General features: G+C 42.3%; 2 protein-coding genes and 2 pseudogenes across 5 annotated transcripts; 1 reads left to right on the top strand and 3 right to left on the bottom strand.

Annotated features, from left to right (window-relative positions):
• Positions 1-6,432: 6,432 nt before the first annotated feature.
• LOC139414307 (type-1 angiotensin II receptor-associated protein-like) lies at positions 6,433-25,230 on the bottom strand (annotated as a pseudogene).
• Positions 25,231-32,226: 6,996 nt separating this feature from the next.
• On the bottom strand, positions 32,227-67,752 carry LOC139414308 (draxin-B). Of its 2 annotated transcripts, none has more exons than XM_071162226.1 (7): positions 67,593-67,752; positions 57,968-58,493; positions 56,803-56,945; positions 49,075-49,195; positions 48,687-48,779; positions 32,907-32,996; positions 32,227-32,758 (listed from the first exon to the last, which is right to left on the bottom strand). In XM_071162226.1, exons 2-7 carry the CDS (start codon positions 58,467-58,469, stop codon positions 32,646-32,648), a joined length of 1,062 nt encoding a protein of 353 aa, XP_071018327.1. In that variant the 5' UTR covers positions 58,470-58,493; positions 67,593-67,752; the 3' UTR covers positions 32,227-32,645. The 2 variants fall into 2 exon arrangements, with proteins under 2 accessions (XP_071018327.1, XP_071018328.1); XM_071162227.1 differs by having other exon boundaries at positions 32,228-32,758; positions 57,968-58,490; positions 67,593-67,726.
• A 141-nt stretch (positions 67,753-67,893) lies between these two features.
• LOC139413454 (4'-phosphopantetheine phosphatase-like) lies at positions 67,894-93,765 on the bottom strand. 3 transcript variants are annotated; one of them, XM_071160873.1, is made up of 19 exons: positions 93,537-93,765; positions 93,064-93,146; positions 84,324-84,532; positions 84,061-84,244; positions 83,883-83,975; positions 81,506-81,659; positions 80,873-81,054; positions 79,607-79,688; positions 79,354-79,454; positions 75,008-75,163; positions 74,770-74,882; positions 74,460-74,547; positions 74,029-74,180; positions 71,094-71,149; positions 70,938-70,987; positions 70,630-70,734; positions 70,383-70,483; positions 70,196-70,264; positions 67,894-69,971 (listed from the first exon to the last, which is right to left on the bottom strand). In XM_071160873.1, the coding sequence occupies exons 1-19, from the start codon at positions 93,667-93,669 to the stop codon at positions 69,716-69,718; spliced, it is 2,367 nt and encodes a 788-aa protein (XP_071016974.1). In that variant the 5' UTR covers positions 93,670-93,765; the 3' UTR covers positions 67,894-69,715. The 3 variants fall into 3 exon arrangements, with proteins under 3 accessions (XP_071016974.1, XP_071016976.1, XP_071016975.1); XM_071160875.1 differs by lacking the exons at positions 93,064-93,146; positions 93,537-93,765 and adding an exon at positions 92,749-92,767; XM_071160874.1 differs by lacking the exons at positions 93,064-93,146; positions 93,537-93,765 and adding an exon at positions 92,290-92,424.
• Positions 93,766-99,971: 6,206 nt separating this feature from the next.
• On the top strand, positions 99,972-100,579 carry LOC139414311 (transcription factor HES-5-like; annotated as a pseudogene).
• The last annotated feature ends 688 nt before the right edge of the window (positions 100,580-101,267 follow it).

Below are 101,267 nucleotides of genomic sequence, written 5' to 3' on the forward strand. Positions count from 1 at the left end.
GTCGTATATCATCTCATTGAACATCTAAACCTTGTTTCATCCCCTGTCCACTATAGAGGATATTGATGACCTGTGACTGATCCCAGCCAGGTGTTGAACAGTAATTGGAATCAATGTTGATCCCCTTATCACCACGGTGACAGGTGCTGGGGCAGCCATAGAAAAATGTCAGAGGGCAAGAGAGTAGTCCCATGGGATTGTGGATCCTCAAGGAAAAAACACATCTCACTAGCACCAACCGAACCTCTTCACATACGCACACGTGCGCACGCACAAACTAACACACAGGCTCACTGACAATGTCAATGCAAGTCAATTTCCTTCACTATTCCCTGTCTCTCAGCTGTATAATTGAAGGCTGTCTCTCAGCCTAGGGTTTCTAATCTGATCCCTGTCTCTCTGAAGGTCACACTGTCCTCGGTCTTCACGGCTACAACAGGGAGCTCAGATGCTGATGGAACAGAGTGACAAGAACACACTGACCAGTCCACACAGGAGAACCACACACCCACTGGATCCACTGAAACTAGGGCAGTTACACACACAGTATGGGTCACACACACACACACACACACACCAGCTGGAGTGATAGGTCTTTTTCCAGCTCCCGCCGTTAACATGCGTCATTCGCCCTGATCTTGACCTGATATTTTAAGTGTAAACAGACAAGATCACAATGCGTCCTTTAATCGACTACACTTGTATAAAAATGTGGGCACAATTAGAATGTGTTCAAGATCAGGTCAAAGACTGCCTGTTAGAACCAGGTATAAACAGTCTAGGTCATTTGTAAAGTGACTACACATAGATAATAAACAGGAAGTAGCAGCAGTATAAAAACAGAGGGGAGGGGGGTTGTCTCACCTTGCTACTTTAAGATGAATGCACTAACTGTAAATCGCTCTAGATAAGTGTCTGCTAAATTACTAAAATGCAAATGTAAAATGTAATCACACTCCTGTGGAGACAAGATAAAGACAATGTACAGTAGCAGTGTGGTAGCCTCTCAAAGCCGCCTGATCCCGAGAGCTTACATTAATGTTGCTCAGTCTGGTACAGCTCTAGATAATACACTGGAACCGTGGCCTTTTCTTGATTTCCTTCTGTAACAGTACAACTTTAGTCCGTCCCCTCGCCCATACCCGGGCTCGAACCAGGGGCCCTCTGCACACATCAACAACTGACACCCACGAAGCATCGTTACCCATCGCTCCACAAAAGCCGTGGCCCTTGCAGAGCAAGGGGAACAACTACTTCAAGGTGTCCGAGCAAGTGACGTCACCGATTGAAACGCTATTAGCGCGCACCACCGCTAACTAGCTAGCCATTTCACATCCCTTACACTTCTATCTGCCTTTGAGTGTCGCAGTATGGAAGGAAGAAGGAGAAAACAGGGAACTGTTGACCCTTCCTATCAATGACCTCGCATAGTGGTAAATACTGTATGTCTTGTATGGGAGGCTGACAAGGTGTGCAAAGTGAGAAATGTTCTAAAGGGAACAGCCTTACTGTCATTCCTTCTTCTTTTACACAGAATCCTTGCAAAATTCCAAAGTAATGCTAAAACAAACAAAGGAGAAATTGCCTGTTCCACTTATGTATGCGCACGGTCTTGTTCCATGTAATATAACAATAAAACCCAAATCCCTGAAAAATCCTTCACCATTGGATGCCATTTTGAATTTGGTGATCAGTCCAATACTGATGAGGCATTTCTTACAATGCTAAAAATCCATACTCTTATGGCTTCGGAATTCACTCACAGAAAACCTCTGGAGGATCGTTGCTAACGCAATGACAGACCTGACAAACACAGCTTTTTTTATTGCTCAGAACAAATGCAGTCACTGTGTCCTTGACTGGGAGGGATCACAGGTGTGTGTGTCAGAGGATGTGTCAACCCAGTAGCACACCATGCAGGACTCAGGAGACAAAGCCCAGCAGTCCCTGTATTAATCATCAGCTGGTTGGGGCTGACAGCCCCTGCTCTACTCCACCTCCTCTTCCCCTTCCTTCTCCTCCAGCCTCCGTTCTCGTTAGGAGCTCAGCAGGAATGAATCATTAACAGATCAGTTACTCGTTAATTAAGACCTCTCCCAGATGCTCTCACAGGGGGAGAGAGAAAATAAAGAAAGGGAGAGAGAGAGGAAGGAGAAAGGCACTCAACACTGAAGCCAGCATGTGGTGTGATATGGGTATTTCAGAGACGAGGAGCAATCATATAATTCCTATAGAGGCACTTCTTCCTCAGAGATGCAGTGGAAGCTACATGAACAAAAATAAGGCTTGTGCAGCCTTAGCCAACCTGATGACAATGAACCATACAAGGGTTAGCACACAGCGGGTACCAGGTACTTTCAATTCCAGGAGGCATAGATTATCACTCCAACTACATCGGGTTCATACAGGAGAGGTGGTAGACTATCAAGCAACACTACTGATGTGTGATGATCACAGGCCAATTTTAAGTCACATGCTGTTTCTCTTCTCCCATGTGAAAAGTGCACTGGTGCGGCACTCCACACAAGTGTCAGGAGAAGAACTGCATACCAGAGTGATTTCTCCCCTAATAGCCAAATCCTGAATTCTTCTTAGATTCCTTAGATTTTCTGTTCAAATCTACTTTCACAATGTATAACATATAATACCTTCAAGATAAATACAGTTGAGTGTGAAAAGGGCAGGGCTGTAAACCAATGTAGACCTGTGTCCTGTCCAGTCTATTCTAATAAATCAAAGCAGTGGTGAGGCTGTGGAGCAAGCAACCCTGACAGGGAATATCAGGGCCAAGGTTAACAGAGACATGTCTGAGAGGAGAGAGACAGAAACAAAGAGAAGTGAAGAAGAAATAGAGGGGGAGAGGGAGAAATTAAAAGGAAGGAGCATGGTAGGAACATCATTAGGGAGATGGTACTGCCTGTTTTTGGGGGGGGGGGGGGGGGTACCTTAATGAAAATGACTTCATACTGCACTATAAAATGTTCAAGAAGAGTTCAACTGGGTTCTAATATACATGCATGTTGTGTTGTGCACTGTGAAAGAAACCGTGATCTGTGCTGTTCTGGCTATGTCTTATATAGAGGCAAGTGTAAAACATCCATTGTTTGAGCTACAAAATTGTTTAATTGTCTAGTGTTTTCCTAGACAAGTGCAAGGGGTCTAGCATTTGCAAGGAGCTAAGCAATACTTTTTTAAAGTACATTTTGCATGCAATTCTGTCTACCCTGGATAATTCAATTAAACACTCCATGAACAATGTAAATGATATGTTAGGTGTCATGTTTTTATTAACTTGTAGAATTTCAAGGTGGTGAATGTTTGGTATTCACCCATGTTACTCAAATCAATGTGGCTGATAACTCAGATCAATAAAGAGTTTGTTTGATCAAGAGAACAACTCAACACTGCTGGGACATACAATGACTGTGAGGGAATTTATGTGTAAGACTAAGAGTTGTGTTCTTTGACAAAGGCTTAAGTGCATTTACATATGAAAGACAATTATTTATTTCAGCTTTTATTTCTTTCATCACATTCCCAGTGGGTCAGAAGTTTACATACACTCAATTAGTATTTGGTAGCATTGCCTTTAAATTGTTTAACTTGGGTCAAATGTTTTGGGTAGCCTTCCACAAGCTTCCCACAATAAGTTGGGGGAATTTTGGCCCATTCCTCCTGACAGAGCTGGTGTAACTGAGTCAGGTTTGTAGGCCTCCTTGCTCGCGCACGCTTTTTCAGTTCTGCCCACAAATTCTCTATGGGATTGAGGTCAGGACTTTGTGATGGCTACTCCAATACCTTGACTTTGTTGTCCTTAAGCCATTTTGCCACAACTTTGGAAGTATGCTTGGGGTCATTGTCCATTTGGAGAAATGTCCTCTGGTCTGATGAAACAAAAATAGAACTGTTTGGCCATAAATGACCAGGAAAAAGGGTGAAGCTTGCAAGCCGAAGAACACCATCCCAACCGTGAAGCACCAGGGGTGGCAGCATCATGTTCTGGGGTGCTTTGATGCAGGAGGGACTGGTGCACTTCACAAAATAGATGGCATCATGAGGAAGAAAAATTGTGGATATTTTGAAGCAACATCTGAAGACATCAGTCAGGAAATTAAAGCTTGGTCCCTCAGCTTTTTACCAAATCAGAGGCAGGGTGGCGCTTTGCTATTGTTTCAACTGCAGATTATAGCTTTAACCCAGACGGTATGGAAGGCACCAATCCACTGGGCACAAACACTGGTTGAGTCAACGTTGTTTCCACGTCATTTCAATGAAAGTTCGTTGAACCAACATGGAAAAGACATTGAATTGACATCTTTGCCCAGTGGGAAGCATCTCATACTGTGTGTTCAGACAGAGATACAAGTCTGATTTCAAAAATTACACTCACAGTGAAAGGATGTCACAGTACCATTGCAAAACAAATGACTCGCATGTTGACCTTCTCGTGACACTCCTAATCCTGAAACAGGAACTACCCTGAGAGGGTTATGTTCAGTTTCACAACAAATAGATCAAATTATTTAAGTCCTTCCTGAAAGCTGCTGTGTGCGTCATGTACAGTCAGATGGGGAAGTAAAACTAGAAACATCGAGGAGATGGTGGTGCTGAGAATAGCTTATGGATAGCTTACAGTAACATAAGGTTTAGTAAAATAACACAAAACCAGGGCACTGGTTAATCCAAACACTGACAATAATACTGTTGGAAACATGTCATGTCCATCTTTCAGGGTTACGACCAATGTTACCTCTAAGGTTTTTCATCACTGAGCAAATTTCAGGTCTGCTGAGTGCAAACTTGAACATTGTGAGAATTCTGTGGAACCTCTGGCACTCGTTTACTGTGAACACTGAGGCTGTACCCAGCTTTAAGTTACAGTTAAAACAGTGTTCAAGTAGGCTACTGTGGCTATTTGATGAAAATGTAGGCCTTCCAGAGTGGCCAACCATAAAAAACAAGGGAGTAAATGCATCCCATGACATGCTAACATGGAAATAGCTGTTCTATCATTCAGCCTACAGTAGCAATCAAAGTATGGTGTTCAATGTAGGCCTACAGTTTAAATAATTTGAGAGAAAAAACATGAAGGGCTTGACATTAACCTGTCTATCTACTTGTCTTTCAGAAAAGTGACTTACATTTAGTTGTGTTGCTTGATGTAAGAAATTACTTAACAAAATAAAATGCACCATTATTCCCATATAAGAGAATCAGACAAATTATGCTACCTTCTGCCTATTGGCAACTTAGCTTATTCAAGCCTGTCTCAAAATACAACACTGCCCTTTTAAGACTAAAAAAAGCTATTTACCGGACTCTCTTTTTCAAAGATGTCTAGAAGTGCACACATTTTGTGCTCTTGTAGGAAGCAATCACTCCCCCATTGCTGACTACAAATGATATTTGACTGGGCTAATAACTCACTAGCAAAGGATATGAACGAACGCGTACACTGTGCTACATGTAGCTCTCAGTTTGATCTCAAGACAAGCTCATTCTGTAAAAACAGTCCAGTTCATAGTGAATGGCACTGATCCATATATGGCAATGGTCTATTTGCATATAGGCTTACTGCAGCTGATTGGTTATGGTGCACCGGTCTGTGTAGAGTACCGGCCTGAGCCTTGCCTGTCAATGCAACATAATCCTACTCTGACACATACTGACTACAACAGTTTTGCATACCAAATCATCACCTGACTCCAAGTTTACTTCAATATGATGGTTATTAGGCCTATATAAATATTTGACCATAAAGTCGTTTCAGCAGCCATTTCTCGCAGAATTAATTTTACACACAAAAAGATCCCACCATAACTTTTCCATCCAGTTATGCACATAGTCATACCATATAAAACAAATCACGACAGCTGTGAAGGAAGCAGGAAGTTTCAGTACAATTTGATAAATGTCGACAGATCATTTGTTCTTTCTACATGGTGGGATCTTTTTGTCAGTAAATTGATTTAAGTGAGAAATGGTTGTGGAAACACCTTAATGTTATGAACCGACACAATCGTAGGAGCTAACTACTAGCTATGTAGAAGTTGGACGGAAGAAGACCTAGTGCTGCTTACCTGAGATCATCACACAGTCCTTCATAAGTGTACGCAATGACTTCGTTTGTGTTGGAAAGAAAGGCTGAACAGTTGGTTGTAGCCAAACTGACACTCAAAAAAATGTCTGACCAATGGAGAAGCATCATCCACACCTCTCACTAAAGCCCACCCACAGCTGTGGGGTCAAAAGTGCAAGAAAAGTTTTTAAACATTTTTTAATTTTTTTTTAAGAAGCACTGCAAGCAAAGGGGGCAGTCTAGCCAAAATGGAGCGTGGTTGATAGCAAAATGAAATTGAAGTTTTGGACAAATGTACCTCCATACACTATGTCATCACTCACTGATTTTTATTTTCCACCAAAGTCCATTTGGTGGGAACACCACTGGTGGGAAAATGCACAGATTTTCTTTATGCGGATTTTGGAATACTCGCAAGAAAATCTGTCGCCAATTGGATGGAAACCTAGCTAGTGTAGAAAGAGCACATTATCTGTTGTTCTTTAGAAAAATGTCATGAAACTTTGTTTCCGTAGGACTTTCCTCACATAAAAACTGTGGATGGAAACGTGGTTAGTGATTTCGTACCATTACATCTCAAATGTAATCACAGCTCTCATTTTACTGTTATGCAGTGACTGAGGTATTTCAAGTTCTCTCCATATGCCAGTGTATGTGACATTACCCTGAGCATCAAGCATACTGTACATGTCATATTTTACCACGACAGTATGTATTTAGATCAGGACATTATTGGTAAGGAATTGAATGAAGCACAGAATAATATACAAAGGACTCTTACAGTTCACAGATACCCATATGAAAGGAAGACTGAATTGGCTTTGAAAAAACACAATTTAACAAAAACATGGATTCCTTCATGAAAACATGCATTTCCAAGAGAATAAAGTGAGTGCTGTGCTGGCTCTCAGTAGGAGTTTGTTGCTCCAGCCTTGGTGTCCCTGGCCTGGTTGAAGGGGTTGGCTGGTTGTCTGGTCCTGCTGGTCAATGGACTGGTAAGCATCTCTGTTTCGTGTTACACTGGGGAAGCCTGCTGTACAGAGATTAGACAAAAGGTCTTGAAAATAAAGTTACTGGTACAGTACATTATATCAAAGAAACCTGTTTCACTTCACTGACATTCATATCACGGTGACATACTATCACGCCAAATCCAGGATGGCAGCATGTCAAGTCGTTTGTCTGTGACTGGTAGATTTTAACATACTAATAACCTATTCATTTATGGTTGAGTAAATCCACAATTTCCTTGTTGTGTAGTGCAAACTATTTTGTTTTGCTGGTGTAAAGATTGCGGGTCTCCCTCAACTCAGATACACCCCCCCCCCCCCCCCCCCCCCTCGCTATTTGCACTTCTTTTCTTGAAGTTTACCAAAGTGACCCTATATCTGGCTGGCCTGAGTTCTTCCCTCAGCTTTCCCTCCACAGTGTCTCGTCCAAGCTGCTCCTCATCACTCCCCGCCTGGCTGTTAGAGGCAGCTCAACAATCCCCAACCCGTTTTCTCAAATCGACCCCCACACCCAATCTACTCACACACACACACTCACATACAGACTCATACATACACACTGTCCCTCTCTCCCCTTACCTTTCCTTGGCCTCCATTTCTTACATCTCTCAGAGAAAATGACAATTTTTGTGGTATTGCTTTGTGCATTGACTTTACTGAACTCCGGAGAAAACGAACATTGTCGCTGGGTGAGTACATCTGACAATGTGCTCTCCCGTCCATTAGACATTTTGTCTGTGGGAACTCGCTCTTTTTCACTCCATCCACTCGTCCAAGTGCCGATGCATTTGTGGCATGATGTGAACAGTACGAACTTGTGTCACTACCAAAGTCTAATGTTTATAAATGACTGTTTTGTATTGTCTGGAAACTCACTTGTAGAATTTGCTTGCAGTAGGTGTCTTAAAAAAGAGAAGCCGTGCAAGGTTATTAAACAGAGGTGCCTAGTTATTCTTCTTTTGTTAATGTAAGGTAACGTGCAACCTAACCCTGGCCCTGATATGCAATGTCTCCAACCCCCCTCTGATTTTAAAATCTAGATCTGGTTTTGGTATTTTTCATTTAAATGTACACAGCCTGTTAAAAATGGATGGGGTTGGGATTTGGGCTAAATCAACTGATGCTGATGTAATTGTATTTTCTGAAACCTGGCTCAGCAAGTCTTCTTTATAAGGATATGTGTATAAATGGTTACAATGTGTATAGCACTAATAGAGTTAAGAAAGGTGGGGGTGTGGCTATATATGTAAAATACTAAATTCCTTGTAAGTGTGGCAAAGTCAAACTATTTGCAAACAGTTGGAATTTCTTGCTTTGAATATTGAGGTTTCAAAGGGTCTCTCTAACTGTGATTGGCTGTTATAGACCCCCCTCTGCTCTCTGTGATGCATTTTCTTCTCTGATGCACCTTATGTCTAAACTTCTTTACAGTGAAATGATCTTGATTGGTGATCTCAACTGGTTGGTGTTGGTTAAAGTCGGTGTCTGATAATTTAAAAATGTTTTGTAATTATATGAATCTTAACCAGTTCATTAACTCGCCCAAATCTCAAATGTCCAGAGAAATTTACCCTGATTGACTTGAGATTGACAAATGTTCCACAAATATTCTGCGGTTGATGTTTTTTGATTTAAGTGACCATTGTGCTGTTGTTGCTGTTAGAAATACTAATGTTCCTAAGACAAACCCACGCTTTATTCGTAAGAGAAATTTGAAGAGTTTTAATGAGCAGGCTTTCTTTCATGATTTGTTTTATTTTGACTGGAACAAGATTGAGCTTATTCCTGATGTGGAAGCTGCCTGGAAATTCTTTCATGATGTTTTTCTCCAAATAGTAAACAAACATGTCCCATTCAGCAGGTTCAGAGTTAAAGGGTGGGATAATCCATGGTTTTCTTCTGAGCTGTCTTGTATTATTCACAAATGTAATCTTGCCTGGGCTAAAGCAAGGAAATCATGTTCTGATGCTGATTGGCTTCTTTTTAGGCAGTTACGAAACAAGTGTTATTTTCTTCTCAGGGAGGCCAAGTCTGAATATTTATGTCCGTTACCAATGATAACCTGAATGACACTAGAAAGTTTTGGAAGGCTATTAAGTCTATGTCTGGAAACAGTAATGTTAATGAATTACCGTCATGTGTATTGAAGGACTTTGTTGCTCTATATTACAAAATTGAAATACTGAATTGTTTCAGTGAGCTCTTTGTATCATCTGGTAGGCTTTTTGATTCAGTGTCCTTTGTACAACCCTGTGTGGATGAACCAGCGAGGGCTGGTCAAACTTTTAGCTTTTTGCCATTCTCAGTGCAGGGGGTACACAAAGCCCTGAAATCCATAGATCAGAGAAAGCCTGCAGGTCCTGATCTTCTTGATCCCTGCCTTTTAAATCTTTCAGCTGACTTCATAGCTGAACCACTTAAATATATGTTCAATCTAACCCTGGAATGTAATGGAATTCCAAAGATCTGGAAATCAGCATTTGTCCTATCACTTTTAAAAGGGGGAGATCTAACTATTTGAAATAATTATAGGCCAATCTCAAAGTTGTTATCACTGGTGAAAATACTTGAAACCCTTGAGTGAACAGCTAAGAGTTATTATATACTTATCAATGTACAAAATCGGGCTTCAGGAAGACGCATAGCACAATTACAGCAGCCATGAAGGTTTTACATGATATCACTGAAGCCCCTGCAAAAAAACAGCAGTCTCTCACTTTTTATTGATGTAAGGCTTTTGATACAGTTGATCATGCTATACTGAGAAAGAGATTGTTGAGTGTAGGTCTTTCAGAGCATGCAGTTGCATGGTTTGCTAACCATCTGTCTGATAGTGCACTCAATTTGATGGGCTCATATCTGTTAGTAATGATGTGCACTTCGTCCCCTCTTATTCACTATTTATATACATAATTTAGACAAAAGTACAACTTATAATACTGTTATTTATGGTTGTGCCTCGTCTCTCACAAAAGCTTTCCAGAACTTGCAAACTGCTTTTTATACTGTTCAACATACCTTGTGTCAATTGATGCTTATCCTCAATACTGACTAAACTAATGGTGTTTTCTAAAGCAAGAAAGGGACCTATACCTTTCACCTATTACTACTTAGGGCAATGATATTAGTCTAAACCTTTAAAAATATCTTAGAATTTTAATTGATGACAGTTTCACTTTTAAACTGCATATTCAACAACTTACAAAAAAATTGAAGCTGAGATTTTATTTTAGGAATAAGGCCTGCTTTTCTTTTGAAGCTAGGAGGCTAAATTTATGCCTCTGGGGATATTTTATATAAGAATGCTTCCACTTAGTGTTTGAGATCAATTGACACCCATTACCATGGCGCATTGAGATTTATTTTAAACCGCAAAACTCTTACGGACCACTGCATTTTAAATACCAGGGTTGGCTGGCCTCCTCTAGTCACTCGTAGGCTCAGTCACTGGTATACTTTTATTTACAAAAGTCATTTTGGGTTTACTACCATTGTATTCGGGCATTTTTATTGTTTCGAAATGTTGTGGGTACGCTCTTCATTCATAGGACTTAATCCTGCTAACTGTTTCAAATGTCCGAACTGAATTTGGTAAAAGGGCTTTTATGTACTCTGCGCCATCGGCTTGGAACGCCTTACAAAACAATTTTAAACTAGATGACTTGGTGCTCCCTATTTTGGCCAGGACGCTCTTGAAAAATATATTTCAAATCTCAATGAGCCCTTCCTGGTTAAATAAGGTTTAAATAAAAATCACTTAAAAATGTTGATAATTTGAACTCAGGGCTTCTCAAGTTCTGGCTACATATTGATCAGCCGGTAGGACACATTTCTGGATATGGTCAATCAAATTATGCTTAATTGAATGCACTCTTTGAGCCTCAAATAAAAACGGTCAAATGTTCTATTACAGATTTAACATAAAAAGCGAAAACATCAACTTCCATTTTGAGGAGGTTAAATGTTCCTTCAGAAAATGGCAAATTACATTTGATGAATTACATTGAATGAGATCAATCTGAAGGACTCACACAAAATGGTATCGTGTCTCTGTGCTCAGATGAGCCACAGTCAATGAAGGAAAACAAATGGAATAGGACATCACCCAGGAGATAATGGACTGAATGTTTTGGACTGCTCAGGAAGTGTTTACACTGAAAACCCTGTATATGAGCCCTACAAACACCACATCTCAAACAAACGTGTGGGGATAACCCTACCACAACAGGTTGCAGAATTCCCTCATGATGAAGCACTAGTGCATATTGAACAGTCCCCCATCCTGGATGGTCACTCAGACAGAATACCAACGGCTGCCTAGAACCTTGATCAGAGCTTCAACGTAAAGCAATCAATTCTAATATAAGAGCCAACCTTGGCTTTCACAATATGGATATGAAAACCAGAGAACAAAAACACTGAGGCAAAACAAAGTTGGTAATTTTTACTTAAATATAATTTCTTAAAAATACAACTTAAAAAATGTTCTGCATGAATTAATTAGCATGGTAGTAGATATCCATAGACTCCCAGTCATTGCGCTAACACTAGTCAGCATTGGCTCATGAAACTACCTAACATCCTTCAATCTGGACACAGAGACAATGTACTCAAAGTTGTGTTAAAATCTCCAATCATCTGTTTATGACCTAAAATGTTCAACTTATTCTTAGCTGTTTTGATAAATGCAGGCGCAGTCCACAACTGTCTTGCTACTATTTTGTCTTACAAACACATAAAACAAACATCAAGCAAGAATATGTAAAAATAATTGTCATAGAGTTTAGGGAGCAGTTATGACAGTTTCAGTATTTAGATAGGAAGGAGGGACATTTAGATATGATGTGTGATTGGCAGAGGAATATGGATGGAAAGACATGAGTACAGAACACTGAACTATAGATTCTGCAGTCATGTAAAGGAGTGGACTGTCAGAAAATAGAAAAGTGAGGTGGGCCTGCAGCTCTTCAGCCCAGCGGTTTCCTTTACTTTGTGTGAGGGGAGGAGAGGATGGAGTGGAAGATGGAAGGAAAGGCATGATGAAAAAGGATGTAGCGGTAGCCAAAAAAAAGCACTGTCAGGCGTTAAGGGTGCTGTACTGCAGCACCAGCTGTGCGCCATCTGTGCCATCAGAGATTCTGTGTTCGAGCCCAGGCTCTGTCGTAACCGGCCGCGACCGGGAGGTCCGTGGGGCAACGCACAATTGACCTAGCATCAGTAAGGGTTAGGGAGGGCTTGGCCGGAAGGGATGTCCTTGTCTCAGCGACTCCTGTGGCGGGCCGGGCGCAGTGCGCGCTAACCAAGGTTGCCAGGTGCACGGTGTTTCCTCCGACACATTGGTGCGGCTGGCTTCCGGGTTGGATGCGTGCTGTGTTAAGAAGCAGTGCGGCTTGGTTGGGTTGTGTATCGGAGGACGCATGACCTTTGTCTCTCCCGAGCCCGTACGGGAGTTGTAGCGATGAGACAAGATAGTAGCTACTAAAACAATATAGTCCATATGTCAGCACTATCCGTGGTGCAGCGACTGTCCACTGAGGTCTCTAAGTCTGAGGGGTCAGAGGGCAGCAGCACAGGGGAGACAAAACACAAACCGGGTCAGAACATAAAGACACCAAACAGACGAGGAGTTTCCACTCACAGACAGAAAGCTACAGACAACACTTAAATCACAAGCAGTGAGATAAGTGAAAAGGAAATGACCATGAGATGTTTGGGATGGGATGATGAAAATGGACAAACATCATATCAAATTCCATGTTATTTGTCACATGCTTCATAAACAGATGCAGACTAACAGTGAAATGCTTACTTACGGGCCCTTTTCAAAAATGCAGAGCGAAAAATGTAAGAAATAAAATAAATAGGATTTTACAGGGGTTTGTGCCGACTTAATATTCTTGATGAAAGTGGAATAACTACCTTAAAAAGGTGTAATTCTAAAGCTATATCCGTACCCATTGGATGCAGTGATCACAATATAGTGGCTATATCCAGGAAAACCAAAGTTCCAACAGCTGGGCCTAAAATAGTCTATAAGAGATCATACAAAAGATTTTGCTGTGACTTATGTTGATGTATGTATGTAAAAAAAAAATGTTGGTCTGATGTGATTAATGAGGAGCATCCAAATGCTGCACTTGATGAAATTGCTTCTTCCAATTATTAATAAACATGCACCTGTTAACTTCCAAAGGTATGGGGGGCAGCATTATCACTTTTGGATAAATAGCGTGCCCAATTTCAACTTCCTGCTACTCGTGCCAAGAATATAAGATATGCATATTATTATTAGATTTGGATAGAAAACACTGAAGTTTCTACAACTGTTTGAATCATGTCTGTGAGTATAACATAACTTATGTAGCAGGCAAAACCCAGAGGACTAACCGTTCAGATTTCTTTTTTAGGTCTCTGTCTGTTCAGTGAGTTCTCATTGGGAAACGATATTTCTTAGGCACTTGTTTTCAGTTCCTACCACTGGATGTCACCAGTCTTTGGAATTTGGTTGAGGTTATTCCTTTGTGCAATGAAGAAGTACGGCCATCTAGGAACTGGGTAACACTGTTAAGAGTGCGCTGGACTTGAAAAGTAGCGTTGGTTTGTTGTCTTCCTGTATTGAACACAGACCAGTCTTCAATTTGATCGATTATTAACGTTTAAAAATACCTAAAGTTGTATTACAAAAGTAAAGTTTGGCAAAGTTTGCAGGCAACTTTTGAGATATTTTGTAGTGACGTTGCGCAAATTGGAAGCTATTTTTTTCTGGCTCAAACGTGCCAAATAAATGGACATTTTGGATATATATGGACGGAATGAATCGAACAGAAGGACCAATTGTGATGTTTATGGGACATATTCGAGTGGCAACAAAAGAAGCTCAAAGGTAAGGCATGTTTTTGCCGCGCTGCATTTTCTTGGCTTTTGGCCAGGTGGGACGCAAGCGTATAGACATTAAGAAGTTAAGAAACTGACTGTTAGAACTGTTAAGGCTCCATGGATTGATGAGGAATTGAAAAACTGTATGGTTGAAAAAGATGGGGCAAAAAGAGTGGCTAATAAGTCTGGCTGCACATCTGACTGGCTTACTGCAAATTGAGAAATTGTGACTAAACTTTATTATGAAGCCAAGACCAATGACAAAGAATGATGTGAAAAAACTTAATGAAATTATGGGTGGAAAGACAAATTCAACTCCATCTTTCAACAAATCAGATGGCTTATTCAACAGAAAACAATTATGTTATTTTTTTATTTTTTCATTGGCAAAGCGGGCAAACTTAAGCAGGAAATGCCCACAACGAACAGTGAGCAATTATATTCATGCATTAAAAAAACTAATAATGAAAGAAAGGCCGTGCAAGTTTTAGGTGGAAAAAGTATTATCAATCAATAATGACAAACCTCCTGGCATTGACAACTTAGATGGAAAGCTACTGAGGATGGTAGCTGACTCTATAGTCACACCTATCTATCATATTTAATCTGAGCCTAGAGGAAAGTCAGTTATTCCGCTACCCAAGAATGGTAAAGCAGCCGTTACTAGTTCTAACAGATGTCATGAAGTTGGCCTGGGGGTAGGTTTATGACAGTCGTAAAGACCTCTTCCCCCCTTTTTCCTCTATCTACCCTACGGAGGTTACTTTTACAAACCCCTTGGTTAACATAGAGATTCTGGGAACATCAGAAGGTGGGGGGAAATGAACTATATTCTGGTAATCCGACCAATTGAACATATGCGGTGGTACTTAATGAATATGATGTCAGTTCGTTGTCATCTGAGACATTCTCATCAATGATAAGATGACAAACTCTACAGTGGAAGGTCTACACATCAGAGTTATCGGATTCACATGGAATTGTTGTTCAATTTAAATGTTTGAATATGAAATTATTTGTGATAGGATGAAATGTGATTTTAGCTTCTGAAATGTGATTTTAGCTTCTAAAATGAGAGATTTGGGTTATCAGGTTAGGGCACTGCTCAATCAGTGGCCCACCCCTGTGAGGGGACATGGGCTATAAAACTTTTCAAACACGCCCTCCTCTCCCTTCCTATATAAAGCCTTGACGACAATATAACCTCCTGTTCCAAGGATGTGGGGACGACGGTCCGATGTCAGAATGGTTCAGATAATAACTACAGAACCAAGCCAACATCAGCATAAGCTTTGGTTGCGAATGGTATGAACTTTGAACTCTTATTCACTACAGAAGTGATACCTCCTAGCCGTTGAGTTAGCAACAGCAGATGCAAACGATGGTTAGGAAGGAACAGACAGGGTATCCCGTCTATCACACAACGACGTTACTACAACGTATCCAATTGACAACCAGAGACATTCTTCAAAGGACAAAGGACTCGGTTGGACAACACAGCCTTCCATCTACCACCAACCTACCGAAGCGCAGCTCAGAGTAAATATTTATTGCATTTTCCTTTTCCAAATGGGCGGTAATTTAGAATGCATAAGATACTGTATTTACGATAGCACAGCTTCGCCCTTTGTTCCTCAGACTTCCCGCTCTTTCACTCAAACCCAGCCCCTTTTCTTTTGTGTAACAAGCTGTCATATCTGTTCCGCCCGCCAGGGACGTTTTCCTTTATGACGTCATTTGTAATCAAGCTATGATTTAATTATGTGTATGTGTAATTCTGTGTGATTAGTTAGGTATTTGGTAAATAAATAAAACAAAATTTTATATTGCTGATTCAACTTGTTAGCCAGGGTTCGTGCAGATAACCAAGAATGTACAACTTTCAGATGAGACTGAATTAAGATGACGATTAATATTGACTGCTATTGATGTAAAATGTTACTAGGTCTTTAAGAGTTTATTCAGAAGATAACAGCTCTATATTATTTTGTGGTGCCCCGACTCTCGTTAATTACATTTACATGATTAGCTCAATCAGGTAATATTAAATACGGGAAAATTATTTTATAGAATAGAATGTCATATCACTAAATCCGGCATAGCCAAAGACACGACACAGAAGACCTCTAAGCTTGCTGCCAGCTCTTAGCAAACTGTTTGAAAAAAAATGGTGTTTGACCAAATACAATGCTATTTTTCTGTAAACAAATTAACAAAAGACTTTCAGCATGCTTGTAGAGAAGGGCACTCAACATGTACTGTACTGACACAAATGACTGATGATTGGTTGAAAGAAATTGATAAGATTGTGGGAGCTGTACTGTTAGATTTCTGTGCAGCCTTTGATATCATTGATCATAACCAGTTATTGAAAAAACTTAAGTGCTACAGCTTTTCAACCTAAGCTCTGAATACATGATATGGCAATCTAATATAACTCAAAGGGTTCTCTTTAATGAAAGCTTCTCTAATGTCAAACATGTGAAGTGTGTTGTATCGCAGGGCAGCTTTCCAGGCCCTCTACTCTTTTCTATTTTTACCAATGACCTGCCACTGGCATTAAACAAAGCGTGTGTGTCCATGTATGCTGATGATTCAACCATATAGGCATCAGCAACCACAGCTAATGAAGTCACTGAAACCCTTAAAGAGTTGCAGTCTGTTTTGGAATGATGGCTAGCAATAAACTGGTCCTGAACATCTCTAAAACTAAGAGCACTGTATTTCGTTCAAATCATTCCCTAAGCTCCAGACCTCAGCTGAATTGGGTAATGAATTGTGTGGCTGTTGAACAAGTTGAGGAGACCAAATTACTTGACAGTTCACAATGTAAGGTAAAGCCATGGTCAAAACATATTGATTCAATGGTTGTAAAGATGGGGAGATTTCTAGCCGTAATCAAGATATGCTCTGCTTTTTTTACACCACACTCCAAAAAGCAAGTTCTGCAGGCTCTAGTTCAGTATAATCTTGATTATTGTCCAGTTGTGTGGTCCAGTGCTGCAAGGAAAGATCTAGTTAAGCTGCAGCTGGCCCAGAACAGAGCAGCACGTCTTGCTCTTCTTGTAATCAGAGGGCTGATATAAATTACTATTCATGCCAGTCTCTTGGCTAAGAGTTGAGGAGAGTGACTTCGTCACTTCTTTTTATGAGAAACATTAATGTGTTGAAAATGCCAAATTGTTTGCATAGTCAACTTACACAGCTCTGACACACACTTATCCCACCAGAAATGCCAACAGGGGTCTTCTTATAGTCCCCAAATCCAGAACAAATTCAAGTATACAGTATTATATAAATCCCTTATTGCATGGAACTTCCATCTCAAATAAACAGCAAACCTGGTTTAATAACAGATAAAGCAACACCTTGCGGCACAACACCTCTCCCCTATTCGACCTAGATAGTTTGTGTATGCACTGATATGTAGGCTAAGTGTGCCTTTAAAAAAATGTATGTAGTTCTGTCCTTGAGCTGTTCTTATCTAATGATGTTCTGTATTATGTTTCATGTGGACCCCAGGAAGAGTAGCTGCTGCTTTTGCAACAGCTAATGGGGATCCTAATACAATACTAAAAATACTAAGTACTTCCTCTGTTCTCATGTACATTAAGACTGATGCAATACTAAAAATACTAAGTACTTCCTCTGTTCTCATGTACATTAAGACTGATGCAATACTAAAAATACTAAGTACTTCCTCTGTTCTCATGTACATTAAGACATTTTGCACATGAATGCTTATAGAAACACTGGTAAAAAGAAATTATACAGTCTAGTTTCTTCTCAGTAATATCAAAGGGCAAAGTAATGTGAGAGCTAAAACTTACGATTGCCAATCAAAATACTACAGTGAAACAAAATATAAATGCAACATGTAAAGTGTTGGTCCCATGTTCCATGAGCTTCCAAATGCACAAAAAGCATATTTCGCTCAAATTTGTTTACATCCCTGTTAGTGAGCATTTCTCTTTTCCCAAGATAATCCACCCACCTGACAGATTAAGAAACCTTGTGCTGGGGACAATAAAAGGCCACATCAAAATGACACAATGACACAGATGCTCAAGTTGAGGGAGTGTGCAATTGGCATGCTGACTGCAGGAAGGTTCACCAGAGCTGTTTCTCTACCATAAAGCTGCACCGATGTCCGGCTTCTTCACCTGCTGGGGGGAGGGGGGTGCTGAGGAGTTTGTCTGTAATAAAGCCCTTTTGTATGGAAAAACTCATTCTGATTGGCTGGGCCTGGCTCCCCAGTGGGTGGGCCTATGCCCTCAAAGGCCCGTATATGGCTACACACCTGACCAGTCATGTGAAATCCATAGATTAGGGCCTAATTTATTTATTTTAATTGACTGACTTCCTTATATGAACTGTATCTCAGCAAAATCTGAGATTGTTGTATTTATAATTTGTTCGGTATAGTAACTTCTGGTACTGTACAGTGCATTCGGAAAGTATTCAGACCCCTTGACTTTCTCCACATTGTTACATCCTTATTCTAAAATTGATAAAAATATTTGTTTTCCCTAATCAATCTAAACCATACCCCATAATGAAATAGCGAAAGCAGGTTTAGAAATACCTTATTTACATAAGTATTCAGAACCTTTGATCATCTTTGAGATGTTTCTCAATTGATTGGACAAGATTTGAAAAAAAGGCACAAACACACACACACCTGTCCCACAGTCGACAGTGCATGTCAGAGCATAAACCAAGACATGACGTCGAAGGAATTGTCCATAGAGCCCCGAGAAAGGATTGTCTCAAGGCACAGATCTGGGGGAGGGTTATTTATTTATTTATTTATATATATATATATAAATAAATAAATAACCCTCCCCCAGATCTGTGCCTTATATATATATATTATATATATATATATATATATATATATATATATATATATATATATATATATATATATATACACACACACTTCAACATTGAAAGTCCCAAAGAACACAGTGGCCTCCATCATTCTTAAATGGAAATAGTTTGGAACCACCAAGACTCTTCCTAGAGCTGGCCGCCCAGCCAAACTGAGCAATCAGGGGAGAAGGGCCTTGGTCAGGGAGGTGGCCAAGAACCCAAATTGTCACTGACAGAGCTCCAGAGTTCCTCTGTGGAGATGGGAGATCCTTCCAGAAAGACAACCATCTCTGCAGCACTCCACCAATCAGGACTTTATGGTAGAGTGGCCAGACAGAAGCCACTCCTCAGTAAAAGGTACATGACAGCCCGATTAGGTGCTTTTTTAGCAAACTCCAAAGACTCTCAGACCACGAGAAACACAATTCTCTGGTCGGATGAAATCAAAATTGAACTCTTTGGCCTAAATACAAAGCGTCACGTCTGGAGGAAACCTGCCATCATTATTACGGTGAAGCATGTTGGTGGCAGCACCATACTGTGGGGATGTGTTTCCAGAGTCAGGGACTGGGAGATCGCAGGAAAGATTAACGGAGCAAAGTACAGAGATCTTTAATGAAGTCCTGAGTGCTCTGGAGCAGGTTTTCAGACTGGGGCGAAGGTTCACCTTCAAAATAGGACAAGGACCCTAAGCATGCAGCCAAGACAATGCAGGAGTGCTAATTTCTTTTTGAACTGTTTTTGCTTTGTCATTATGGTGTATTGTGTGTAGATTGAGGAAGAAAAAAAAACAATTTAACATAACGAAATGTGGAAAAGGTCAAGGGGTCGGAATACTTTCCGAATGCACTGTAACTCTACCTCTTGTACTGCAGTTGCAGTCGGTGCCATTTAAGATTAGGGATGACAATATTTTTTTCATGAGCATGGCCTTATTTCTATTACAGCATATCGGATGACCGTCATTCATATTCCATTCATCCAGCTCAATGCAACATCGATAGGCACATGATACTCAAATTGTTGCTTGAGGTTGCTACAACCTGGCCTATGAATAAAAGTTTACAATGTAGGTTGAGAGAAATGTAGTAATCAAGGTGACAGACACTGACACATTCAATACCCCCTTGCACACTCTTGTCTGCATCTAGCTGACACACCAGTTGCGGACAGGTGTACAAAATCAAGCACACAGCCATGCAATATCAATAGACAAACATTGGCAGTAGAATGGCCTTACTGAAGAGCTCAGTGACTTTCAATGTGGCACCATCATAGGATGCCACCTTTCCAACAAGTCAGTTCAACACATTTCTGCCCTGGTCAACTATAAGTGCTGTTATTGTGAAGTGGAAATGTCTAGTAGCAACAACGTCTCAGCTGCGAAGTGGTAGGCCACACAAGCTCACAGAACAGGACAGCAGAGTGCTGAAGCCCGTAGTGTGTAAAAATGGTCTGTCCTCGGTTGCAACACTCACGAGTTCCAAACTGCCTCTGGAAGCAACGTCAGCAGAATAACTATTAGTCGGGAGCTTCATGAAATGAGTTTCCATGGCCGAGCAGCCGCACAAAAACCTAAGATAGACACGTGTCGGGCTGGAGTGGTGTAAGGCTCGCATTCATTGGACTCTGGAGCAGTGAAAACACGTTCTCTGGAGTAATGAATCACGCTTCACCACCTGGCAGTCCGATGGACGAAGCGGAGTTTAGCGGATGCCCGGAGAACGCTACCTGCCCAAATGCACAGTGCCAACTGTAAAGTTTGGTGGAGGAGGAATAATGGTCTGGGGCTGTTTTTCATTGTTCAAGCTAGGCACCTTAGTTCCAGTGAAGGGAATTCTTAACGCTACAGCATACAATTGACATTGTCAATGATTCTGTGCTTCCAACTTTGTGGCAACAGTTTGGGGAAGGCCATTTCCTGTTTCAGCATGACAATGGCCAATGTACAAAGCGAGGTCCATGCAGAAATGGTTTGTCGAGATTGTGTGGAAGAACTTGACTGGCCTGCTGCACAGAGCCCTGATCTCAACCCCATCGAACATCTTTGGGATGAATTGGAACGCCGAGTGCGAGCCAGGCCTAATCGCCCAACATAAGTGCCCGAACGTACTAATGCTCGTGGCTGAATGGAAGCCCCTGCAGCAATGTTCCAACATCTAGTGGAAAGCCTTCCCAGAAGAGTGGAGGCTGTTATCACAGCAAAAGGGGACCAACTCCATATTAATGCCCATGATTTTGGAATGAGATGTTCGAAGAGCAGGTGTCCACATACTTTTGTTCATGTAGCGTAGCTACTAGAACTAACACATTTGTAAACACGCTACAATCATGCAATACAGTGTACAGTAAGAAGTTTATTAGTTACACAGGCAGGCCCGTGGCAATAATTGAATAAAACCAAAAGCTTACCTTGACTTGAAAGAGTTCCAGTGTTGGATAGCCTTAGCCAAACAGCTAGCATAGCATCCCTCGCCGTTTGAACCAAGTGTTTGAGTAGGCTAAACTAGCTAGCAGCATTCGCTAGCTAAGTGAAAAACTATATATATATATATATATATAAAAACTAGCTCGCCTTTTCTCTTGCTTCTTCATTTTTGAAAATTATTTTTTTTAAATGTATTTGTCCAAAAATGTTCAACGATTATGCTTCGCTCTCTCTGAGTCAACTACTCAACACATTTTATGCACTGCAGTGCTAGCTAGCTATGTTTTCAGTACTAGATTCGTTATCTGATCCTTTGATTGCGTGGACAACTCTTCAGTTCATGCTGCAAGAGCTCTGATTAGGTTGTAGGACGTCCTCTGGAAGTCATCATAATTACAGTGCAAGTCTATGGAAGGGGTTGAGAACCATAAGCCTCCTAGGTTTTGTATTGACGTCAATGTACCCAGAGGACAAAAACTAGCTGTCCTCTGGCTACACCATGGCGCTACCCCAGAGAATGCTGTTGAGGCTACTGTAGACCTTCATTCCAAAACAGTGCATTTTAATCCATTATCTGGTGAGATGTACATATACTTAGTATAGTTTTACCTAAAAAGGCTAACTTTAATGTTTCATTACTTTTGTGGACATTCACTGAGGATCGTCCTCTGAGGAGCCTCCACTGATATACTGCACTTACACGTATCAGCGTTAAATGTTTTAATAGACACACACCTTGTTGCTTTGGTGTGTAGCACAGCAGGAGGCCACCTTGAACCCAGAGACCCCCCAAAGTCAAGCAATCAGAGAGCATCAAAAACAAACAGAGCCAACAAATCGTGTCTTACTGGTCTACGGGACAACTTAAACTACATTTCTGTTCCAGTGAGGAGTGAGAATCATCTACAAAAACACCCAAGACTTATGTTGTGCTAAAATCTCAGAGCGACTCAGACCACCATAATGGGAGTTGATAAGGGAGCTGGTTGATTTCTGCCACTGCCATTATTGATACAACTGTCTAATTATATTTAATTTTATACTGTATTTGTTTGAATTGAGATCGGATTATTTTGCTGATCAATTATATTATGTAACCAAGCTACAAAGGCATAGCTCTTCTCTAACTGGTCCACTAGTTAGTAGGTGTATCATGTGCATTTGTCTTGTGACTGTCTCTGTAACTCAATTAGCTTGACTCTGGTTTAATCTGCCTGTGCTCTACAATTCTCTCATGGCCAACGACATGAAACAACCCAGGCAAGAGCACAGCCTTGAGAAAGTTATTTCCTCTCTACAACACCTTGGCACTAGGATGGTATCTGACTGAAGCACATGCATCACACCCTGCTTCGGACTTTGTCGAGATCAGTTCAGGGTTAATCCTTTGTGTGAGACTAGTTGTACAAACCTCCAAACCTTATTTTTAACACTTGAAGCTACAGTAACTAGCTTTACTGTAAGCTAATGGTTCACACTTGCTGCCTCTACTCACACCAAGTCATACTCACCAAAGTTGAAGTTGTAATCTCCTCCACGCTCTCTGTACATTTGGTAGATGATGAAGCAGGAGACAGGCTTGAGTAGCAGGCCCAGGATTGCCATGCCCGCACTGAAGCGGAATGTGTCCCGGTTCCTCTCAGATAGACCCTCAGGCAGCAGGTAGTAGATCCCAAAATGGATGATGTCTGTCAGTATCGTCACTGCAATACCAATCAGAAACTGGAAGAAAAACACAGATGGAAATACAAGACGAATATGTATTAGAGCCAGATGAGGTAGGATGATTCTTATTGATAGCATGTCTGGAACAGCAACACCAAGGAGTAGATATACTTCAAAACTAACACATAAGACTCCTCTGTCCAGGGCCCAATGAAATAGAATGGATAGAGTGACTCTACTGTTGGCTGTTGTCTCTGTACATGAGTAAGAGGCAGTGATTCACCATAAGTACAGCATCAATGGAGTCCCTCTGAGCGATGGCCCACACACCCAGAGCCAGGACACTGAAGTTACCCCAGGCATAAGAGGGGGACAGCCAGGCCATACAGCCCCTAGGAACCACACACACACACACGCACTTGCATATCCTTCCAAATGTTTTGAGTATACACTACCCAGCTAGCACAGTGGATCTGGGCCGATTCCGGCTGAGAGTCGGGCCACTCCGCCGACATCATGTGGCCCAAGTTTGGGCTGCCTTCGGCAGTATTACTTATGGTTAGGATGTGAGGATTGAGCTCAGGCCGATTCCGGTGTGAGTTATCTGGCCCAAACGTATTACGTGGGGCTCGGGCCGATTGTGCCTGCTCTCCGGCAGATGATTACACGGGCTGCTTTATATAATTAACATTTCATTATTTCATTGTATTTCTGTGATCCAAAAATGTTATTAACATTTAAATTAAATTCTTTAAGAGTTCTGTTTATGTAGTATTTTGATACTTTGTGCAAATTGATAAGCATTAAAAAGTGGCGCAGTGGTAGCGAGTGGCACCAGTGCCGAGTGGCACAGCGGTCTAAGACACTGCATCGCAGTGGAAACTGCGTTACTACAGATGCTGGTTTGATACCCGTGCCGGCTGTGACCGGGAGACCCATGAGCCGATGCACAATTGCCAGGCGCATGCACGCAGACACGGTCGGCTCTCGACCTTCGCCTCCCCCGATGGGACAAGACAATTGGATGAGACGAAAAGGGGGTCATTTTTTTTATTAAATTACTTTTATTTGTGGATGGGTCAAATTTGTATGTATAAAATATATAATAGTAATATCTAAAATGACTAAAATGGGGTAATGTTGTATGCATTTATTTCAAATTGCATTGGGCCGCTTCTGGGGGGATTTTGGTAAAATGCTGGCAAAGTCGGCTGAATTCCGGTAGACAAACAGCCCAATGTACTTGGGTTGATTCTGGGCAGTCATTCATTTTGATTCCCGGGCCGAGTCCAACACCCGATTCCAGGTCGATTCAATCAGTTCTTCCCCCCCAGAAGAGGGCCGCTTCCTCATTGCTAGCTCTGTCTCTAAAAGAGTAGGCCTAAATATAATTATCCAGATTGACAATTTTAATTGACTGGAGGCAATGCATGTAGGTGAGAAGTGGTCCATACAATGTAGGCCTGCAATTAAGGACAGCCTTGTGTGACTGACTAACTATATATTAGGTTTTCATGCAGGGCATTATGTTTGTGCAGCCACCCATTGAGAAAACACAACACAAGTGAAGCATGCAGAGTAGACCACTTTCCTCAGTTGGAGGGCAACAAGAGAAATTCCACAGATGTATGAAAAAGTTTTAAAAACTTGAGGAGCCAACCCATCCACTTACCAGACGGTCAGAAGCCAGTGCACCAGTACTATGGCCTGTGGGGACAATTATGTTTTTAATTACATAATATTAAAACAGTTGTATTCTCAGTGAAAGGGAGTCTGCCTGCAGTCAACTCCACTTTGATTATTGCCTGACATTTCATTCAACGATCAGTGACTCACAATAAATAAAGAATTTGAATTGATTGGAAACGTATAACCAGGGACTCAGCCATTTCAAATCCAAATCACGTTTTATTTTTCACATGCACACAACACAACGGGTGTAGACTTCACCATGAAATGCTTGCTTACCAGCTTTTCCCAACGATGTAGAGTAAAACAAATAAAAAAGAATAGTTACACTGAGGAATAAAATGTCACGCATTATACAAGGGAGAATATTGTTACACTTGTTGCTATTTTGTACTCTACAATAACGGCATGGCTTGTGTTCCTGTAACATTGTGGACGATACAACGTAACTCTCGTGCAGATCGTTTTAGAACAGCGTAAATACAGTGAGTATTGTAAATATGTAAACAACCGACTTTACCTTGAGGTTTATGGCAGGAATTTCCATAATTTCAGGCCAATACGGATGTAGTTAGGCCCCCTTCGGTTTTTGAGGATTTCATAAATAATTGTTAAACTTCACACTCAAAACTTCTCAATACCACTTTCCTCAGTTGGAGGGCAACAAGAGAAATTCCACAGATGTATGAAAAAGTTTTAAAAACTTGAGGAGCCAACCCATCCACTTACCAGACGGTCAGAAGCCAGTGCACCAGTACTATGGCCTGTGGGGACAATTATGTTTTTAATTACATAATATTAAAACAGTTGTATTCTCAGTGAAAGGGAGTCTGCCTGCAGTCAACTCCACTTTGATTATTGCCTGACATTTCATTCAACGATCAGTGACTCACAATAAATAAAGAATTTGAATTGATTGGAAACGTATAACCAGGGACTCAGCCATTTCAAATCCAAATCACGTTTTATTTTTCACATGCACACAACACAACGGGTGTAGACTTCACCATGAAATGCTTGCTTACCAGCTTTTCCCAACGATGTAGAGTAAAACAAATAAAAAAGAATAGTTACACTGAGGAATAAAATGTCACGCATTATACAAGGGAGAATATTGTTACACTTGTTGCTATTTTGTACTCTACAATAACGGCATGGCTTGTGTTCCTGTAACATTGTGGACGATACAACGTAACTCTCGTGCAGATCGTTTTAGAACAGCGTAAATACAGTGAGTATTGTAAATATGTAAACAACCGACTTTACCTTGAGGTTTATGGCAGGAATTTCCATAATTTCAGGCCAATACGGATGTAGTTAGGCCCCCTTCGGTTTTTGAGGATTTCATAAATAATTGTTAAACTTCACACTCAAAACTTCTCAATACCTCCTAACCGGGAAAGAAACACAACCCATGTGACAACAGCCTGACTCCTTTCACGTGACCCTTAATATCCGTCTCCACTCTTCACCTTATTTCATACTTGCAAAAAACACGTGAGCATCTGCTGTTGGTGGTCTTGGTCACCATTCTGTAAATCAATTATCATAAACATTAGACCATGTATTTATTGGAATGTGGGCAAACCTGTTCACATCCAAACACACAAACTATATTATAGGCATTCTGGTTGAACTGGTTAAGGTGGCCACTTTTCATACATGTCACATACACAAGTTGAATATCCTGTGGTCCAATAAGTCTATAGATGGCTGTTCCAGGAAGGATGACAAGTATTTCTGCTGATTTTCTTCTCCACTATCTCCCACCCATGTGTCTACTGTGGGTTTGCACTTCCCTCTGCAGCAGTGGTGGAAAAAGTATCCAACTGTGATACTTGAGTAAAAGTACAGATCCCTTAAAACCTCTCTGAATCTCCCCATCCCGGATCCGGTATCGTGAATACAGACTCAAGCTCATTACCATAACGCAACGTTAACTATTCATGAAAATCGCAAATGAAATGAAATAAATATGCCATCTCTCAAGCTTAGCCTTGTGTAAACAACACTGTCATCTCAGATTTTCAAAATATGCTTCTCAACCATAGGAAAACAATCATTTGTGTAACAGTAGCTAGCTAGCGTAGCATTTAGCGTTAGCATTAGCGTTAGCATCTAGCAGGCAACATTTCAACAACAACAAGAAGCCTCAAATAAAATAATTTACCTTTGAAGAACTTCAGATGTTTTCAATGAGGAGACTCTCAGTTAGATAGCAAATGCTCAGTTTTTCCAAAAATATTATTTGTGTATTAGAAATAGCTCCGTGATAATGATGATATGCCTACAAATACGTCACAATGCTGCAGACATCTTGATGAAACGATAGAAAGCACATGGTCGTTCCTGCTGCATTCACAGCCATATAAGGAGACATTTGAAAACAGAGCTTCAGAGATTCTGCTCATTTCCTGTTTGACGTTTCATCTTGGTTTCGCCTGTAGAATGAGTTCTGTGGCACGCACAGATAATATCTTTGCAGTTCTGGAAACGTTAGAATGTTTTCTTTCCAAAGCTGTCAATTCTATGCATAGTCGAGCATCTTTTCATGACAAAATATTGCGCTTAAAACGGGCATGTTTTTTTATCCAATAATGAAATAGCGCCCCTATAGACTTAACTGGTAATAGAAAGTTACTCAAGTTAAAGTCAGCCATCAAAATACTTATTAAGTAAAAGTCTAAAAGTATTTAGTTCTCAATGCTACCGGTCAAATGTTTTAGAACACCTACTCATTCAAGGATTTTTCTTTCTTTTTTACTATTTTCTACATTGTAGAATAATAGTGAAAACATCAAAACTATGAAATAACACATATGGAATCATGTAGTAACCAAAAAAGTGTTAAACAAATAAGTAAATGTTTTGTATTTGAGAGTCTTCAAAGTAGCCACCCTTTGCCTTGATTACAGCTTTGCACACTCTTGGCATTATCTCAACCAGCTTCATGAGGTGGAATGCATTTCAATTAACAGGTGTGCCTTCTTAAAAGTTAATTTGTGGAATTTCTTTCCTTCTTAATGCGTTTGAGCCAATCATTTGTGTTGTGACAAGGTAGGGGTGGTATACAGAAGATAGCCCTATTTGGTAAAAGACCAAGTCCATATTATGGCAAGAACAGTTCAAATAAGCAAAGAGAAACAACAGTCCATCATTACTTTAAGACATGAAGGTCAGTCAATATGGAACATTTCAAGAACTTCAACTTCATGTTTCTTCAAGTGCAGTCGCAAAAACCATCAAGTGCTATGATGAAACTGGCTCTCATGAAGACTGCCACAGGAATGGAAGACCCAGAGTTACCACTGCTGCAGAGGATAAGTTCATTAGAGTTACCAGCCTCAGAAATTGCAGCCCAAATAAATGCTTCACAGAGTTCAAGTAAGAGACACATCTCAACATCAACTGTTCAGAGAGGACTGTGTGAATCAGGATTCATGGTTGAATTGCTGCAAAGAAACTCCTACTAAAGGACACCAATAAGAAGAAGAGAATTGCTTCGTCCAAGAAACACGACATTAGACATTAGACCGGTGGAAATTTGTCCTTTGGTCTGCCGTGTCTTTGTGAGATGTGGTGTGGGTGAACGGATGATCTCCGCATCTGTATTTCCAACCGTAAAGCATGCAAGGAGGATGTGTTATGGTGTGGGTGGGGGGGCTTTTCTGGTGACACTGTTTGTGATTTATTTAGAATTCAAAGCATACTTAACCAGCATGGCTACCACATTACTCTGCAGCGATATGCCATCCCATCTGGTTTGCGCTGAATGGTACTATCATTTGTTTTTCAACTGGGCAATGACCCAACACACCTCCAGGCTGTGTAAGGGCTATTTTTACCAAGAAGGAGAGTGATGGAGTGCTGCATCAGATTATCTGGCCTCCACAATCCCTAACCTCAACCAAATTGAGATGGTTTTGGATGACTCGGGCAGCAGAGGGAAGGAAAAGCAGCCAACAAGTGCTCAGCATATGTGAGAACTCCTTCAAGACTATTGGAAAAGCATTCCAGGTGAAGCTGGTTGAGAGAATGCCAAGCGTGTGCAAATCTGTCATCAAGGCAAAGGGTGGCTATTTGAAGAATCTCAAATACAAAATATATTTTGATTCGCTTAACAATTTTTTGGTTACTTGCATGATTCCATATGTGTTATTTCATAGTTTTGAGGTCTTCACTATTATTCTATGTATTCTACTATGTAGAAAATAGTAAAAATAAAGAAAAACCCTTGAATGAGTAGGTGTTCTAAAACTTTTGACCAGTAGTGTACTTAATTATCAAAAGTAAATGAAATTGCTAAAATATACTTAAGTATCAAAAGTAAAAGTATAAATAATTTCAAATTTCTTATATTAAGCAAAGCAGATGGCATCATTTTCTTGTTTTAAAGACATAATTTACAAATAATGCTTTTGTGTTTAGTGAGTCCGCCAGATCAGAGGCAGTAGGGATGCCCACGTGTTCTCTTGATAAGTGCGCGAATTGGACCATTTTTCTGTCCTGCTAACTGTTAAAAATTGAACGAGTACTTTTGGTGTGAGGGAAAATAAATGGAGTAAAAATTACAATATTTGCAGTGTTGACCCTTCTTTTTCAAGACCTCTGCAATCACATCCTGACTGATAGCAGCCCATTCTTGCATAATCAATGCTTGGAGTTTGTCAGAATTTGTGGGTTTTTGTTTGTCCACCCGCCGCTTAGTTATCCCCGAGCCGCCTAGTTATCACTTTTGCCTTATGGCAAAGTGCTGGAAAAGGCATTGTTCGTCACCAAACTGTTCCTGGATGGTTGGGAGACGTTGCTCTTGGGGGATGTGTTGGTAACATTCTTTATTCATGGCTGTGTTCTTAGGCAAAATTGTGAGTGAGCCCACTCCCTTGGCTGAGAAGCAACCCCACACATGAATTGTCTCAGGATGCTTTACTGTTGGCATGACACAGGACTGATGGTAGCACTCACCTTGTCTTCTCCGGACAAGCTTTTTTCCGGATACCCCAAATAATCGGAAAGGGGATTCATCAGAGATAATGACTTTACCCCAGTCCTCAGCAGTCCAATCCCTGTAACTTTTGCAGAATATCTATTGTTTTTCCTGGAGAGAAGTGGCTTCTTTGCTGCCCTTCTTGACACCAGGCCATCCTCCAAAAGTCTTCGCCTCACTGTGCGTGCAGATGCACTCACACCTGCCTGCTGCCATTCCTGAGCAAGCTCTGTACTGATGGTGCCCGATCCCGCAGCTGAATCAACTTTAGGAGACGGTCCTGGCGCTTGCTGGACTTTCTTGGGTGCCCTGAAGCTTTCTTCACAACAATTGAACCGCTCTCCTTGAAGTTCTTGATGATCTGATAAATGGTTGATTTGGGTGCAATCTTACTGGCAGCAAAATCCTTGCCTGTGAAGCCCGTTTTGTGCAAAGTAATGATGATGGCACGTGTTTCCATGCAGGTAACCATGCCTGACAGAGGAAGAACAATGATTCCAAGCACCACCCTCCTTTTGAAGCTTCCAGTCTGTTATGCGAACTCAATCAGCATGACAGAGTGATCTCCAGCCTTGTCCTTGTCAACACTCACACCTGTGTTAACGAGAGAATCACTGACATGATGCCAGCTGGTCCTTTTGTGGCAGGGCTGAAATGCAGTGGAAATGTTTTGGGGGGGATTCAGTTCATTTGCATGGCAAAGAGGGACTTTGTAATTAATTGCAATTCATCTGATCACTCTTCATAACATTCTGGATTATATGCAAATTGCCATCATACAAACTGAGGCAGCAGACTTTGTGAAAATTAATATATGTGTCATTCTCAAAACTTTTGGCCACGACTGTACAGATACCCCAAAAACTACTTAAGTAGTACTTTGAAGTATTTTTATTTCAGTACTTTACACCACTGCTCTAACATTATGAGCTGACAATCATATTACATCTCTTATCATTTCCTCTTAAGACAGACATAAAACCTCTCTCACTGACTGAGGGGATCTGTCTAATAACATATATATCCCGTGTTAAGAAAATACTGTCTGTCAGAACAGCGTATGCTTCAGAGAATTGCTAATGTATCACATCTCTCTGTAACTCACCTTAAATGGTTGCTTAATGGACAGTTTGTCATGTTCCTTTGAAATCAAAACTCTGATGCAGATAAGAAACTTTACTGTGTAAAGTATATCATATATATGTCACCCTGTTATGTACTGTATCTCTACAGGTGCACCTTTACTATTAACTCAATTATAATCAAAGTCTCAGTCAGTGTGTGAGCTAGGACTGTGATTTGTAATAGTATAAATGAAACAGGATTTTTAACATACATTGACTGTACATTCTAGTAGACACATCTCATAGATCGAAGTGAAAGGCTTTCCAAATGTAGCCATGTATAGCCCACACTTTTATGATTGGCCGGATATCCTTGAGGGGACTTTGGAGGGGGGGGTGGAGAGAGAGAGAGAGAGAGGGTGGTGGTGTGTGTGACATGGATCTATTAATTTGTGTTGTAATTTGTCATTTTTACACTTGGGAGCGAAATCAATCACCAGAATTTAATAGAATTGGAAAACAAGTGACCATTTCTTTGTTGTCACCTCCCAATAGAGTGATAGACTGCACACACACAACAATACTCCTTTGAAGCATCTTCCCATACATTCCGTGTTAAAAAACAATTCCCCACTCCTGCTGTTTACAGGCTGTTTAACAGTCTAGGCAGGTCCCTAAGTGATGCCACCGCTCCCTATGTATCCCGCCACCATCTGGCTGGGAGTGATTTATCATTTGACTGGCTGCTCTTTAAGTTCCAGCAGTGCACTCAGTAGCACTGCACTTTCTCTGAGGTTATTAATGAATACATCACAACCACTTTTTTTCCCCCAAGGCCGTGAATCAGTGAGAGAAAACTGGTGCTCCCAGTGTCCCGATTGTTTGGGATGAAAACGATTGCTACTCTGGCTGATCAAATATTGATACAGGTACAATCGTGTGGTGGGAGTGGGAGCTATTGTTTTACTCACCAATATACAATATACACTTGATGTCATTGATTTAACTTTCTTTACACTCTGTAGAGCAAGTCTTGAGAAAGAGAGAGGGGGTGAGAGAGAGTGAGAGGATTAGAGAGAGAGTGCGCATCTGTTCTCCTCCAGGGAACGCTGGGCCCTGACACACAGAATCCCACTCAGAGCGGGGGGCATATACAGACTCAACCTCAGAGCTCCTGTGGCTCTTTGGAACCAACTTTCACATCTGTCTTCACACAGAGTACTGAGAAGAATTATCCTTACTGGTGTCACGGACTATAACGTTTCGTAAGACCCTGAGCTCAATGACTAAGCATACTAAACACAGAGGCAGCATGATGATGATGATAAGAATCTTAAACAAGCCTGTCTCTGCCCTGCCTGTCCATGAAATGATCAAAGGACATGAACTCCCATTGCTATGGGCCATCTACAGGCCATGTATTATGTGAAACCCTGAAGGATGATGTAACATGAGGTCCTTGGCATTTGACAAAAAATTTGACTAAATTTGACAAAAAAATGTATGCATCCATAAGATGAAGAAAACACTCAAGAAAACTCAGAACAACAATCATCAATGTACAAGAATTTAATCACATAAAATGAGGTTGAAAAAACACAATAGACACAGAGTTCTGTTGTAAGTATTGTATAAATAAAACAAATATTAAAACATATAGAAGGAAACTCAAACATTTTTTCTTATCATAATAATTACCTTTAAAGAGTAGTGTGACAGAATCATTAGAAAAGCCATTGACAATCTATCCATTCTCAGAAAACACATTCATATGTTCAGGACACAGTTAATCAGACACTGCAGTGTTGTTGTTTTGGAACTAATGTGTACATGTACGTGATTCTGTGGCACTGAAGTGAGGGAGACCAGATGAGTAGTATGACAATTCTGAATGAACTATCACTAGACACTGTCTGTCTTTTATGTCAGAGAGAGTGGTCATGTTCAGTGTGTGGTGTGTCTCTGTGACCCCTCACACTGTGATGAAGGACCCCTGGTCTCTGTTGGCTGACTCTGGCACCACACAACGACCCCTTCGCCTGGTCACACGAAGCTTCCGGTGGAATTTGGCATAGCAACGGAACCCTGAGACAAATTAATAGGAACGCTGTCAGAGGATGGACAAGCAGGCTACTGACATCAGAAACTGAGCCCTATATGTCCTATGTTGGTTGTGTTCTCACTTAAATTCTCTGATGCTCTGTGGCTTTGGCCTGTTACGTCGCTTACTCACCTTCCTCACACATACAGTCATCATAGCACTTGTTGTTGAGGCCGTGGTTGTGAAGCTTGCACTCGTGCTGTCTCAGGTCACAGCAGGATCCTATGGGTGGGGTAGAGGGAGAAACGTCAGGTTATTTGCGTAACCCCGGTTCTCTGATAATATGAGTGAAGTATCTCACTATAGGGACACATGAGAGCCAGTTTCATCATAGCGCTTGATGGTTTTTGCGACTGCACTTACAGAAACTTTCCAAGTTCTTGAAAATTTCCGCATTGACTGACTTTCATGTCTTAAAGTAATGATGAACTGTTGTTTCTCTTTGCTTATTTGAGCTCTTTTTGCCATAACATGGACTTGGTCTTTTGCCAAATAGAGCTGTCTTCTGTATACCACACCTACCTTGTCACAACACAACTGACTGGCTCAAAGGCATTCCTTTGAATTCCTTTGAACTTTTAAGAAGGCACACCTGTTAATTGAAATGCATTCCAGGTGACTACCTCATGAAGCTGGTTGAGATAATGCCAAGGCAAAGGGTGGCTACTTTGAAGACCCTCAAATACGAAACATTTACTGATTTGTTTAACACTTTTTTGGTTACTACATGATTCCATATGTGTTATTTCAAAGTTTTGATGTCTTCACTATTATTTTACAATGTAAATTGTAAAAATAAAGAAAAGCCCTGGAATGAGTAGGTGTGTCAACTTTTGACTGGTACTGTATATATTTTATTAAAGCATTAACAATATTATTTACAGTATATAGATTGTAAACAGTAGTGGGCCGAGTATCAAACCTTGGGGCACCTCTTTATGTAACTCAAGAAACTCAGATTTGACCACATCTACCTTGATGGCCTGAAGTCTGTCGTTGAGATAATTCTGAAACCATCGGCAAGCATCAGTATCCAACTCTATAGAGGACAGCTTATTCATCAGAATAGCATGGTCTACAGTATCAAAAGCTTTTGACAAGTCTACAAACATGGTAGCACAATTCATTCTATCATCTAAGGCATTTGCAATATAATTTACAACAAGCATGGTAGCCATAGTGGTACTACATTTAGGTCTGAATCTGGATTGATTAACATTAAGAATACCATTCACAGGTAGAAAATAACATAGCTGTTTGTTGACCAATGATTCTAGGATTTTTTGCAAGACAAGGGAGCCCGGAAATGGGTCGATAATTATCGAGATCATTACTATCCCGCCTTTATGAAGTGGCAGCACAAAAGCTGCTTTCCACACTTTTGGAATATTTCCTAAAACTAAAATTAAATAAAAAATGTGTGTTACTGAGCAAGCAATGAGGGGTGCTACATAGTTAAGCAAAGACGGGTCCATCTTGGTGTCAATAGCTAACCAGGCAGAAATAACTTCTGTTTCTGTGAGTTGCCAAAAAGAAAAACCAGGACTACCATTTCCCAAGTCGACTGATTCCATCGAGACAACTGAAAGCTGTATGTGGGAAGAACAGTCAACTAACTCGCCAAGACCCGTTTGACCACCATTTATTTCAAGTAAGACACTAGCTGAGATAAAATGCTGATTAAAACCATCACAAATCTTAACTTTCTGAGTAATGATGCAGGAGTCTAAAACTACTTGCTTAGAAAGGGCAGTAGAGGAATTACCCCGCTTCAGTGAATGAACTGTTTTCCAGAATTTAGAGGGATCAGTAACAGTCTGCCATAGAGCTAAGGAAGTATTTTGATTTGACCTGTTTAACCGAGGCAATGCACCTATTTCTCAATTACCAAAATAGCTGCTGATCAGCTAACGAGCCAGTTTGTCTTCACCAGGCTTGATTTCTTACCAAGAGGAGGTCTGAGAGAACAGGAGAGCACCATGGATTAATTTGGTTTTTGACTCTGAGTTGCTTGAAAGGGGCATGTTTAGGGCTCCTGAGTGGTGCAGCGGTCGAAGGCACTGCATCTCAGTGCTTGAGGTGTCACTACAGACACCCTGGTTTGAATCCAGGCTGTATCACAACTGGCCGTGATTGGGAGTATAGGGCGGCGCACAATTGGCTGGTGTTGGCCGTCATTGTAAATAAGAATTTGTTCTTAACTGACTTGCCAAGTTAAATACAAGTTTACATTTTTTAAACCAGTCAAAATGGATGAGAAAAATGAAAGTGCCAAAACAGGGTACTGGTATGCAGCTAGTAAAAAAAAGCCAATCAAATTTATTTATAAAGCCCTTTTAACACCAGCCGATGTCACAAAGTGCTATACAGGAACCCAGCCTAAAACCCCAAACAGCAAGCAATGCAGATGTAGAAGCATGGTGGCTAGGAAAAACTCCCTTGAATGGCAGGAACCTAGGAAAAAAACTAGAAAGGAACCAGGCTCTGAGGGATGGCCAGTCCTCTTCTGGCTGTGTCGGGTGGAGATTATAACAGTACATGGCCAAGATGTTCATAGATGACCAGCAGGGGCAAATAATAATAATCACAGTGGTTGTAGAGGGAGCAACAGGTCAGCACCTCAGGAGTAAATGTCAGTTGGCTTTTCATAGCCGATCATTCAGAGTTAGAGACAGTAGGTGTGGTAGAGTGAGAGAGTCGAAAACAGCAGGTCCAGGACAAGGTAGCACGTCCGGTGAACAGGTCAGGGATCCATAACCACAGGCATAACAGTTGAAACTGGAGCAGCAGCACGACCAGGTGGACTGGGGACAGCAAGCAGTCATCATGCCAGGTGGTCCTGAGGCATGGTCCTAGGGCTCAGGTCCTCCGAGAGAACAGAAATAGAAATATTAACATGATCTATATTAATATAGATCATAAAGGAATTTTTAAATATTTATCTTCACAATTATAGGAGGGTCAGTTTTCAATTTGGTATCTCTAATAATAATGGTCGCTAATATCACTTGCAAAAACACCACTAGCCAAATACTAATGGGGTCGGTTAGTCAGTATAAAATCAATCGATGAGGAGTTTGCTAGGTTTTTTACATTAATCTGAATGGGTTTCATTATCAGCTGAGTCAAGTTGAATTCAAGACAGATATTCTTAAACTGACCTGAGGCATGTGTAAGCCAATCAAGATATAGATCTCCTAACACATCCAGTTCAGATACCAGAAAGGGTTTTAAATAATCAGAAATAATACCAACAGCCCCCACAGAAGTGGCTGGGGGGGCGATAGACAGCAGTAATAAATATATTTGGCATATTTTGGCTTATGGCCACTTTTACAACCAACAAAGCGAGTAGATTTGACATAAATAGCTACCCCTCCCTCTCATTTTTGTCTATCACATCTGAAAATGTTATAGTCCACAATGGCAATGACCTTATCCATAATCAAATTATTCAGCCAGGTCTCCAGAACGTCTGGGCTAGTGTCATGCACAAGACATCCAGAAAGTCTAGTTTAGACATCAGGCTTCGCACGTTTACAGTAAATTGATCAAAAATATAAATGCAACATGTAAAGTGTTGGTCCCATGTTTCATGAGCTGAAATAAAATATGCCAGAAATGTTCCATACACACAAAAAGCTTATTTGTCTCCAATTTTGTGCACAAATATGTTTATTTCCTTGTTAGTGAGCATTTCACTATTGCCAAGATAATCCATCCACCTGACAGATGTGGCATATCAAGAAGCTGATTAAACAGCATGGTCATTACACAGGTGCACCTTGCGCTGGGGACAATAAAAGGCCACTCTAAAATGTGCATTTTTGTCACACTACACAAAGCCACAGGTGCTAAAGTTGAGGGAGCGTGCAATTGGCATGCTGACAGCAGGAATGTCCACCAGAGCTTTTGCCAGATAGTGTAATGTTAATGTCTCTACCATTAGCCAACACCAACGTTGTTTTAGAGAATTTGGCTGTATGTCCAACCGGCCTCACAACCGCAGACCATGTGTAACCATGCCAGTCCACTATCTCTACATCCAGCTTCTTTACCTGCGGGATCGCTTGAGACCAGCCACCCGGAAAGCAGATGAAACTGGGGACTATTTCTGTTTGTTATAATGCCCTTTGGTGGGTAAAAACTGATTCTGATTTGATGGGCCTGGCTCCCCAGTGGGTGGGCCTATGCCATCCCAGGCCCACCCATGGCTGCGCCCCTGCCCTAAATACTTAGATTAGGGCATAGCAAATGTATTTAACTTGACCAATTTCCTTAAATGAACTGTAACTCAGTAAAATCATTGAACTTGTTGCATGTTGCGTTCATATTCTTGTTCAGTATATATGTAACAGTTCAAGCCATCTATGAGATTTGAAAAGAGCAGGAGTATCCATGTTGACACAAGTCAATAGAACTGGATGAGCTAGCCACAATGGGCTTTCTGATTGGATTCAAAGTGGCAGAGCAAATAGTAGAATTCATATAAATGTGCACAAGATTACTATTGACAATACCCCTGTGTTTATGAGCACATGTAGCAATATATTTGTATTTTTTATTTCACCTTTATTTAACCAGATAGGCTAGTTGAGAACAAGTTCTCATTTGCAACTGCAACCTGGCCAAGATAAAGCATAGCAATTTGACACATACAACAACACAGAGTTACACATGGAATAAACAAAACATACAGTCAATAATACAGTAGAAAAAAAAGAAAACAAAAGTCTATTTACAGTGAGTGCAAATGAGGTAAGATAAGGGAGTCAAAGCAATAAATAGGCGAAGTCATTACAATATAGCAATTAAACACTGGAATGGTAGATGTACAGAAGATGAATGTGCAAGTAGAGATACTGGGGTGCAAAGGAGCAAGATAAATAAATAAATAAAGTATGGGGATGAGTAGATAGATGGACTGTTTACAGATGGGCTATGTACAGGTGCAGTGATTTGAGAGCTCCTCTGACAGCTGGTGCTTAAAGCTAGTGAGGGAGATGTGAGTCTCCAGCTTCAGTGATTTTTACAGTTCGTTCCAGTCATTGGCAGCAGAGAACTGGAAGGAAAGGTGACCAAAGTAGGAATTGGCTTTGGGGGTGACCGGTGAGATATACCTGCTGGAGCCCGTGCTACGAGTGGGTGTTGCTATGGTGACCAGTGAGCTGAGATAATGCAGGGCTTTACCTAGCAGAGTCTTGCAGATAACCTGTAGCCAGTGGGTTTGGCAACGAGTATGAAGCGAGAGCCAACCAACGAGAGGGTACAGGTCGCAGTGGTGGGCAGTGTATGGGGCTTTGGTGACAAAACGGATGGCACTGTGATAGACTGCATCCAATTTGTTGAGTAGGGTGTTGGAGGCTATTTCATAGATGACGTCGCCGAAGTCGAGGATCGGTAGGATGATCAGTTTTACAAGGGTATGTTTGGCAGCATGAGTGAAGGATGCTTTGTTGCGAAATAGGAAGCCGATTCTAGATTTAATTTTGGATTGGAGATGCTTAATGTGAGGCTGGAAGGAGAGTTTACAGTCTAACCAGACACCTAGCTATTTGTAGTTGTCCACGTATTCTAAGTCAGAGCTGTCCAGAGTAGTGATGCTGGACGGGCGGGCAGGTGAGGGCAGTGATCAATTGAATAGCATGCATTTAGTTTTACTTGCATTTAAGAGCAGTTGGTGGCCACGGAAGGAGAGTTGTATGGCATTGAAGCTCATCTGGAGGTTAGTTAACACAGTGTCCAAAGAGGGGCCAGAAGTATACAGAATGGTTTCATCTGCGTTTAGGTGGATCAGAGAATCACCAGCAGCAAGAGCGACATCATTGATGTATACAGTGAAGAGAGTCCGCCTAAGAATTGAACCCTGTGGCACCCCCATAGAGACTGTCAGAGGTCCGGACAACAGGCCCTCCGATTTGACACACTGAACTCTATCAGAGAAGTAGTTGGTAAACCAGGCGAGGCAATCATTTGAGAAACCAAGGCGAGGGAGGGTCCAGATTGTCTAGCCCGGCTGATTTGTAGGGGTCCAGATTTTGCAGCTCTTTCAGAACATCAGCTATCTGGATTTGGGTGAAGGAGAAATGGTGGGGGCTTTGGCGGGTTGCTGTGGAGGGTGCCGGGCAGTTGACCGGGGTAGGGGTAGCCATGTGGAAAGCATGGCCAGCCATAGAGAAGTGCTTATTGAAATTCTCAATTATAGTGGGTTTATCGGTGGTAACAGTGTTTCCTAGCCTCAGAGCAGTGGGCAGCTGGGAGGAGGTACTCTTATTCTCCATGGACTTTACAGTGTCCCAGAACTTTTTTGAGTTAGAGCTACAGGATGCAAATTTCTGTTTGAAAAAGCTGGCCTTAGCTTTCCTAACTTTCCTGTGGGCTATTCGATGCTAATGTAGAACGCCACAGGATGTTTTTGTGCTGGTCAAGGGCAGACAGGTCTGGAGTGAACCAAGGACTATATCTATTCCTAGTTCTACATTTTTTGAACGGGACATGCTTATTTAAGATGGTGAGGAAGGCACTTTTAAAGAATAACCAGGCATCCTCTACTGACGGGATGAGGTCAAAGTCATTCCAGGATACCCCGGCCAGGTCGATTAGAAAGGCCTGCTCGCAGAAGTGTTTTAGGGAGCGTTTAACAGTGATTAGGTGTGGTCATTTGGTCGCAGACCCATTACGGATGCAGGCAATGAGGCAGTGATCACTGAGATCTTGATTGAGAACAGCAGAGGTGTATTTGGAGGGGGAGTTAGTTAGGATGATATCTATGAGTGTGCCCGTGTTTACGGAATTGGGGTTGTACCTGGTAGGTTCATTGATAATTTGTGTGAGATTGAGGGCATCAAGCTTAGATTGTAGGATGGCTGGGGTGTTAAGCATGTCCCAATTTAGGTCACCTAGTAGCACGAGCTCAGAAGATAGATGGGGGGCAGTCAGTTCACATATAGTGTTGAGGGCACAGATGGGGGCAGAGGGTGGTCTATAGCAAGCGGCAACAGTGAGAGACTTGTTTCTGGAAAGGTCAATTTTTAGAAGTAGAAGCTCGAATTGTTTGGGTACAGACCTGCAGGCTATCTTTGCAGTAGATTGCAACACCGCTCCCTTCGGCAGTTCTATCTTGGCGGAAAATGTTATAGTTAGGGATGGAGATTTCAGAGTTTTTGGTGGTTTTCCTAAGCCAGGATTCAGACACAGCTAAGACATCCGGGTTGGCAGAGTGTGCTAAAGCAGTGAGTAAAACAAACTTAGAGAGTAGGCTTCTAATGGTAACATGCATGAAACCAAGGCTTTTACGGTTACAGAAGTCAACAAATGAGAGCACCTGGGGAGTGGGAGTGGAGCGAGGCACTGCAGGTCCTGGATTAACCTCTACATCACCAGAGGAGAAGTAGGATAAGGGTACAGCTAAAGACTATACGAACTGGCCGTCTAGCAGGTTTGGAACAGAGAGTAAAAGAAGCAGGTGTCTGGGAACAATAGCATAGATTCAAGGCATAGTGTACAGACAAAGGTAAGGTAGGATGTGAGTACATTGGAGGTAAACCTAGGCATTGAGTAATGATGAGAGCGATATTGTCTCTAGATACGTTTAAACCAGGTGATGTCATTGCATACGTAGGAGGTGGAACAACATGGTTGATTAAGGCATATTGAGCAATGCTAGAGGCTCTACAGTGAAATATGACAGTAATCACTAAGCAGGACAGTAATGGAAGAGGCATATTGATATTAGAGAGAGGCATGCGTAGCCAAGTGAACAAATGTGTCCAGTGACTGGTTGGGCTGGCTGGGGACACGGCGATTCAGACAATTAGCTGTCCGGTGCTAACAGGCTAGCAGTTAGTAGGCCGGGCTAACAAGCTAGCAGTAAGCAGACCGGGGCAAGCAAGCTAGCAGTTAGCAGACCGGGGCAAGCAAGCTAGCAGTTAGCAGACCAGGGCAAGCAAGCTAGCAGACCGGGGCTAGCAAGCTAGCAGTTAGTAGACCGGGGCTAGCAAGTTAGCAGAAGGGCCTTTGGGGGATGTCGCGATGGAGGTATCTCTAGGTAGCGAGCAGGCCGCGGTTAGCAGAATGGGCCATCAGCGCACGTCGCGCCTTAGGGGATGTCGGCATTCCAGTCGTAGAGGATCGGCGGGGTTCCGTGCCCCGTACCGGCAGTAGAAAGGGTCTGGATATTGTAGCCCAGGAGTGGGCTTCGGTGGTAGCCCAGGAGCCCTAGCCAGGCTATCTTCAGGCTAATTGGTGCTTGCTCCGGGATGGAGACGCTGGCCAGGAGTAGTCACCCGGGATTGCGGTTAGCTAGTTGCGAAAATCCAGATGAAAATGATCGCTTGATATGCGCATACTGTAGGTGGAGCTAACAACAGTGGGTCCCTTACGGGAGCTAACAGCGCTATCAATGGAAATTAAATTAATAGACCCACAATTACTATTTACAATACCCCTATCAAATGTGAATCTGTGGAGGAATGATTTCGCTGCGATTTAATAGGAGTAAATACCTTTGAACAGCATCCTCTGCTTCCAAAAGGTGTCAAAATTGTCTACAAAAGTTACAGCAATGGAGCTGCAGTAGTCACGTAGGTAGTGAAGTGCTATTAACCTGCTTAAACGTTCACTACCTCGACCCAGCAAGGGCAGAGGGCTAGAAATCTGAGGATGTTTTTTGATGTCTATCAGAGATCCAATCAGTTCTTCAAAATCCTGTTTCAGCCTACCATTCCTAATGTTATTAAATCTAACATGGAATACAACAGCATCAATCTCCGTGTGCTGATGTAGAACGGTAGGGAGTAGCCAAGTAATATGCTGTACTCGAGGTCTGGGGTAGCACAGGGTTTTTGGTCCAGGAACCGAGACGTTTTGTACTATAGAGATGCCTAAAACAACAGCCAGCGAGATGAGAGGAAATCCACCCATTCCTACGCTTCGCATGAGTCGGGAGACCCGTTGAGGACTAGTGAGAGGCGGTATCTCGTATGCTCGGAACTCTTGGCACCCAGTTCAAGCCTCCCATAACCAGTGAAGCGTCATTCACTGTAGAAGCCACCGGCAAGGGAGACAGAACAGGGGACCAAGGTGCAGGTATCTCCGGATCCAATATTGAAGCATAAGCCCCCAGGGATGAAAGTGCCCGGAACCTCTAGATCCAGGGCGGCGAAGCTGTTTGAAGTCTTTATCAGGTCCGGGCTTCCCACAGCCAAGGAGGCCTCTATTGACAAAAGGCCGCTGCTTTCGACATCCATGGCGAGTGACGTGCCTCCATGGGTGGTTGGTAGGGTCAAGAATAGGAACATCCACTAAGTCATCCAGAAGCATCCTACCAAACTCCATTCTCCAGGGAAGGGGTAAACCCCTTTGGGGAGGGATCCCTGCAGAGCACCGGCCAGTCGGCTGTTGGGAGACAACACGGCAGCGACACTCCCACCAGGCCAGAGCGGCATCCAGCAACCGGAGTAGAAGAAAAAGTAGGCCGACATGGATTCCCCAGTAGCTTGTGTAAATTTGCTATTTGTTTGCTAAGAGGAGCCACTTCACCCCTGTAGTCCTATGCAAGCAAACAGTTGCTACATTGGAAGTCCGGATGGTCCACATTGTCCCAGAAGAGAGCAAAAATAAACACAGCTCCTGCATCTTTGAAAACATTCGTTAGCAACCTTAATTTGAAACTAGTTTAGCTAGTCTAGCTGGGCTTCCATGTCTCTTTTGTTGACAAGAATTTACTAAAAGTTTGCTACAAGCCACAGTGGGTTTGCAAATACAGCCTGCACCCCGCTTCCTGAAACAAGCACAGCCAGTGAAATGGCAAACACACAAGCAACACACACCCGTAGGGCAAACAGAGAGAAAGCGGAGGACTTGCTCATCGTATGGATGCCGGCTGCACATACACTATACGAGCAGAAGATGACCAACTCGCAAGGTGGTGCTGTAGCAACAAGTAGTAAATTGTGGGGCACTGAGCCAAATCACAGGTCAACATGTTATAAGGCTCCACGGTCCCACCCTCTACTTCATTATCAAGCAACTGTTTTCGTCCATGTGAAGGGAAACGTGGTGAGATTCTTCACTTATATTAATATTGTCGGTAGAACCTCATAAAAGGTTTGAGTGATTGCCCAACATGCCGCATTACAGATCTCTTGGATAGAGATGCCTTTGTATAGTGCCCATGACGCAGCCATGCCTCTGGTGGAATGGGCTCTCAAGCCCTCCAGAGGTGGTAAACCCTTGCTATTAGAAGCCAGGGTTAGGTTGTAAGGTAACCTTTGATAACCCTAGGGCAAATAGCAGGTATGAGTGGTGGACTGACAGTGCGTGCAGCTCACTCACCCACTTTGCGTACGTAATGGCTAAAAGTAATGCAGTTTTAAATGAGAGATATCACATTCCTACGCTTTCCAGCGGTTCAAACGGCTGCTGTGAAATGACCTCAAGCACAATAGATAGGTCCCACGATGGGACTAACGGCTTGGACGCTGGGCATAAGCAACACACCTTTCATAAAATGTCAACTCAGGGGGTGTTTTCCCGCTGTATTATTGTCGAAGCCTATTTGACAGGCAGAGTCTGCAGTACCTCTTAATGGTGGAAAAGGCTTTCCCCTGTCCAAAAGGTCCTGCAAAAAGCATAGTACCTCTGAAACAGAGCATTGGAAGGGAATGAACTGTTTCTGACCGTACCATCTTTCAAACATACACCACTTATTGTCATATAGTGAGCTTCCAGAAGGGACGCTTGCCTTAGGCCTATTGCATTGATATTCATCCTCTCACGGGCCAGGCCCAAAGAGTGCGCAAAATCTTTCCATTCACTTGGGTCAACAGATCACTGTGTAACAGCAGCTGCTAGGGCTGGTCAAAACAATCTCCGCTAGCCACAGCTGTCCTGGCCATTGAGGGGCTGTAAGGATGAGGGACACGTTCTGATCCTTCACTCTGGATAGAGTGGGAAGGATCAGACAGGGGAGGAAGCGCATAAAGCTGCACCCTTGGCCATGGGTGTGCCAGCGTGTCCACCCCTAGTGGCGTATCACTGCCAGCTAGTGCAAAGAACAGCGGACAGTGTGTGTCTGCGCATGATGCAATTAAATCTACAGAAGCTTGTCCGTATCTCTCCCACACTTGGGCCACCAATTTGGGATGTACATGGGATTCCCTCTGGACAACATGTCTGCTATTGTGTTCATAACACCTGGAACATGAGTCACAGGTTAAGAGAAGAGGTGCTGCTCCACAGAATGAGCTTGTGGACTAGCCTGCATACAGCTACAGAGATCGGGCTCCACCCTGGCGGTTGATGTGTGCCTCTACAGTCATATTTTCCGTCCTGAGCAGGATGTGACAAATCCAAAGGAAAGGCAGAAAATGTTTTAGGGCCAGAAGGGCTGTAAGCAACCTGAGGTCATTATTATATTATATTATATATTATATTTATAACCAAGATCTCAGCGATCACTGCCTCATTGCCTGCATCCGTAATGGGTCAGCGGTCAAACGACCTCCTCTCATCACTGTAAAACGCTCCCTGAAACACTTCAGCGAGCAGGCTTTTCTAAACGACCTGGCCGGGGTATCCTGGAAGGATATTGACCTCATCCTGTCAGTAGAGGATGCCTGGATATTTTTTTAAAATGCCTTCCTAACCATCTTAAATAAACATGCCCCATTCAAGAAATTTAGAACCAGGAACAGATATAGCCCTTGGTTCTCCCCAGACCTGACTGCCCTTAACCAACACAAAAACATCCTATGGCGTTCTGCAATAGCATCGAACAGCCCCCGTGATATGCAGCTGTTCAGGGAAGCTAGAAACCATTATACACAGGCAGTTAGAAAAGCCAAGGCTAGCTTTTTCAAGCAGAAATTTGCTTCTTGCAACACTAACTCAAAAAAGTTCTGGGACACTGTAAAGTCCATGGAGAATAAGAACACCTCCTCCCAGCTGCCCACTGCACTGAAGATAGGAAACACTGTCACCACTGATAAATCCACCATAATTGAACATTTCAATAAGCATTTTTCTACTGCTGGCCATGCTTTCCACCTGGCTACTCCTACCCCTGTCAACAGCACTGCACCCCCAACAGCAACTCGCACAAGCCTTCCCCATTTCTCCTTCTCCCAAATCCATTCAGCTGATGTTCTGAAAGAGCTGCAAAATCTGGACCCCTACAAATCAGCCGGGCTAGACAATCTGGACCCTTTCTTTCTAAAATTATCTGCCGAAATTGTTGCCACCCCTATTACTAGCCTGTTCAACCTCTCTTTCGTGTCGTCTGAGATTCCCATAGATTGGAAAGCAGCTGCGGTCATCCCCCTCTTCAAAGGGGGGGACACTCTTGACCCAAACTGCTACAGACCTATATCTATCCTACCATGCCTTTCTAAGGTCTTCGAAAGCAAAGTCAACAAACAGATTACCGACCATTTTGAATCTCACCATACCTTCTCTGCTATGCAATCTGGTTTCAGAGCTGGTCATGGGTGCACCTCAGCCACGCTCAAGGTCCTAAACGATATCTTAACCGCCATCGATAAGAAACATTACTGTGCAGCCGTATTCATTGATCTGGCCAAGGCTTTCGACTCTGTCAATCACCTCATCCTCATCGGCAGACTCAACAGCCTTGGTTTCTCAAATGATTGCCTCACCTGGTTCACCAACTACTTCTCTGATAGAGTTCAGTGTGTCAAATCGGAGGGTCTGTTGTCCGGACCTCTGGCAGTCTCTATGGGGGTGCCACAGGGTTCAATTCTTGGACCGACTCTCTTCTCTGTATACATCAATGAGGTCGCTCTTGCTGCTGGTGAGTCTCTGATCCACCTCTACGCAGACGACACCATTCTGTATACTTCCGGCCCTTCTTTGGACACTGTGTTAACAACCCTCCAGGCAAGCTTCAATGCCATACAACTCTCCTTCCGTGGCCTCCAATTGCTCTTAAATACAAGTAAAACTAAATGCATGCTCTTCAACCGATCGCCACCTGCACCTACCCGCCTGTCCAACATCACTACTCTGGACGGCTCTGACTTAGAATACGTGGACAACTACAAATACTTAGGTGTCTGGTTAGACTGTAAACTCTCCTTCCAGACCCATATCAAACATCTCCAATCCAAAGTTAAATCTAGAATTGGCTTCCTATTTCGTAACAAAGCATCCTTCACTCATGCTGCCAAACATACCCTTGTAAAACTGACCATCCTACCAATCCTCGACTTTGGCGATGTCATTTACAAAATAGCCTCCAATACCCTACTCAACAAATTGGATGCAGTCTATCACAGTGCAATCCGTTTTGTCACCAAAGCCCCATATACTACCCACCATTGCGACCTGTACGCTCTCGTTGGCTGGCCCTCGCTTCATACTCGTCGCCAAACCCACTGGCTCCATGTCATCTACAAGACCCTGCTAGGTAAAGTCCCCCCTTATCTCAGCTCGCTGGTCACCATAGCATCTCCCACCTGTAGCACACGCTCCAGCAGGTATATCTCTCTAGTCACCCCCAAAACCAATTATTTCTTTGGCCGCCTCTCTTTCCAGTTCTCTGCTGCCAATGACTGGAACGAACTACAAAAATCTCTGAAACTGGAAACACTTATCTCCCTCACTAGCTTTAAGCACCAACTGTCAGAGCAGCTCACAGATTACTGCACCTGTACATAGCCCACCTATAATTTAGCCCTATCAACTACCTCTTTCCCAACTGTATTTAATTTATTTATTTATTTTGCTCCTTTGCACCCCATTATTTTTATTTCTACTTTGCACATTCTTCCATTGCAAAACTACCATTCCAGTGTTTTACTTGCTATATTGTATTTACCTTGCCACCAAGGCCTTTTTTGCCTTTACCTCCCTTCTCACCTCATTTGCTCACATTGTATATAGACTTGTTTATACGTTATTATTGACTGTATGTTTGTTTTACTCCATGTGTAACTCTGTGTTGTTGTATCTGTCGAACTGCTTTGCTTTATCTTGGCCAGGTCGCAATTGTAAATGAGAACTTGTTCTCAACTTGCCTACCTGGTTAAATAAAGGTAAAATAAATAAATAAAATAAATATGAGCAAGTGGGAGTTGTGGGGACCAGAATCCGTTCACTGCTCTGCCCTTGTGGGCTGTGCCCCACCCTGTGACAAATGTGTCTGTCGTCAATACTTCCTTGCAAACACTACCCCTAGTGGAGTGCCTTCGGCAAAGACAGAGAGGTCCATCCAGTGGCGAAGAGCCGGGACAGACTTTGAAGTGGCTGCAATGAAGGACAGCTTGCCCCAGGACCTGCCTCTACTCGGTGAACTCGCCTCCGGGTTAGCAGTCTTCTGCGACGGTGGGGGTTTGGAACCCCTGGCACCAGTGTACTGCCCTCGTCCTGCATTGAAGTTACACTGGCTGGTTGCAGAAGTTGAAAGCCTCGCCTTCTGTCCTGCGAAGTTCCATCCTACACATACACATTCTGGAGGACGGAGGAAGAAAAACATTCAGGCCAGGGAGAGACATGCCGGCAAGTGAGGAGGCACAGCGTTCGGGGTGGAGGTGGTTAGCCATACCCTGCATGTCCATGGTAGCAAAGTCCCTAGCTGGGACCTTGCCCGACAGGGTCTTTTTCCAGTTGTGTTTGGCCTCCGCCAAGCAAGCTGGAATCGCAGGGACATCCTGTTTCCCAGGGACAGAACAGGATGGAAGTCTCTTCCAATCAAATCAGTCTCTTTCAGCATTTCACTCAATATTGAGCTTGGCTGCAGCCCGTTTGTACACATGGAGCAGCCGATACTCCATGCTGGGAGAGAGGGACCCTTCCTCCCTGGGGGGGGGTTCTTCCTCCCCTTCTTCATCGTCGTTGTGGAAGTGGTGCAGAATACTGTCATCCTCCTCCTTGTACATCCCCTTGTCTCCTTTCCATGTTGCTAGTTTGTCAAACAGTGGGTGGAAATCCAGGGGTGACCGTCCATAACCTCAGCTCAGCTGGTTTCATTCAGGGTTGTTGGGTTGCCTCTTGGCCTGAAGGCTGGGAGGAAGAAGAGCCTTTCGGCGCCTGGCACACCCTACTTTTGAGACTCGACTTCTTGCAATGAGTGCAAGATTCAGGATTAGCGAGAGCTGCCTGAGCATGCTCCAGTCCCAAGCAGGGGGTCTGCTGGGTTCACCCTGTGCGGGGGTAGTAGTAGCCATAGCTCTGGCTAGTGGGTCCAGGCTATGCTTGTGATGGCTGATGCTTAACCGTATAGCTAGCTAGTGTTCACATCATGAGCTAATTGCTAGCACGCTGCTAGCTGAAGAAAAAGTATGTGGCGTAACTCTTTGGTGAGCTAGCTAGGTTAGTTTTGCCTTGCAGTGTGGGCTAACCAAATATTAAAAGTCTATTTTCTGTCTTTTACCGTGATGGGGAAAAATAAGCATGAAGAATTTAGCTAAGTGGTGTATTGGGGCGAAGGCTAGCCGTGTAGTGCTAGCATTGACTGGAGACTGAGAAGTAAACTTTTCCTTTGGGTGGGTGTGCTCAATTCATGCAACGCAAAGCTGTTATCTTGTACTAGGCAACGCGTCCTGTATAGGTCCCCTTTGAGCAGTTAAGCAGGAAAGCAGTGGTTCAAGTCGTGCTGAGGAGAGATAGATAGAGCTTGTTCTCCGTTAAGAAACTGATAATGAAGTAGAGTGTGTTACCGTGGCACCTATTTACCATACACTATTTGCCACACTTCCTGTCTGCCTTTGACAGACGTGTTATTGGAACTTTCTTTCACAAAGAAAAATTACTTTCGGTTGTAAATTCAAAAAACGCAAATGTTTCAACCATCACATGGCCTTTATCATAATGAGCTTTCATGAGACCATGACCTGAGTGGCCAGAGATCAAGGGTCAGCAGAGTCGTGGATGGAGGACAGTTTAGTCACTGACCTGGGAGGCAGTCCAAGTGGTGGTCACATGGCTCGATGGCATCAGCGTCCACCGTCATGTTGCCACTGCTTAGGTTCTTACTACGACGCTTGTCTTCATCATGCAAAATAAAAAACAGATTATCAGTAAAGTACCAGTAAAGTACTTCAACCCAGGCTCAGACAAACATATGGACGATCAAGCAAACACTTCAATGTCAAAGAAATAACAAATATATCAAGCATGTCTATCCTATGTCTATCCTATGCAGTACAGTATGTTCAAAAGGATCATTAGGGTTTTTTTGTGGAGTGAACACATATTCATGTATGACTTTCCACCAACATTAACATTAGCTGTATCTTCTCAAACTGAGATGACTAAATGTGTATTTGAATAAAGTGCTAACCTTTCTTCCTGGAAGAAGGCCAGGCATCCACTGGCTTCATGTCCTCGTAGTCCGTCCAGTCAAACAGCGTCATATCCAGAGTGGGCATCACCTCTCCTTGCACTTTCCCCCGGCCTGACTTCTGTAATGCAGAGAGAATATTATAGCCACACTTCAGTGGTCTATAACTACATTCCCGTAGTTGAGGTGAACAGACACCTGGTCCATAAAATGGCCTGTTAGTTGTGGACACTCAGGACTTCACAGCCCAGAGTGCTTTACATACCTTAAGGGAACATTTCGGCATTTCGTGTATGATCAGTGAGAAAGTCCATATTGCAAATGTACGGTCCCTTACTAGACGTCCGAAAACGTTTGTAAAATTCGCGGTCGGCGTCGGGCCGTGCGGTAGGGCCAGACCTACCGGGAAGTCATCAAATTAACTTTGTCGGACATTCGGTTTCCGTTTTATAAAATAAACAAGTTTTTGACCGTTTTTCCGCTATCCCGGAATTTCCCACAAGAGGGCATACGGAATCATATGGCAATTTGGCAAAACATCACGAATCACGACGGGGCCTTATCTCGAAAACGGAAAATATTTCGAAGCCGAAACTTGGTGAGCGTAGGTTTGGCATAATGGGCAGTTGGCCCCGAACAAGATGGCGTCTAGGCCTCAACGGTTTTTGAGTTATGGCCGTTTTTCTGGGATTAAAGGTCCTAAATGGAAATAGAGAAATTATTTTTCCACTTCAGGTCAAAGTCAAGGAGCCTCCGGTGTCAATAAAAAAAGAACCAGCCATTTATCTATCGTCATTTAAGAGAAACGGAACAATGACAACTTGGCGATGGTCACAAATAGGCGTTTTTTTTTTTCAACGGTTACAGATCCAGTTGCAGGGTGTTCATACGAATCTTTTTAAAGTGTGCTGCGGAGCTCTGCGAGATTTCTGTGATTTTCTATGATTTTCTGAAATAACACACACATACTAAACCCTCCGTAAATAACTCAGTTCTTAACGTAAAGACTTAAAACTCAGGATTCTGTAAAAGCATACCCCAATGAGGATATAAAAATCACACTAAAACACAACTTGGATGGAGGGACGTATTGGGGTGCGTAGAGACAGACAGTGGCTGCAATAGTTAGCTTTGTTGGAGCTAAAAAAGAACCGTCAGACCTAGAGTTCCGAAACTTTAGAAACCTGTTCTAGACCTCCGGTCGATGGTACGTGGTGAGTTACGTGGCTCTAGACGGTTCTCGGACCGAGAAACAGCCTCGTACATTTGCAATACCTTCAATTCATTTTGACCATTACGAAAATGACGACGTTTAGAAAAGTCTCAGAGACGCAAGGCTAGGTGCATTGAAACCGGCTCGGCCCATAGAGACGGACCCCAACGTTTCTGTCCGATAGCTCGTTCAAGGACCCCGTAGCAAGGCATGGAAAAAAGTGGATTTTCAGCACCAATTAGGGTTTTTCTCGGACGCCAAATGACCTATCGAGCCGAAACTCGGGATTCGGGGTCGCCTCACATAGGACTTCACATAATGTCCGAACTGGACCCGCAGCTAGAACGTAACTATGTGTTTTACCTTTTTATTATGTTTTAAACTAAAGGCGCTGTGAATTATGGGACTGCTCTGACATATGTGATAGTTGGCTTCTAAATGAGTAGTAAAAAGTGGGTTTGGTGTCATAATGACATCTAATTGACTGATGGACACTGACTTGCTAGTTGACTTTTGTGCATTTGCAATATGTTTAAACGGAGAGGGACCATCACCAAAATGGCATTCTGAAATCAACACAAAAAATGGCATCACCATAGTCTCCAGACTGTGCTGAGTTCAACGAGCTATCCCGCTTGACCGTAGCTCGCTCGGTCTAAGCGCAACGACCATTAGAAAAGTAGGCCCAAAATGAAGCCTGCCCCACAATGTCATTTGCTTTTGAGTGACAGTGAGAGAACCGTTTAGGTGAGAAGAAAAATTCCACCACATGAATGTTCCTAAGGTCCTCCCGATCCGTGCAAGCCTAACCTTGACCGTGTGGCATTAACCCTTAACAGTAAAACAGTGTTTTTTGATCTCACAGATTACAGTGTCATCTCTCCCCATAGGAATACATTGCCTGCACCCCTAATTTCAACCTGAAGTCTATATGGGTTATGAATGCCGTATGAACCGGTCTTCGGTACCAGTCCATCAGGCCACTATGAGGTCTACCTGTGTTGATTCTGAGCTTCCTGGACCAACCGGAAGTGGTTAAAATGCCCCTAAAAGTGTTTACCCATACCCTGCCTGCAGTTTGAGAGACATAGTGCATTCAACCCTGTGTAAATCAGTCAGTTCTAAACGTAAGGACTTAAAACTCAGGATTCTGTAACAGCATACCCCAATGAGGATATGTGTTGATTTATAGCTTCCTGTGCCAACCGGAAGTGCCATAATTGGTGTCTCAGGGGCTGTTTCGAGGGGTTAAAAAAGTCTGATCTTTCCAAAACTTCATATGTGTGATTAGGCAACCCCCATGAACTGTAAATCAGTCATTTTTCCCAAAAAAAATCAAAGGAAAAAAAAATCACACTAAAACACAACTTGGATGGAGGGACGTATTGGGGTGCGTAGAGACAGACAGTGGCTGCAATAGTTAGCTTTGTTGGAGCTAAAAAAGAACCGTCAGACCTAGAGTTCCGAAACTTTAGAAACCTGTTCTAGACCTCCGGTCGATGGTGCGTGGTGAGTTACGTGGCTCTAGACGGTTCTCGGACCGAGAAACAGCCTCGTACATTTGCAATACCTTCAATTCATTTTGACCATCACAAAAATGACGACGTTTAGAAAAGTCTCAGAGACGCAAGGCTAGGTGCATTGAAACCGGCTCGGCCCATAGAGACGGACCCCAACGTTTCTGTCCGATAGCTCGTTCAAGGACCCCGTAGCAAGGCATGGAAAAAAGTGGATTTTCAGCACCAATTAGGGTTTTTCTCGGACACCAAATGACCTATCGAGCCGAAACTTGGGATTCGGGGTCGCCTCAGCTAGGCCAACACATAACTTAAGAAATGGACCCGCAGCTAGAACGTAACTACGTGTTTTATGGTTTTTTTATGGTTTGAACCCAAGGCGTTGTGAATTTTGGGCCAGCTCTGAAGTATGTAATAGTTGGCTACTAAACGAGTTGGAAAAAGTGGGTTTGGTGTCAGTTTGTATCAGTTTGGTGTCAGAATGATATCTAATTGACTGATGGACTCTTGTCCACTTGACTCTTGTACATTTGCAATATGTTTAAACAGTGAGGTACCATCACCAAAAGCGACATTCTGAAATCAACCCTAACGAGCGATTGAGATGAACCAGAATCACTGCAAAGCCATCCCGAGTTCATCGGGCCAGTCAATTTCACATTCCTGCAGGATTTTTATAGCATGACCAATTCGTGATGGTACCTGCCCATTGAAACATATTGCAAATGCACAGTGACTTTGAAAAAGTAAGGAAACATAAACAAAAAAAATCCATTTTTTTTATTTTTGGGTGACCAGTTGCACGTGCATTTGCAATATGATTCTATAGTGAAAAAACATATTGCAAATGCACAGTGACTTTGAAAAAGTAAGGAAAAATAAACAAAAAAAATCTAAAATTTTTTGGGGGGGATGACCAGTTGCACGTGCATTTGCAATATGATTCTATAGTGAAAAAACATATTGCAAATGCACAGTGACTTTGAAAAAGTAAGGAAAAATAAACAAAAAAAATCTAAAATTTTTTGGGGGGGATGACCAGTTGCACGTGCATTTGCAATATGATTCTATAGTGAAAAAACATATTGCAAATGCACAGTGACTTTAAAAAAGTAAGGAAACATAAACAACATTTTTTTATTTTTGGGTGACCAGTTGCACGTGCATTTGCAATATGATTCTATAGTGAAAAAACATATTGCAAATGCACAGTGACTTTGAAAAAGTAAGGAAAAATAAACCAAAAAAATCTAAATTTTTTTGGGGGGGATGACCAGTTGCACGTGCATTTGCAATATGATTCTATAGTGAAAAAACATATTGCAAATGCACAGTGACTTTGAAAAAGTAAGGAAACATAAACAAAAAAAATCAAATTTTTTTTGGGGGGGGTGACCAGTTGCACGTGCATTTGCAATATGATTCTATAGTGAAAAAACATATTGCAAATGCACAGTGACTTTGAAAAAGTAAGGAAACATAAACAAAAAAAATCCAAAATGTTTATTTTTGGGTGACCAGTTGCACGTGCATTTGCAATATGATTCTATAGTGAAAAAACATATTGCAAATGCACAGTGACTTTGAAAAAGTAAGGAAACATAAACAAAAAAAATCCAAAATTTTTATTTTTGGGTGACCAGTTGCACGTTCATTTGCAATATGATTCTATAGTGAAAAAACATATTGCAAATGCACAGTGACTTTGAAAAAGTAAGGAAACATAAACAAAAAAAATCAAAACATTTTTTTTTTGGTTGACCAGTTGCACGTGCATTTGCAATATGATTCTATAGTGAAAAAACATCACCAAAAGCGACATTCTGAAATCAACCCAAACGAGCCATTGAGATGACCCAGAATCACTGCAAAGCCATCCCGAGTTCATCGGGGTAGTCAATTTCACATTCCTGCAGGATTTTTATAGCATGACCAATTCGTGATGGTACCTGCCCATTGAAACATATTGCAAATGCACAGTGACTTTGAAAAAGTAAGGAAACATAAACAAAAAAAATCCAACATTTTTTTTTTTGGGTGACCAGTTGCACGTGCATTTGCAATATGATTCTATAGTGAAAAAACATCACCAAAAGCGACATTCTGAAATCAACCCAAACGAGCGATTGAGATGACCCAGAATCACTGCAAAGCCATCCCGAGTTCATCGGGCCAGTCAATTTCACATTCCTGCAGGATTTTTATAGCATGACAAATTCGTGATGGTACCTGCCCATTAAAACATATTGCAAATGCACAGTGACTTTGAAAAAGTAAGGAAACATAGAATCCAATTATTTTTTTTGGGGTTACCAGTTGCACATTTCAGATCACCAGTTGCACATTTCAGATCACCAGTTGCACATTTCAGATCACCAGTTGCACGGAGGAAAATCGTTACTTTTGACTTTGACTTTTGACTTCCTATGACATCATATTGCAAATGGACAAAACATATGCCTTATGCACAAGTAAAACAAAAAAAAAATATGATAATACAAGTTGACAAAGGTATAGTTTGAGCAAAGTATAGTTTGAATTTTGAGCATGACAAATTCGTGATGGTAAAACATATTGCAAATGCACAGTGACTTTGAAAAAGTAAGGAAACATAAACAAATGGACATAATGAAATCATCTTTTTTTTTTCCCGGTTACCAGTTGCACGCGCATTTGCAATATGATTCTATAGTGAAAAAACATATTGCAAATGGACATGATGAAATCAACACAACGAGTGATGGAAATGAACAACTATCACTGCCCGGCCGTCCCGAGTTCATCAGTTCAGTCAATTTTGGCCCCCAAAAAAATTGACTTTTGACTTTGACTTTTGACTTCCTATGAAATCATATTGCAAATGGACAAATCATATTCCTTATGCACAAGTAAAAAAAATAAAATTATGATAATAACATTTTACAAAAGTATATTCATACACTTCTTACACATGATTAATTGTCTTAAAATCGAAACAATTTCGAAAAACGGTCCAGAAAGCACTTTTTTTAGTTTTTAAAGTTTAAAAAAAAAATCAAATTTTCGACTTTTGACATCCTATTAAATCATATTGCAAATGGACAAAACATATGCCTTATGCACAAGTAAAAAAAAATATAAAAAAAAAATGATAATAAAGTATGACTAAAGTATGTTGATAAAGTTCTCATACATGTGTAATTGACATAAAAATTGAAAGAATTTTGAAAAACGATCCAGAAAGCACTTTTTTAAGGATGTGTGAAGTTTTTTACCAAATTTTGACATTTTTGACTTTTGACTTTTGACTTCCTATGAAATCATATTGCAAATGGACAAAACATATGCCTTATGCGCATGTAATTAAAAAAAAAAAAAAATTATATCAAAATTGGACAAAAGTATATTCATACAGTTCTTACACATGTGTAATTGACAGAAAAAGCGAAAGAATTTCGAAAAAAGGCCCAGAAAGCACTTTTTTAAGGGGTGAAAAGTTTTTGAAAAAAATATCCTTTTTTCAAAAATTTTCTTTTGGATGTTGACTTGGGTTGCATTTCCAACATGAAAAACCCCGGTCGAGCGCACTCGCCCCCGTTGGATTTTTGAGGTGTTACAATTGGCAATTGCCATATGGCATTTGCCATATACTTTGCACGAATCAACGCCGCTTTGGGTGGTATTGGACATCGTGTACATGGTTTGTCCAATGCCAATATCTTGCCATTCATTTTTGTACAATTCAGGGGGGTATTCCCTTACAGGCAATCAGTGGGTTTCGGAGGACATGGCTGCACACTACACTGTTTATAGCCCTGAGGCAGCATACATACATCATACTAAACATCGTATGGTAGAGTGTTACTACTTGTCAGAGGAGAAGGCCTGTGAATCACTTTCACACAGCTGTGATTTTACCGGTACGTCAATGTCCTTCAATATCACACCTTGAATCAAAGCAATTTAAGCAGAATAAGCAGAATAAAACAACTCCTCAGGGGACTACTTAGCCAAAACCGATATGTCATAAAGTTTAGCAAAGCTCTTTACATAACTCCTTTCCTCTGGACCTCTGGACTGTGTTGACAAAATAATAGCAGGTTATAATGAAGTCAATATGACATTGAGAGGTCTCCTGGGGATGTCTAGAGAGACAGGACCTGAGAAAATCATCTATCAGGAAATAAGGGTCTGTGCCAACCAGACTCTTTGTGCACATTGATCCCAGCTCATTCTGTGTCACCCAGAGGAAACATTGAGAAACATCAACTAGATGAATGGCGGTGGGATACTAGTACCTGGCTGTTCATTTAGCCATCAGCCAAAATCAAACATTAATTAAGAACGCTCACAGCGTCCCGGTGTCAATGAACCCAGGACCACTCCAAGCAAGGCTATAATTTCCACTGCAGGCCGATATCTGACAGCTCCTGAATAAAGACATGCACACAATATCCAAGGCTCTCTGGCAGCTTGTAAACAGCATACCAAGCAGTCAGACAGTTTAGACATCAAACACTCAGAGCCCAGTAAAGCCAGACAGGGCTACAGTAACTATGGAACTATGGACCTGAGACAGACACCACAGAAAAACAGCCTGGAGTAAGAGTCAGACCTCAACACAGGCTGAGTACTGTTATTTGCCAGTCTGATGAGTGTGTTGGTGATTTAATAGCATCCTGAGAAAAATAGAGGGAGGATAGAAGAGGGAGAGTATTTGTCTGTGTGAGAAGCAGAGAAGGTATCTATCTATCTACCTGTGTGAGTGATCATTGTGATGGCAGGCAGCATGCTGGGAGAAAGTGAAGGAAAAATGATAGGTAATTTAAAAATCCTGTCTACTCATTTCTCTGAGATGAGTAATGAGCTATGTGATACATTAAGCCCATTACAGAGCCTAGGTATTTCCAAATAGGAAATACAGTCACTCTTTCTTTACCATGAATAGCTCTCCTACAACACTTAATTACAATAGACAATGTTGTTTTGAATAAGCAGTCATATGTCTTTATGGGGTACCTTGGGTTTGGTGGAGGCTGGGGGCAGAGTTGGGGGATGCTTGCTCATCACCGTGGTAACCGCAGAGGAGCCGGAGCCAAAGTTGGTGGAGGAGACAGATCCCTCCTTCAGACTAGAGTCCAGCTCAGGCTCAGGGAGGAACCCTATAGGAAGGATGGATGGACAGAACAGGGGTTGGGGAGGAGAGGACAGACCATACATTATCATATCCACTTAACCAGATTGTTGACAAGAAAATTCAGTTTTTTTAAAAGTATAAGGTCAACTTCAGACCTCTTAAACTCTGATGCCCTCTGGTGGCGTTCTCTAAACTACGCATAATATTGTATACTACCCTAATTAAGAACATTTCTGTTTCAAAACTATAAGTCCTACAAACATATGTTTAGTACTGTTAGAAAGGTAAAAACGGTGCGATCCAGATTTATTTTTATATTACAGAGCCCAAGAAAACTGAGCAGGCCTCCAAGAAACTGACATTGTAATATTTTAAACAAATTCCCATAGGGACACAGACATTTTAAAAGTGCAAGGCTTGTACAATGGACAATGCCTTAATTTTTCGTCTTACAGGAATGATATACATATGATGAGAAAGCTGACGTCTCGAGCTATCCAATGATGTAAATACACGGAGTGAACAAAACATTAGGAACACCGTCCTTATATTGAGTTGCACCCCCTTTTGCCTTTAGGACAGCCTTAATTCGTTGGGGCATGGACTCTACAAGGTGTCGAAAGTGTTCCACAGGGATCCTGGCCCATGTTGACTTCAGATGCTTGGCATCTGAGAGAAAATGTTACAGTTTTAAAGCTAATTTCCTATTATTCTACACATTTTATCATTGGGCAGAGAGATTTGTTGTTGCTGCAGCTTTGAAGCTAATATCCTGCAATTGTACAAATTTTGCCATGAAACTCATTCCATGAATCCCTTGGCCAAAATGTGTTAATTAAATATGTCATTTTTTTTGTAATATTCAAGAAAAAATAAATAATGTAATAATCATATTAATACTAATTTGGAGATCTGTCCGCAGACCCCCTGTAGTACCTCAAGTCTGAGGACCCCTGCACTAGATAGCAGTAGGAGGTCTTTTGGCCACTTGAAGCCAGTTGCAGGGTTACGGCTCATTTGATAACCCTAGATCCTTTGGGGACTCACCTTTAGTGTGCCGACCCTTGTCTCTCCGACCTCCATGTCTCCTGTGATCAAAGTGGTGCCCATGTCCCTGTTCTTTTCCCTTGTGTGGCCCCAGAGGGTGGTTGTCCCGAGCATGAGATGGGTTCCTGATGCCTCCGCGACCATTCTCCCTCTCCCTGCCCCCAGGGCCCATCTCCAGTCTCACCGGGCTCAGGCCATCCAGACCTGTCCCATCATCCTCATGCCGAGCTGCGGGGTGCAGGGGACTGCGGGAGAGGAGCCCAGCCCCAGTATTGGCTTTGGCACTGTGGGCCCCTTGGCCCCCATGCCCCCCTCCACGCTCCCTGCCGTTCCCGTGCCCATGGCTCTGGAAGCCCTGCTCAGGGTACTGGAGGGCATTGCCATTGCCTGGTGAGGGCTGTGCCAATCTCCTCTTGGCGTGTGTGGAGCGGGGCTCGGTGCTGTGTGAAATGACCAGATTGGAGACCAGGAGAGCCAGAGGCAGACACCAAGAGGAAGCCATCACCTATAAGTACAGTGCCACCTGCTGGAAAAATACAACATATTTCAGTACACTCGTTCTATATTCTATGTTTTACTCAAGAAAAGAGATGGGCAGGAGCAGCTACAGTATGATGCCGCAGACACGCTTTGGACTTCCAGAGTTCATTCAAATACATGTAGATAAACTAGGCTCTTCCTCATCATGTTTTTAAAAAATCCCTACAAAACAGAGTATTTTCTTGGGTGAAACTGATTGGTGTGTTATCGCTCTGGACTGTCTGTGGCTTTAAACCTCTGCCATGAAGTCCATCACCAGGCAGCCACACTATCATCTTCTGAAGTCCCCAGACAGTACCCATGTTGTTCCCTTGTTCTCTTTTCCCAGAAGCACTCAGTTCCACCATATCATAGCCTACTCACCCCTTCACCCCATCCCTGATGCTGTGCTACAGCAGTACTCATCAGTCCTGGCAGTAATCGTCAGCCTCTCGGGCTACCCTCTCAAGCCGCAGTGGCTCTTTAGGAGCCTATAAAGACAGAGACAGGCAGCCCCTTAGTGCTTGTGTTGTAAATGTCTTTCCCTGTCTGTCTGGAAATATTCCCAGCAAACATGCCCATATTGGCATGATATGGGCCCAATGCAGGCAAAAATATTGGACCCATATAGGCTGCCTTTGCTCATTGGCTCCACATTGGCCCCCAAAGCATTTGCCCAGTGTGGACATCCCATATGTGGTGAGGGCAGCCCTCACCTTGCCTGAAATAAGCAAACATTCTCACAATGTGGGCTAAAATATTGGCCCCACGTAGGCTGCCCACCCGGGGCCAATGCGCCTTTGCTATTTGATAGGAATTCATAATTTATTTATAAAAATGTAATTCAATGCATAGATTGCACAATTTAAGCCTTAAAGGTTTTTAGGGAACGTGACACATTGTATCAGAAAAACAATGCTGTTGTTACTATCATACATATATTTTCAAACAAGAGAAACTGTTACCTTTCTCCTGTGTCACATGTACTTAAGTATTTTTTAAAGACGTCATCAATGGCAGTGTAGAAGATAAAAACAATTTGGTCATCAAACAACAGAACAACGCCAGTAACGGTTGCACAAAAAGAACTGTGTGCAAACCACCCCCCAAATATTCAAATTGGGATGGCTCGTGCTGGGCTTGATGTGGGCTAGCCTGTGCTGGGCGTGGGGTAGCCCATGTTGGGCTTGGTATGGGCTGGCCCAAGTTGGGCTGATGTAGGATTGATGTGGGCTAGCCTGTGTTGGGCTGGTGTAGGCTAGTCTCTGTTAGGCTCATGTGGGCTTGGTGTGGGCTAGCCCCTGTTGGGCTTTGTGTGAGCTGGCCCATATTGGACTGATGTGGGATTGGTGTGGGCTAGCCTTTGTTGGGCTTGTTGTGGGCTAGCCTGTGGCAGGCTGGTGTGGGCTTGATGTAGGCTAGTCTATGCTGGGCTAGCCCGTTTTGGGCTGATGTGCTATTGCTGTGGGCTAGCCCGTGCTAGGCTAGCCTGTGTTGGGCTTGATGTCGGCTAGCCCGTGCCCACCTTGCCCACCGAATAACCACACGGGGCCAATGGAGTAATGTTCGCTGGGTTGGTATGGGGCTCAAGGAATCCTCAGGATTAATAATCACTAACTGACCAACTTAATTTGTATTCAACTCAGGATATCCTAATAAAATGTCCCTGTTTGCTGTTTCTAACCCCCTGGTCTAGTTCATGTGGGTTCATTTGGGTTGTTTATTAAAAGAACATGGTGGGCTTTCTGTTCTTCTCTGATGGGTCGGGACCGTCCATCGCCCTGGCAATGCAGAATGACTGCAATGCCCCTGCAGGCCAGTATTTTATGTTAAAGACGGACGGCTTGTGACCCATACAGAAAATCGATCGGGAAGAAGTATTGAGCCACTGCTGCTGGGGTGTTGTGGGTCGATAGCCTTGCCTCCATCATCATCACACACACACACACACACACACACACACACACACACACACACACTTTCAAACACCCCACCCTGAGGTTTACAGTGGGTTATTTAGGTGCTTCTAAAAATGGGCCAGGACTAGGAGATTGCGTTATGGGGAGGAGGGGAAGCAACTGCTGTCCAGGGAAATTTGTGGTGCTATTGCAGGCAGACCTGCTGGGGGATTAGACACAAACTGCTTTCTCCTGCCCATCTCTGGGAGGGAGTTCCACCAGCTGTGCAGTTTGCAAAAAACAGTGGGACTGTAGTTGCTGAGGTGAGACCTTTATCTTCTCCAACCTTACAGTGTGTGTCTGAGAGAGAGGCAGTGTGCTATATCCCACATAAAGTGTTTGGTCAGGCTTGATCACATTTTCCAGCCCTGTACATATGACTAGCGTGGCAAAGCTACCGGGAATTTACCAAAGTTACCAGAATCTTCAGTAATTTTGGCAATTAACAGAAAATCTATAGCAATCTATCATAACTTTGGTCATTTATACTTGAAATAACTTAAAACAAATACTGTATATATACACTACTGGTCAAAAGTTTGGACACACCTACTCATTCAAGGGTTTTTCTTTATTTTTTCTATTTTGTACATTGTATAATAATAGTGAAGACATCAAAACTATGAAATAATACATATGGAATCAACAAATTCAAAAAAAAAAATCAACAAAACAAATTCTTCAAGGTAGCCACTCTTTGCCTTGATGACAGCTTTGCACACTCTTGCATTCTCTCAATCAGCTTCACGTGGAATGCTTTTCCAACAGTCTTGAAGGAGTTCTCACATATGCTGGGCACTTGTTGGCTGCTTTTCCTTCACTCTGCTGTCCAACTCATCTCAAACCATCTAAATTTGATTGTGGAGGCAGGTCATCTGATGCAACACTCCAACACTCTCATTCTTGGTCAAATAGCCATTACAGAGCCTGTAGGTGTGTTCGGTCATTGTGGTGGGTGGTGCCAGAATAACAACCTATCCCTCAACGTAACCAAGACTAAGGAGATGATTGTGGACTACAGGAAAAGGAGGACTGAGGACGCCCCCATTCTCATCGACGGGGCTGCAGTGGAGCAGGTTGAGAGCTTCAAGTTCCTTGGTGTACACTTCAACAACAAACTAGAATGGTTCAAACACACCAAGACAGTCATGAAGAGGGCACAACAAAGCCTATTCCCCCTCAGGAAACTAAAAAGATTTGGCATTGGTCCTGAGATCCTCAAAAAGGTTCTACAGATGCAACATTGAGAGCCACTTGACTGGTTGCATCACTGCCTGGTACGGCAATTGCTCGGCCTCTGACCGCAAGGCACTACAGAGGGTAGTGCGTACGGCCCAGTACATCACTGGAGCTAAGCTGCCTGCCATCCAGGACCTCTACACCAGGCGGTGTCAGAGAAAGACCTAAAAATTGTCAAAGACCCCAGCCACCCCAGTCATAGACTGTTCTCTCTACTACCGCATGGCAAGTGTTACTGGAGTGCCAAGTCTAGGACAAAAAGGCTTCTCAACATTTTTTTTACCCCCAAGCCATAAGACTCCTGAACAGGTAATCAAATGGCTACCTGGACTATTTGCATTGTGTGCCACCCCCAACCCAACCCCTCATTTTACGCTGCTGCTAGTCTCTGTTTATCATATATGCATAGTCACTTTAACTATACACTCATGTACATACTACCTCAATTGGGCCGACCAACCAGTGCTTCCGCACATTGGCTAACCGGGCTATCTGCATTGTGTACCGCCACCCACCAACCCCTCTTTTACACTACTGCTACTCTCTGTTCATCATATATGCATAGTCACTTTAACCATATCTACATGTACATACTACCTCAATCAGCCTGACTAACCGGTGTCTGTATGTAGCCTCGCTACTTTAATAGCCTCGCTACTGTATATAGCCTGTCTTTTTACTGTTGTTTTATTTCTTTACTTACCTATTGTTCACCTAACAAATTTTTTGCACTATTGGTTAGAGCCTGTAAGTAAGCACTGTAAGGTCTACTACAGCTGTTGTATTCGGCGCATGTGACAAATAAACTTTGATTTGATTTGATTATTCTTATTGGTGTCCTTTAGTAGTGGTTTCTTTGCAGCAATTCGACCATGAAGCACTGATTCACGCAGTCTCCTCTGAACAGTTGATGTTGAGATTGGTCTGTTACTTGAACTCTGTGAAGCATTTTATTTGGGCTACAATTTATGAGGCTGGTAACTCTAATGAACTTATCCTCTGCAGCAGAGGTAACACCATCCCATCTGTTTTAAGTTTATTGGGACTATAATTTGTTTTTCAATGACCCAACACACCTCTAGGCTGTGTACCTAGTCAGTTGTACAACTGAATGCATTCATCTGAAATGTGTCTTCCGCATTTAACCCAACCCCTCTGAATCAGAGAGGTACTGCCATAATCAACAGCCACGTCTTCGGCGCCCTGGGAACAGTGGGTTGCTGCCTTAGGTATCCCCCCTTTCCCTTTTTAAGGGCTATTTGACCAAGAAGGAGAGTGATGGAGTGCTGCATCAGATTATCTGGCCTCCACAATCACCCGACCTCAACCCAATTGAGGTGGTTTGGGATGAGTTGGACTGCAGAGTGAAGGAAAAGCAGCCAGTGCTCAGCATATGTGGGAACTAATTCAAGACTGTTGGAAAAGCATTCCAGGTGTAGCTGGATGAGAGAATGCCAAGTGCGTGCAAAGCTGTCATCAAGGCAAAGGGTGGATACTTTGAAGAATCTGAAATCTAAAATATACTTTGATTGGTTTAACACTTTTTTGGTTACTACATGATTCCATGTGTGTCATTTCATAGTTATAATTTCATACAATGTAGAAAATAGTTTGTTTTTTTTAAACACTTGAATGAGTAGGTGTGACCAAACTTTTGACTGGTACTGTATTTTATCTGTGTCCATATTGTCCATATGAGTTTCTAGGAGATAGGCTATTTTTTTCTTGAACCATATGGTCTAACGTATGAAAAAATAATTTAATCAACAATGGTATTAACTCTTAACTCGTCCAATTATTGACTTTTTTCACAACTGCCATCGGTTTGACACCAAAACATTGAGAGCAAATACACAGACATACTAAAATAAATGTATAATAAAAAAAATAAAAAAATTATGCTGAAACCCTCATATTAAACACCAATGGTATTCACTAAATGTATGGTTTATATTTTGCACAATGTTTTACAGATTTGTCATTCTATTTTTCATTTTAAAATTGTCTTATTTAATTATTTTATATATTTTACATGTGATAAGGCCACACAGAGGGCCAGAGAGCATTACAGATGCCTGTGATAATCTGAAGTACCCAAAAGGGCAACTAGATGTCATGTAATAGATTATATAACATCGTTGAAAAATACCAAAATTAAATTAGTTTACTGGTAAACTTCAAACGTTTCTAGTAATATACCCTCCCTTTGCAACCCTACATTTGACACAAACTACTGCTATGGTGGAGGGCAGAGGGAATTTTTTAGGGAGACTTCTCAGAAAACCTGCCATCGCTAGAAAATACACTCACTTGTCAGTCTGCTCAGTTCTGGAGGAGTGCGCTCCATGAGGCTTTGCTGCCAAAACGAACCAACCAACTAGTCCAAATAAATAAACAATCAAAATACACAGGAAACGGATTGACTGAGCCCAGACTCATTTTGGAGATCACTGAGCCCTTTGAAATGAGCGTGCAGATAATGGGCCACAGACAGAGGCTGAGCAGCAGTCTGATGTTATGGCACAAAAATGATTTCTCTCTCACACAATGAGAAAAGTGACGCCTTCATAGAAACATAGTGAACTGCTTGTCGCAGCCTGAATAGTCCTGTTGCCTTAAAAGGTAGCTGGTTGGTGACAGAGAGGCACAGAGAGGCACAAAGCACCCCTGCCTAGCAAAACCCCTTCTCCTTTGGCCCTTTCATGTAGCCACTAAAAGGTGGTCCCCTGACAAAATCAGGATGTGGGTGGTAATGGAATACTCTGGGGTGAAGTTCTCAGCATCATCTGATGATTAGAAGTCTACCAAACAGTGTATTACAGAGCACTGTGTGATATAGGTAGGACGCAGCAGGGGTTAGCATCTGGCGCTGAGGCTGTGGCCGGGCCTGAGGGGCCACATTAGCAGGGTTAGCTGGATAGTGGAGGAGTGTGAAACTTTGATTCTGAAGACAGAGAGGGCTTTGAGAGAGCATGAGGAAGAGTAGGACATGTAGTGTACCTTCACCTCATATACATGGAAAGCTGTGATCAAGAAAAATGACCTATTGAAATAACGAGGAATAAGAAGCCACAGATCCTAGAAGACTTTGTAGAATGACTGCATATCATCAGTTGAAGGCCACTAGCTGGGTTAAAACAATATAAATGATTTAGACTGTTCAGACAGAAGTCAGGCCAGTGATGATGGACAATCTAGCAGCAGAGTGTAAAGGGCCACCTCTGGAGGGGCTGATTCATTAAACACTATTGATGTGATCTGAGAATTCTCTCTGGTTCTACGACCAGTCCTCAGCGATACCAGGCCCTGACATGCTTCATAAAAGCCCAGCTAACAGCAGATCATGGACACAGCTGAAATTATAGTTTGAAGTGTGCTTCTGTGGTAGTGAGGGACGCAGCAAGGCAAAGTAAAGCAGTGGAGGCACAAGGCACTGGTCTGGCAGTGGTCTCTATTTAATGCGCATTGATAATTTCACCTGCTGAGCAACAAGCCTCCAGAAGCCATCTGCTTCTTTCCTGTTGTCTGTCATAGCAACCAGCCAGGCCACAAGGAACAACCAAACAAAGACCTCAAGACCACCGGAATCATTCTGGGTTTACATAAAGAGATTACAGGCCCATGTCTAAAAGCAGAGGCTTCCTTTTTCCATTTCTATTCGATTATTTACCTGATTAGCAGTGTTCCGTCAAGTTGCTGAGTGTGTGCCTTACGTGTAATGTGGTTAATTTAAGCCAGTCAATGACAGTGAGAGGACAATGGGAAGGCATCAGGAAGGGAGTGAGTGGCAGGGCTCAGGTGAACTCTGGTCCCTGTCCCCATCACACACGGCTCAATGAAGAACAGCAGAAGGAACACTTCACACCAAACAGATCAGACATGCATGGCTAATTTTACCATCCTTTCTTTGCTCCTCCAGTGAACAATGCCAATAACCCCCCCCCCCCCCCCCCCGTACGCACTACCCTCTAAGTGAATGCTCAAGAAAATGATTAATTTGTCAATCATCTGTCAAATTTATTTAAGGGACAATGTATGCCTTAATTGATCTATTATCCAATTAAAGTTTACTGTTTGCCAGGTGTTTGCCATGTGTGTAACACATAAGGCATAAGGTTCTCAATATTTACCAACATTTTACAAGTCTGACATGGTAGTTTCCATCTGATTTCTCAACAAATACTTCAGGAAAGCTGCTATGAAAGTTCATTTCAGCCAGTAGCATTTCAACCACCAAATCAATTACCACTGAGTGCTGAATTCTTCAGCGCTCTGGAGAACAATATTGGAGATTTCATACCATCATTTTTTCCAGCTCTGAATTTGTCCAATATAAAAACTCTTGTATTGGTCTGTTTGCTTCTGTTTGCTTCATAAGCAGTTTCCGTGATGAATACACCTCTAATGTTGGGCGAGATCGAACATTGCCACGGTTGCACAGCAATATCAGAGACATCCCGCAATGTAGTCCTTATCTTCCAGTAGAGCATGCTCAGTGCACATTCACTCACAGCGGGGCAACCTCCTCCAGACACCCACAGAGCAGAGAGAGAAACGCGTTTGAACAACGCTGAGACACAAACAGCACCAGGAGAACAGAGCTACAGACATCACACTGAGAGGAAGAGAAGGGTGGTAGGCCAAGAGAACGTAGGGAGATGGGGGGAGAGAGAGAGATAAAGAGAGAATATCCAGGGGAGGGTTAATTGGAACAGTGACAGTGGAATCTTGCTCTCATTTGGTGGCACATAAGGAGACCAGCTGGGTCCACTGTTCCACAAAGACACTCCTTGGCCAACCAAAACACAACAACAACCAATCAGACTGAATCAACCTCGAACCAGCATCTCACACCAGAAGACTCATTATAGGACATGGAGATGGTGGACACTAGTGGATCACCAATGGAGTCCATAGTGGAGGAGATTTTCTATGATGGCACAACTCACTACTTATAGACTACCCACTACACAGAGGAACACAGAGGACACATGGGGAGGGTGATAATGATAAGAAGTTATATATGTAAGTGGAATGGGGGGAATTACTTTTAGGTGAAATAAGGCTTTAGTTAGTGAACCATAAAGTCACGATTAATATTGTCCTTTGGTTTCTTATTATTTTGATACATTTTCTCTGATTAGTGATTGTAGACTGGGCTGTGGCCCCCAATTTGATCTGCTGGGAGCTTCACAGTCAAGTGCACCCACAGTCCTCCTTGTGATCACATTCCTGCTGATTGGCTTGGTTTTAATTAACAGACTTGTTAATGCTGAGTCCACAAACACTGTACACCCGATGTGTCTGCTTTATATTCACGTTTAAAGGCATGATCTGACATGGAGACGCCCAAACTAAATTATATATATTTCTCTCCCTCTAATTAAGTCCTTGTAATACCAATATTATTGAGTATAGTCTCAAAGATGTACAGGCAAGAGGACATGATCACAATATATGATTGTAATCATAACATATTCACATAATTAATATTCTTTGAGATATTTGCCTGATACAGAAAGCATAATACCCTAATCAGAATGATTTTCCCCGTGCCAAATAGAAACATACTTTTGTTCAGATATCAAAGTTAGCATTAAGTAATTAGTAATATTGAAGGTACTATTGTGCATAGTAAAAAGGCATACCATTTCACATTTATTTAAATGTATAATAACTGGGCGCAACGGTTTATATCTTGCCTTCTCAGTGGATTTCATTCATATAACTTTTTTAGAAGCAACAACAGTGTGTGTTATAAATGCACTACTTAGTAGGCTACAATATTTAGTCTAAAATGCAAGAATAAGCTAAATGAATGACACAAAATGTGGCACATTTGATTGGCTTTTCGTTATTGCGACATAGCCATGTTTCAACACTTGAATAAAATGAAAAAATAACCTCACCCGCGTTTCTTAATCCGTTGAGGTTGACTATTATTGCAAAGGTAATTGTTTTATATGGGATGAGAGATGTAGGCCGTGAAAGCGCACAGGACTGAAATTCCGTCTGTTTGGGGTCCGTTCACGGTCGGTGTGTTGATCGTTGGGATTAAATTTGGTTTATGAGGAGAGTCACTGGCTGGAAGCGCGTAACCGTATGCGCGAACGTGCGGGGACTGATGTCAGTGTTTGTCCCATTAGTTGAGGCGCAAGAGAATAGGCTACTTGGGTGTGGGATGGGTTACGTCAAATTTGTTGCAAATAATTAAATTCGTGATTTTTTTCTGAACGTTTCACTACATGCATTGGGAACTGAATATTGAAACTCAGTGTTAGAGAAGCAATTAAGTGTGCTTAAAGAAATTATTTTGCAAGAAAAACTAAACAAGAAGCATGTACAGAATACAGAATGAAAATATTGTAGAACTCAAAAACTGGCATCCGTGCATGTGGCAGTAGATGGTAATGAAGAAGCAGAGGTACAGCATGTTGTGGAGTAGGACTTCCTGCTTGGCACAGTGCATTATTAGCATATTACTCCGTGTCCCCGGCAAGAGCAGAGCGTGGTATACTAGCTGGTATAAACTCCCCTCCCATGAACTCCCTAAAATGTCATAAGTACCCCCCACCAAAAACAAGACAAACGGCACTAAAATATATTCAGATTTAAATCAAAGTGATTGTCAATAGAACAAAATACTTTCCATAATTTAGGAGCACCATGAACTCTTAACGCAAATTAATTATATTGACACTTATTTATCATGTATATACACAAATGATAATACAATTTCGCAAAGTGAGTTCACAGGTTAAGCAAAAAGCCATGGAAACATTTGGACAGCAAGACCTCAACCTACATTTCAGACACCTGGTTTGATAAAGATAGTATGACTGAGTATCATCAGTAAGTAAATGAACCATCAAATACCTTAATAAAGAGCAGATCTGTTATTGCCTTTGTTTAAACTATTTTAAGAATTGAAAGTAAATCCCTTTTACACAACATTTTGTTAATGACAGTGGTTAGCCTACTGTTTGACAACTTCGATGTTTTAGTTGTTTGGAAGCAGACAATTTACTAAGGCTACCAACAAAATGATAATGACACAAAGATGGCTTCAACATTTGCAATAAAATTACCTGAAATACACATTTTGAGTTTGACACAACACTTTCAAAACGTCCATTGAACAAAATATACTTCACATTTAATTTGGGTTGTTAGGAACATATTTCACAGTAAAATACTGCCACCTTCTGGAATTTTAAGAATAATTTTAACCCCATCAATAAAGTGCTATTATCCACTCTTTTCAAACAAAATTCCCAGTAGCAACATTTTTAGCTTCTCAGACAATGATCATCACACAATTAAGTAAATAATCTCAATTCACCTAGTGGCAGTGATGGAGGCAACTCCTGGAATCAAAGAAAATACACTCATGTAGCCCAAGGTAACAAACGTCCATGCTTTCCCTACACAAGAAATTAAACCAGGTTGGTTGCATTTTGAACAAGCTATGCTTTTTATCACTCCAACCTTAAGGCACAGTTACCATATTTTTGTGTTGCTTCACCACAGATTGCTGTAATTACCCTGGTAGCAAGCCACACACAAAGCATCTCCACCACTGAAAGGGACACGTTGTCATGGTAACCATTGGGATGCTGTGTGTAAACAGCAGGGTACTGATGATAACCTGTCTATAAATGCACTCAGTAGAGTATCTCACCAGCATTGACAGTCAATCTACAAAGAGTGCACACCTCTACCACTGACAACCGTTGTCTGTTCTGATACCTTAACCATAATTTAAGATGTGATCTACAAGGACACACAACATGGTGCAAAGTATGGCTGTATATTCAAAAAATAAAGACATTTAAACATTCTGGTGTTACAAAGCAATGTTATACTCTGCTTTAACCTACTAAGCTTTCAAATCAACCCAAGTCCACTGATTATCTTAACACCTCCCTGTACAGTCATCACGAGGTGGTCAAATCAACCCCATTACAGCCAACTGGATCTCTCCAACTAGTACCTCAACCTGTCCCATGATCAGACTTTAAAAAGAGAGAGATTATGAAGGTGTCACTGGAACATGATCCAGGGTGGTGGTTTTGTGGCCTGGTGGCACCTCATACTTGAAGACCACGCTGAAGAGCTTGCCCCCCAGCCGGTCAGCCAGCCAGGAGTTCTTGATGACAGCCATCTTGAGGCTCTCGCAGCTCAATATGGCGTAGTAGTTGGTGTGGATGGCCCGGCCCATGCCCTCGATGATCACCAGGTCTACATGGCGCTCTCGCACAACCCCAGCCAACACCTTGTCAAGACGGCTGTGGTGGGGAGAGAAATTAACACACATTTGGGAGGATTTACCTTAAAAATGTAACAGAAATTACTAAAGAAACTTAAAAATGTTGCTTCAGGTTATGTTTTAAAAATGTAACAGAAATTACTAAAGAAACGTAAAAATGTTTCTTCAGGTTATGTTTTTAAACATAGTTAACAAGGGTATGTTACATTGAAATATAATGAACGCTTAAGAAATAAAACAGACCTCAAGTCTAAGCAAGGAGAGCTGGAGCCACTCTGGACTAGCATCAGCCTGTCCTCCTTCACAGCAGACCTGCAAAACAAATTAAATGGACATTGACATGCTGGTATAGGAAAACAAAAAAAAACACATCATTACTATCCTATCTTTTACATCCATAAATGCAGTGCCAAAAGACTTAAATACTCACTGTATGACTAAATCCATTGCAGCTATTCTTTCAGTCAAGATCTGCAGCTCACTGTTTGTTACATCATTCAGAGCTGGACTAGAGTTGCTGGCAAGGACAACCTGGAAAACAACATAGCAGGGGGTCAAATGAAGAAAATGGGAAATCTTGCTGTGTTCATAGTGTTTTATTAAATCCTGTGTATATTTGAAGGGGTGGTACAAGTGACAGCTTTTCAGATGATGGGAAGGACTGTGTAGCTTCTTACCTCTGTTCCCCTGCTGAGAAGCTCTCTGACAAATGGGAACACTCCAAGTATGATGTCTATTCCACTATTATCTACGAAAAACAATGCACACTTATGAGGTGGGCCCTGGAAAAGAAAGCCAGCAGGCATGGTATTCAATTACTGTTCCACAGCATCAAGTCATATACATCTTTGTGCCAAATCCTAACTTGAGATCCAGGCACACAACTTCTGTGGATCTTAAGTTAGGATGTGGCCCATAAACCAAATGCAGCTAATATAATAACAACTTTGAAACACTATCATCAGGAAACAGTTTAAATTCTTACCTTCAGTCTCTCGAGCCATTGGTCATAGGCATCCACAAGCCACGGCCGCTCTATGGAGAAAAAGGGACTATAATTAAGTAGCCTGTGTAGGTTGCAGCAGCAGTATAAAATGCAGGACACATAAAACACATGTTTACCCAATAGGGGCTTTCATACCTTCCAACTGCAGTTTTGCATGTTCAAAGCCAAACTCCGGATCAGACTCCAGAACACTATTACAAGTGAAAATGTGAGCATGAGCGACATTCTTTGCTCATCTAAAAACAACATTTTCTCAAGAAAATTGAAATATACAGTAGCAGATGAAAGTTGACACACCTACTCCTTCCAGGGCTGTTCTTTATTTCTACATTGTAGAATAACAGTGAAGACATCAAAACTATGAAATAACACATATAGAATCACGTAGTAACCAAAAAAGTTTATTCAAAATATATTTTAGATTCTTCAAAGTAGGCACCCTTTGCCTTGACAGCTTTGCACACTCTTGCCATTCAACCAGCTTCATGAGGAATGTTTTTCCAAGTCTCGACGATGAAGGCCTGATTCACGTAGTCTCCTCTGAACAGTTGATGTTGAGATGTGTCCGTTACTGGAACTCTGAAGCATTTATTTGGACTGCAATCTGAGATGCAGCTGACTAATTAATTTATCCTCTGCGGCAGAGGTAACTCTGGGTCTTGTTTTCCTGTGGCGGTCCTCATGAGAGCCAGTTTCGTCATAGCGCTTGATGGTTTTTGCGATTGCACTTGTAGAAAGTTTAAAAGTTCTTGAAATTTTCCGGATTGAACAATGGACTGTCATTTCTTTTGCTTATTTGAGCTGTTCTTGCCATAATATGGACTTGGTTTTCTACCAAATAGGGCTATCTTCTGTATACCACCCCTACCTTGTCATAACTGATTGTCTCAAATGCATTAAGGAAAGAAATTCCTCAAATTAACTTAACCTGTTAATTCCTGCTTGATAGAATGCCAAGAGTGTGCAAAGCTGTCATCAAGGCAAAAGGTGGCTACTTTGAAGAATCTCAAATATAAAATATTATTTTGATTTGTTTTAACACTTGTGGTTACTACATGATTCCATACGAGTTATTTCATAGTGTTGATGTCTTTACTATTATTCTACAATGTAGAAAAGAGTAAAAATAAAGAAACCCTGGAATGAGTAGGTGTGTCCAAACGTTTGACTGCTACTGTATGTACACACATACATACATACATACATACATACATACATACATACATACATACATACACAGAGCAGTAGGAAAGTACTGACATTATAGTTCTATTCTAAAGTTGATTCAATTGTTTTTTCCTCATCAATCTACACACAATACCCCATAATGAAAAAGCAAAAACAGGTTTTTAGAAATGTAGTAAAAATAAAACCCTGAAATATCAAATTAAAATAAGTGTTCACTCTTTACTCAGTGCTTTGTTGAATAACCTTTGGCAGTGATTACAGCTTTGAGTATGATGTTACAAGTTTGGCACACCTGTATTTGGAGAGTTTCTCCCATTCTTCTATGCAGATCCTCTCAAGCCCTGTCAAGTTGGATGAGGAGCGTCACTTCACAGCTATTTTCAAGTCTCTCCAGAGATGTTCGATCGGGTAAAAGTCTGGGCTCTGGCTGGGCCACTCAAGGACATTCAGAGACTTGTCCCGAAACCACTCCTGTGTTGTCTTGGCTGTGGGCTTAGGGTCATTATCCTGATTAAAATGTGTACCTTCGCCCCAGTCTAAGATCCTGAGTGCTCTGGAGCAGGTTTTCATTTAGGATCTCCATACTTTGTACATTCATCTTTCCCTCAATCCTGACTAGTCTCCCAGTCCATCCTGACTAGTCTTCCAGTCCATGCCACTGAAAAACATCCCCACAGCATGATGCTGCCACCACCATGCTTCATCGTAGAGATGGTGCCAGATTTCCTCCAGATGTGACACTTGGCATACAGACCAAAGAATTCAAACTTAGTTTCATCAGACCAGAGAATCTTGTTTCTCATGGTCTGAGAGTCTTTAGGTGCCTTTTGGCAAATTCCAAGTGGGCTGTCATGTGCGTTTCATTGAAGAGTGGCTTCTATCTGGCCACTCTACCATAAAGGCCTGATTGGTGGAGTTCTGCAGAGATGCTTGTCCTTCTGGAAGGTTCTCCCATTTCCACAGAGGAACTATGGAGCTTTGTCAGAGTGACCATCGGGTTCTCGGTTACCTCCCTTATCAAGGCCCTTCTCCCTCGATTGCTCAGTTTGGCCGGGCGGTCAGCTCTACAAAGAGTCTTGGTGGTTCCAAACTTCTTCGATTTAAGAATGATGGAGGCCACTGTGTTCTTGGGGCCTTTCAATGCTGCAGAAATGTTTTGGTACCCTTCCCCAGATCTGTGCCTCGACATAATCCTGTCTCGGAGCTCTACGGACAATTCCTTCAAACTCATGGTTTGGTTTTTGCTCTGACATGCACCGTCACCTGTGGGAGCTTATATAACCAGGTGTACCTTTCCAAATCATGTCCAATCAATAAAATTTTCCACAGGTGGAATCCAATAAATTGTGCTTCGGGAAAAGTCTCAATGTCCTTGAGGGGCCCAGCTAGAGCCCGGACTTCAACCCGATCGAACATCTCTCCTGAAGAAAGCTGTGCAGCGACGCTCCCCAGCCTACCTGACAGTGCTTGAGAGGATCTGCAGAGAAGAATGGGAGAAACTCCCCAAATACAGTAGTGCTAAGCTTGAAGCGTCACACCAAAGAAGACTTGGTGTTGTAATCATGGCCAAAGGTGCTTCAACAAAGTACTGAGTAAAGGGTCTGAATTCTATTGTGAATGTGATTTCAGTTTTTATTTTTAATACATTTGCAAACATTTCTAAACCTGTTTTTGCTTTGTCATTATGGGATATTGTGTGTAGATATGAGGGAAAAAATATAATCTGTTTTAGAATAAGGCTGTAACGTAACAAAGTGGAAAACGTCAAGGGGTCAGAAAACCTTCCTAATGCACTGTATACGACCAGAATTTTAGTCCTAATAATATCCTTCAAAAGTCCCAAGTTTAGGAGTGCAGAGAGTGCAGCCTCATTAAGACTCACTCCGATACAGCCTTGGCTCCCCAATCGAAGACGTTCCCAGCCAGGAGGCCCCTGACCAGGGCAAACTGCCTCTGCTCCCAGCTCAGCTTCCCCAGGGACTTGACTGCCTTCTGGAAGTACTTGAGGGCCATGTCGTTCTCCCCCTGCTTGATCTGTGGGAGGGGTGGAGACACAGCACTGAGACAACAGCTTCCTCCCACTTCTCACTGATGATCTACAACATTAGCAATTCATGCTAATCAAGGCAAGTGGACATGAAATTACATTAAATGGCACACAAGACGACACTTGAAAGCTTCATCAGATGAACTACTCAACATTCAAGGTAAATCAATTCCAGAAAAAGAGTAGCATTAGAACATTTATTGGAACAGTGAACAACAATAGAGAAAAATAGTTTTATAGGAAAGAGCTATAGAATCCACTCAAACCTTTGAGTATGGGTCAGGGAAGTTGAACTCGTTTAAACAGTGTTCTCTTGTGTCTAACAGACTTCTTACAGTGAGGGATCCATAAGCACTAGAGGTGAGAAGAGAAGTACTCTACATTAGCAGATAAACACATACAGATTGGTGAGGGAACAATGAGACTTCATCTACAAGAGTCACTCATCCACTAATAAGAGGCCTTTGGAGACAAGCATCTATAAATTATCAAGAAACCGTGTTATGCTCTAGTTGGTTTAACAGCCTTTGAAATCTATCTGCAGCTGTGGCATTCAGATCCTGTGGCTCCCCTTACAAAGGCTGGTGGCGGAGGGTCTGAAGCTTGTGCTGGTACTTGTGACGGAACTTCTCTGCTCGTTCAGCGGCCTCTGGAAGATCAGGCTGGCTGGCAACAGCTCTCTTCACCACCTATCCAAAGCACATTGCCCAGATCAACTGTTTCAAAAGTGACCAGGATAAGGACTCCCTGTCAATGCATAATGCAATGTGTGTATATTGATTAATAGACCAGTGGCAGGTTCTCTGCCTCTTACCCCATCCAGGGCCTCCTCGAAGCAGTAGAGCCAGTACTCCCGTGCAAGGGCGTCCTCTGAGAGGTCCACTGTGTCTGGGATGTAGGAGGACGGGTCCTGCAGCAGGGGCAGATTCACCAGCTGCCTCTCCAGACGGTCCATCTCCAACATGTCAAACTGAAGCCGAAGAGGAGACAAACTGAGCACTGTACATAATGCAAGGCTAATGCATTCATGCACACTTAGACGGGTTTCCTGGCAACGCCAGATAAATGCACATCGCAGGGGTAAAAGGCTGTGTGGTAAGATTCTGAATGGTTAGATAGCCAGCAACAATGACAAGAAGCTGCCTTGTCGGCATATCCGACCACGACTCCACCTTGCTCCTACAGTCCTATAGGCAGAAACTCAAACAAGATGTACCCATGACTAGAACGTTCAACGCTGTTCTGACCAATCGGAATCCATGCTTCCCGATTGTTTTGATCACGAGGACTGGGAAATGTTCCGGGCAGCCTCAGAGAATAACATCGATCTACAGTTGAAGTCGGAAGTTTACACACACCGTAGCCAAATACATTTAAACTCAGTTTTTCACAACTCCTGACATTTAATCCTAGTAAAAATTCCCTGACTTAGGTCAGTTAGGATCACCACTTTATTTTAAGAATGTGAAATGTCAGAATAATAGTAGAGAGAATTATTAATTTCAGGTTTTATTTCTTTCATCACATTCCCAGTGGGTCAGAAGTTTACATACACTCAATTAGTATTTGGTAGCGTTGCCTTTTAAAATGTTTAACTTGGGTCAAACGTTTCGGGTAGCCTTCCACAATAAATTTAATTTTGGCCCATTCCTCCTGACAGAGATGGTGTAACTGAGTCCGGTTTGTAGGCCTCATTGCTCACACACGCTTCTTCAGTTCTGCCCACCAATTTTCTACAGGATTGAGGTCAGGGCATTGTGATGGCCATCCCAATACCTGGACTTTGTTGTCCTTAAGCCATTTTGCCATAACTTTGGAAGTATGCTTGGTGTCATTGTCCATTTGGAAGACCCATTTGCGAAGCTTTATCTTCCTGACTCAAGTCTTGAGATGTTGCTTCAATATATCCACATAATTTTCCTTTCCTCATGATGCCATCTATTTTCTGAAGCGCACCAGTCCGTCCTGCAGCAAAGCACCCCCACAACACGATGCTGCCACCCCCGTGCTTCACGGTTGGGATGGTGTTTTTCGGCTTGCAACCCCCCCCCCCCCTGTCCTCCAAACATAACGATGGTCATTATAGCCAGACAGCTCTATCAAAAAAGTACGATCTTTGTCCCCATGTGCAGTTGCAAACCGTAGTCTGGCTTTTTTACGGCGGTTTTGGAGCAGTGGCTTCTTCCTTGCTGAGCGGCCTTTCAGGTTATGTCGATATAGGATTAATTTTACTGTGGATATAGATACTTTTGTACCCGTTTCCTCTAGCATCTTCACAAGGTCCTTTGCTGTTGTTCTGGGATTGATTTTCACTTTTCGCACCAAAGTACGTTCATCTCCAGGAGACAGATGGACAACATTGTTTCTGTAACCAAGGCAAAGATAACAGAACTAAATTACTATAGCCCCGTAGCACTCACCTCTGGCATCATGAAATGCCGAGAGAGACTAGTCAATGATCATATCACCTCTACCTTACCTGCCACCCTAGACCCACTTCAGTTTGCATACCGCCCCAACAGGTCCAGACGATGCAATCGCATGCACACTGTCCTATACCATCTGGACAAGAGGAATACCTATGTAAAAATGCTGTTCATTGACTACAGCTCAGCATTCAACACCATGGTACCCTCCAAGCTCATCATTAAGCTGGAGGCCCTGGGTCACAACCCTGCCCTGTGCAATTGGGTCCTGGACTTTGACAGGCCGCCCCCAGGTGGTGAAGGTAAGAAACATCGCCACTTCACTGACCCTCAAAACTGGGGCCCCACAAGGGTGCGTGCTCAGCCCACTCCTGTACTCCCTGTTCACCCATGACTGCGTGGCCATGCACACTTCCAACTCAATCATCAAGGTTGCAGACGACAACAGTAGTGGGCTTGATTACCAACAATGACGAGACAGCCTACAGGGAGGTGAAGGCAATCTGAGTGTGGTGTGAGGAAAATAACTTCTCACTCAACGTCAACAAAAAGGAGATGATTGTGGACTTCAGGAAACAGCCAAGGGAGCACCCCCATATCCACATCGAAGGGACAGTAGTGGAGAAGGTGGAAAGCTTCAAGTTCCTCGGCGTACACAGACAAACTGAAAAGTTCCACCCACACAGACAGTGTGGTGAAGGCTCAACAGCACCTCTCAACCTCAGGAGGCTGAAGAAATGAGTCTTGTCACCTAAAACCCTGACAAACTTTTACAGATGCACAATTGGGAGCATCCTGTCAGGCTATATCACCGCTTGGTACAGCAACTGCACCACCCTCAACCGCAAGGCTCTCCAGAGGTAGGTGCGGTCTGCACAATGCATTACTAGGGGCAAACTACCTGCCCTCCAGGACACCTACAGCACCCGATGTCACAGGAAGGCCAAAAAGATCAAGGACAACAACCATCCGAGCCACTGCCTGTTCACCTCGCTACCACCCAGAAGGCGAGGTCAGTACAGGTGCATCAAAGCTGAAACCGAGAGACTGAAAAACAGCTTCCATCTCAAGGCCATCAGACTGCTAAAAAGCAATCACTAACTCAGAAGCTGCTGCCTACATAGAGACTCACTAGTCACTTTAATAATGTTTACATATCTTTCATTATTCATCTCATATGTATATACTGCATCTTGCCTATGCCGCTTGGCCATCGCTCATCCATGTACATATTCTTATTCCATCCCTTTAGACGTGTGTGTATTAGGTAGTTGTTGGGGAATTGTTAGATAATACTGCACTGTCGGAACTAGAAGCACAAGCATTTTGCAAAACTCACAATAAAATCTGCTAACCATGTGTATGTGACCAATACAATTTGATGTGGGGATTCATAGGCGACTCGTTTCAGCCAGTTGCATCTTGTTCTTGATACCAGGTCTTGTTTTGAGGTGTTTTGAGTAATGACATATCCATGCTAATATGGCTAAAATTCATTAGTAAGCTAACCAACAACTGTAACGATGTATTTGAGAGAAAACAAGTCCTTATTGTGCACATTTATGTTTTCAATAAATATTTGGAGGCCAAATATAGTTTACATATTATCAAAAAGAAAGGAGGACCAAGGCACTCCATATAATTAATTAAAATGCCTTTATTTGTATGGCATGTTCAATGGAAAAAAAATATTCAAAAATCAGACGCGTTACGGCTGCATGGCCTTCGCCAGGGAGTACAAAGAAATAATAAAATGTCCTCTTTGTAACAGCTTTTCAAATTAGCCCTAATTTGAAGAGGGAGTTTACATGTTGTCAATAATTCTTTGAACATAAGCCAACCCAGTCTGTTTTGCCCCAAAGTTGCGCACGCATTTTGTTGCTAAACAACCCAATAAAAGTGAAACGAGTCCTTCAAACATAGCTAAACTCCAATATGTTTTCACTATGCCCCCTAGTGGTCAGTGAGCTGAGAATAGCATTATGTGTCAAACTCCACACTGTTAGTGGGCAGTGGACACACGCATCAACATTATAGTATCAACATTTAAAAAATATAGTACACCACCTCACACCAGTCACATCCGTGCAGTGAGTAGGATTTCATGCACAATTTATAAGGTGAACAGACCTGCCTACTATTCTCCACAGTGTCACACAGGTTGGTTGACTATAAGGTTGGTTATAACATGTTACAGCTCAATTTAAACCATGACTACATAGAGCAACACTTCAAAGGCTGTTATGCAATAAAAGAAAAGGCTGGCATATAGCAGTTACAATGCCACAGCTGTCTCTCTGAAACCTTATTTAACCCATTGTGAATGTGAATGCTTGGCAAGCTGGTAGCTACAAAGCCAGAATCATGAGGAAACATTTAGCCCTAATCAAACCACTACACACAAAGCATGGAGAAGTACTTACGGAAAACTGAAGGGTTACAGTAGGTAAACAGAGGTAAGAGATTGTGGATATGAAGAGAAGAAATTAAAACAAAATGTCAGACTGAAAAGATCAATGAATGCCTCATACCAGGCCTGTGGATTTTAAAAGGACAGCGTTGGTGACATTTCCATAGAAAAGATCAAATCCACAATCTCAGACTGAGAGTGGGGGGAATTGCTATAATGGTCAATGAAATGACACCAAAATTAAATAAGTGGGTTATGAGCGCACCCTGGTGGTCTTATGCTGACCTTTCAGTATTTTAACTTTTTCTTTTCCAATGGACTTACTGTTCCACTACGTGCACGTTGCATGGGGTTCAGGTCAGGAGAAGTACTCATAAGGCCAGAGCTCCCAGCATAGTTCTCCCCCCAACTGTATTGGTTAGGATCTAGATAAAGTGCAACAAATAACAGTGAATTAGACAAAATAACTTCCCATCAAGAAGACACTCCTTACAAAACCTAGAGTGTGATAAACTATGGATTCCTGTGCCACTTTCTGTCAAGAAGAAACTCCATAGATGAAAGCATCTTGACCTACTGTCTTCCTCTGCTCCCTTAAGGAAGGCTCCAATAGTCCCCAGATAGCCTTCATGCCTCAGGAAGAGTGCCTGGACTTCACCCTGCAAAAACACAATATAAAACTCCACTCAGATGGAAGCATTTCCAACTAATTATGCTCATAGATTGCATCATTTAAAAGTAGCCTTTCAAACATGTCATATCAATGTTTATGTATCATCTCCACTAGGGAGGGGCACGGTTAATCGAATATCCGGATATCCGAACGGACATTACTATTCGAAAACTTGTGAGTAATCTTTTTGTTGTTGAGGGGGGGCATTTTAACAATGAAAAAGCTCTAAATTAAAATTGTCCATGTTACATTGTTACACACAAGGACATGACATGCTTAATTTAATAAAACAAACCTTAAAAATGTAGTGTTTATGTACGGCGCTGTTAGCTACTGCTGCTTCAGATGTCACGTGGCTTTGACAGAACATTGCTTACAGTTGCGCACTGTAAATGGAGCCTACAGTTGAGGACACATTGACTACGCAGACTACACAGATTACACAGGCAGCCCAAGTGAGCTTTTTTCCCCCTCACTAATTGGTATTTTGAACAATCAGATCAGCTCGGAAAAAGAGCTGATGTGAAAAGATCTGAGGTCACTGGAAAATAATATATATCAGAATTGGGCTGCCTGTATAAACACAGCCAAAGTTGTCGTTTTCAAGCTAATTTTCTCATCCATGGGCTATATGTTGCATTTTACACAAAGGCATTTTACCATCATTGCCATCCAGTCAGCCCTGACAAGCGTATGCCATTTTACCCACTTCAAATAGCGACTAGCCTACAGGTGCACACCAAAAGAGGGTCCACTAGACCTGACACAGATCAATGCAAAACACGCACCAGAAAACTTTTTCTATGATGGCTAACATCAGACTTCTCTTTCACTGTTGCCGTTAGCCTAGCCTACTGTTAGCCAAAAACGAATAGCACCCTGAAAACAAATGTGCACTGTCTGCTGTTGTAGCACTTTGCGTCATTCTGATTGGTCAAGAGAGTAAAGCAATTTGTATCTCAGGATAAAGGGTATATTTGCATACTACTGTGTGAATAGTGCAGTTCAGATTTGATTGCTGCTTTTCAAGCTCTGAACTAGGCCCATACCTGATTATAGTCAGCTGCCATCAGATCCAGTTCTGTCAGTGCTAAATCTAGACCTCAATCAAATGTAACTGGATTGAGAAAGACATGCTTGTTAATGAGGTACAGTGTGGGTGGGGCTTGCCTTGGTGAAGAAGTTGATGCTGTAAGTGATGGTGTGCATAGTGACAGGGTGTCCTCGGATGAAGAAACCCCCAAAGTAGACCCTGGTCAAGTTGTGGAGCCGGGCATAGAGGCAGGCCAGCTGCCCAATGTCATTGCTGATCATATGGAGCAGGCTCTTAGCCATGTCTTCTTTAGAGAACTCTAATTCAGGAGGAGACAAAAGTAAAGGTATGTCAACATACAGCCAAGTGAAGCACCAGAAACATAACTCGTCAACAAGCCCAGGTCCCATTGAAGTACGTACGTACAGTGTTGTATGTATAGGTAGTTTGTGACCAGTATTATTGGCACTACATGATACACATGAATGTCACATGATACATATGAATGACCTAAGAGTGAATTAGTTGCTTTCTTTGCCATGGCTGGCTGCCTCGTCTACATTTCTCAACAGTAACAGTAACCAACCAGCCTACAGGGGACAAGGTCACAGTAACTGGGTAAGAGGTCATCAATCAGTTAGTGCTCAACAGGAATGTAGCCTACATTACAGTAGATAGCATGCCAGGGAGTCTGCTCCTGAAGACAGTACCATGAAAAACATGTCATGGGGTAAAGAGTAAAAGTACTGCAAATGCTCTATTCTCTTTACCTTTGTCAGGAGTAGCAGATTTTCCAAAGCTGCTTGCAATAAGGTCCCCAGTCAAGCCCAAGGACCCATAAGATCCCCCGTAGATGTCTTTGACCAACATGTCAACATTTGTGTGCTGCCCCTTCGAGGCCAACTGAAGGAGTTCATCAAACCTCTGTAGGAGGGGAGAGCAGGTCATGGGAGTAGAGTAGTTTTAAAAATAGACTTTTCACCAAGATAGCTATTTTGTAACCACCCTATTCAGAACAAGGGTTTAACTACACAGGGCAGTCTTCCAGATAATATAAAGTAGCAGTAAGGTCAATTGGCAAAATAATAGGCAAGAACAAACAAAATAAAACTGTAAATTTAAGTTAATTTGAATAGCTTGATCAATTAAAAAAGGTTATTGGGCTTGAAGTTCTTTATTATTATTACTATTTTTTAAATCTGTCGGGCCCCAGCCGCAAACTCAGTCTCTGTGTGTAGTTAACCGACCCTCTCTGCCCAGTCATCACCATTTTACCTGGTGTTGTTTTAGCTGATTAGCGGTTGTTGTCTCACCCGTTGTTGTCTTAGTTAGCTCTCCAAATCAACACCTGTGATTACTTTATGCCTGGCTGTATGTCTCTCTCATATGTCAATATGCCTTGTATACTGTTGTTTAGGTTAGTGATCATTGTTTTAGTTTACTGCGGAGCCCCTAGTTCCACTCATTATACCTCTGATACCTCCTTTGTCACACCTCCCACACATGCGGTGACCTCACCCATTATAACCAGCTTATCCAGAGATACAACCTCTCTTATCATCACTCAGTGCCTGGGCTTACCTCCGCTGTACCCGCACCCCACCAGTCTGCACATTATGCCCTGAATCTATTCTACCACGCCCAGAAATCTGCTCCTTTTATTCTTTGTCAACAACGCTCTAGGCGACCAGTTTTGATAGCCTTTAGCCGTACCCTCATCCTACTCCTCCTCTGTTCCTCGGGTGATGTGGAGGTAAACCCAGGCCCTGCGTGTCCCCAGGCACCCTCATTTGTTGACTTCTGTGATCGAAAAAGCCTTGGTTTCATGCATGTCAACATCAGAAGCCTCCTCCCTAAGTTTGTTTTACTCACTGCTTTAGCACACTCCGCCAACCCTGATGTCCTTGCCGAATCTGAATCCTGGCTTAGGGAGGCCACCAACAATTTTGAGATTTCCATACCCAGCTACATTATTTTCCGTCAAGATAAAACTGCCAAAGGGGGAGGAGTTGCAATCTACTGCAGAGATAGCCTGCAAAGTTCTGTCATACTTTCCAGGTCTATACCCAAACAGTTTGAACTTCTAATTTTAATAATGAACCACTCCAGAAATAAGTCTCTCACTGTTGCCGCCTGCTATCGACCCCCCTCCGCTCCCAGCTGTGCCCTGGACACCATTTGTGAATTGATCGTCCCCCCATCTAGCTTCAGAGATTGTTCTGTTAGTTGACCTAAACTGGGATATGCTTAACACCCCGGTAGTCCTACAATCTAAGCTAGATTCCCTCAATCTCAGACAAATCATCAAGGAACCCACCAGGTACAACCCTAAATCCGTTAACATGGGCACCTTATCCTGACCAACTTGCCCTCCAAATACACCTCCGCTGTTTTCAATCAGGTTCTCAGCGATCACTGCCTCATTGTCTGCATCTGCAGTCAAACGACCACCCCTCATCACTGTCAAACGCTCCCTAAAACACTTCTGCGAGCAGGCCTTTCTAATCGACCTGGTATCCTGGAAGGATATTGACCTCATCCCGTCAGTAGAGGATGCCTGGTCATTCTTTAAAAGTAATTTCCTCACCATCTTAGACAAGTATGCCCCGTTCAAAAAATGCAGAACTAAGAACAGATACAGCCCTTGGTTCACTCCAGACCTGACTGCCCTTGTCCAGCACAAAATCATCCTGTGGCAGACTGCAATAACATCGGATAGTCCCCGAGATATGCAAATGTTCAGGGAAGTTCAGGAACCAATACACGCAGTCAGTCAGGAAAGCGAAGGTTTGCTTTTTCAAGCAGAAATTTGTCTCCTGTAGCTCTAACTCCAAAAAGTTTTGGGACACTGTAAAGTCCATGGAGAACAAGAGCACCTCCTCCCAGCTGCCCACTGCACTGAGGCTAGATAACACGATCACCACTGAAAAATCTATGATAATCAACATTTTCAATAAGCATTTCTCAACGGCTGGCCATGCCTTCCCTCCTGGCTACTTCAACCCCAGCCAACAGCTCCCCCCCCCCCCGCAGCTACTCGCCCAAGCCTCCCCAACTTGTTCTCAACTAGCCTACCTGGTTAAATAAAGGTGAAATAAAAATGTAAAAAATAAAAAGTCTCAGCAAGGGGGTGAGGAGGGGTTTTACCTTTGTTTTTGTGAGCAGTGCTCCAAGGCCCCAGAATGTCCCCCCACCTATGGAGCTTCCTCCAACACGCTCAAATGTATCCTCTGATTCAACCTGTTTGGAGAGAAAGATTGTTGAATTAATGGGTAAGTCTACATAGGCCACGTCACACCAGATCTGGAGTGTCAGGCATTGGTACCTTGAAAATGGACACCCCTGAGCCGATGTTGATGAGCAGGTAAGGGAAAATGTCAGGGTGAGTGTTCTGGAAGCGGAACTCAGAGTCTGCATGCTTGACATAGACGAAGGCCTCATGGGTGATATTCCTCAGCACAAAGTTGCAGCCCTTGATCAGGCATGTCATTTCATCCTCCTTGTCCACCCTAATCAAAACAAAGAATAGCTACATTATAATAAGCAAAACCTTCTACTGGTCATAGGGTCTTTAAAAATAAAACTCACCTGAGTTTCAGTTTCTTCTCTATGAGATCTTTAAACTTGTGAGCCCCTCCACCGGTGGCTTTGATGACTTTGGTGTCAGTGTTGACCAGGTGGTCTTTGATAAAGTCCAGGCAGGTTTCGATATAGGCATTTTCAAATTTGATGAAGTGAAGGCGAGCCGACACCTCCTCCTGCATAGAGATCTCATAGAGGGGGTCACCCTCAGTCTCCTAGTAAAGAGGAGAGACACAGTTAAGAGACCAGACCAGCACTGCAGATCACCAGGGCAACCTGAGTGGTCTCAGTAAGACATTTTAAGTCTACACCTTCACTGTCCCAATGTACAAACCTTTTTGATAGGGATGCACGATATCGGAGTCGGCCAATATTAGCTAAAAATGGCAACATCAGCCCGATGTCTAGTTTTACACCAATGTGAAAACCGATGTCAAAGCTGACGTACATAGGCCTCCCGGGTGGCGCAGTGGTTAAGGGCGCTGTACTGCAGCGCCAGCTGTGCCATCAGAGTCCTGGGTTCGCGCCCAGGCTCTGTCGTAACCGGCCGCGACCGGGAGGTCCGTGGGGCGACGCACAATTGGCCTAGCGTCGCCCGGGTTAGGGAGGGCTTGGTCGGTAGGGGTGTCCTTGTCTCATCGCGCACCAGCGACTCCTGTGGCGGGCTGGGCGCAGTGTACGCTAGCCAAGGTGGCCAGGTGCACGGTGTTTCCTCCGGCGCATTGGTGCGGCTGGCTTCCGGGTTGGATGTGTGCTGTGTTAAAGAAGCAGCGGCTTGGTTGGTTGTGTATCGGAGGACGCATGACTTTCAACCTTCGTCTCTCCCGAGCCCGTACGGGAGTTGTAGCGATGAGACAAGATAGTAGCTACTACAACAATTGGATACTACGAAATTGGGGAGAAAAAGGGGTAAAATACAAAAAAATAAAAATAAATAAAAAACAAAAAAGCTGACGTACATACCTATATAACGTAGGTAGATGACGTAATGACGCCATGAAAAATATAGCGCTACATGTGCAACACAGCATTCCTAACGTAGCCCACAATGTCTGCTGTGTGGATCGAACAGTCAACAAGTCAAGCAGTCATTTGAAAAAGTAAGAATATTTCAGCGAGGCAACTCAAAGGGGAAGTCCATGAAAGCCAAGATAATGGAATTCATTGCCCTTGACAATCAACCGTTCTCTGTTGTGTATGATGTTGGCTTTCCCCGACTGGATCGAGCACTGGCACACACTACCAAGTAGGCGCCATTTTTCAGATGCTGCCATACTGGAGTTACACAGCATCCATGAGCTACTTGATTAATTAGGGCCGATTGAAAGTTTTCATAACAATCAGAAATCTGTATTTTTGTGCGTCGATTTGCAGATTAAAATAAAAATATATTATTATTTTTATACCTTTATTTAACTAGGCAAGTCAGTTAAGAACACATTCTTATTTTCAATGATGGCCTAGGAACGGTGGGTTAAGTACCTTGTTCAGGGGCAAAGCGACAGATTTTCACCTTGTCAGCTCGGGGGATCCAATCTTGCAACCTTACAGTTAACTAGTCCAACGCAATAACGACCTGCCTCTCTCTCGTTGCACTCCACAAGGAGACTGCCTGTTACGCGACTGCAGTAAGCCAAGGTAAGTTGCTAGCTAGCATTAAACTTATCTTATAAAAAACAAGTCATAATCACTACTTACCTGGGAATATTGAAGACTCATGTTCTGAGCAAGGAACTGAAACGTTAGCTTTCTTACATAGCACATATTGCACTTTTACTTTCTTCTCCAACACTTTGTTTTTGCATTATTTAAACCAAATTGAACATGTTTCATTATTTACTTGAGGCTAAATTGATTTTATTGATGTATTATATTAAGTTAAAATAAATGTTCATTCAGTATTGTTGTAATTGTCATTATTACAAATAAATTAATGAAAAAAAAAAAAGTATTTATTTATTTTTAATCATAGATATATATATATATTTTTTTTTTATTATTATTATTATTTATTTTTTTTAAATCGGCTGATTAGACGGTATGGGCTTTTTTGGTCCTCCAATAAATCGGTATCGGTGTTGAAAAATCATAATCGGTCGACCTCTAATGGGCATCACTGCTATTAGCTTCACGACTGACACTTGGACCAGTGATGTCAGCGCCATGAGCATTATGAGTCTAACAGCACATTTGTTCTACAAGGATTTCCTACTGACTAAAGCTGTATTGCATGCTCAAGAATATGCTCGTTCTCATACCGCTGCTGCCATTTCAATGGCATTTGAGAACGTGTTTGAAAAACTTGCCTAGCTCCATTCGAACAACTGACTCGAGAAATAAGCTCAACTGTGTCTGCAGCAGACGTGATACCCTGTCATGGCATTGAAACGCCTGCTCAACAAAAATGTTAACAGACCATCGGGTTAACTTGGAAAAGTACTCTACTAGAGGCTGTGAACAAGCGATTCGGTGGAATTCTCTGAACCTCTACTGTGTCACACCATGCTCAATGCTAGGTACAAGGACCGCTACTTCAATGCAGACAAGAAACAGAGTTTACGTGAAAACGTCACTGCTTGATATGCATGATGAAATCCTGGTTGAGAACTAAAAAAACAGCACAAGTGAAAGAAATAGGTTTTGATTATGTTTTACTGGTAATTGGGACATGCGTAAATGCCAACAAAATAACTTTTTGGTCAGTGTGTGTGTTTCAACTAACTGTACTAGAATGCTTAAAAAGGACGCAAACATTTTTAATATCAGTATCATTTTTTTTGGCAAGGAAAATATCGAAATCGGCCAAAAACATAATATCGTGCATCCCTACTTCTTGATGCCCTAGATCATGAAATCGGTAGCCTATGAGTCTACCACAAAACACACACTGAAGCAATCCTCTATTGGCTTCTCTCCAACTAAAACAAGCTTGATTAGATTATGTTTCTGTAGCTACACACACATGTTTTATCAGGTAGACCCATCAGAGACCTCAGACAAGAAACACAGTTCAGTCTGCTTAGTCAACTAGGCCTAAACACTGTAATAAGACTTCATAGCTGAGCACTTTGGCAGCAAATCCCTTTATCCCCTCATTGAGCACTGACAGACATTTGATGTTATTGTTGCTGCGTAAATGGCTTAAATAGTTGGACATAAGGGGGGGGGGGGGGTCTCATTTTGGCAAGTCTGTCCTCCGTCCTCTCTCCTCCACCCTTAGTGACCCGGAAACCGATAAGTGGTCGAGTGGTGTCAATTCGTTAATAGCACACGGAAGATGATACTCCACTCCTCGATAGCCTCATTTCGGCGAGGAAGCACAAGTGTATCTAGCTCCCAAACTCGAGGAATTCTGCCTTCGCCCTAAAGTTTTCAGCGATTAGAGTCGCCAACGACTGGCTCATGTCATCTACAATCCCGATGCTGTGTTTTAACGTTTAGAAACCTCAATAATCCTCCCTTGCAATATGGCTTTTGAAACATATGGCCGTTAAAAAATCTTTCAGATAAAAAAAAAAAAGATACTGACCACACCACCCACGTGACCACCCGCGTGCGTGCGTATTGCAAAATAAATTTACACTCTACACTGCATATGGAAAGTATTCAGACCCTTTGACTTTTTCCACTTTGTTACACTACAGCCTTATTCTAACATGGATTCAATAGTTTTTTTTCCTGTGTCAATCTACACACAATATCCCATAATGACAAAACAAAAAGAGGTTCAGAATATTTTGAAATTTATTACAAAAACTGAAATTTCACATTTACATAAGTACTCAGAACCTTTACTCAGTACTTTGTAGAAGCACCTTTGGCAGCGATTACAGCCCCGAGTCTTCTTGGGTATGACGTTACAAGCTTGACACAACTGTATTTGGGGAGTTTCTTCGATTCTTCGCCGATGATCCTCTCAAGCTCTGTCAGGTTAGATGGGGAGCGTCGCTGTATAGCGATTTTCAGGTCTCTCCAGAGATGTTCGATTAGGTTCAAGTCCGGTCTCTGGCTGGGCCACTCAAGGATATTCAGTGACTTGTCCCGAAGCCACTCCTGCATTGTCTTGGCTGTGTGCTTAGGGTTGTTGTCCTGTTGGAAGGTGAACCTTTACCCCAGTCTGAGGTCCTGAGTGTTCTAAAACATGTTATAAATCAAGGATCTCGGTACTTTGCTCAGTTAACTTTCCCTCGATCCTGACTAGTCTACCAGTCCCTGCCACTGAAAAACATCCCCACAGCCTGATGCTGCCACCACCATGCTTCACCGTAGGGATGGTGCCAGGTTTCCTCCATACATAATGCTTGGCATTCAGACCAAAGAGACCAATCTTGGTTCCATCAGACCATATAATCTTGTTTCTCATGGTCAGAGTATTTAGGTGTCTTTTTGCAAACTCCAAGTGGGCTATCATGTGCCTTTTACTGAGGAGTGGCTTCAGTCTGGCCACTCAACCATTAAGGCCTGATTGGCGGAGTGCTGCATAGATGGTTGTCCTTCTGGAAGTTTCTCCCAGCTCCAGAGAGGAACTCTGTCAGGGTAATTTAACATTTTCTTTTTAGAAAACAATTTCTCGCTGATATGAAAGATACACTATATACACAAGTGGACACCCCTTCAAATTTGTGGCTTCGACTATTTCAGCCAAACCCGTTGCTGACAGGCGTATAAAACTGAGAACATAGCCATGCAATCTCCCATAGACAGACATTGGCAGTATTAAGGCCTTACTGAAAAGCTCAGTAACTTTCAATCTGGCATCGTCATATGATGCCACCTTTCCAACAAAGGAAAGCCCTGCTAGAGCTGCCCCGATCAACTATAAGTGTTGTTATTGTGAAATAGAAATGTCTAGGAGCAACTATGGCTAAGCCGCGAATTAGTAGGCCACACAAGATCACAGAATGAGACCACGGAGTGCTGAAGTGTGTAGCACGTAAAAATCATCTGTCCTCGATTGCAACACTCATTACCAAGTTCCAAAGTGCCTCTGGAAGCAACGTCAACACAAACTGTTCATCTGGAGCTTCATGAAAGGGGTTCAGCTCATGGTTATCCTGGAATCATTTGTTTTTTCACTCAATGGAGGAACGTAGAGAAATGCTGATGGATGTCTTGCTCGAGCTGTGTATGCAACTGGTTAACCTCTGATGCTCACAGGCAATGTGCATTGGAAGAGATTTCTGAATGTTCTTCGCCCAGCATACACCCCTCCAACCAGACATGATTTATCTACTCAATTGCTGGATGTAGAGTTCAAGTGAAGGTCAAGAAAATCATAGACAAAGCAGACTTGCAATCATCTTTGATGGGTGGTTGAATGATCAAGGAATAGTTAACTACATCATCTCCACCCCTCAATCAGTATTCAACAAGAGCACAGACACAAGGGACAACAGACACACTGGTCTCTACATTGTAGATGAGCTCAAGGCAGTCGTCAATGACGGACCACAGAAGACATTTGCACTGGTGACAGACAATGCAGCAAACATGAAGGCTGCTTGGTCTAAGGTGGAGGAGTCCTACCCTCACATCCCAACCATTGACTGTGCTGATCATGCATTGAATACGCTCCTCAAGGACATCATGGCACTGAAAACAATGGATACACTCTAAAAGAGACCCAAAGAAATGGTTAGGTATATGAAGGGTCATCAAGTTATAGCAGCAATCTACCTCACCAAGCAAAGTGAGAAGAATAAGAGCACAACATTGAAGCTGCCCAGCAACACCTGTCTGGGTAGTGTTGTCATCATGTTTGACAGTCTCCTGGAGGGGAAGGAGTCTCTCCAAGAAATGTCCATATCACAGTTTGCCGATATGGACAGCCCCATCAAGAGGATCCTCCTGGATGATCTATTTTGGGAGAGAGTGGTAAGCAGCCTGAAACCTATAGCAGTAGCCATTGCACGGATTGAGGGAGACAATACCATCCGGTCTAATGTTCAGACTCTGCTTTCAGATGTAAGAGAAGACATCTGTACTTTCCTGCCCACTTCAATGCTGCTCCAAGTAGAGGAAACTGCAGTTCTAAAATACATCAAAAAGCGTGAAGACTTCTGCCTGAAGCCCATACATGCCGCAGTGTACATGTTGGGCCCCAAGTATGCTGGCAAGAGCATCCTGTCTGGTGTAGAGATCAACAAGGCCTATGGTGTCATCACTACCATGTCTCACCACATTGGCCTAGATGAGAGCAAGGTTCTTGGCAGTCTGGCGAATCACACTTCCAAGCAAGGACTCTGGGATGGAGATGCAATATGGCAGTCGTGCCAACATATCTCATCAGCCACCTGGTGGAAGGGATTTTGTGGATCTGAGGCTCTTTCCCCCGTTGCCTCCTTCCAGCAAATTTGAGGCTTTTTGAGCCTGACAACAATCCATCCTCAACAAGGTTGGAAAGTGACAGTGAAGATGAGGCCTCAGTCTGATGTTCAAGAGGTGGACATTGAGAAGGTCCAGAGAGAAGACATGGAAGCCTGAGAGAAAGACAACCAAAGCTTTAGTGTCAAGACTATCATTTTACAGATGTATGTTGAAACTGTTTTTGGGAGACGCGATGGATCATTGGGGATCATTCAATATTCCCTTTTGTTGTTCAGTGAAATCATCCCATGTAAAGAGTCAACTCAATTAAAGTTCAATTCGTAACTACATTTGATATATTTTTTCCATTGGAAGGATTTAGTCATTTGCAATTATGTCTCCATATGATATGGTAAATATAGCCAATGCAAAAAATCTCTACATTTAAAATGGTATTAATATTAATTTGCATACATTTCTGTTAATTCCCATATATTCCCACGGAAAGTTTCCACCTCTGAATATCCCCCAAAATGTGCAACCCTAATCATGACATCAGTGATCTTGACGTCAAAGCTCTAGAAAAATTCTAAAGATTTGTTCCCAGTCGGAAGTCTGAGATGTCCCAGTTCCCACTGCTTAATTTCAAACATGCGCATTTTTATCAACAGTCCCTCTCCTCAATTATCTTTGACCTGATCTTTGAAAGAGGACACAGGAGTTGAGCAAATCTAACAGGGAAATGGCCAAGCTCTTAAGTCCTCTGCTCCATTGTACCGCAGCGCTACAACCTGGTTTTAGAGCGTTTCGTATTATTCTGTACGTAAATCCAAGACAATACATTTAGTATGATTTGTTATGTTTTGTATGGTATGTATTAATTTGTGGATGATCATCACACGTCGTATGATATGTTACGATTTTCTGTCTAACGTTAGCTAGGCTAGGGGTTAGGGTTGAAGCAAATTTATGCTTGACCATGCAGCGGCTTTTAGGGGTTAGGGTTAACTAAAAGGGTTAAGGTTAGAGTTAGGGGAATGGTTAGTTAACATACCAAGTAGATACAAAGTAGCAAAAAAGTAGTAAGTAGTTGAAATGTTTCTAATTAGCTAAAATGCTAAAGTTAACCATGATGAGATTCGAACTCGCAATGTTCCCTCTAATTTGTTTTGTCAAGGAGTAAATGTCAGGTCTGCTGAGCACCAAATTGAACATTGTGAAAATTCTGTGCAACTTCTGGCGCGCGATTGCTGTGAACACCTTAGACTGTACTGAGCTTTAAGTTAAAGTTATAACAGTTATACTGTGGCTATTTGATCATAATGTAGACCTACCATCAAAAAACAATGAAGGAAATGCATCCCATAACATTTTAACATGGAAATAGCTGTTCTATCATTCAGCCTACAGTAGCAGCCAATGTGTGGTGTTCAATGTAGGTCTACATTCCATGAGACTTCTGGAAAAAAAACAACATGCAGGGCTTGACATTAACCTGTTAATCCACTTTTCCTTCAGACAAGGAGGTGACTGAAAATGTGTTATTTGATGCAAGAAACCACTTAACAAAATAAAATGCACCATTACTCCCATACTACTACTTAGCTTATTCAAACCCGTCTCAAAATACAACACTGGCCCTTTAAGACAAAGAAAAGCTCGTTACCTGACTCGCTTTTCAAAGACGTCTAGAATTGCACATGTATTGTGCTCTTGTAGGAAGCAACCACTTCCCCATTGCTGACTACAAATGATCCATAACTGTTAAAAATTTCACTAACTAGCAAAGGATATGAACAAATGTGCACACGTCGCATTAGTAGCTCTCGCTTTGATCACAAAACAAGTGCATCACCTCATGACCGCTCATGGTGTAAAAACAGTCCCGTTCAAAATAAATGGCACAGATCCTACTGCAGCACTGATTGTTTATGGCGCACCGGTCTGCATAGAGTGCGGACCTGAGTCTTGCCTGTCAATGCAATAGAATCCTACGCCAATGCCTTCTGCATACAACAACATCTCTTGCATAGTGTGTTATGTTATGTTGCATTTAAAGTAGCTAATATTGTGTTGATTCGATCACAATTCCCACAGTAAAGGAATGACAATAGTGTAAACTAACAGGACAAACTAAACTCTAGAAAGTTGAGTGAAGTTCAATCTAGTGCTTCTCTGCATGGCTGAAGTCTTTTCTGCGTGGTAGTCCCTGGGGAGCTGCTTGCACGTGCGCAGCTTAGAGGGAACATTGGTTGCTAAACGTTCCTGTTATATGGCCACCCATCCACCCCCAACGAACCACCCTACTTTCGCTTGAGTAACCATCTGTCTTATGTAACCAAATTCTGGGTGTCCCAGTTGTACATTTACTGTGTTGCGTCTAGTCTGACACCAGGCTGAGTGTACTGACAGTGTTCCAACGTTTATGTATACCACCTACCTTTGCAGTATGGTCGAAAGACCGTACTTTCGCTACTTTGTGTTGAACAGTGGAGTAATAGGCGAGTTTCGTCAGAGATCCACCTGTGAGGAAAAAACGTTGATAATTGATCGTAGTAGCTACCTAGTTGGCATGGAATAACATGTCAGACACTGTTGACAGCTCAGCCACTTTGGCTCAGTGGTAAACATTTGCTAACTTAACTAGCTAGACATATCCACATAAAATGTGTAATTGCCACTAGATAACATGTATGTCTGTAGCAGGCTTGTGGCGCTAAAGTAACTTCGCAGGAACAGGTACTTCATTTAGTTCATTTAAACACTGCAGCGTTAGTTAGCCAGACAGAACGACAACACGTCGCTGCTTGCTAACCTCTCGTGAATGCCTGGCTGTGTGTGTTGTCAAAGTAAGAAGCCAACTGAATATATTCAAGTAGTGATAGAAAAATGCAACTTAGTGTATAACGTTACCTATGTCTATTGCGAACCTCTTTGCATTTTCCAAATTCCTGAAGATCTCGTCGGGTGGAAGAGTTATGCTTTTATCCATGCTGTGACTACTGTCCACTCGTTCACATCCCGCCGCCATCTTGGAAGTAGGCATTGTGCGGATTCGATTACGCTGAGCCGCGGGGCACACTGACTATAGCCCGTGACATGAACGGGCAGGATGAGCGCCTGTCTCAATCGAATGCTGTTCTGCGCCGCTCGTAGCCTGGCTGACATGACCCACTTGACCACAGCTCGGTCATGTTGTCAACAAGGCAGCATGGTGAATCGTCCATGGCCCGGCTCCACCAGGCGGCAAAATGGTTCTTAGACCCCTCAATAGAAAAGTTTTAGTTTTATGTCCCTATATGAAAATAGCAAAAAAGTTAAAATGGTTGAGTGACAGGGTGACGCATAATCCGAATATCCGCTGTGATGCGCCAGGACAATAAATAGTGCTCCGTCCAGAAACGTACATCTCTTTCCCATAAAACATGTTTGATTTTTCAAACTAGTTTTCATTGTGAAGGTATATAAAGCATTTATATATAGAGACAAAAAAATCACGTTTGCATGTTAAAAATTAGAATCCCACTCATTACTCATTACTCCTGTTTGGCCCTGTCCGGGGGTGTCCTCAGATGGGGCCACAGTGTCTCCTGGCCCCTCCTGTCTCAGCCTCCAGTATTTATGCTGCAGTAGTTTATGTGTTGGGGGCTAGGGTCAGTTTGTTATATCTGGAGTACTTCTCCTGTCCTATTCGGTGTCCTGTGTGAATTTAAGTGTGCTCTCTCTAATTCTCTCTTTCTTTCTCTCTCTCGGAGGACCTGAGCCCTAGGACCATGCCTCAGGACTACCTGACATGATGATTCCTTGCTGTCCCCAGCCCACCTGGCCGTGCTGCTGCTCCAGTTTCAACTGTTCTGCCTTATTATTATTTGACCATGCTGGTCATTTATGAACATTTGAACATCTTGGCCATGTTCTGTTATAATCTCCACCCGGCCCAGTCAGAAGAGGACTGGCCACCCCACATAGCCTGGTTCCTCTCTAGGTTTCTTCCTAGGTTTTGGCCTTTCTAGGGAGTTTTTCCTAGCCACCGTGCTTCTACACCTGCATTGCTTGCTGTTTGGGGTTTTAGGCTGGGTTTCTGTACAATACTTTGAGATATCAGCTGATGTACGAAGGGCTATATAAATAAAATTGATTTGATTACTCCACTAGGACACCTGGCTCACTCCCGGGATTTAGCCAGTTTCCAATTCGAATGCATTCAACTTTCACAGTCCCTAACAGGGCGCCGGGCCCAGATTAATCAAATCCCCTCATTGGTCGTGTTCCTCTGCTCAGACGTTGCATGCATCAACCAATGGGCAAATTCCTCTGCACAGGCTTTGCTGGCGCATTCCAGATCGTACAACGCCTGGTATGCTACCCACGTCATATGATATAGCAATATGGTTCCCGAACGTTGGTTGGTGCATGCTAAATCTGTGCAGGTGTAACAGTATAACTTTAGACCGTCCCCTCGCCCATAAACGGGCGCGAACCAGGAACCCTCTGCACACATTAACAACAGTCACCCATCGCTCCACAAAAGCCGCGGCCCTTGCAGTGCAAGGGAACTACTACTTCAAGGTCTCAGAGCAAGTAACGTCACCGATTGAAATGCTATTTAGCGCGAACACCGCGAACACCGCTAACTAGCTAGCCATTTCACATCCGTTACACAGGGGTATGCGACCTATCATCGGCTGTGTCACCATTGCTATAAGGTAGCTCATACTTAAAATACCTATCCAGGCAATCTGGCAGGCGAAGCAACTACCTACGCAGAGGTGTGTGCCCATTGCAGCAGACGTGTTGCGCAATGATGTTCAGGTAGCTATGAAAAATCGAAAATTCCTCGATGGAAAAGACTGCGTTCCAGAGCTAAGACGTTGCTGATGCCTGACCGATCATACAACGCCCAGATAGGCATTTTAAGTTTTAGCTAGCCACATAATATGTTATAGCAATTTGTCAGTCGATGATACAGTTGCCTATCCTGCGTTTAGCAGGACGCAACGTTTTGGAACATTCAGATGCCTCTGAAATGTAGAATACGGAATCACATCACGCTCTATCCATGGCATTTCTATCTGCAACATTCAATAACGTATGGCAACTGAACATGGCCCTGAACTTCTGTGATATTTGCTTTAGGAAATCCCTGGTCTTCTGTGATATTTGCTGTAGGCCTACAGATAGGTGAACACTTGTGAAACTATTTGGTATACATTTGATGAGCAACAAAAATCTTTATTATATCATCGTAAACCTCCAGTACACAGTGGTGTACAGTAAGTACAAATACGTTTAAGTACTACTTTTGGGATATCTGTACTTTACTATTTATATTTTTTTACAACTTTTATTTTGACAAATTCCTAAAGAAAATATGTATTTTTTTACTCCCATACATTATCACAGACACCCAAAAACTCGTTATATTTCGAATGCTCAGACAGGACAGCAGTATGGTGCAATCCAGTCACATATTAATATAACGCTTGGACAGCCCTACTGCGTCTTATCTGGCAGACTTACTAAACACAAATCCTGCGTTTGTAAATTATGTCTGAGTATTGGAGTGTGCCCTATCGGTCTGTAAATACATTTTTTAAAGAATCGTGCAGATAATATTAGCTTAATATAAGGAATTTGCATTTACTTTGACTTTTTACATGTACTCTTGTATGACAATTATATACTTTTTCCCACCACTGTAATTTGTAATCATTTCACTTTTAGGCCTAAGCCTACACATTATTGAACTGAAATATAGGCTGTAATAGTAAAGATGAGAACATTTAACTAAGTAAAGAACAAGAAAAAGTATTTAATTTGGTTGACTTTGTATTTATAAAAAATGTACTCAATGAGACACATTGTGCAAAGTGATTACACATCACAAACAGAACTTGGATAAATCTCCAATTCTTACTCTGACAGAGTATGGGCTGCCAGACAATAGTATGGGGGATATAGGCTACATTTACTGTCTTTACAAAAGACACACTGGATTGTTGATAATTAACAAGAGTTTGGAGACAGCTTTCATCAATCTGCAATAGACACATTCGGGTAATGTTTTATCATGTTTTATCATATCACAAAACATCATGAAATAAAATTGACAAGTTTGATCTTAAATCAGAGTATTGCTTATCACAGAGTGATGATTACAGGTATAATACCCAGCTTGGGTAAATCATCATCATGGAGGAACAGTGATGCTGTAGCTTAGGTCCATCATTATCAAATGGATAACTAATACATGTTTCATATAAGATGCTCAATACAATGTAAATAAAACTATATCAGTACACAAATGTAGTGGAAACAATTGCTTATTCTCTAAGACTTGACCTTAAAACAGATCATTAGACAATCACCAAAAGTTTGCGTAAAAGCCATAGAGGACTTTTAAAGTTGATGTTGCTCATGAACAACCATTCAACATAATCAACACACTTTAGAAAACATAAAGGTTATTCATTATATAATACCATCACACTACAAAAATGTAGTTTTCATAGTATGGATCATTTTCTTAGAAAAACTTCTTCAGTAAAATTGAAATGAACAGTCTCAATCAGAGCAAGACTTTTAGAAACTCCTGCATGAGCAGAACATAAAGAAGATCTCATTCGTGTCCATGACAATAATGCCATTATTCTTAGACCAATGTGATCCATAGGTTTTCTCTATGAGTGGAGCTCCAGACTGTAGGACTCTACCAGGGCCTCCAATGGACGCTGCTGACTGGACTCTTCTCTTTGCTGTTGCCTGAGGCAGGTCACTCTCCCTTCTGTTCTTATCAGAGGATGGCTGAAGTATCTGGAAGTGGCTCAGCAGTCATCTCTGGGATGTGTCTTCACCTCATCCTTGGACAAGAAGTGTCCAATCTCTTGGACACATCTGGAGTAACCCTGATTGACAGGTGCTGAGCATAAGGAGGAGCTCACTCGCTGGATGTGTTGCCGTCCTCTCAGGAAGCAAACTCATTTCCAGGATGTCTGCTTTCTCCATCTTGAAGTTGTGTTGCTGATTGAGGATCTCTGGACCCAGGAGAGACTTGAGCCGCTCAATGCTGCTGTTGATACGATCTCTGAATAACTTCCCCACCACTGTTTTTCTTAGTTGCGAGAAGAGGAGGAGTGTCATTAAAAGCGTTGTTCTGGAATATGGTATTATTGAAGCAAATAATCAAACTGAATAATGGTCCTTAAATTTGAATCTTCAATTTACCTTTTTGGTCAGTCAGGTGGTCCTTGCTGAAGTGATTGTAGGCTCCATGGCTGGATCCCTGTGCTGTAGAGGTCTCTGTGTAGAGTTATTTCTACTGGCTTCACCTCTCCTATATATAGTCCCAAATCTGCATATGAAAGTGTGTGTCTTGGGCATGTTGAAGTTTCTCACAGTCTGTAGCCAATCGGTGAGCTTGGGAGGACAATAAGGAATGTGGAGCTGCCACATGCTCAGTGTTCTTATTGCTGGGGGACAATGGTCACGTCTCAGTGGAACAGGTGGAGGGGTGGTGGGTGATGGAGAGTAACTCACAGAGCGCTGTGTGACTCTGGGAAAGTGGTGACCCCCAGATCTGCTGCTAAATGTTGGGATCAAAGACACAGGCATTGATCCCACAACGTACATACGTGTGAGATGACACATACATTTAAAACACTGGAAGGCTACTCATAATGTTGTAACTTTTACTGAAAGCTGTTTGAGAGAGTGACAGTACTGATCAGATTGGAGTTATTTCACACTTCTCCGTCTGTGCTGCAGCTCTGAGGTGATGATGACCTGTATGTCTGTCTTGTCTACAGGCGCAGATTTCCCAGATGCCTCAGGCAGCACACTTCCCTCCTCTGAGCTTCACAGCACAGCTGGGTCCCTGCACAAAGCTGAGTGTGCCCCAGTCACACACTCTCTGGAGCTGGGAGCCACAGAGACACACGGCTTCCCACACTTCTGCATGCAGTCTGCTGAACCCTGACACACAATATAAGTGTGTCTGCTATCACAAAGACCCACTGCATGGCAGGAGGGGTTTGAATAGATGTTGTTGGGGTTCCCAATACATCCCAAATGCATTCCTCATGCTCTTTCAGCCATCGATTAATATCCTCAATAGTTTCTTTATATTTAAATTCTGAGATGACTCTCTTAATTTATCCTTTGAAAGCGAACATGTGAAACGCTTTATTTTAAAAAGCACCTTCATCATTGATTTGTGAACATTTCTTGTGACTGTTTCATAGTTACATTCCAAATTCTATGATGAAAATTAGTCGGCTGGCTAATACGGGCACTTCTAACAGTAATGTTGATTAAGTGCAATGTCCCTCTAAAACTAAAATTCAATTAAGTAAAGTAAACATTTCCACTGTCTTCCATTGTTTCTCATTACTCGTAAATGAGATTGCCACCACTGTTTTGATGCAGTGGTGAATGTGACGAATGTTCCAACAACTCATGTGACAACACTTACCTCAAAATGTTTGTGTTCGTCTATTTCCTCATTGAGAAATATTGTACTCATGAGCTTTAATCCCAAGGGCATGTTGGAAATGGCTTGTGTAGAGATGAATTAGCATTTAACAGTGCACACTTCTATTGTTTATTTGAAGCTATCGCAATGGGCAGAGTGTGGGAAAGCTCTAGAGAGCAGAGACAGTTCATGGTCATTCATCAGTCCCACCAGCACCTGTGAGTCTCAGTGGGGGAATAGGCACACTTCAGGAAGTGAATGAAGCAACAATAAACAAGCTTGAAAACTGAGGTTATGTTTTGTACTTAATAGTATTACCTTATAAATCAGTATATTTATTGAAAAAATAAAATTCATATTTTCTGAATCATCTGAACAGCTAAACAACATGGCAGTTATAATAGTGGAAATAAGTTATTGAATTAGACTAATTAGGCTATATGAGCAGGTATTTGAACCCATTCAAAGTGCTTCACATTGGATTGAATTTTTACAATGTCAGGACAGTAATAATTATCTAAAATGCAAAAAACTAAAATTATTAGGAATTTTATTGAAAAGTATTTGAGTCAATCTTACATATGTAAATTGTGATGATGAGCGTGTGCTCTGTCAGTGTCATTGGTCCCAAGATCTGTGGGTCACCACTTTCCCAGATTCACACAGCACTCTGTGTCACTCTCCATCACCCACCACCCCTCCACCTGTTCCACTGAGACGTGATCATTGTCCCCCAGCAATAAGAACACTGAGCATGTGGCAGCTTCACATTCCTTATTGTCCTCCCAAGCTCACCCATTGGCTACAGTCTGTGAGAAACTCCAACAAGCACAAGACACACACTTTCATATTCAGATTTGGGACTATATATAGGAGAGATGAAGGCATTAGAAATCAGATCACTTTCTACACAGAGACCTCTACAGCACAGAGATCCAGCCGTGGCACCTACAATCACTTCAGAAATTATCCACTCTAAGGAGCACCTGAGTCTGACCAATAAGGTAAATTGAAGATTCAAATTCAAGGACATTTATTTACTTTGATGGATGGTTTATTTGTTTCAATAATGCCATATCAGAATAAGGTTATTAATGACTCTCCTCTTCTCTTCTTGCAGCTAAGAAAGCCAGTAGTGGAAAAGTTATTAAGAAATAGACTTCAAGATGGAGAAATCAGGCATCCTGGAGCTGACAGTTTTCTTCCTGATACGACAACAACAGTACCAGCCAGTGAACTACTCCTCATGCTAAGCTCCTGTCAATCAGGGTTACTCCAGGAGTGTCCAAGAGATTGTGCACTTCCTGTCCAAGGATGAGGTGAAGACACATTCCAGAGAAGACTGCTGAGCCACTTGCAGATACTTCAGCCATCCTCTGATAAGAACAGAAGGGAGAGTGACCTGTCTCAGCTGAGTCCACCACCCCAGCACAGCATAAGCAAAGAGCAGAGTCCAGTCAACAGCGCCCTCTGGAGGCCCTGGTAGAGTCTTACAGACTGGAGCTCCACTCCGAGACAAACATAATGGACCATGTTGGTCTTACATTAATGTTGTGGAAAGTAATGACAATGTATAGAGACATAATCTTCTGCTTATGCAGGACATTTAAAAGTTATCTTTTGATTGTGTTCATTGTTTTTTCATGAATATGTGAAAAAGCCTTCCCAATGGAAGTTCATATTGATATGACTTTTTTTATTTTCCTCTCTGAGGAAATATCATCACTTTTCATGTAACACGAGTATCACGTAAAGTTATTCTTACTATTTAAGACGAAATTCCTCAATCTGCTAAAGATGGTTTATAATCTGCATTGTTCAGAAAATGCAAAACAACCACAAAGGAACAATTCATTTCATAATATTTTTGAGTGAATTTATCTTCTTTGAAGATTTGTCTTGAATTATCATTCATCATGGACCCATTATAGTCTATTTATTACCCACGTTGGGTGAGAAAGCGCACAAAGAATGTTTCAATTCTTGAATTATGCAACACTATACTTCTGTGAAGGAATTTCACATAATATTTTCTTGTTTATGACTTACAAATCTTTAATTGATTTGCTTGATATTCAAGCCTGTTTTTTTTGTGATTCACTACCAATGTTACAACATTGAAATGCTCATATCATATTAAGATATATATCTGTAAGAAATGCATTTGTTTGCAG

This window comes from Oncorhynchus clarkii, chromosome 7 (genome assembly GCF_045791955.1).
Source record: "Oncorhynchus clarkii lewisi isolate Uvic-CL-2024 chromosome 7, UVic_Ocla_1.0, whole genome shotgun sequence".
In the NCBI taxonomy this organism is placed as follows: Eukaryota; Metazoa; Chordata; class Actinopteri; order Salmoniformes; family Salmonidae; genus Oncorhynchus; species Oncorhynchus clarkii.

Bases quoted from the DNA above. Each gene is read 5' to 3' on its own strand.
- LOC139414308 (XM_071162226.1), bottom strand. From the start codon at position 58,469: ATGGCTTCCTCTTGGTGTCTGCCTCTGGCTCTCCTGGTCTCCAATCTG. The intron at 56,946-57,967 runs GTGAGTCCCCAA...TCCTTCCTATAG, and splicing joins CAAGGGTCGGCACACTAAAG to GGTTCCTCCCTGAGCCTGAG. The intron at 32,997-48,686 runs GTCAGTGACTAA...CCCCACCCATAG, and splicing joins CCACTTGGACTGCCTCCCAG to GATCCTGCTGTGACCTGAGA.
- LOC139413454 (XM_071160873.1), bottom strand. From the start codon at position 93,669: ATGCCTACTTCCAAGATGGCGGCGGGATGTGAACGAGTGGACAGTAGT. The intron at 70,735-70,937 runs GTAAGAATTTAA...TTTCTTTTCCAG, and splicing joins AATGGCTCGAGAGACTGAAG to GGCCCACCTCATAAGTGTGC. The intron at 69,972-70,195 runs GTCTGTTTTATT...TCCCCACCACAG, and splicing joins TCTCCTTGCTTAGACTTGAG to CCGTCTTGACAAGGTGTTGG.